The sequence below is a fragment of the Haliotis rubra genome, unplaced genomic scaffold (genome assembly GCF_003918875.1).
Source record: "Haliotis rubra isolate DU_JTF1 unplaced genomic scaffold, ASM391887v1 Scf368, whole genome shotgun sequence".
Taxonomy (NCBI): Eukaryota; Metazoa; Mollusca; class Gastropoda; order Lepetellida; family Haliotidae; genus Haliotis; species Haliotis rubra.
Window position 1 is genome coordinate 274,011 of NW_025767044.1, and position 144,179 is coordinate 418,189.

General features: G+C 40.0%; 1 protein-coding gene across 1 annotated transcript; it reads right to left on the reverse strand.

Moving 5' to 3' along the window:
- Nucleotides 1-21,883: 21,883 nt before the first annotated feature.
- On the reverse strand, nucleotides 21,884-96,113 carry LOC124285749 (neuropeptides capa receptor-like). The gene is made up of 4 exons (XM_046722022.1): nucleotides 94,314-96,113; nucleotides 47,081-47,617; nucleotides 39,025-39,156; nucleotides 21,884-25,987 (listed from the first exon to the last, which is right to left on the reverse strand). The coding sequence occupies exons 1-4, from the start codon at nucleotides 94,651-94,653 to the stop codon at nucleotides 25,734-25,736; spliced, it is 1,263 nt and encodes a 420-aa protein (XP_046577978.1). The 5' UTR covers nucleotides 94,654-96,113; the 3' UTR covers nucleotides 21,884-25,733.
- Between the last annotated feature and the right edge of the window lie 48,066 nt (nucleotides 96,114-144,179).

The following is a 144,179-nucleotide window of genomic DNA, read 5'->3' on the forward strand; positions in this document are numbered from 1 at the left end:
AACAAAAGCGTGACTCCCATGTGACCTGAATAGACTACTGCGCATATTTACTGTCGGCATTATTTATCAAACTTCTTTGATTTGAATTTTAGAAGTTGGGAAATACAATATAGAAAACAATCTTATGGATAACAACTTCTTTTATTTCGTGAGTGCGACGTTTCGATACAGATTCTAGTTACCTGCTTGACAACGGTACAAGAATCGAAATAAAAGAAGTTGGTTTCCATAAAGTTTGTTCTATAGTGTTATCAAAGGGAGGCAATCGCATGGTAGTGAAAAGATGAAAGATGTAAAACAGGTCGAACAGATGAATGAACAACCAGGGTTATTCGTGTGGCTTGGAGGATTCATGTGTTGATTAAACATTTTGAGAAATTTATACCTTTGTGAAGATCGGTTCTGCTGCCGTGTTGATGCATTCCTCTAAATGTACTTATTAGGATGCGAGGATTTGGGCGCCTTTTTTAAAGTGAGTTAAAATGAGGTGAACTTCCCGTCTATTTTTGCAGTAAGATATGGACATGAGTTCATGTGTGTGTGGCTGCTTCCATTACACCGGGGCGGTTGGGTAGCCTCGTGGTTAAAGCGTTCGTTCGATTCCCAACATGGATACAATGTGTGAAGCCCATTTCTGGTGTTCCCCGCAGTGATATTTCTGGAATACAATCATGTATTGCTAAAAGCGGCTTAAAACCCACTCACTCACTCCACTACACCGAACGATTGCAAGTTTTACGGTTCTTGTTTACTGGTGTAAAATATCAACTAAACCACGGATGCGTTCTTATTTAATGATATGAGTGAATGAGTGAGTGAGTTTAGTTTTACGCTGCTTTTGGCAATATTCCAGTCACCCTCATACTGTTGCGTCGGATGTATCTGGAACAAATTTTGGGAAAGCAGGTTTGAACTCAACTTACTCATCTGAGAAACTGCACTGTTACTGAACAAAACGAGGAAACTCTGGTATTACAAAATTATTACTGGACATGTATGTCGTGTGTTAAGTTCTTGAGCTAATTATAAGTGCTTTTACGTATGCGAGGTTCGTTTCGCTAAAAGGGGTGATGGGATAGCTTAGTGGTTCAGACGTTCGCTCGTCATGCCGAAGACACGGGTTCGATTCCCCACATGGGCACAACGTGTGAAGCCCATTTCTGGTGTCCCCCGCCGTGATGTTGCTGGAATATTGCTAAAAGCTGCGTAAAACTAAACTCACTCACTCAGTCGTTTCGCGAAACTGATCACCAGAACTTTATGACTTATGAAGCGCCTGTAAAATGACTGATCGGTCGGGATTTCTACTTGTCAATTGTTGGCCGTCCAATGCATTGCGCTTTGAATATACTCAGAAATACAAAATCACAAAATCTAGGCATTTACATTTGCAAAAGACTTTAACTCAAGTTTAAAGATTGGCTATTCATTTTTGTTATCTCAGATTTCGAAATTTCAAATTCATGAACAATAACGATAGTGCATACATTCAATGTATATGAATCACATTATCTACAACATCACAAAAACACAAAGCGTCCGTTCTGCTCGAAACATTCTTAAAAGTCTTGAAAACAACTATTAATCAGACATGTCTGCGTAATTACGATAAGCGAGTAATTTTAATCTTTATGATCTTGTACAATGTACAGAGCGACACTGACGGGGAAGAACGCTTGTCTCGTGATCACACCAGGGAGGTATATGTTGCAAATGTTATTTACTTGGTGGAATGGAAGATTGCCACCACTGATATCCTTTAACGGGACCTCCATATTCTAATACATCCATACGATGGGCATATTCATCCTGTTTACACAGGCCACTTGGGAATGTTCGAGAAAATGTATTTCCCCTGCTTGTGTGTATGAATTTTATTGCGACAGACGCATACAGATGATTGCAAACGAAGCACAATTTATCAGGATTCATGAGACAATATACATGTATTTCTGGCAACACTGCAACGTGAAAAACGTCTAAGTGTACAGGGAGAGCGGAAGGTCGCGGGTTCGATCCCCGACCACGTCATACCTAAAGACGTTAAAATATGGTACTTGTTGGTCCCTGCCTGGTTCTCGGCATTAATGGGTACAACAAGGACTGGTCGGTTCGGAGTCAGTATAATGTGTCTGAGTGGGGTATTCATGCTTAACTGCGGCATGGTATCTCAGTGGGCTAGCACTATAAAACCAGCTTAAGTCTGGGCTAGTACAAGCAGCCGCACATAAAATTACACACGCATGCACGTCGTCATATGAGCGAAATATTCTCAAGCACGACGTTAAACCCAATTTCACTTCACCTCACCTTTCACCGCTCAACAACTGGAACAATGTCTCCTACAGGAATGGCGAAGGATCACGCCTAACGTCATTCGTCGTCTTACGTCATCAATGCGTCGACGTGTTTGGGCGTAAATTGAAGCCAATGGGGGAACACTCACTATTGATTCAACGCTTCATGACATTTTGCAGAAAAACCGCATTGATAACTTGTGTACCGCGTGTCGTTCAGTGTCAGTCAAACGGTACTTTCGACTTTGTATGAAATGAAATAGTGTACATTTGCCGTGGAATTGAATGCTCCATTGAAATTAAACATATGTTGAGATTGATATCCAGTGAACGAGGGAAAAACAAAGCGCCTTTGAGCAGCTTAGCTGAGCTGGATATCGGCGCTATACAAATGTATGTATGTATGTATGTATGTATGTATGTATGTATGTATGTATGTATGTATGTATGTATGTATGTATGTATGTATGTATGTATGTATGTATGTATGTATGTATGTATGTATGTATGTATGTATGCATGCATGCATGCATGCATGCATGTATGTATGTATTAGTTTAGTTGATTTTACGTATGTACACAGTTACAGTCAGTTCTGAAATGAACATTTCTACTAGCTTTATAACCAGCAATCTCTTTAAGTGATTTGGATTGATGCGGAAATTGTTGATGATGTTCAGATAACGACGTGTCAGGCTTGACAAAGGATGTGTGATTACTTCGCCACCTTGTTGATCCTCTGGCGAGACGGTTTGACAACAGTGACAGAAGATGCAGATGAAATTCGTGGTGGGGGTTAACGGGACGTGGTGGGAATTGGGCAGGGGTTGGGTAGCGTGTTACACCATGCTAACCATGCTTCCGAGGTATATTTGTTATAACTTCCTGTAAACCCTTTCAGATTCGAGGCTACTGAATACAGGAGAGAATGTTGGCCAGAGAGGCGGAAACAAAGAGAGGGGACATGTGAACAAATGAATAGAAACTGCCACAAGCTTTGTCTACGGAGTCGTTGAAATTAATATGAATGTCATATTAAATTTGCAGGTCTTCAGTTTCACTACGTGAGGCTATTCGTTCAGTTTAAATTTTATTAAAACCCTGAAATGCCTGAAAACCTTGAAAAATAGAGTGAAGGACGTTTACCGCAATAATGGAAGGGAGACAATCCCAGGCTGAAGTTTTATCGCAACAAAAGCGTGACTCCCATGTGACCTGAATAGACTACTGCGCATATTTACTGTCGACATTGTTTATCAAACTTGTTTGATTGGAATTTTAGAAGTTGGGAAATACAATATAGACAAAAATCTTATGGATAACAACTTATTGTATTTCGTGAGTGCGACGTTTCGATACCGATTCTAGTTCCCTGCTTGGCAACGGTACAAGAATCGAAATAAAAGAAGTTGGTTTCCATAAAGTTTGTTCTATAGTGTTATCAAAGGGAGGCAATCGCATAGTAGTGAAAAGATGAAAAGATGTAAAACAGGTCGAACAGATAAATGAACAACCAGGGTTATTCGTGTGGCTTGGAAGATTCATGTGTTGACTACACATTTTGAGACATTTATACCATTGTGAAGATCGGTTCTGCTGCCGTGTTGATGCCTAATTGACAAATTTTTTCTCTGAATGTACTTATTAGGATGCGAGGATTTGGGCGCCTTTTTCAAAGTGAGTTAAAATGAGGTGAACTTCCCGTCTATTTTTGCACTAAGATATGGACATGAATTCATGTGTGTGTGGCTGCTCCATTACACCGGGGCGGTGGTGGGGTAGCCTAGTGGTTAAAGCGTTCGTTCGATTCCCAACATGGATACAATGTGTGAAGCCCATTTCTGGTGTTCCCCGCCGTGATATTTCTGGAATACAATCATGTATTGCTAAAAGCGGCTTAAAACCCACTCACTCACTCCACTACACCGAACGATTGCAAGTTTTACGGTTCTTGTTTACTGGTGTAAAATATCAACTAAACCACGGATGCGTTCTTATTTAATGATATGAGTGAATGAGTGAGTGAGTTAAGTTTTACGCTGCTTTTGGCAATATTCCAGTCACCCTCATACTGTTGCCACGTCGAATGTATCTGGAACAAATTTGGGAAAGCAGGTTTGAGCTCAACTTACTCATCTGAGAAACTGCACTGTTACTAAACAAAACGAGGAATCTCTGGTATTACAAAATTATTACTGGACATGTATGTCGTGTGTTAAAGTTCTTGAGCTAAGTGCTTTTACGTATGCGAGGTTCGTTTCGCTAAAAGGGGCGGTGGGATAGCTTAGTGGTTCAGACGTTCGCTCGTCATGCCGAAGACACGGGTTCGATTCCCCACATGGGCACAACGTGTGAAGCCCATTTCTGGTGTTCCCCCGTGTGATGTTGCTGGAATATTGCTAAAAGCTGCGTAAAACTAAACTCACTCACTCAGTCGTTTCGCGAAACTGATCACCAGAACTTTATGACTTATGAAGCGCCTGTAAAATGACTGATCGGTCGGGATTTCTACTTGTCAATTGTTGGCCGTCCAATGCATTGCGCTTTGAATATACTCAGAAATACAAAATCACAAAATCTAGGCATTTACATTTGCAAAAGACTTTAACTCAAGTTTAAAGATTGGCCATTCATTTTTGTTATCTCAGATTCGAAATTCCAAATTCATGAACAACACCGATAGTGCATACATATATGAATCAAATTATCTACAATATCACAAAACACAAAGCGTCTGTTCTGCTCGAAACATTCTTAAAAGTCTTGAAAACAATTGTTTATCAGACATGTCTGCGTAATTACGATAAGCGAGTAATTTTAATCTTTATGATCTTGTACAATGTACAGAGCGACACTGACGGGGAAGAACGCTTGTCTCGTGATCACACCAGGGAGGTATATGTTGCAAATGTTATTTACTTGGTGGAATGGAAGATTGCCACCACTGATATCCTTTAACGGGACCTCCATATTCTAATACATCCATACGATGGGCATATTCATCCTGTTTACACAGGCCACTTGGGAATGTTCGAGAAAATGTATTTCCCCTGCTTGTGTGTATGAATTTTATTGCGACAGACGCATACAGGTGATTGCAAACGAAGCACAATTTATCAGGATTCATGAGACACTATACATGTATTTCTGGCAACACTGCAATGTGAAAAATGTCTAAGTGTACAGGGAGAGCGGAAGGTCGCGGGTTCGATCCCCGACGGCGTCATACCTAAAGACGTTAAAATATGGTACTTGTTGGTCCCTGCCTGGCGCTCGGCATTAATGGGTACAACAAGGACTGGTCGGCTCGGAGTCAGTATAATGTGTCTGAGTGGGGTATTCATACTTCACTGCGGCATGGTATCTCAGTGGACTAGCACTATAAAACTAGCGTAAGTCTGGGCTAGTACAAGCAGCCGCACATACACATACACACGCATGCACATCGTCATATGAGCGAAATATTCTCAAGCACGACGTTAAACCCACTTTCACCTGCCCTAAGTGTACAGGATTTATAAAAAATAATCACCTGCTTCTTGGCTCCAAATCCGTGAAATGATGACAATGTGAGGTGATGTGAAATTTGGTTAGGGAGTTGGTGAGTGAGTGAGTATATTATCTAACACCTCTTTTAACAATATTCTTGCAATACCACGATGGGAGAAGCAAGAAATGACTTCACACATTGAACCCATGTAGGAGATCGAACCCCGGCATTCGACCTGACAGGCCACTTGTAATACAAGGCTGCTACTATACGTAGCTGTTGCTGAGTTTACTACCTACAGTCCCCGTTACAACCAGACCAGGAGCGGTGGGGTAGCCTGGTGGTTAATGCGTCCGCTCGTCACGCTGAACACCCGGGTTTGTATCCCCACGTGGGTACAATGTTTGAAGCCCAGTTTTGGTGTCCCTCGCCGTGATATTATTTTATTATTTTTAAAAGGCGCTGGTATATTTTCCCTCGATCACTGGATGTCAATCTCAACGGCACATCGTATTGTCAATCTCAACTCCCTGGGGAGCATACAACTCTTGACTGCCACAAGGCGCATCGAGTTACTGTGGCCCTCTCATCCTAACGAGGTACTCATTCACAGCTGGGTGGACTGGGACACATAGTCACAGTACTTTGTCCAACTTCACTGCACGTTGCTGTACCCGCAACTAGGTGTTTGCACGTATTCATGTGGCCACCATCTGGTCATATACCAACGGATTCGTGGGTTCTTGTAAGTGCACAGGGTTGTGTACTGTACAGTAGGGGCTGTGACAACACTGAAGAAGTCTGCCCACAAAGTTGACTCCAAGGTTATTACACCCAGTAACAGGTGGGCTCGATCCCGGCACCTCAACCTCGCTGGATCAGTAGCCTCGTACCTTAGCCAACTCGCTCACCGCACCCTCATATTGCTGGAATATTGCTAAAAGCGGCGTAAAACCATACCCACTCATTCACTATAACCAGCCCGATCCATTCTTCATCCCACTGTCCACACTGAGCCTCATCAGATTCGACAATTTACACAACATCCACAACGCCCATCGACATATGAAGCCCATTCACGCGCACCCTTTTCCTCAACCAAACGCCCATCCTATTATTATCCACATCCACACTCACATCTGCATATCTGTCCATATGCTCACCCAAACGAACCACCTCCATGCCATTGCCATACACCCCTCAAAATCCACATTCACACCTGACATCCGACTTCCCACAACATACACGCCCCCGACCCGACAATACCCATCTATACACTCCATCCCTATCTACAGCCCAACTCACATCCATACTCCATGGCCATCTACTATCGTTACATCCCCAATCCACAAACACTGTAAAAGTATCGTCCTTCTGAGAGGGTACGTAAGTCCCAAAACACTAAAGTAAATTTAAACCTACTACATACTACTATCTTTAATCGTAGTATATATGTTATTTTAATTTATGGCTAGATTGTCTAAAATTGCTAATAGCTGAAGGGATGATGTAAATCCAGCTATCCCTATTCACACTTTCATACTCATCCGCATCCTAAAATCACAGGCCCACTTTGGCAGAGCAGAAACACGATTACACTGAGCTTTATATCGTTTTCCTATTCATTCATGTGATATCCATGCGTTATGTAATCGAGAATCATCAATACACAATCAAAACCACCAAATAATGCTTTTACACTTCATAACACCATTTCCGTACGGCAAATATGATAATGGTAAGGTTAACGAACCTTTCTACATTTTACCCTGATAACCCAATTGCAACGATGTAGTGAAATATTGTAATCTGAGGCAAATCTGAAACTAATGTCTTTTCACCAGCCAATATGACTAAGTTAGAACCATCAATCAAAACCGTCCGGACAAACCACATCTCCAGTGACACAATTACCCATGTTCCGACCACTGATCATCTGAACGCCTCATCGTTCCTCCACCACAGTTCTCATTACCCGATTTCCACGGAATCCCTGACAAAGTACAATATTATTCGTAGCATCGAATTCTTAATGTTTCATACAGAAAATAAAGAAATATGTGTGGAAAATGATCTGCAATTAACGAGTCATCATTTTTCATACATCTGTAAGTGACAGCGGGAGGATCATCAACCCTGGGCACTCTCCATCATCATCAACTTCTCCGATCAGGTGTAGATTAGGCCTCGAACGAGTCAGAAGTGCGCTCTAACGACGCCAAAAACATATTTCTACTAAAATCCAGTGTTGTTTATTACCTGATGATAGGCTGCAAATACCAAAATCAATATATATTTCTTGACAGAAGTAATCTTTAAATTGACTGATAGGGTTGATGCTTCTTCAGAAAACATTATCTGCGACTTATTTTACGCTCTGCATTTGATTAATATTGACACGTTATATTTTGTTCAGATTGTGTTGAATGTCCGATAACAGGTGTCGAAGTGTTAAACAGGAAGTGTTTGATCAGATAATACGACCCAGATGTGATATCGCAATGTGATGGGAGGTTCTCGCTGGATTTGCCTTAACACTGGATGCCTTGTGGTGATTCAGGGTTGTACGCCGGAGACCCGGAGACTCCCCATAAGGATACAACTTGTAGTGCCCTTCAGCATTTCAACTCTGGCAGTGATGACCTTGTAAATGCCAAAATTGAAAAAGCGTTTAAGTCAAGCTCAATGGTTCAAATGCACATTTGAGCGCAGGCAAATGAGTCATTTAGTGAAAGGTGCTCAAATATTTTCCCGTTGACTTATATAGTAACGTTATATTTCTTTAAGAATTAACAAGGATATCAAAGACAGGACTAATTATTTAAAAATATATTCACTTTTAATTACTGGGTGGATGTAAACAGCTAAAACATTATGCGTAAAACATTATGTCGTCAGCACTAAAGGCTCCCTACGAAACGTCACTGATTCTGACTTGGTGTTGTGTATCTCTAAGAAGCAGCTGTCACGTCGGCAAGATGATTCCAGTCAGACATAGTCCAAACGTAATAATACTAATAATAATGGATAGCATTTATATGGCCGCAAATCTCCGCAAGCGCTTGCTTTGTTTTTCCCTCGTTCACTGGATGTCAATCTTGTTTGTCAATCTCAACTGATTCTGACTTGGTGTTATTGTAATTCCCATCTACGAGAGGCATCATCGCTATTCGTGGCTGACGCAACTTGTTTGCAAGTTCATATACCAACGGATTCGTGGGTTCCTTATCACAGGGTTGTGTACTATACAGTAGGGGCTGTGACAACACTGAAAGAGCCTGCACACAAAGTTGATTCCAAGGTTTTTACAAACCTCCAAGGTCATCACAAACGTAGTAGCGGGTTGAAGCATTATCATAATACGATCCAACTATCTACTTTTCTTGTGCCGTATTGTAAAACCACGTTCAAGACTTCTAGTTGGTCTGTAGAGTTCTCATGACGTCATAGTCGTTTAGATGACGTAATCTATCTGTCACACAATAATCGACTCTGTACACATTATAAGTTACAATACCGACTTAAGAAACTTTCATTCGTGCAGATTCCTTGACCTTCAGTCTGATAATTTACAAATCCGTTCAGCTCTCACACTCCTCCACTGACTTGCAACTCATATTGTGTAATGTTAAGTTCTGTATAAATTGGGGGGCTGTGAGATAGCCTAGTGGTTAAAGCGTTCGCTCGTCAGGCCGAATACTCGAGTTTGATTCCCCACATGGGTACAGTGTATGAAACCCATTTCTGGTGTCCCCCTCCGTGATATTGCTGGAATATTGCTAAAAGCGGCGTAAAACCAAATTCACTCACTCACTGTATAAATTGGTTGTTTGGTGGGTGAACCCAGGTGAGAATATTTTACATGGAATACTTCGTAACATTTCTTGATAATTCCTGTTGTGGTATTTGGGTGATCAACTACTAATGTTTTGAGTTCAAAGCTATTAACCCTATTTCGGGGTCAAGATTAGATTTGTCTTATATGTTGGTCTAGTTATATACCTTATAGCTGTCGGTCGCCTCTGTGGTCCAGTGCCAGAGTGTCCGCTATGAAGGTCAATAGTTCGAGCACCAGGACATGTTGCGTGGCCCAAACCATCAAGGGCTGGTCAGCATTGGGGTCAGTAAAATAGTTCAATGCTACAAAAACACACGCACGCACAGACGGACAGACAGACACTCGCACACTCATGTACAGTCACGTCGGTATATAAATGTAATAGTCTTAAACACTACCTTAAACCCATTTCATTTCATCAAGGGTTGGCCAGCTTGGGGAGTCAGTTAAATATGCTACACACACACACAAGCAGGCACACACGCACACGCACGTACATACACGTACACGCACATGCACGAACAAGCACGTCGGTATGTAAATGTAATTGTACTAAACACTACTTTAAACCCACTGTCACCTCACATTTTCACCGTCACTTACATCTGTCGCCGAGGTGAAACTGAATTGTGTCACTCATCCAACTCGGGCAATGGAGTCACTGTCGGATACATACAATCTTCTCAATGAAAGAATTCAAAATATTCCCCCAACAACTATAAACGTAGTTCAGATCGACGAAGACCCAACGACTGACAAGTCTAGCAGAGCATTGCAAGATTTGAATTTATCGACAATGGCAATTTGGCCAGCTATCAAATCACGCCATGGTTTAGTAAGCGTTTCATTGTAATTTGTTACCTTCTCGTTAAGGCTGGTTGGTTTACGGCTAAGCCTAACGCTTTTTTGGCGCTACCAGAGATCAGTGGTTAGGAGAATATCCTCCATCATAGGTTCCCTGCACCTAGGTTTTCAATTATCCCATAGAGAAGGCGCCCTAAATTGATTGAACACAGTCATTTGCACCCATTGCATTGAAGGTGCTGTAACCGTAGGCACATTTTACGACACAACGTATACAGATGGAATTCGATTTCCAATACAGATGGTAACACGTCGAAATAGGCATTTTATGGTATCATTTTGCCGGCCTGAAGATTACAAGGAATCCTAATGTTGTAGGAGGCAGTTTTACGGCTGGTGAGGGCACGGGGTAGCACAAAAGCATTACGGGAGACGTTTGTGTGAGATACAGACAAGCTTATAAAGATTAGAGGCTCCGACAACGCTTCCTTTGGAGGAAAAAAGAGTAGAATCCTCAACAAATACGGAAGCAATTAATTAACTGTTTTTTGGAAGTATTTTTTTGTTCGGAGAGAGATTCCCTAACCGAATACTTGAATTTACCGCATAGATCATGTCACTGAATGGAAGAAAGAGCATGGTTGTAGTTTTCATGAAAAAAGTAAAATGTCGAAACGAGTGTCCAAGGACGTTTGTGTGATAAATTTCAGAGAGGGAAAGCATTGTCAAACGTTTTTTCAAACATGTTTTTGATTATGTTTATATGTTTTTAAATGACGGCTCGTGGCATTTATGCATGCGAATCGTGGGGATACAAATGTTTCGTTTAAATTTGAGCTAGTTATTGCAATTTGATTGCATTGCACTGTTTAATTTCATACCTTTTCTGGGGATATTTCTCTGATGAGAAATCTATTTGACAGATCTGTCAGTTTTTTATGTCAATTCTAATTAATTTCCAAGACCAATTCGATAGTCCGTCTTTTTCTTTACACGTGTAGACTAACACATCTTAAATGATCAGATGATGCAGAGTGTGAGACTTAATTCAACGTATGTTTAAACAATATATATATCAGAGCAGGTTGTTGAGAAGGAAAGCAGATAGAAGGCATGGCGAATTAGTTACACAGCATACTCTGTCCGCAACTCTGGAACTCCGTGCAACTGGCCGCATCTGATATTGTGTACACATTGTTTTGTGTATATCATATTTCTGCATATCGCATTTGTGTAGGTTCCAGCTCATGTCGACTTGCAGGGTGGGGAAATAATCGATAATCTTGCTAGGTCAAGATCACTAAATGATGAGGTTAGTTTCTGAACTAGATCTTACTAAAGAGATTTCAAATACGTCATTTTGAAGTCGGTGTCAAAACGATGGCAGAGGGATTGGTATTGTGCATCTTCAGGATGACGTAAGCACATTCTCTACAATAAATTAATTGTATTAACTTCCAATTGTGTGCTTAAGTGTTAACTAGACTTCCTAATGCTCAAAGTGCACTGAACGCCTACACAGGTGTAGGTGAAAATACGTATCCCCTCCAGGTAGCGATAGTAACGTATTCAAGCCGCAGTCATAATATTAAAATGACGTTAGTGAAATGAGTTTGCACGTTTTAGTCGATCGCACTCAGCAAAGTTTCAAGCTATATGGCGTGTTTCATTGGCCTAATCGAATCTGAAAAAAGACAAACCAGTGCTAACGGTACTTGAAATGCCATCTGCGCAATTGCAACGTGAACGTGCCGTGGCATGTTGCAAGTGGGAAGATCAGTTATTGACGTCGCAAGAGCAATGGGATGCAGCCGTCGTACTGTATGACTTGCGAGGTCGTACAACGAACTGGCACACTTCTGATCGCCCAAAGGTCGGGTCGTCCACGTGACGTCACGAGCAGAAGACCGTCAAATCGTCCTACGTCACCTACGTGACAGATTTCTGCCGGCTACACGAACCAGGACTGAGATGTTTAGAGGTCGACTGTCCTCACAGACCATTTGAAATCGGTTGCGGGCTGCCAATCTCCATTCTCGACGTCCATATCGTGGGCCAATATTGACGCCGTTTCATCAACGTCAACGTCAACGTCTGCTGTGGGCCCAACGTCACCTCCGATGGACCCAGAGAGACTGGAATCGAGTGGTCTTTAGCGATGAATCCAGGTTAACCCTCAGATTCGAGGACGGCAGGCATAGAGTCTGGAGACGACGTCGTGAACGGTATGCCCAATGTTGTGTACAGGAAGTCGACAGATTCGGGGGTGGAAGTTGCATGGTGTGGGGTGCTTTCTGTGGGAACAACCGTTCCCGACTTCTGGTCATCCGTGGAAACCTCACAGCATGGCCCAGGTCTACAGTTCCAGCATGATAATGCTCGGCCGCATACCGCGATGTTGACACGAAAATTCATTCAAAACGCTGGAATCAACGTCATGGACTGGCCATCGAGGTCCCCTGACCTTAATCCAACAGAGCACGTTTGGGATGCACTTGGGAGAAGGCTTCGTGGTCTTAGGAACCAACCTCAGAATTTGCAGGAACTTGGCGCTGCCTTGCAAGAGCAATGGCGCAGAATCCCCAACCACGTGTTCACAAGCATCAGGCAGTCGATGAGGAGACGGTGTTTGGCAGTGGTGAATGCGCGGGGCGGCCATACACGATATTGAACTGAGAAATTTCGCATTTTTATTCGTGTGACTTGACATTCTGTATACCCATGTTTTGGAACGGCGGTGTAGCCTAATGGAACTGATTATGGCACTGTCAGTGTATCGAGTACATCACACAGATGCAATGAAATAATACCAATTATAACCATCTTACCATCTCTTGTTCTAAATTGCCCTGAAGAAAGCATACTGAATGAAAAAACCAGACACAGTATATTTTAATAACCTTTAATGTTCAATGTATTTCAAAGAACAACTGAACCGTAAACAAGAACACTTAGTATGTGACTATAAAAAAACGACTTATTCAGACTAAATAACGTACAATTGTTCAAGCCTGCTTCCTTGGCTGGTCGAACATGGAAATGTAAGGCCCATCTGTCTACCACACCACAGAACATCGCTATGTCCACGTATTAAAGAGGTAAAACTCCGACAAGAAGATTTTACCTTATTCATAACTCAACAGAGGTGCAGGACTGAGATGGAACAGCAGCAGCAAATACACATCTTTGACATATAATTGAGAAGTGTGTGTGAAATAGTACACAATGTGTAAAAATAGTTTATAATGCATGAATAAGAGAGTGAGTGAGTTTGGTTCAACACTGCTTTGATCAGGATTTTTATTTATTTATCAAGAGTTATGTAACAACGTATCAGTTTAATGTTGGAAAACGCCCGAAGTGATGCAGGTTTTACACAATCATCTGTATAGTGCTGACAAATCTAGAGCGAACCGGCAAACCGGATTCGAAACCATGATCACAGCTTTCTGGAGCGCCCAAGGGAGGCAACTCTGCACTGCGAATCGCGACGCCTGATCCGACTTAGCCACCCAGACACCGATGGTATTGAAATAAACTATAATTTGAAAAGCGGATGACCTCGCTCTCTTGGGTCAACATACAGACAGGTAATTGAAGATCAAATGAAAATGGACGACGAAACCTCCGCTGGAGAGTTGCAGAGAGTAATTGGAAATACACGTTAAACGTCAACCATATGTCATGATCACCGTCGCTTTGGCTGAGTTCACGGTGGAACTGACTATGCCAGACCATGGGGTGAAGTCAACCCATACAAACGACTTGAGTTTTATCAACGATCGATTCAAGTAGGGACACCCTTGATTACCTTATATTAACAGTTTTTATACCGATTCTTGCAACCGGCGTAGGTTGATCGAGGCCAGCTTAACCCGGGGTCTTCTACGAGCGGATGTATGTGGTCTGTAGCATGGTGTTTTAGCAACATGGATAATCCATCCATCCATCAAACCATCCATCCATCAAACCATCCATTCACCCATTCATCTCTTTTATAAAATAGGACTCAACACATTTTGTATATTTTTATTCATTCATCCATCCATCCATCCATCCATCCATCCCATCTTTAAACTGTACAGCATTGAATAAGTACAACAAGGGAATATCTGTATCATAGTTGTGTCAGACCATGTAAAACAAATCTAACAATCTTACATCAAAATAGTTTACAGTATAATGTAGTAACGTTACAGGGACATAATATATAGGTTCAGTATATCACAATTGCATATGATCGGGTTCGTGGAAGCAAAGCAATTCTTGCGCACGTGTTGTATATTTGATTGCGTGTTTGCAATGAAAGTGAATGTCAGTGAATGTATTTCTAAATGATTATTATATATCTTTAACTCAAATGTGCCATGCTACCTTTCATCAACCAATGTTTAAACAATGTACATATTAGGTGAAGATTACAATATGGTACACGCAAAACTACTGAGCGCACATAAACATTGTTGTTTCATTCTGTTGCTCACATATTGCTACGTTCTCAGTTACTGTAAAGCTTCAAGTATGTATATGTGAACTTGTTCAATAACATGCCGTTCGGCATATGATCTTCAACCATCAATCAAACCATCCACCCATCCATCCATCTAACCATCCACCCATCTTCCTACCCATCCATCCATATATCCATCATTCTAAACATCCATCCACCCATCCATCTAACCATCCATACACCCATCCATCTGTGTGTTTCGTACAGAGCATTGTGCTATCGTTTTGAGCTCTGACTGAAACCTGTCCTTTTGCAAACATCACAAAACACCAAATATGTTCCTTAACTCCGACTAGCCTAAGACAGCAACATGGACACTTGAACATCACCGAACACCAAATATGTTCCTTAATTCCGCCTAGCCTAAGACAGCAACATGATATGGACACTTGAACATCACAGAACACCGAATACGTTCCTTAATTCCGACTAGCCTAAGACAGCAACATGGACACTTGAACATCACCGAACACCAAATATGTTCCTTAATTCCGACTAGCCTAAGACAGCAACATGATATGGACACTTGAACATCACAGAACACCAAATATGTTCCTTAATTCCGACTAGCCTAAGACAGCAACATGGACACTTGAGCGTGCGTATTCGTGAAGATCATATTTAGAACTGAACTGTAGTAGCTGATCCTTGATACCAGGTTCTGCTTGAATGAATGAGTGAATTTAGTTTTACGCCGCTATTAGCAACATTCCAGCGGCGGGGGGCACCAGACATGGGCTTGTAGAAGGAGACACACGGGAATGGATGCCATTCTCGGCGATTTGGTTGATGTATGTCATCGTATTCCAAATCCCCAGATCAGGATCAATGCTGATGATGTCAGTCACTGGAATGTCAGGTCCAGACGCGAATGTTTACAGACTGCCATCGTAAAGTGGAAGTGCGTCGTTTAAAAAACAAACAAAACATTAAACAGACAAAACAAACAACAAACTAATGAAAACAAATGTGATTTTACAGTAGCGCCTAATTTTGCAAGCTTATTGTGATCGAGTGGATGTTTCTTTTGAATAGTAGTGTACGATGCTATCCCTCTCGATAAAATGTCCTCATTCGTCACAAACATGGGAATTTCTAATTAATTTTTGCTTTGTATTCACATGTCATCTCGAACACTGATTGTGGGTTTCTTATTGCCATATTTTACTTCTGTCTAATATCATGCCGACAACGGAGACGATCACCATTAAACCCACTATTTCGCTGATGCGATCAACAGGCAACACTACTCGATAATAAAGAAAATCATCAAACAGGAAGCTGTGGATCGTGGGAACTTTTATAGGCTTCAAATGATGTCGTGGCATTGTAATAAACTTTGCATAAGTATCATATTGTCATTAGATCACACATGCACGACAATGTGATTGAATATTACTTATCGATTGTCATAGATACGACTCCCACTGTTTTCATCAAAGGAATTCTGAGGCTATCAGTCGTTGATTCTCAGACATACTCGAGGCACAGGTCAGCTCCAAGATGACTGGTGTGGAGAAACAAACTGTAATAAAACTACAATAACAGCCTGAATTGCGTTTGCAAGAATACATTTCAGAGACAATGGGTAAGAAAATGTATTGATTGAAGACATTCAATACTCCGACATGTATGTTTAAAACTGCATATAACTTTCGTAGATGTAAGAAACACTTAACGATGTTTCGTGCAATCAAAAGGCTCGGGAAAGGCTGAATCTAAGCTATCACCCGTAACCTACACTTGGTGTATCACTCTAAAAAGAATTAAAAAAACACATCAAAACAACGGATGATAAAGATTACTGACATAGGATAGGAGTGTCCGAATCAGAAACGGCCAGTCGGCCCAAGGCCGACACATTTGTTCTCGAGATGATTGTGTTAAATTTCAGCAGGACCTTTCGGCCTGCAGTTTACAAACGTGATACACATGGTAAATGAATCATAACCCTGAGATTGCTTAGTGAAACAAGGTCCAGCTACAAAGTACTCTGCTCGTTAATCAGTTCACCGCATGTTAATCAGTCATCCTAATCGGGAACTCGCCGACGCAAAGCAGAGAAGAGTAATTTGACCTTTGTAAATTAACTTCGCGCAGTGCAGTAGATATCGCATTACCTGCTGTTGATATTATTATTGCACTGCCATAGAGCATAAATATTATTTCCGGTAACCTACACGCCTTATCAGTTCGTCACCGGATTTCGTGAGTCTATTTCGTGATGTAAAAGGTGTATACTTTTTTAAATGCGCTAGGTCCCAATCCACGAAGCGTTCGTAAAGTTACGACCTGTCGTAACCCTATGATTTATCATAGCTTAGTACGATTATAATAGCGCTAAGGCTCTCAGTTTACTCTGCTGAGTTTTAGACACTTTAGGCAATGTATACTTTATTGCCCATGTCGTTGGTACGAGTATTTTACCGCATCGTGGTTTTGCAATGAGGTCTTGGCTTCCTTGACACAGCTCATAGATATTCATTTAGATATATTAACCGTAACTTTAGATGGATAGCTCCAAAACTGTTGTGTTGATTTTATGATGTAACATTCCTTGCTTTTGTTAACTTATACCCATTCGATAAATCGCCGAGCTGATGCTGTCATAATATCGCAAGGAAGTCGTGCAAACGACAACCCGTGAAGATCCGGGTTAGAACTGATCTTCAGTAACCCATGCTTGTCGTAAGAGGCGACTAACCGGATCGGGTGGTCAGACTCGCTGACCTGGTTGACACGTGTCATCGCATCTCAATTGCTTAGATCGATGCTCATGCTGTTGATCACTGGATTGTCTGGTCCAGACTCCATTATTTACAAACCTCCGCCATATAGCTGGAATATTGCTGAGTGCGGCTTAAAACTAAAATCACTCACTCATGCAATAGACAATAAACATGGGCCTACACGGTAATGTCTCAAAGTGCATTCACCTTTGCCGTTAGCGTTAGCGAGTTCGGAAAATGTAATTTGGAATCATATCTATTTTGGTTAATTGAATAATATAAAATGAGTAACATTATCAAGGTCGTTTTGTCTGTCGTGCGCTTAAAGAACCCAAAATCACTCTCGCAGAAACATCCGCTACATTCATTGGAACTGTTCTAGCCCGACACTGGTTGTAATGGCAAGATTAAGTCTGAGGGTAGTGGATAGTCCAAGATTGACGGTAACGGCTTACTGGAAACTGACGGCTTGTCCGGAACTCACGAGGAAGACTAACCCGGAGCTGATGGTTATGGTTAATCCGAGAGTTGAGTGAGGCAGGATGTCCTTGATTCACAGTGATGAGTATAGCTAGTGAGTCATGTTCATGGCTAAAGTTGATGTGAGTTCTAATCCGTGAAATATACAAGAGTTTGGGGTTGGAGGGATGGCGTCATGCCGGCCTCACAAACCATTGTTCAAATTACAACAATGGCGCTTTAATTCGCAATAAATTTCTTTCAATAAGTGCGAAATTATTTTGTTTATTTACATATCCCACCCATGCTGTTTAAACCACACATACAATGTTGCTCACAATAAAGTATACAGTCATGTTTGAAGATGGCTAAAACTGATACAAACCGAAAATGGTTATTCGATGGCGATTTATATCATATGTTTTGAAAATTCAGTTTGAAATGTTTCACCGGGTCTTTTCAGGCCTGTAACATTTGTAACAGTTTGGTCAAATCCACATTACAAATTTAAAATTTGTGCTTTCTTTTATCCGTCATTCTATGAAATGTTAACTGAACATGGACACCGTGACCTGTTCAGCCCAGAACAACAAATTATACTTCTCAAGATTTTTACCAAGGGCACTTTAAAGTTTACTAAAATGTTATAACCCTTTTATGGATAGATGCTTAATAGACAGATGGGTGTTCCTTAATGTAGCCCTATATCAGGTCGATCACAGAACCTCTGGAGAGTCTTCTGAGATAGGAAGGAATGGACAATCTCGTGATATATTCCTTTGTCGGAGATACGTGGCGGAAATCAGAAAAAACTTCGTCACAAAGCGTGTTACATTAAGCTTAATTAGAGAATCGGAGTGTTCTTCAACATGTGTGGGTGTGCATCGTGTTGGATCGAGTGCTACCACCGGTGAACCTGACTTCATCGTCATCCCTAAATCAATACTCAACGCCTGCTTGAGTAGTCGCAAGCCCTTTAAGTCTTACCACCTGCTGCCTGAAAACAGCGTTAGTTTTAACGTGGGATGAACTGCTTGGTTCGAGTAGTGGGGATAAGGACAGAGGCCTCTGAAACATCGCAAAAAGAAAATTATAGTAATTTTATACATTTTAAAAATAAAAACAGCCAACGAATAAGAAATCACGGGTACTGCATATATGTGTGTGGCTTTAACATGATTATTATGCAGTTAAAACAAAAGAAGTACAACTAACAGCGTTTGGGGGATCCTGGCATAGTCAAGCTTGTTACCTGTGGGCAAATCATCACATCAGGGCCCTTTCCAATTGAAAACAGAGCAGAAAGTGAACGGGACTTCTCCCAGGAAGCACTGCCTAGTCGAACCCACCAAGTATTTTGCGGAGATTGTGAAAACGCGCCAACACTGCAGCTTTCTGCTTGGTAATCTCCCAATTTCAGTCAAGGGATTGGGAGGTACCAAACCTTAGGCACCAAGAATAATGGACAGTCGGTGCAACTTGGTACTTGGGATGCAAGCGTGACATTTGCCATGTTTATCCTGAATCTTGTAATCACATTAATGTCAAAAGGGTCAGAGAATTCAATAATAATTCTGATTTTATTGATTTTATTAAGAAGGACAAAGTCAGGTGTGTTAACTTGGATACACATGAGGCTGTAGAGGGACCTGTTCCAAAGAATTATTACTATCATATCAACATAAACAGGATCGTATCATGGATGGAAATCTGAGTCAAAACCACAAGCATGGCGAAGACTAATAGATGAGATGGGATAAGAAACAGGTCGAGCCACACCATCATGTCTCTTAACACACCGTGTTTGTGCATACGCTGGGCATCCACTGACAAGGTTTTGGACAACGTTATTAAATTCATTGCATTATCTCATAAACAGATATTTTGATGCAACGTCACAGGTTAACGGTTTCGAGTGGGAAATGACTGGTCTTACGCCAGAAACAAAAAATCTTTCGGTTTCACTTTTCAGACCAGCCAACTTCATCCAAGCGAAATACTCGGCAGGGTTGTTACTTAAAATATACTAATGCTCAGGCCGTCCAAAGAGCTTCCCTGGGTGCCGTTGTACAAAACAACCTTTACTAAGGTCAAACTTAGTGACTAAGTTTAGCCTTCAGGTAATCTTAACAACACCCGTTGCACAAAGCTACCTTTACTCAACCTTAACACCGGAAGGATACTTAGCGGCAACCTTAACTAAGGTTGAAATCTTTAGTGCCGGAGGCTCAAATTTGTTGGTAGTTACGGTTGTAAGTTATCTCCCCTACTGTTCCAAGTCTGTCCGAGCTACGTGGTTCTATCTCTAAAAAACACGCTGTTTTCTCAAACTGCTACCAGTTTCCTCACACATCAACAAGAATGTAACCATGTTGAAATTACTTGAAATGTCAACCTTAGCCACACTAAGGTCGGGTCGGACCAACCTTAAATTTTCACCCTAAGGCTACCTTAGGGTAAGGTAGAATCGTGCAGCGGGACGTCAGCCTTAGCAAAGCCCAAGGTTAAAACGTAAGGAGATGGGTAATCTCACACATCAACAAGAACGTAGCTATGTTGAAATTACTTGAAATGTCAACCTTAGTCATACTAAGGTCGGGTCAGACCAACCTTAAATTTTCACCCAAGCTAAGGCTACCTTTTAGCTTAAGGTAGAATCGTGCAACGGGACGTCAACCTTAGCAAAAGCCTGAGGTAAAAACTTAAGAAGATAAGCGCTAAGGTTACTTTTGTACAACGGCCCCTTGGTCTTTGCCGATTTTTTATAACACTTCATCGGGCTGACATTTATTTATACCGAACCATCAGCAAAATCAACACCTATATTAGATTATACCCAACATCCTTGGGTTGTCTAGGAAAACTGTGGAATGTCTTATTTTCGTCAGGAGCCTTGACATGCTTTACAAGAGATCAGATAAATACATGCATGCAAAGTGCCCGGCGAAGAGCCTCCCCATTATTTCTCAACACTGAGTGAGGGGAACAATACGGGTAAATCATGGTAATGATGTCAAATCAGTTACCCAAGGGTAATTGGGGTAATACAGGGTTTAATTAGTAGCTTCATTACGATGTGGCAGATGTTTTATATTGAAACAATCGAACTCATAAAAAAGTAAAGACCAAATTTGAAAACATGACTCATGGTAAATGAAAAACTGAAGCTTTTATCACATTTGACGAGAAATGAAAACATCATTACTTGCAACTTACTCGAACGAGCGCGATAACCACTAAACTTCAAATATATCATTGCTTCTTATCCAAAAGGGTGGTGGTATACACCAGCTGTGATAAAGGTTTGCTCGTCACGCTGAGACCCAGATTCGATTCCCACGCTGGCAAACAGATATGAACACATTTTAGCTATTCTCTCCTGCGATATGGCGCTAATACTACAAAAAGCGACCTAAATCAAATCAAATTCGTCCATTCACCCATTACACAGATTATACGACTGCAGAAATGTAAACCTTGGTTTGGTAATTTCCATCTCACCGTTGTATGGATCACTGCTATTTCCACAATCCATCATCACTGCACTGTAAAATAATAATCTTATTTGTTTCCCAAAGACCTGCTGTGACGAGGCGCTTTTATTTGTTTCTACAATAATGCAGATTTCCCAGTAGACTTTCTCAATGAAATACTCAAAGGCAATATGTGATAAAAGGCATCAAGCCAATTGCCCCGTGCAAACGTAGGAACATTTTAGACGTCTTTCCCCCCAAAAATACAACGCGAACAGTCACAAACACTGCTATCCACAAGCGTATTTAATCATATGAACTTAAAACAAGCACAAAAAGGCATGGCAAACATATTAATCAATATATACATCAATGTGCATCATAATAAAACCATTTACAAATTCGTTTTGAAGATACCAACTTCAAAGGTCAATCACATAACATGGACAATGGTTTCTTGTACTTCTTTACATTAAAGGCAACAAAAGAACTCTTAAACAGATAACTTGCTTCCCAAGAGAAGGCAATAAATGTATGTAACATAAGCATTTAATGAAATGTTAGTCAACTAATTCATATATAATCAAAGAGTTGAACAAGCTCCTTTGTGTACTGAAATAACTTCTTGAAGCATTCAAAGAAACTGTACGCTATGGTATACACCAAACCTGTTAGTTCCATCTCGACAGCATGGATCAAACAATGCACACATTATGTGCCATTCAATTCAAATACCATTATTTCCAAAATGCTCACAACGTAAAAAAAACAAACGCATGTCTGCATGTCTAATTAATCTATTTCGTTTGTGCTTAAGAAAGGCATGACGGAAATTGCTGCAAAATGTTCAAACATTACCAGACAAATATTTCCAATACAACATTAGTAAACCTGAGAAAGTTAAAAGTGAATGAAAAATGCTTCCATAATTACACGACTTCTGTGCTGATTCCGAGTAAAAAAATCCCTGTTTCTTATGCTTGCAAGATCAGACCAAATTCGGACCCAGCAGTCAAGCATTGGTGGTCAATGCAATGTCACAGATGGAGTAGAACACTGAACAACGGGGAGAGTTCTATGGATATACGACTTCTTTATTATTATGGTTGTACTAAACTGAAGGGTAAAAGAAAATTATACACCGACGTGTGATGATAAAAAATGAAACGAAAAGTAAAAAAATATATGGTTGTTTAATGGTGTTGCATTCTCACACTGGACACTGATTACAGCCTAGAAACGTTTAGAAAATGTTTGAAATTCTTAATAATATTCAACTTTCAAGAGTATACCTTCTTTTTTTAACCGTTTTTAAAGACTTGTTTGCTTGGTTCAGATTAACAAACATGTTGTCAAACAGATTTGAGAACGCCAGATGCAATAAAAAAATATTGCATTTAAAGAAAACCAACGGCAACGTTGTGAAACCGTCAGAAAATCTGTGCTTCATAAGTGTCAGTATTATATGAAGACTGTTTCAATATGCTGACACATGATTTATCATTTCTCAGAGTTAATTATTTGTGTCTTAAAGTTGGAGCCATGCTGCTACATAAAATACAACATAAATAAACATAATCCGAAATTGATCCTTCTATAGGCATGCGTAAACCGTTATTGTAATATATTTTGAAAATCGATATATAGATCTACGTTGTACTATGATGACACATGTCTATGAACAGCGGAAGTCCGTTAATCCCAACTGAACCGGTGAAATATGGATTGAGAACAAATGAATATATCTTGACAAAAAAAATTGATATGGACTTAGAGCTGTTATGTATATTGACATTATGCAAAAGCACCGTCGGGAATTTCGCAGATGCCCAGACCAATAATCTACATTGTCTAAATGTAAAGCTAGTGGATCGGTTGCGGATATTATCCTTCAACAGTTTGTTTTTGTTTTTGTGAAGGATAAAAAGAGTCTTCCATTATCTTTCTTTGTTTTTGTGAGATTATACTTTATGAATGTTGTTCTTCTGTGGTGTTTACACGAAAAACAAAGGCACGCACTGTTTGTAAAACCGGTGAAACGATGAACGTTACCTTTGAATCACATGACATGGCATGGCATTTACAAATTATAATAATCAGACGGTGGAACACTTTGTGATTATGTGTTTATTCATAAACGTAGGGGTGATCAGGCGAGACGTCAATTGAAAACATTTAAACTTGAATTAAGATTGCTTTCCACGTTCGTGATTATTAGCGTCTGCGGATGCTCAAACCAAGTGAGTGAATATTGCCAAACGCCGCTTTGAACAGCAATTCTGTTGTATCACGGCTTGTCAGCTTACTGTGAGAAGAAAGGTCTAAATTTTGCAGATCTGACACTTTACAACTTTGGTGATGGCCATGATCACGGGTATGGCGGAGGCAAACCAAGAATCATAATTACTCAGAACCGTGTTTTGAATCCGCGGTGGTATTTATTTTTCGAGACCACCGAAAACCAAGTGATACCCCCATGCAAATTCATAACAGCATGTGTCATCACCGTACAGTGTACAAACGCATGTACTGCAGGTCTGAGGTCAACGCCGTTACAAACACTGCAATGAAAAAACAATATCAATCGTACAAAAAGGATTATTTTCTAAATGAGAAGTAAAACCGGGTTTAAAACCGCTTTGAACATAATTTCTTTTATCAGCTTAATTGTGGTGGAGACAGTCCCGAAGTGATGTAGGTATAACAAATGAGAAGGGGCTTAGTAATGTCCTCATCGTGTTGTTAGAAACACAGTCAGGATGAACCGGGATTCGAACCCAGGATCATAGGATTCTGGTATGCCTAAGGGACGCAACTCTGGACAGCGAGGCCATGCCTCAGATTCATAGTACTTAAACACAAATAAGAACTTATAATTAGGGAACACTTCATGCCAGACTGACTTGTATAAGTAGGCTTAGTGACAACCCAGTATGTGTTAGTATTTAAAACATATCAAAATGTTAATATAGTTCAATACGCAACCATCTCTTCCAGACCACCATGTAATAAGTATTCTCTGTTGAAAACACAAACAACAACATACATTGACATCGATAGTCATTCTTTTTGTTTCATTATGGAGAAGATGAAATAATTACTTTAACAAACACACGAATCGACTGTTATCAACAGAAGAATTATTTCCGTGCTCGTATGTATAAGGTGTCAGGTGTCAAAACATTAATATTTCCGCATTTTTAAATACATGAACGACAAAATCTGATAAAAATAATAAGTTTTTAAAATATATATAGTTCCACATCAAGTATTCGAGGAGTTAACTAATTCCCCATACTTCAGAACTGTTAGGTTGTTCCATTTCATTTCCACATCCATCATGTTTAAAACATTGGTATTTCCAATTACTATCTTTTCAAAATGTTTTTATAGTTGCTGTCAGGGATGTCAGAAATCTCTGTGCACATGTTTCTCACCATAACGATCGTATGCAACTACCAGTGATGGCCTAGAAAATGTAGTAATCTTATTACATGATACCTGACAGTAATGAATTGTAAGCTGTCATAAAAATGTACTCTATAAATAACATTACATCAATCTAAATTATGACTGTTCGAAATTGTGAAGCAAAATGCCGCGCTTTGAGAAGAAAACGTCTCATGGGAGACACCATACCAACATATGTCGTTAATCTTCATATTTTAAAATAAAATTTACAAAACATATGGCACTTCAGTTAAACACATGTCATTTCAACACATGGAGAAATTAATTTAATGTCTTTAAGTTGACCACACTTCTCAAATCATTCAAATATGAAAATGACGGGCGAGAAACCGACAAGAACATTGAATGGAACACAAGGATACATTCGCAGTATCCAACTATGAAGAACAAATATAAGTGCATTAAAATACATAGCCTTCATACTACAAATTGGAAGGAACATTTACCAATATTTGATTTTCAACCATGTGGGACATACATGCTCTGCATTGTCAGAGAGCACGTTTGAACGTCGTTCATTGTCCACCACAATATTCCATAATGTATATACACAATGATTAATGTGATCTATGGTGGTGCATTTTAATGTACAATCACAAAGGTGTGTTACTGATTTGCAGTGTTCTGTGTACACGAAAAGAATGTGTGTGTATGTTGTGCTTCTACAGCGCAGAGTGAACAATTTCAGAATCTGAATTTAATATCCGTGACTTTTCTTTAGGTAACAGTTTATGGTTGGTGTAGATCGTAACAGACGTTCCACACGATCGAGATGACTTGTACACACTCATGTCGTTGGTGTACCCGGTTTTGGGCCAGCACTGACAGAGCGTCCTCTTGAATGCTGTTCTGTACTTCTTAGACAAGACATTGTACAGGATTGGATTCACCACGGAGCTGACGAAGTACAACAGCCCTGTCTGGAACAAGAAGCACAACAAACAGGCGTAACAATGTTGTTTCTATCTTTGTATAAAATTACATGTTGATGATTGAATACCTGTAAATGTACGCTCAGGAGCCTTGAAGGCATGAATCAAAAGTGTGGATTTGGATTTGACATCTTTGAAAATTTGATATATATATGGATGTGTGTTTCTATCTTTAAAAGATACACTTGGGGCGTTTGATGACTTGAATACCTGTAAATGTACTACAGTATGAATGAATCAAAAGTGTGTTACATCTTTTGAAAATTTGATATATATATTGGCTGTGAGTGTATGTATGTCAGCGAGATGCAATTGGATGTGGTCGTCTTTACATCGGCACGTTTGACCGTTTCTCCCAAAATGAACATATCATCTTGAACGTGTGCGTGTGCGTGTGTCCGTGCGTGCGTGCGCGCGCGCAAGATATGCTCCTCGGGACTTAATAATACGAATTTTGCCAAATTGAATGGCATTGATAATTCATGAACAGTTTATGTTCATGTTAAATTAGCCCTGTTTTTAACACATTCATTGACATTAAAGCATAGTCTGATTTCTTCACGCAGCGAGTTTTCACATTGTTATGATGCTTTCCACGATTTGCACTTTCCATACATTTCCTGCCATTATAATGCTGTGTATACAGGTCGGAGGGTTATGTCCATTAAACTATCTTGATCTTGAATAATATTTCATCGGAAATAACTTATTGTTGTCAAAAGAAGGGATAATGTAAGGACACATCTGTGTTACAGACGTGCTGCAAGACGTTTAGGCACATGGCATTGACTCTTACATTAGTATCAGCTGAGTAACAATGTCCTCGTGATAACAGTATTCTAAGTTATGAAACGGAAACTCACCTGAACTTTCAAAAATGCTTTGATTTATTTTTAAGTGCAACAGGTTTCTTATTAACACGGAACTTTCCAACCACGAACAGCCATATAACTTTTTATCATACTGGGACTTGGTTGCAGTTATAACAACCCGAAACCTATTTCACTCCTACATTCTACTCCTTGATTCGTCGTATTCATGGCTTTAAATGAGGTGATCCGCGTCTACGAACATGCATGGCTTCACTCTTACCTCCCACATTAACCTGGCACGTCCTGACAAACCTGAAATACTGTTCAAAGTTGCTTTAAATAAACTGCACTGAAATAAATTCAAAATGAAAAGAAAACCTACATTGAGATGTACGCTCCATGTGGTTATGTAACGCTTGTTAGTGAAATGTGATTAAACCATTGAACTCGCTTGGGCATTATGTCTTGTATTTTTCCGATTTCACAGATATTATCAAGAATTACTGAACCAACCTGACCTTTACACCGCGTTAGTTTTCTCTTGGACTAATTGAGGGCAAAATGCAACTCGTCTGAATTAGATTCACATTAGGGAAATTACATGTTGAAAAGAACCAGATTTTGATCAATGCTATTTCTTCTGAAGCATTGCATGATTCAATTAATTAAGATATAATCACTTGATGTCTCCGGTTGTTCTGTCCACGAAATGACGCGATGTGTCATTACGTGAGTGCCAAGTTTAATCGTTAAAAACGGTAGAAACAGCGTCGGGATACTGTAGCTAACCTGGATCAACAGTTTAATATGTCAACAAAGGGAGTCAATTTTACAAACGTTGTCGCCAGCATTGATATTGAGATATTTTCAGCGTAAATACACGTGGTGACTTAACAACAACACATGTATATGCTTGTGGGTTTTATATGGTATGATGTCATCAAAAGAGGCAAATTCATGTTTTAAAGTTTCTAGAGCAAAGTCCGGTACCAAATGAGCAATAGAACAAAAAGTAAAAACATAAAACTGTGAAACAACAACATGTGAAACAACAACTTATAGACATACCAAATATCTTTCCCATTACAGATAAATAGATTTTATAATGTGGCTGCTTCTAGATTGAGTGAGTGAGTGTGGTTGTTTTTACGCCGCTTTTAGCAATATTCCCGCAATATCACGACACCAGAAATGGGCTTCACACATTGTAACGATGTGGGGAATAGAATCCTGGCCTTCGGCGTGACGGGCGAACGCTTTAACCACTAGGCTACCCCACCGCCACGGCTGCTTCTAGAAGTGGATTGTCATCATAGATGGAAGACGCAGGACACGTGTCACCTTCATGTCGTGTCTAGGGCCCTCTTAGAAGACGTTTACGATTCACGATGGACGATGCAACTCGTCTATATCTGAATGTAAATGCTCTACAACCATGGGTAGTGCAATAATGTAATGATAATGTGGAATATTTATAACGCGCCTTTCCAGGCTTCATATCCTACTCAAAGCGCACAAATATAATCTGATTATTATTACCCCGGATAACCCAAGCTGCCTGTGAGGTTAACAGCAACTTATTCCACGGGGTACCCATTGCTGCTGGGTGAACATGGTCAAATTTGAACAAACTCACTTGCCTAAGGTGAGAACACATGTATCACATGTGTTTCGTTGTGGGGCAGGACTGAAGTCCTAGAAAACTCTCAGGAGTCAAGCTACCAAACACGGTCACCAATCCAAGAACTCTCCGCGACCATAGTTGTTTAAAATCGAACGATTTGTGACCTGAGCTGTATACAAAATATGATTTTGTCCTGAAGCATTGTAGTTGAAGCTCGTGGACGTCTTGCTCAGCTAAATCAGTCAAACCATATCGGACAAGAAGTCCAAATTTAAGAAAGGATAACAATTATGGATAACAACTTCTTTATTACAGTGAGACTTGCGTGATAACAGTGTTAGACCCTACACCGAAACGTCGCTCTCGCTGTAAGTAACGAATTGTTTATTCACGCATTGTTATCCTTCCTTACTGCTCCAACTTCTAAATGCCACTCCAAGAAGTCCAAAATGTAAACAGTTTCTGCACGACGCCAAGTAGGCTCACTACTTACGACAACGTCCACGTGGCTTTTCAAGTCAGGTGAGCTAAACAGATCTAAAATATATTTTGATAGAGCCCGCTAATCCCCAACATTACAGTGATAATCGTTCATTCTTACGGGGCAAAATTCAATATTGCGTTTCAATAAGTGGCTTTAACCGGGGAATATGGAATATTCATGCTGTTATGACGGTACTTGGGCACCATGTTAGAAATGGTCTCCAGCAACTCCTAGAAGATCTGGGCGCTGCTGATAACATCAACCCGGTTTCGTCTAGCCCAGACTAGGTTATCTATAGGTCGCTGTGACATAGAAGGAATAATATCCACAACAACGACATGTTGCTCCATGACGACCCTCCCTAGGTCCGTTAGAACGACGGGGTAGGGAACTTTTGGCTGACATCGATACATATACAGATTAAAATCACTTTAACATTATATGCATATGTTTAATAAATATAATTTAATAGTTATTGATATTTAGTTAGATACTTAACGTACACATTTTAGTTTTGTCTTTGACTTGAATCAGTGCTACTGATGACATGAGACAATGAGACATCCCTTCCTCCACCTGATACTGAGCAATGAAAATGTATGTCTATCATAACACATTTCCATCCGTCTTCACATAGCTGAATATTGTGAAAAGATACGATATGAATGATACAACTGGACATTGTTCCCCGAGGCAAATGAGAGAGGATTTGCATGATCCTATCTGGCTTAAATTATTTAAAACAAAACGTGAATTTAAACAAAGAGAAAGGGGCAGAGTAATTGAAACTATGGAAGTATCAGTATAGATCTAAATGATACTACCGGGCGATGACGATACAAATGGTTGTCAGTTGTTTTACGCCGCTTATAGCAATATTCCTGCGATTTCACGATGGGGAACACCAGAAATGGGCTTCACACATTGTACCCATGTGGGCAATCGAACCCGGGCCTTCGGCGTGGCGAGCGAACGCTGTAACCACTAGACCCACCCACCGCAAGTGCGTTGTAAGGAAAGGTCAATGGAAATTTGCCGTTAGCTCAAGGAACAACCAATGACCGTTTAAGTCGCAGTTTTTGTCTCAAGAAGATGAAGACAAGTTTAGCAAGTCTGCAGGTTTAATTCCCAGCTGAACCGTTAGAAGTGCTTCCGAGGGTCGCAAAGTGTCTGATATGACAAGAAAGCACAGTAGGTGCTCATGAAGGTAACAGAACCGACCAGAAGGGTTGAAATCACTATACAGTCTCAAGGAAGTGTCATTTGTTTATAAAAGAACTCTAAGAACTCCCTGGATAATGCAGTGTCTGAAATGTTCAGGCACTGCTCGACACAAGAACATTCATGCCAGACTCTTGACATCAAACGCCATGTTTGCATTCAGATGAACAGAGGGAAACCCTGGTTCTACTGACCAAATATTTGTTAACCACTTTTGAGACAGATAATGTTACAACTGTTTTGATCAGATGTATTTTTACACCAGGCCGACGTAACGTCTGAAGTCAGTCCAACGAAAATGAATGGTATCAAGTACTTAAATATATACTTTTGGAGTTAAAGCTAAATGCTGGTGATGGAGTATATTTATGTTAATATTCATGATGGTCGAATTGATGATAGGAAAACTGAAATGTCTTTAGAATGACTTAGAATTAAAATGAGTACGTTTATTTTCATTCTCAAATCTGATTGATAAAAAACAATTCGAATCTCTCGAGCATACAAACTGGCTCCATCCTCAGATAATGCACGATAATGGTTCCTCTGAACTCGCGACACAAGATCGTACAAAGGAAATTGATCTCGTTCCTTGTGGATTGGTCATAATTTCCAACTAACACATGCAGTATACCCTAATTCACACGATTTCAGTGATTGTCCACAAACATTTAACAATACAACGCTTGACCGATCTACTCAGCAAACATTGTATGAATAATTTTGTCAAATCCATTCTCAAATAGGTACAGAATATAAATATTCATCTGAATGAATTTGAACTTATAGGCCAAGTTTATTTACTCGAAGCCCTAGGGAAGCCCAGAGAAGTGCGTAGTTCTAAACAAACGGAGTGATAATTCAGTACTAGTACTGACATGAATACGTTTTAATTGTGCATTTCCAGCCGTATTCAACACTGTTCAGGATGAAGGCAAACCAGGTTCTGGATAGTCAACTTCTTTATTGCAATGAGTGCGACGTTTCCGTGTAGGAACTTACACCGTTATCAAGCAAGTTATCATAGGTACTAACACCGTTATCAAGCAAGTGATCATAGGTACTAACACCGTTATCAAGCAAGTGATCATAGGTACTAACACCGTTATCAAGCAAGTGATCATAGGTACTAACGCCGTTATCAAGCAAGTGATCATAGGTACTAACACCGTTATCAAGCAAGTGATCATAGGTACTAACACCGTTATCAAGCAAGTGATCATAGGTACTAACACCGTTATCAAGCAAGTGATCATAGGTACTAACACCGTTATCAAGCAAGTGATCATAGGTACTAACACCGTTATCAAGCAAGTGATCATAGGTACTAACACCGTTATCAAGCAAGTGATCATAGGTACTAACACCGTTATCAAGCAAGTGATCATAGGTACTAACACCGTTATCAAGCAAGTGATCATAGGTACTAACACCGTTATCAAGCAAGTGATCATAGGTACTAACACCGTTATCAAGCAAGTGATCATAGGTACTAACACCGTTATCAAGCAAGTGATCATAGGTACTAACACCGTTATCAAGCAAGTGATCATAGGTACTAACACCGTTATCAAGCAAGTGATCATAGGTACTAACACCGTTATCAAGCAAGTGATCATAGGTACTAACACCGTTATCAAGCAAGTGATCATAGGTACTAACACCGTTATCAAGCAAGTGATCATAGGTACTAACACCCGTTATCAAGCAAGTGATCATAGGTACTAACACCGTTATCAAGCAAGTGATCATAGGTACTAACACTGTTATCAAGCAAGTGATCATAGGTACTAACACCGTTATCAAGCAAGTGATCATAGGTACTAACACCGTTATCAAGCAAGTGATCATAGGTACTAACACCGTTATCAAGCAAGTGATCATAGGTACTAACACCGTTATCAAGCAAGTGATGACGGTGTTAGAACCTACACCGAAACGTCGCACTCACTGCAATAAAGAAGTTGACTATACATAGAACTTGGTTTTCCTACACCTATATAACTTCTAAAATGCCTCTCAAAGAAGTTGTTCAAGATGATATTTATGCCGTCTATACGGAATATTGTTGTTGTCTGTTGTTTAACGCCGCATTCGAAATATCCAGTTATATGATGGTAATCTGTTAAAAGTCGCGTCTGGATAAAGCAATCCAATGATTGACAGCATGAGCAGCGATCGCCGCAGTTGGGATACGATGACATGCTTCTACCAAGTCAGCGAGCCTGGCCACTCTATGCCATTAGTCGCCTCTTACGACAGGCATGGTTTGCTGAAGACCAATTCTAACCCGGATATTCACGGGTTAACGAAATGATGTTGGAGATTCAGATCTCAAAGTAATTGTTGGTTCTGATTTATGGATTTCGAGATTTTAACATAATCAAACATTCCATAAAATAAAACATGGTTAATGGTGTTCCAGCACTTTAGAATAACACAACCGCAAACATATTACTCTCATGAGTGTGTAAAAATACATAGAAACGCATGACAATAAAAGAGGATGGAATGTTTTTGTTTTGATTATTTTAAATTGGCTTAGTTAAACGAACATGGTATTGACATCACTAAATCAAGGCTTAATGGCCAAAGCTGCTCTTCAATCAAACACACAATTCCACCATCCTCGTGATTTTGTGCTGATCGATATTACTCTTAACTACCTTTAATGCAGCGTGAAAGCCGCAAGCCAATGATTACCCTAAAAGATTATTTCCATGCAAATATGCACCAATTCCTTTGTGATATTTGTCAAAGATTGCGCGATCCTTAAATCATCGATGCTCTTTTGATGTGGCACTAATCTAAATGAACTGCTATCTATGGCGCTTCCCCATTCCAAACCCCATTTACACATACACCAGCTGAAGGGATTGGGGAAAAGCAAATTTATATTTTATTGACTAATGGGTAAAAAATTAAAATGAAATGCAATAATGTGTAAAACATCTAAAGGACGTTTTGATATCACCTTTGGGGATATTTATGAGAAATGTTTCAAATGATCCAGTTCAATTTGTGTGTTTCTGCGGCTAAGGGGATGAGTTAAGGTCAATATTTCCATTACTTTGTCCTTTTTCATTTCATCAATTACATTTCACATTTTAGGTTTATATTTTCATCAATACATACTCCTGATCGGAAGCAATAAAACTGGAATCTATTTCGTACTTGATATATTCGTACAATGTTTTACACTGTATATATGAGTTTCGTTTTCTATTTCAACGAATAATACCTTTCTGATTGTAATTGATTTGAGTTTGTAAATGGTATTTATTATGTAATACATATTATGCAATGTATGCCAGCTTCAAGTTTCGCTTTATTGTGAGGTGGGTGAAATGGAGTTTAACGTCGTTCTGTGGAATATTTCGCTCTTATTACCCACGTGGTCAACGTATGGGTAGTTGCATATTAATCTCGTACGTCACACGAGTGTCGTATCGCGTTTACCTGTGTCGTAACGACTTGACCTGAAATTCTAACGATTTGATTGGATAACCGATGACCTCTCAATTAGGTCACATTCTGACGTAACTATTTTTTCATTCATAACAAACACGTGAATTCACTCATTCTACAACTTAAATGCATTGTGGGAATGTAAACATTGCGAACGTTGCCGTGTCGCTGTTTAATTGTGAGTCGAACTGAGACATTATATCCGTCGAAAAACATAAACGCAATGTTTCCACCAGTGATGTTAGCCGAATGAAGCAACTGGAAACCAAGAAACGAGGTGCAACGGAGTAGTTTACTGTAGGAGGCTGTACGAGGCGATGACAACTGACATGCATCGTGACGTCGGTTACCATGGCAGTGACGTCATTAGTGTGACGTCATGCAAATATTGTACTACAGTACAAAACTCTTCCGCAACCTCTTTATGAAACCGGTTTCGGTTTGAAACCAAAACATAACAAAAATACGCTATTTCGTCAATTTAAATGCATGTAAGACGTGGGTAATAATAAAATACCACACTCGGTCTCATTACATACGAATTATACGAAACTCGTGACCTTCCTATGTTATCTGACCTCGCTTTCGCTCGGTCAGATACCATAGGAAGGACACTCGTTTCGTATAATTCGTATGTAATGAGACCGAGTGTAGTATTCTCTATATATGACGACGTGCATGCGTGTGTATGTGTACTAGCGCAGACTTAAGCTGGTTTTATAGTGCTAGTTCACTGAGATACCTTACCGCATTTAAGCATGAATACCCCACTCAGACACAATAAACTGACACAATATACAACCAGTCCTCGTTGCTCCCATTAAAGTCGAGCGCCAGGCAGGGACCAACAAGTACCATATTTAAACATCTTTAGGTATGACGCGGCCGGGGATCGAACCCGCGACCTTCCCCTCTTCGGGGGGAACGCTCTAACCACTACACCAAGGAGGCGGTCCACTTTCTTGTACAAGATGATGATCACACTTTGTGACAATCTTTATCATGACTTGACGTGTGAGGGTTGTACTGCATTACTTCCATTTTGACAATGTTAAAACAAAGCTACGCCGGAGGAAACTAGAATAAATCAGGGCGAAGGTTTTGCTCTTACCTACTCGCTGGCTCTTGTACAAGAAGAACCGCCTCCGTGGTGTAGTCGTTAGAGCGTCCGCCCGGAGAGCGGAAGGTCGCGGGTTCGATCCCCGGCCGCGTCATACCAAAAGACGTTAAAATATGGTACTTGTTGCTCTCTGCCTGGCACTCGGTATTAATGGGTACAACAAGGACTAGTCGGCTCGGAGTCAGTATATTGTGTCTGAGTGGGGTATTCATGCTTCACTGCGGCATGGTATCTCAGTGAACTAGCACTATAAAAACAGCTTCTGTCTGGGCTAGTACAAACAGCCACACATACACGTACATGCACGTTATCATATGAACGAGTAAGTACGACGTTAAACCCCATTTCACCTCATCTCACTTTGTACATGAAGACAAATGATCAAATAACATTGCACATGGTGTTTCCTGTCTGAGTAAGAAAGTCATGCTATTGACACCTTCACACGAAGAATAATGTCAAACAATAGATCCCACCAAACTCGCTCTTAACTCAAACCGCAAATCTCGTATTATGGGAAGATGTGTCTTGATTAACATGGAGGCTCCCCGTGACGAACTGTACCCGCATATTGTCTGTCTGATGATTCCTTAGTGAAACATGTCAAGGCACATAATCATGAGAACTGATAGTTTTCTAAAACGAGCCCAAGATTTTAAGGCATACTCCCAGTCGCTGTTAACTTTGTTGATCGTTCTGTCCTTCTGGGCCGTAGAGAAATAAACCAACCAAAGTGTCATATCAAATCGGCTTTTCAAGAAAAGCTCTATTTACAACCACAGCATAGAAATTATACACAGTGTGATGTCGACTAGCTTTAAAGGTGAAACATAAGGCTTTCTGTTTGCTTAACAACGTATGGCATGGATCTACAACTTCTTTAATATTTACAACTTGACGTTTCTGGGCTACTTCTTGTCACTTCATCAGGTTTCTGTATCTCGAAGCATTGTTGTGTAATGTTGCATGATAATATGAAATGAAAAGTTTGATTTATTGTTGATGAGTCATTGTATCTTAAGCGCCATGGTGGCGAGGCTCGATCGTCTTCGCCATACTTGTGGTCCATCCACAGAATGACCCAGGATATGTAGAGAGGGTTAAAGACAAATGGCATGAAGTGTTTGGAATAGGCCCACATGCAGCCTCAGACGAATCCAAGCCAAATATACATCCATGCCATCATACATATTATTTAATTCACTGTCCCTTTCAACACTTATGTGTTTGGCAAGATAAGTAAAACATGGCTAATTTTCGGACCTCGACTTGCAAAATGTCACGCCGGCATAGAAAAGTAGAAGGTGCCCAACTCCCCACTGTTCTTGGTGCTTTAATTCTGGTACCTTCTGTTGACTAACATTGGAGGTTTACTCGCGTTAGCTGCCAGTAACACAGACCTGACTTTCTGCGTAATAAAAGGTGCTGACAGTCTTCACATTCTCCGGAAACTCCTTGTTAGTACCGTAACGGCTAGGCTGGTCTGCGTGTATAGAAGGCAAGGGTCCTTCGCTGATAATGAGCCAAACCAGCTCGACTGTGCCAGGATCAGCTAAGCAAATAATACATACAGCTTTGTGCACAGATGTCGGTCTCCAAGGACTTCAAATCAAGTTTGATAGAGGCCCATTATCACCTCTAGTTCATCAGAAACTACAACAAGACAGTGTTCTTCAACGTTTGAGCTTACCAAGTCAGCCTTACACTGGAAAGGTCTAATCTCACATCAGATGACAAAGATGATGCTTTCAGTAAGGTTTTGGTCAAACATACACGCGAATTCATGGAATCTTAAACGACAAAGTCAGTATCTCAGTATATAAGAAAAGATTGTGTAGTTTTTATATTACCTCATTTGGGGCCTCGGAAATCACCTTGTTACGATAAACCAAGGTCCCATGATTGAATCTCACTTTGTAACTAAGCTGTTAAACTTTCCTAACTGTCTGTTCCTTACTGCATTATATCTACCTATTGAAGTCCTTTAGTTCTATCTTAGTTAAAGAAAATAATTATTGACTATTTCATTAGTTTGGAAAATATAGCTTTATGACGGAATTTTCATGGTACTAGAGTATTCGTAACAAAGTCTTCAGTACTAATTTAATTTTGTCACTTCTGGTTCCGGAAAATACGGACTGACTAGATTGAAACTAAAACACAAAGCGTAATTGCCCTGCTTCACTTTTTAACTTTGTATTACTTCCTATTTTGATTATGTTACTTGCACAATCAAAATATATGTTGCCGTGCCGAACACATTGCATACTGAAAGGATTCTAACTGCAGCTCAAATTACATTTCTGGTATCTGTTGTCAAGGCAGTTAATAGGGGGATTGCTAATAGTTTATTGACGGTTCGTCTGTTCGATGAAATCTGAGTCAATAAAATCAATTGAAGAGACGGTTCACTGCCATCACATCAACAGAGGAACTGTTGTAAAGTGAAACAGAAGCCTTTGTAGGTTTTTATTAGAAGCTATTGCACGGCCACTACCATGGATCAGCATCTAATGATGAATATTGTTTTGTGCCGTGTTTATGCATGTATGCATTCAGTATGTCTCCAATTCAACATTACCGCCAAACGACGAGGCATTTGTTCAAACAACTATTTACACGAAACGTTCAATATCTAACGTCAATGTACCTTGCCAATTCGCATGGTTTTCAATGATGGAATTGAACATTAACTCATTTGCAATGGATAAAGGTTAGAAACTAGCTAGTCGGGTACGTTCACAAGAAGTCAGCAAATCACCCAATTTGGTTGGTTGGTTAGTTTGTTGTTTAACGCCGCACTCAGCAATATTTCAGCTGTATGTCGGCGGTCTGTAAATAATCGAGTCTGGACAAGTGATCAACAACATGAGCATCGATCAACGCAATTGGGATGCGGTGACCAAACCAAATCAGCAAACCTGACCACCCGATCCCGTTAGTCCCGTTTAATGACAGTTTGTTAAACAACTTTTTTAATTTTAGGACATAAATTCTGCAAAAGAGCTCATAGAGTTGGTCTGATGTTTTGATTATGATCAGTGTTTCATTGAGTATTTTATGTTTATTAGTTTTCGAGTTAGATTGCAATTCATCGGTCCGCTTTTGAGCCAAACGGACTATAAACTGTTAAAATGAGCAGCGACGACTGCTTAAAAAAGGTACCAGACAACATTAACACTTGAAGGCTTTCTGCAAACATACGGAAGAATGACACTAAATGATCAGAACATGAAATATTTCATCTCAAACGTTAGCTGAGTCATTTGAGGAAAATTAAAAGCCAAAACAGAATGTATTGAGTGTATCAAATGTCATTGCATCTTCTACAATAATGGTCATGAATAGTGTTTCCAATATGGCTGCCTTGGGTGCCATATTGAAAATCTTATCCGAACATCTTGAAGTAATTTGTGTATCAACATTGGCGGTATCAAGCCTGAGAAGTTTGATCTTGATTGGTGCCTTCTATTCTAATTAAGACAAGACGACTGATAACAGACTGCGGACAAGCATATCATGACAAAAGGACACGTAACATGGAGGTATTATATATTTCGCAATACACGCACTTGCTGGTAAGAAATGTCGCATTGTTTTAATTAGTGGAAACAATCACCGTTACTATATTTGTGTATCCTCATCCTTAACATTACATGGCTGAACATATCACATGATATCTTTCGTAATTGAATTCTTAAAATACACAAGCATGAATATGAAATAGGGAATATTATGAGAAGGGATTGAATATCATAAATAGATTTGCAAGTAGTTCTTCTGCTACTGCTACTACTTCCGAAGATCCGGGTTTGAATTGGTCTTCAGCTACCCATGCTTGTCGTAAGAGGCGACTAACGGGATTGGGTGGTCAGGCTCGCCGACTTCAAGATCAAGGTGGTTTGGTTGGTAAACACGTCATCGCATCCCAATTGTGTAGATCGACGATCATGCTTTGGATCACTGGATTGTCAGGTCCAGATTCAATTATTTACAGACCGCTGCCATATAGCTGTAATATTGCTGAGTGCGGCGTTAAACAACAAACAAGCCATCCAAACCATTCCGAAATATCCGGGTTATAGTTGAACTTCAGCGCATCATCACTGACGCTGACACATGCCATTGTGTCCCAAATGCGTACATCGACGTTCATGATATGGATGCATAGATTGTCCGATCCAAACTCGATTATATAATGACCGTTATCACATACCTGTATTTTTGCTTTATGATGCGTTAAACAACAGCTCAATAAATCTACAATTTATAATAATCTTTAGTATATTTACCTGAAATATAGAAAATATAGGTCTGCAACCTCAGCAGCTCGTCTGTCCATCGCTCCTGTGGTATGTAGATTGTCATCAGACGTTGTGTATGAAAGGGAGCCCAGCAGACGAAGAACGCTATCACAACAGCAACTGTAACGACAATACGGAGAGTGGAGACAACAGGCCTGAAGGTTGAACATAACATAACATAGATATAAGTCTATGTTAAAGCATGGGAGTTACGATCACCACAACGCTAAGATCCCAATGTCCAAGAATATTCTATAATCGATGTGCATACAATGTATCCACATAATATAAACAAACGGAGAAGTGTCTTTTCAACCACTACACAATCCCGTCGCTCTAGATAATATAATATAATGTACATATCTATTGCTCAACAGATGGTCAACCACGCCGTCTGATTTTGCTAGAATATTAAAAACAACCGGCATACATATTGACTGCTGTATCATCCGTACCGTACAGCACACTGATTACAGAATACATTGTATATGCTTAGTAAACGACATGTCAGCGCACATAAAGAAGAACTGAAGGCCCACTTTGAATAACCCGCCCCTATTCAATTATTAACGTGGTGGGGCGGTGGGGTAGCCAGAGGGTTCGATTCCCCTCATGGCTGCTATGTGTGAAGCCAATGTCTGGTGTCCCCCGCCGTGATGTTGCACATTGTGAGTAACCTTATGCCGGATCTGAACATTATTTCAGTTATATAACGTCAGCATGAAGCATTGATGCAGGTATCAGACTTCGGCTACGTTGGTGGAAGCGACGAGCGGGGGCTATGGTACTGACAAACCTACACACATAATCAGCGCGGATCGAAGACTCGAAGAAACCACCATTGGTTTCTGAGAATCCCGTCTCACTAGACTAGTTTGCTATAGATGATGCACATAACACCCACTCGCCCACCCTCGCCTGATGACGTTGTAGACGACAACGCGGCATCGTCGATAAAGCTATATTTCTACTTTACATCTGAAATAAGAGGCATTTAAATAATAAATAATTCTTCCTGGAAACGAAAACAATTTGACCTTTAAGGAACATCATTTCAAAGCTTGGAGGAGTATTCGTGAAGGATGAACAACAAACGACAGGGCGCCAACGTTTTGTAAATATCTCATTAGGCTTGGAATAATTCTAAAAGGTTATCCCGTGAAAAAAGGATTTTCAAAGGCAGTTCCGGTTACCTTTAAGATCATATATGATTATCTTTCTCTCAAAGCGTGGATCGCTAGACACAAAATCGACAACAAAGTTCAAAACAACATAAATATCGTGACTTGTTCTTGTTTTTACCCCCATATCACTTATATACTGTGACAGGCTTTGTAATTGGTATTGCCCAGGAACATACACTCACAGGAGTGGGATTTCAAACAAGTTATCAAATGCCAACTACGCCAATTTGAAAAAAACCCCTCAAATAACAGTTTTCGTCCCCCACGCTCTTGTTTACATAGCTAGCGCTTGCGTCCGATTTTTGGTAAGAGGCAGGAGTGAGCAGGGAAGGAGTGATGAGGGCCTTTATAGAAAAGTGAATGCAAATGTTGGTTGATTGGTTTGTTGTTTAACGGCGCACTCAGTACATTTCCAGCTATATGGCGGTGGTCTGTAAATAATCGAGTCTGGATAATCCAGTCGGGATAATCAACAGCATGAGCATCGATCTACGCAATTGGAATACGATGACATGTGTCAACCAAGTCAGCGAGCCTGACCACCCGATCCCGTCAGTCGCCTCTTACGACAAGCATGGGTTGCTGAAGACAAATTCTGACCCGGATCTTCTCGGGTCGATTTGAGGTTGAATTGAAACAGTACGGTCATTATTTAGTGGTGATAACTCAGAACATTTCTGAAGATAAAGAAACGAGTGAGTGAGCATGGTTTTACGCCGCTTTTAGCAATATTCCATCAATAGCACAGCGGGGGACACCAGAAATGAGCTTCACGCATTCTACCCATGTGGGGAATCGAACCCGGATCTTCGGCGTGACGAGCGAACGCCTTAACCACTAGACTACTCTGGCACTGCCTGTGCATACATATATCTAATATTCTGGTAGTAGTTAAACCAATTTAACTACTTTGAAAGGTTATACAAACAGGGCATCTACTACTTTCTACCTCTACATGACACAGTTAGCTTCAAGATGTTAATCAACAGCAAAAATGAGTGCTTTTGCTCTTGGGTCATAGCCTTTGATGCCGTAGATCTCACGGAGAAGGATTGGTTGTACCTGTGTATCAAATAACATAACACAGTTGGGGCTTGCTCAGTCTTAAAGAAGGTTGTCATAACAAACATGAAAGCTTTCAACGCCTTGACTGGTGAATGAAACGCAGATGTGTGGGGGTAAGGTCTCACTTTGGGTCAGGCCCAATTTCAAGTATAATCACTTATACAACTTAAGAAATACATATTATTACATATTGTAACATCAATCAAAAGTTTCCACAAATGTAATCAATTTCTGAAGACAATTCATGCAAAATATTTTCTTGCAATTTTGGTTTCAGGTGCTGATCGGAAGCATGTATTACGACAATCTAATTATAGTTATTACTATTCATCTGTTTTTCACCAATCTGGCGCTTTGTATCAAAAAGAATATCAAATTATTTAATTTTCTGATGAGCCAAACATTCAACTTTGACGCCATTGACAACGTTACTTGTTCAATTGGTGCCCAACAGTGTTCATTGCAACAGAAAGTACAGTCAAATCCCGAGGAGTCGAATCGCTGGGGACCAAGCAATACATTCGACTTATCGATGTATTCGAGACATAGGTATGTCTATGAGGGTAGAAAAAAAGATGATCCAGTCCTAATTCCTCCACCTAAGCATTTGTTTACCTAATGATTTCCCTATCACTAATAGGGGCACCTTATCAGTTCCAGTCTGATTAGCACAGACAGTGATTTCCGTAAAATCACTAATCTGCCTTTTGAACTCACCCGTCAATGTCGGAAAGGTGTGAGCCGCGCTGGTTTGTTAATTGGATCAGTTTGCTACACCAATCAACTTCTCATTGACTGACTTCGGCTTATGTATACAAGATTGCTGTTGTTTGAATCTCATGGGACCAAATTTCCTTCTCGAGTCATCGTGTGTATTTATGAGACGAATTCGTGTAACCGGTATTCAAATGATGACAACTATAACAGGGAATGGTTGGGGACCGACAGGTACTTCGAGTTATGCATAATATTCTGAGACACCGGCATTCGACTCATCGGGATTTGCACACACACACACACACACACACACACACACACACACACACACACACACAAACGGACACACACAAACACCTTAATAACCTCTCATTTCATCTTCCACATTAACAAACAGGAACTAAAGTCAGCAACTCTTGTTGGAATTATGGGAGTGGCATACATTCGTAATGATATATAACAATAAACGACTACCAATTCATAATATACAACTCAGAAATGTCGCTTTGGCATTGGATCTGACTGCGTCCATTTAAAAGTTTTGGCACATAATTGACAAGTAAAAGGACGGATGAAAAACGCGTTATTTTAACATTCAAGGTTCAAAGACTTCATACTACATTGAGCCACCACAATGTGGAATTTATTTGTTGAGAATGTAGCGGTCAGTTAAACGCGTTGCTCATCATCTACACAGTCAACACAGACTAAGCCTCTTTGAATAATGGAAAGCTTTCGCTAACGCCCAGACTGCCATTCTAAGAAGTGATCCAGCTATAGGGTGGCCATAACTCCCATACCTTAGCCTACATGACATGAGGCAGTAATATCGCAAAGATAGTATAACCGTACCCGGTTGGACGGAGATCTTTCTACTTGTGAGCCAGGTGAGCTAAATGGTAAGTTTTGTTGCAATGATGAAAGTTAACAACAAATATTAGGTTTTCGAGCATAAGAAAACAAAGAGTGGAATAAGACAGGGATATTTCTTCTTGTCTGGCTTTTGGGCCAGGTGAGCTAAATGGTAAGTTTTGTTGCAATGATGAAAGTTAAACAACAAATATTAGGTTTTCGAGCATAAGAAAACAAAGAGCTGATGAAAAATCAAGTCGTGGGAACTCCGGCGCGTTGAACTACACTTATGAACCAGCGAGCATTATTGCGCATTGGAAATCGACTGAATTACTCTTCAGCATATAGGATCTCCACAGCACTCCGGCTGAAGAAAATTATCTCCCAACATAAGCATTGACATGTATTAGACCTTCTCATCGAAAACATAGCAGTTTGTGACGAATTGGGGCTGTCTTTATCCGCCAAGAGTAGTTTTTTAGACGCTATGTCGGGGTCGAGTGATTTATACACGAATTTCCTTTTAGTATTGCTCAGTTAATCCAGATCTTGGACTCAGAAGAACGGGAACATGTACACTCTCCACAACCAAAGGGCACTTAGGAGACAATATGAGATCAAGTCTTAGGGTCAAACCCCATCCCATTTGCATTGAATCAACATTTGACTATGTTTTGTTTGAGATCTCTGTCATGATGAGAAAGATTTATTAGACGTTCAGAACTAAACTCATCTATGTTGGCCGTATGAAATATATTGTTAATATTCACATTCTGAGTGCAGTTTACAAAATTGCTTTTCAGTGTATGTTTTAATGTCCCTTGAAGCAACATGCTGTAAAATATATTTTTAAAATGGTGAAAAATGCCGGTATTAATATTTTCTTACGTCCCATAGCATAAATCACACACTCGTTGAACCAGTATAAAAATATTTCAAAGAACGATATGCATCGAAGTGAAAAAGTAATAAATATAACATCAGTTTCAAACGAACGAACTCTCTTTTCTCAAATGTACCCGACATTATGGCAATGCCATCGCCTATCGGCAGATTGATTTGAGAAAAATTCATCCCTTTTCCTTAAAATGCAATTATATAGTACTGTAGAAACGAAGCAATCTCTTAAATCGTAAAACTAGCAAAGGCCCACAAGAACGAGACTAATATAATATGGACAATTTGCTATATCGCCAGTCTGGCGACAACAGAATTTCTTTTGTGATTGTCTGGTTCGGCTCATGTTAACATAGCACGCGAACGTTCTCCTTCTATTCCTCAGAGCTTATCAGTGCCATGTAATCTAAAGGATACCGTCTAACACTGTCATTTTCAGTTTTCCGTGTCGTTTGACATTACATCATATCAGTACTACGATCAGTTTTATTCCATAATAATTATTACAGAGTTGATAAAAGGATAGGAAACAATATGTAGGATGAGATATCCCAAGACAGGCAAGAAGGGAGATTCATAAAAATGGAACCAGTGATATTTAGAAATATACCACAATGGATATTAAAGGTTAGGACATGTTTTGAAACAGGCAGCAGGTAGCATTTAGATCATACTGAAGAATTAAATCACAATGCGTTATAATTTATTCGGAAATATGCAATGCCAAAATATAGGTATCGGATTACATATGAATACACAACGCTATTTAATGTAACATATATTACATACATTAAATTTAAAAGAGAGTCAAACAATAACTGACGATCGAAAGGACGTGCACACATGAAAACAAGATTTAGCAAAATTGCGAACGTTTTCAAAAGGTTACTTGGCTAAAAAATCACTAAACACTGTAAGCCCAAACGTAGTGGTACACCACCCGTGTATCACATGCATCACTACTGAAAAACAATATTAGGCCACTGGACATTTATAAAGTGTCTGTATCCACGAACGTGTGCATGTTCAAAGCGGTAAGACATTTTTACCCAGGATAAGGCACTAAAAGATTAACAATCATATGACTTATCCCATCGGGTACCCATTCACTGCTCGGTGAACAGAGGCGATTTCGAACAGACTCACATGCCTAGGGTGAGAAGACATGTGTCACGTGTGGTTCGTTGTGGGCCATGACTGAAGTCTCCGTTACAAACGTTTCTTAACTTCAATTGATTTGTCACCTGGGTTCTATGCACAGGACCACACATCACCATCAGACATACTCATCCCTGCCCAGCAGTAGGTAAATGTCATTATCATGCAGATTCAGTATCCTTTCACACACATCACAACACCCGACACCAAATACAACCTGACTCCAGTGTCCATTCTGATTGAGATAACCTCGTCAACTGACAGGTAAAATAAATACGTGCAAGTGAAGACCGAAATGTGCTTGGTATCATGTCAGTTCCTCTATCTCGTCTAATACATTTGGAGCAATAGGGACATTTTTTTCCTGATGAGGATGCTGACGACATCCTGATAGTTACGGTGCCTGGGAAACCCTCATCCCTCGGCCTTTATTGGTAATGTGACAATATCCGGTTTTGAAATCGTGTCTGTTTCAATGTCCTAACATGGTTAATCCTCTCTGGTAATGATAGATGGTGGTAATAAACCCCTTCAGTGATGGTGTTATAGTCAATAAAGGTGGCAATGTTGGCGTGCAGCTGTTTTCAAATGACCCCATATTGTGTATGTAGTTTCTTATAATTTAGTGGGAAAGTATTTATAATGGATTAAACTGCCGGGCAATAAAGGTATAAAATTGGATTTGACCGAAAAATTACAAACGTTTTTAAAGGATACCGTCTAACAGTTTCACTTTCAGTTTTCCGTGTCATTTGACATTACATCATATCAGTACTACGATCAGTGTAATCCCATAATAATTATTATTATGATCAAAGGATAGGAAACAATATGTAAGATGAGATATCCCAAGATAGACAAGAAGTGAGATTCATAAAAATGGAACCAGGGATATTTAGAAATATACCACAATGGTTAATAAAGGTAAGGAAATGAACATGTTTTGAAACAGGTAGCAAGTAGCATTTAGATCATACTTAAGAACTAACTCATAGCTGAAAACTGTCGCCGAAACGCAAAGGTAAGGTAGAAAACAAAACCACTATGCCCGGAAAAGGGTGAAGATTTATGGATATAATCTTTTGTTATATGAAGGATAGGACATTTAGAAGAATATAGTTACTCCTTCATGAAGTTGACGTCCATCAATGTTCACCCTTTATGTGTATCACTTCTAAATATAGCACGTTCGTGCAAACGAATACTGATCCTTGACTCGCCCCAGAAACAATATCCGTTTGGTGCAAAGGAAAAACTAGCTGTGAAAATTATATGGAGGGAGCACTGGAACTCAGTGATGACACCGGGTGTTGTTAAAAGTGGTAAGCATGTCCTGCCCTACCGGTAGCACCTGTTATTCACAAACTTTGCCTAAAATCTCTCCACTCGAAGACTTCATAATACCCGAATCAAATACATCGAATAACTAATTTCTTGCGGTATTTTTTCACCCCCATCCGGGTGTAGATTTTCTTTTGCCAGGAAGTTAAAAATGATTATGACATGCAGGTGTGGAGAGGAAAACACAATGACCTCAGTTAGGACCCAGTTGGATAATGACCTCATTTTGTACCGTATTGCGTTTCAAAGACTCTATTTCTCAACACGCACCCATATATGCTGTGGGTCTGTCGTTTACACAATAAATAATTATGTTGCATCGCTGTGCACCAGCACAGAGCAATTTGGAACGATCATTGCATTTAATTGAAGACATCTGAGTGTATTCTGGGTACCTATTGGTCATTTTGAGTACATCCATCAAATAGTTTACATTTTTTCAATGTTGCACGTATACATCCATGAAAACGAGGCATCAAAAGCTATTTTTATGATTTGCGGTATTTTTGTGGCATCAACGCTTATGAGGTATTATTATACTTTTTAATTGCTTACCAGGTAATACCTTAACCTCGTGGTAATGTCGGTGCCTACGCATTTGTACATTTAAAAGACACTGTATGCAACACTTTGAGTTTTCAGGGTCATTAAAGGTGTTGGAATCCCAGATGATCTTTGATTGTTTTGAGATCTTAACCTCTGAGCCGCACCCCTCACACCACCAAGCGGGAGAGCAATGATATAAAGGAAAGACTTTCAAAGACGCGTTAAACACAACTCACTCACTCTGGGTATTGCTCGGCATGACTTTGCATATTGTAAACACTCACCAAGCATTTTGAGCACGGCCTTTCGGGCCTTGGATGCTGCCTCTGCCGCTGTCTTGTTCTTTTTCTCATCAACAGCCATCTGCGACTTCCACAACCGAACTCCAATCAACACGTACATTATAGTTATCACCACCATTGGAATGACAAAGAAGGCAAACGTAGAGAACTGGAACATGTACTTCATCCGCTCTCTGAAGTCCACGGGTATATTACACAACAACGAGTCTTCCAGGTTTTCTCCTGTTTCGGGGTGTTGGACACCGTAGAAGGTCCTGGCGTGGATTGGATAGGGCAAAGCGCAGCCACAAGCAACTGTCCAGATGAGAAGGATGATCCTCACCGCCCGCGACAAGGACGACCAGGAGTGGGCTTTGAGAGGGTGACAGATGGCAACGTATCTCTCGATGGTGAAGGCGGTGATGGTTAAAACTGAAGCATAGGCCGTCATCTCGGAGACGAATGACTTGATGATGCAGAAGCCAAGCCCAAACCTCCAAGGGTATGCTTCCCATATGGTTGATACATCTGGTGGTAGAGCTGGAAAAATAAATTGGTATATTAACAATCGTTCTGTTGTTGGTTGCTTGAAGATACAGCAATGTTCTAGTCGCATAACAGCTACCTGTAAATCCGGTTCAGACAAAAAGCCACAGAGAATAGGAACGTTCCGCCGAGGGATGTTCTGGTTGCTTTTACTTACACTTTCAATTGCTCAAGGACACGTGAGACAGCAGTAAGAACAGTGAATGGGGATGAGTCAGTTCCCAATCCCCACTAAATACACAACAACTAAAATATGATGTCTAGCATTATTAGAATAAAAGGAAAAAATTAAACCAATGATAACATTTCACCAAAGTATACTTTCTACACATCCACCGAAAGTGTGAAAGCTAACACCAATTACACGTTCTCCCCGATACTGGAAATTAATCCTAATTACTAATTCCTTTACTGGAGTTCTAGGGACGTCTTAGTCCCTCATCGATAATATTTTAAGTAACGATCTTAAGCTGCTCAACGTAGTCGTCATCTACAGAGCATGAAAACCACGAGATTCACGCTGTGGTCCTTCGCATGGTCGGAGTCATATCATGATAAAAAGAAACAGAAGAGATAGTTGGAAGGAAAGTCAAGCAACTCTTGCCACAAGATAGAAGTTTAACGGGATTTCGTATCTTGAAATATAGACATTTAAAGAAGTGTTAACACATTTTCAAGATGTATATTTCGTGAAGCTGGTTTGTGAAGCTGTGCTCGACACGAAATTAATGAAATATTGCTGAGGTGAAGTTACATTTTAACTCAATCGCTGGTAAGCTGTGTGAACCTCAGCAATCAGGCCTCTAATGTTATTGACAGAAAGCACGCATGTGTTTTAATAATGCACGTGCAGTAAAAGTATTTGTTGGTACAAGGCAGCCCGTTAAGAAAGTACTGAGTTGAAAGTTTATCTTCGTTTATCACAATAAATTATCCCTCATGTGCTGACAGTAACGAGAGGAAGGCAACCGTCTGTAGATAATGTCAACATCAATCTGAATTCACGGAGTAAACATCTAGACATTTATCTTCGGTAAACAGCCCAAGCCTTTAAATGTTTCTTGTCAATGCCAACTGATAGATACCGCCATCCTTTATAATCACCAGAGGCAAGACCAACCCTGATGGTTTCAACTCTACTTTCCATTACCACAAGCAGTTACAGCATTGAGATATATTTCTTAATATGAAATAATGTTCAAATAACTGTTTCACATATGATGTATGTTCCTGTTTAGAACATATTTCATTTATCAGTGTCCAACACCTGTATCAGTTTCACAATGTAAATTATAACAAGAAGTAAACTACGTGTATTTAACCGTAAAATGACCGTGGTCGGATGCCAATGACTACACTAACGGTGCTTGAAATAATGTTCAGAGAGTATTAAGAGCATGCCTGAAACAATAAACAACTCAGATGGTTAACCTATAAAGTAATAACAACTTTTTGTAAATGTCGTTTTGCACATGAACGTGTTGCTTAAAGTCATCAAGCTGCAAGATGGCATTGTTCTATAAACATGATAAAGACACGTATTCCAATAATTACCGTTTTGGTTAAATAGGATGTGGTTGAGTGAGTGAGTGAGTATAGTTTTACGCCGCTTTTAGCAATATTCCAGCAATATCACGGCGGGGGACACCAAAAATGGGCTTCACTCAAAGAACCCATGTGGGGAATCGAACCCGGGTCTTCAGCGTGACGAGCGAACAATTTAACCACTAGGCTACCCCACCGCCCGGATGTGGTTGAGGTTAAACGGCACTGTGATATCATGGAAAGTAACACTTCAGTGTCACATACAGGAATGTACTTATACAAATTTTCTTGCAGAATGAACGATTGACAATTCCATCTTTGTTTCTGCGAAAGTAAGATATTTTATGAACAGAAGTTCATACAATATGTATAACAAGTGATTTCTCATGGACACCGTGCTGTCCACTAAAACGTAAACATCTCGAAAAAACGTCAAGACGATTTGTTTTCATGAAGTGATTGATGCGGTTCTATAATTTAAAAATGGTCTCAGTAATTTACGTGGTCATCAAATGAAAACATTCTTCTTGTTTGTAATTCAGAGACCGATTTTATGTAATAAATATTCTCTCACCGTTGTGGGTTTTTCATATTCGCATCGGTAGTACATATATTCAGCCGGACAAAAGAGAGTATAGGCTTGAAACTTATATTTGACAAATAAAATTACTAATGTTATCAACACGTTACTTGGATGAAAATAGTAGTGATGATATCGTTATAGCCCAAATACATCTCTCATACTAGCATCTTGCATGTTCCCATCAAAAGCCAATTTTGTTTTGTTTCCATATTAGTCAAACATGGGTGTAAACTTTCAAATTATTTTTCCCGGCAGTTTATCATGCAAACATGTAAACATGTCCATTGCACATATGCTGTTCAAGTTGAATAACTGCCAAGTTCAAGCACAAGACGTTATGGAACATGCAATGCAACAAAAAGTAGATAGGCTTTTTCCAAACCGTCGGGTGGTGATAGACACTAATTACTGGAAGCTACTCACTCTGTGTGAAGATAACGTTACGGTTTGTTGTAAACACATATTTCGGGGATACATTTAGAAACGTGTAAAGAAGATAAGACTTTGAATATGTAACGTGTGTTCCAGTGAAATGCGAATGAAATTGTGACACAGTGTGTTAGAAAGATAGCGAAATGATTAGCTCGTTTGAAACAGCAATGTTGAAGCTAACACGGCACATTAACTTGTACGATAATATGTTTCTGAGTGAATGAGTGGCTAAGTGAGTGAGTGGCTATAAGTGGCGCAGTGGGCGAGCTGGCTTAGGCGCCAGGATACTGATCCAGCGAGGTTGAGGTGCCGGGATCGAGCCCACCTGTGACCGGGTGTAAAAACCTTGGAGTCAACTTTGCGCGCAGGCTCTTTCAGTGTCGTCACAACCCCTAGTGTACAGTACACAACACTGTGCACTTAAAAGAACCCACGAATCCGTTGGTATATGACCAGATGGTGGACACATGAATACATGCAAACACCTAAGTTGCTGGTACAGCAACTGCAGTGAAGTTGGACAAAGTACTGTCTATGTGTCCCTGTCCACCCAGCTGTGAATGGGTACCTCGTTAGGATGAGAAAGCCACAATAGCTCTGTGCGCCTAGTGACAGCAAGAGTTGTATGCTCCCCAGGGAGTTGAGATTGATAATACGATGTGCCGTTGAGATTGACATCCAATGATCGAGGGAAAAAATGCCAGTGCCTTGAGCATGCACTAGTTGCGTGGATATGTGCACTATATAAATATCCTATAATAAATAATAATAATAAAATAAAGTGGCTGAGCGAGTGAGCGATGGAATGAGTGAGTGTGGTTTACGTTGCTTTGAACAATATTCCTGCATCTTTTGGCGGTTGACTACAGAAATGGGCGTCACACGTGTACTTTTGTAATGCTTGTCTTCAATACACACATGCACACGCATAATTGTTTTCATTTTTATCAAATAATATTATACCCGGAAAGAGGATTCGGACTCGATCCTCGGTCGCGTCTAACCACAATACTTAGCAAAATGGTAGTTTTTGCCGCTCGGCCGAATTAATAATACAACAATGTGTTGTTCTTACACAATAAGTTGACCAATTTCGGAATGGTAATGTATCTTCAAGTAGCTATGCCAAAATATAGCTTGTCTGCAGAGAAAGCATTGTGCTGTCTGCGTTGCAACTACCATCTTAAATCACGGTAAGCCAATTTGCATAGAGATACTGATGCTCACAGATCAATCCGCCAATTTACATAACAATCTCTTTGTTTCTGACATTTGAATTAATGAATTGTAGGATGTTTCCAAAAGATCTTAAAACAGGTTCAAAGGTTCCTTATGCTTTTTGTACTCTTGATCCTTTTGATAGCATTGATGTGATGTCAAATGATGCATTTGATGTTATTCAAAGTGATGGGGAAAACATCTGCACAAACAGGATTTTTATGATCTTTGAGATGCAGATACAAAAGGCGACTGGTTTCAACAGTCTGGTGCCCATACCCTGTTTAGAGCTTAACGTTGCATTTAGTGCCTTGTGAGACCTAGTGTGGATGTAGTTAAGATGTTGAAAGGGTTATCAGTATTTGGTTGATTAGTTTATAGCATATAACCTGAATTAACGGTCAAGTGAAGTGGTATTGGGATGACAAGACTTAAATGCTTGACTGCCCTCTGTCCCAAGATTTGAGCCTCTTTACGAGTCTCTCGATGGGTTATGGCGAATGTTCATATGTAAAAATGTATTTTGATAAAAAAAAATATAACGTCATCGCTAGAGAATGAAAAGTCCCGAATCCATGTCCAGTCTTCACGGGGCTTCAAAAGCAAAACAGATATGAAAATTAGATACGAATGGATCACTACAAAATGATGACATCAGGTGTTTCTTTGCTTAAACGTAAATATGAAATACACAATGCCATTTTAGAAAGTGGTCAAATGTAACATATGTTATATTTGGGATTACACTTTCTTAGTAAAGTACAGATTCTAGTACTTTTTTGGGTTGAGTCCCATCCGGGACTCGAATCCACACCCTCAGAGTCAGGCACCTGGTTAGAATCCCGAATGGGACTCAACCCAAAAAGTACTAGAATCTGTACTTTATTAACACAGTTTAATCCAAATATAACATTTGATAAACGTAAATACTTCCTATTCTACGGGTAGAATCCGACATTCACACATCAAGCATGAAACAGCAATCTATGTACATTTTGTCGGAAACAACATCCTTAATGGTTCGGATAACTTCGAAGGAATCGGCGGTTTTCTCTGGTCCATATGAATGAATCGTCACATTGTCAGACTATATTCATTCAACATACCACTTCACGGACATTCGTAACACCCTTGTTTACCCCGACGCAGTGAAAACAGACTACAGTGGACTGTGTATAATCCGACATCTGAATTATCCGACAATCTGTGAATTTCGACATATTTTTTGGGTCCCGGCAGCGTTCTTCTACATTATCATCATTTAACCATTGAATTATGGGCTGAGAAAAGGGATCGTTTAATTTGGTGAGATCAGTGAGTCAGTGATATACCTGGACAGTCCAATGATATACTGTCCAATGACATACATATACATATAAATACAGAATGTTTTTTTCCTTTATTTACCAAGAAAATAGCTACTAAGCATTAATTTTATGATATAAGCCAGTTACAATGTATGGTACTGTTTGAAAAGTATTCGAAGAAGGAGGCATTGAATTATCCGACACTCTGTAAAATCCGACATTTTTTACCGGTCCCAGTGAGTGTCGGATTATACAGTGTCCACTGTATTTCTTACTCACACTCTCAATAGGGCCTGTAAGTCTCGCAAAGGGCGCTACTTCCGGTACCCGGCTCCCTTTGGGGCCCAGCTAACTTCCGGTGTCAGATTTCTGGTGGCAAGCGTATATTCAAGAACAAGTTCCGGTTCCACTTGCGCCAAATATGACTTACTAGACCGAACCAAGTGTACAAACATGACTGGCTGTCACAGCTGTTGATAGTCGCAATAGTTGGCTATATTGGGTATGGATAGATCGCAGATTTGTTATTCCTGCAAGGATTATCGATTCCTTTCTGTCAACTGACAACCACGAGACCATTCGAAAAGATATGTAACGTTGTTTGTCACCGGAAGTACTAAGGTCCCAAAGTTTTATGACCTACTTACGGGCCCGATAAAACCTTCAAAACGGTTTGTCGTAGACAAGTGGAAAAGGTTTCCAAATTTGCTGACCAGATCTAGAGATAACAATGGTGCCAGAAACAATTCCCAATTTGGACAAGTTAATTGTGTTTCATAAACACAGAGTTTTAATTTTCCACACTAGTTGTAGTTGTAATTGTGATATTCTAGTTGTTTACTGACCTTCGTCGACAGGTTTTAGTAATATACATCTATTCTATTTCAATGTCACATATGTTCTCGTCACGACATGGCTGCAATATTGCCGATGTGACGTTAAATAATAATTCACTCAATCACTCACTCACTCATAAACACAGGCCCATGATTCAGTCGATTTTGTCCATTGGACGTTACTTTCAGTAAAATGATGATGATTATAAAAATGTCGGTTTTGTCGCTTTAATTGTGAGGCGGTGAAAATGGTGTGCCGCGTATAATCACTCACTTCAAACAAACCTACACTACAAACATTCTCAGTAATTTCAATTTTGAAAACGGACAACACATCTAAATGATGTAAAAACAAATGAAAAACAAAATTTCATGTTTTTCATTTATTTTTTCGGTAATGATGCTGTTGTCTGTCAATCTGCTTCTGGACTTCTTAATATCCGTGGACTTCACGACGCATCAATACTGGGTCCCAAAAGCATAACGGCAATTCTTTATCTCAGTTTCCAATTACCGTCATCGATGAAATGAGGTAGTCTGCCCCATGTTAACGGCCAGGCAGATGTTGTAAGAACATGAGATGGTAACATAAAATACGCCTAAGTTATTTAAACTTCAACATTTTTCGTCAAACCTTGATGCGAAGACGGCAAGCAGGCAGTGTCAGGGTAATCTAAACAGCAAGCCTCTAATTCATTGCAGGATTAAATAAGCGCCCACTCAATTTTCCTAAAAAATCCGAAGTCTTAAAAGAACGACGTGGTACAAAATACATGTCGCCCCAGAAAATCATGTCTTCTAATATCCCGTGATGTGTCGATTGTGCTATGTGATTAAAGTAGCCGTTATAAGACCTCTGTTGTTGTATCAGTTCATACAGTTCTCTCAGGACTTTCGGCCCGATGGCCCATTTAGAGAGTGATGATACCCTGTATTCACATGTTCTAAGAAATTAATTATATCGTCGTCGGAAACAATTTTCTATAGCGTTAAATATCATCAGCTGAAGACAATGTAACACGAAAATAGGTTTCAAGTTCGAAGCCTGTCATTTCAAGCCAAATCGATTTATAACTTTCATTCCAAAGTTCATTGCAGTTGGTTTGGCACACAGGTTCTCAGTTTGGAATAAACACACGAATATGTCGTTAGTTAATTCCTGTGGATGTTTACATTTACCTAGTTGCAGCCATGTACATAAACAATAGTGTAGCTTATATGTACAGGAGGTTCCTCTGACAAAAATATGTTGATGTATCGTTCAGTTTCACGCGATGGGTAGGAGTCTTCCCTTGAAGAGATGAATACTTACATCCTTTTGGAACTGGAACTGTTTGCATCGATAACTGATGTCAGCGTTACTATTGAGCTGCCAGAATGTTGAAGGTATTTACGAGCTTTACATAGCGGATGAATCAAAATTTATGTTGTGGTATTCGATAGCTTCGTTTAGGTCTGCACCTCGGTTTTGACTTTGAATTGTCTGTTCAGAACCATTGTATGAGTCTCTGTAATTCACAGTAATAGCATGCGTATGTCTTTGGGTGCAGATGTCATTGCTTCAGTTCATCAGTGATTCTACATGACTCTGGATCATGGGTGCGCGAACATTGTACTTGCAATTGAGGGCAGCATCAAAAGAGGCAAATGAAGACATGCACGTCAGTAGGGTGTGTTGATGCACACATATTGGGGAATCTGCCGTTGATTCGTTTTGCCATCCTCAAGATAAAAATATCCTTAGTGCTTCGGGTTATGTTATTGTTGAGAAATTAAATGGAAGTATACACATTCGAATAAGATATAAGATATAAATACCTTATTCAATGCACTACGCATCAAGTTCTTTATGATTTAGGGGTATTATGCACCGAACTCCAAAAGGCATTAGTCAGTTCAGTAATATTGCAGATATGGTTCAACACGCTTACCCTTTCGTCATCCCTGATTTTCACTGATCCATTCATATAGTCGCCGCTGGTGTGACGTTTAGATCAGTTGAATATATTTTGTCCAGTACTCGAGGCTTTCTATTCGCTGATGTTGACGTTTTGCGTCTCTAAATTCTGGATCGATGTGGGTTTTTTTCAGGATGACAAGAAACTGTATAAACGGAATGAATAAGAGGAACATTTGCAGCTTCGAAATATATTTCGGAAACCCGGACGCATTCTGACTCTTAATCAAGAATCCTGGAACATCTAAGGGACGTAAATCAGTTCAGTATATGGTTACACCGACGAGATGACACAGGAACTAATTACCAAGATATCGATTCAAGGATTTATACGAAGTGAATTTTGAGGTATACACTATTTGCTACCCCTTCAACAATACCTTGAAGGGATGAGGCTGAAGATGACCATGAGTACTCAGTGACTGAGTGTCATTCGTAACTCATTTGTTCTTTTGCTTGTTGTTTAACTCTCACCAATATTCCAGCTATATGACGGCGGTCAGTAAACAAACAAGTCTGGGCCAGACAATCAACAACATGAGCAATGATCTGCGCAATTAGGATACGATGACATGTGTCCACCAAGTCAGCTATCCTGACCACCCGATATTGTTAGTCGCCTCTTACGACAAACATGGGTTGCTTAAGACCAATTCCAACCCGGATCTTCTCGGGTCATTCGTGCATAAAACGGTTACTCCAACCTAACAAAATTACGCAAAGACGATAACGTGAACGATTTGCTTTCAACCTTTGTTGCAGAAGGGTAACAGAATTGTAAATATACCTCATAACTAACGTTTCAACTGTTTGATCATAGGGACTGATCATAATGTTTGTATTCTTTGGAAACATTCTATTTATTCAAAGAAGGGATTTCCAACTTGGATAACAGACAACCACAGCATTGTGTGCACATCGGTTTCTATCTAACGGAGCAACAGCCACCGACATTTCAGACAAAATCCTTGTCCGGAACACTGCCTATCTTGATGTACCGATTGCAACCCTTCTGATAACATATTCCGAATAATGATTAATGCAATAACACTTATCTTCACAAATAATCCAATTACTGTCGCCACAAGATCTGGGGACATTGATTCATTGCCTCTGGCATACACGTGACAACATACCAGGTCGGTTTGTCCCTCAGGAGGTGACACTGGCACAGAGTTCTTGACTGCAGACAATCGAATAATGTTGTCAAGGCAAATACACACACTCATGCCAAAGCTTAAATTACATTTGCTCTGAAATTGTCAGCAGAGGTCAGTAATAGCTTACATTTTTAGTTATTCTTGAAGGATTAACCCAAATAGATTCGCAGCGTGGTATATGAGGCTTGGAGATGAGGCGTCTTTTGATGAGTGCATATATTTTCAGCGACCACTTTTCCATAATATAGTTAATGGCATACATTGGTCGCTTACGACCCGCAACAAAATAACCACGAGTACGATCTTAGGGTCGAATGTACTGGGGTCTGATGAGTTCCTAAGGGATATTATATTCCAACAGAAACATCTTTTCCCACCAAGCTAGTAGTCTATACTGACCATTATCCAAAAACATCCTCATACAAGTTGACAAAATCAGTTCATTTAACATACACGTACTTTATTATTGACAACATATTTTTGACTACGGACATAGAGATACATAAATCCGTATTTCACATGCGATGTTAAACCGGTTGGGCAGGACCAGCTTACCCTTTTCACAACGACCCGTGAAGATCCGGGTAAAACCGGTTAGAATTGGCCTCATGATCGATGCTGATACTGTTGATCACTGGATTGTCTGGTCCAGACTCCATTATTTACAGACCGCCGTCACATAGCTGGAGTAAGCTTAAAATTATACTCACTCACTCACTATCTTGTGCTTGGTTGCCCTTTTGATATATATGGTTCGTGTATATCAGTTAATCACACGCGTTTTTGTAAAATATTATGACACAATATTTTAAACGCCTCTTCTCAAAAGTTTGCTTGTGCTTTTAATCCAATATTTGCTTTTGCTTTTTAAATTTGAGCTGAAATTTAATTCAATAAACATGCAACTATAAATCAGTCAATTACTTTGTGTTTCATCAAAGACACATCTTTAAATGCCAAGAGCCTGTCAGATATTTTTGAATTGATATAATGAGTTCGAAGTTTTTACATAAATCGATTGCTTGATGTAATTTCAATTGCCTTTGTTAACCTGCCACGTTCAAATAGAGGCTAACGAACGACGTGTATAATATAAAACATCAGAGCATGAGAATAACCAGTTTGGAGTATCCGCCAAAGCAAATGCAATTAGGTATAAAAGGCAAAAATTATTTGAATATGTGACTCAAATGCAGGGATGCCATCAAGTGTTTGTGAAAAGGGTTGGTCGGTGGTTTTGTTGTTTAACAACGCACTCAGCAATATTCCAGCTATATGGCGGCGGTCTGTAAATAATCGAGTCTGGACCAGACAATCCAGTGATCAACAGCATGAGCACCGATCTACGCAATTGGGATACGATGACATGTGTCCACAAAGTCAGCGAGGCTGACCACCCGACATGTTAGTCACCTCTTACCACAAGCATGGGTTACTGAAATTCAATTCTACCCCGGATCTTCACGGGTCGAGCACAAGACAAGAAAAGTAGGCATGCTATTAACGTAAACATCACCAACTTTTCTAAGATAAGTGAAGTCGACCCGATTTTAAGACATTATTTTACACTTTATGGGAAGGATGGCGTAAGATAACTATTGTTGGGTTATACGCGGATCTTATGCGAAGCAACATGGAAGTGAGTGAGTGAGTGAATACTTAACGTCACATCCGCAATATTTCAGCAACATGGAAGAGTCTTGACGAGTGAGTCTCTACAGCCGCCATACAGAGCTCTCTTAATGTGACAGGCTCCCCCCTTAAATCAAGACCAGTGCTTTTTAGCTGTCAAATTATCTCGACATGTTAACACATTGAGCATTCACACCAGCCTTAAGAGGGATGGTAGGATTCTAAGAGCATTGGCCTGGTCACAGTAAAACTGTTATGTTATGTTTCGTCGTAAATCGATCTGATCATTTCAAGCCATGAGGTATTGACATCAATCATTGTGGAACATTTACGGATGTTATCCATATTTTTCTCCTTGTTTGTGCGTATGTTCCCTGCATTGCAGTATATCAAGGGATTTGGGCTCTTTAAGAAAACGCATCAATAATATCATTGTTATGGTACACCTACAGAATACCGGATACCAACCAGCCATATTGTTTAGTGTCACGTCACCCTAACCATAACGCTAACCCTAACCCTAAACCTTACCCTTGCCCTTACACTAACCCTAACCCTAAACCTTACCCTAACCCTGACCCTAAGTAAACTCGCCTGCTTTCAAAGATGGCGGACAGTATCCGGTATTCTGTAGTCTTACCTTTACCTTCATGTTTGTTTGTTGGTTTGTTGTTTAACGCCACATTCAGCAATATTCCAGCTACATGGCAGCTGTCTGTAAATAAGCGCGTCTGGACAAGATAATCCAGTGATCAACATCATGTGCATCGATCTACGCAATTGTGATACGTTGACGTTATGTATAAGCAAGTCATCAGGATCATGAACATGAATTATACATGGCTATCTGATGAGTTCACTCAAAATTCCCAAATCACTTTATACGGAAAAGGTGACTTTATTCTTTGATTGTTTTTCAACGTGGCAACATAAATATATGAGACAAATGACGACGGCCTATAAATACTTGACTAGATAATTCAGTGATTGATATTGTGAACAACTATCTACAATGACATGCAACATACCTCGTCACAGAGTCAGAGCAGATCCATTTGGTGTCCTCCTGCGACCATCACAGTGAGTGAATGGATTTAGTTTTACGCCGCACTGAGCAATATTCCAGCTATATTGCGGCGGTCTGTAAATAATCGAGTCTGGACCAGACAATCCAGTGATCAAGAGCATAAGCATCGATCTGCGCAATTGGGAACCGATGACATGTGTCAACCAAGCCAGCGAGCCTGACCACCCGATCCCGTTTGTCGCCTCTTACGACAAGCATGGGTTACTGAAGATCAATATTCTAACCCGGACCTTCACGGGTCGCGTAATCAAGTTGCTGGAGGACGAAATTTAACGGTTAGTCCAAACAGGATATTCCCTCTTGTAATATCTTGTATTAATAACATGTGTGAAAAACGAATGTTTTTGACGAAGATCGGTTTGTGCTTTGAACATTTGTGATAAGGAACGATCAAATGAATAATGCATCTGAACTCGAGGGAAAGTTTGCGACATTTCTAAAGCTTTCGTATTGCACAACAAGGAATGAGACAGCATTAATGGCTGAGTGAGTATGTTTAATATTAACAGGATATGGCATAAAGGCAGTAAATATCACCTAATTCTGCTGTCCAATTAATTTTCCATAGTTTCGCCCTTTAGGCTCCCTGAATCTTATGATCGTGGGTATAATCATATTCCTATTGAGTACAACCATTGTGCAATGGTAGCGTCTTATGTCACCCATGAAGCAGAGAATGAAGCAGTATGAAGAAGCCCATAACACGAACCAAAGTCTCAAATGGAAATTGCGCAGAGGAATTAAAAGCAATATTTAATCTTGTCAGAATGAGCGGCTGCGGCAGGAAGCCAGAGCAGATGTGAGAGGTTTGCCCCGTGTGAGCTATTACCTCCTATTCAAGGCTTTCCTACTTTCCCAGAAGCTGGAGCTAAGCATTGAAGACCAAATCGCAGAGCACAGCGGCTGATTACAGTGACAGTATGCCAGTCTGAGATGATTGGAGAGTCACTCCTAACACCTCGATCCAACGTATCTGCTAATTACAGCAATAATGTCAGGTCAATAATGTCAGCTGGAGATGCTATCGCCACCCTCATAGGTCTGATCTATGCATACGGGTCGAAACACTCCATCTTCAACCTAACAGTTCAGTCTTCATCAACGGTCTCGAAGGACACTTCTATCTCAGTTCACCACCCCAGGGTAATAATTGTGCAGTAAAACGTATATTATCCATGCCCCGAGTTTTAGTTGTGTAAGTACAAAGCGCTGTCGCTTGAACGATAAGGAAATATTGAGCTTTGTATATACTCAAGAGACACTTTCTTTGAGGTTGAGTTTATGAGAAATGACAAAAATATTCCCCCCAGACAAAATACTCGTTATCTTCAAAGCCCTGGTGCATGACTGAGTTTGAAAAACAGTAAAACTAACCACGCTGAATATGTCCTGAAAAACCTTTTATACACCAAACTTTCTGTTTCAAGAAACCCTTGAGACTGAAAGTTTGCTGTGTAAAAAGGTTCTCTGGGGCAGAATCAGACAGGGATTTCATACACGAGACGATAAGTTAGATGTCAGAATTTCACAACTTTCTCAGCATTGTTTCCCAGTGTCTTGTTTACAAAGCATTTGCACAGCGTCGTAGTTCCAGCGAATGCAAGGACGGACTAGACCTTGACAGATGATTGTAAACCAGACTGGCCTATCATTAGAGTATATCAATCTATTGTTCACTCCAACAGGGCAGAAGTAAGTGGACAAGACGCTCCCCCTGGGCGGTAATCGACCTGCCCTTACCGTGACCCCGCAAATGCACCTTCACTCTGCTCTCCGCGAGGTACCTCAGTTGGAAAATCAGATGCGCGATGATAGACTTGCCTTCATCATTTCCTGAATAACGAGCTTGGAAAGGTAACTTAGCGGTATTACGGAGCATCAAGCATCTCCTTCATTTTAAAATGTTTCAGCTGCTGTCGTAGTGGTCAGCATTGGCCTGTAGGTACAAATCTATTCGAAATAGCTCACCGTGATGACAGATTAACCTTGAAAATTAATGGTGTAGTTTCATATTGCTCGTCTTTCGAATGATTTAGCAGCACATTTGGGTACTCGAGTTCTAAACACCAGTGTTGACAGTAACGCCGTTTTGTACATTGTTTTGCTTGTCAATTGTAGACTTCCAGCACTCTTTAGAAATGCCACGCTGCACAACGAGTTGTGGCGTAAATGGCGACTTGTCCATTCGCAGTACCTATGGTCTTAGGTGTAGCTGTTAATTCGCTTTTGTTCCCCTTTGATGTTGCAGGATCCTCTGTCTCGATTACTCGATATCCCCGTTTGTAATGGACCAAACACATTCTCGTCGGCTGATACTGAATCATCTAACAATATACCATATACCTGAAATGCCCAAGAAGGATACACAACTGGCGGTCTCATTTGAATGTGACTTTTCGTCTCTAGTACGGATTTTCGAATCTTCATTAAGATTAAATTAACAATGTTCATTGCTTTGTTAAAAACCGCACCCGTCTTCAGTCGACTTCCCTTGAAATCCCCACCTCTCAACCCCTGGCGATAGATCTCCTTCAAAAATGTCTAGACTTAATACATTGTAAACACCGTCCTGAGTGATATTAACACACGGTATCTATCAAATCATGTTGACTAGCCATTGCTTATTGGACTTAACATGAACTATAAAACAAAGTTAGAAGACGAATATAGTGCCATGTGAATAGCAATAGCTAAAAGCGGACCGGAATACCCTTTTTTGGTGTCTACCATTCCTCTTTGTAATCTTTTCCGAGTGATTCCAACAGCAGTCCTGTAAACCATGTTGCAGGAGATTAGCCTGCTAGTCTGGCCTGGTCTGAGTCAGACCATGTTCCTAATCTGGCAATCTGAGCTATTCTGTCGATGCAAACAGTGGATAACATCACTGTTGCCATATGGCTATACACGTAAACACTATTTATGTATTGGTTTTACCAACGTTGTCGAGTGACCAGATAATGTTATTGTTGGCTGGTTGATAAGGTCAGAGTTGAGGAAATGCGTCTATATGGCTGGGAATATGCATCTTTGGAGATTCAAGATATAATGATCGCAAATGTATATTTGAATGGACACAATAGTTATTGTGTAATTTGCTCTGAGGTTGTGATGTATGGTACAAGATTTTTGTGACTCAATAATCCCCGGAAACAAATGTTAGTAGTTTGAAATGGCAGATGCTGAACGAGATGGACATTTATGAAAAACAGAGTAAGTTGACATACATCTGATGAGCCGGAGTCCAGATGTGCTCAAACAAGAGATTTGCAGAAGCTTAAGTCAGAAAAACATTTGCGTTACCTCAAAAGAAACTCCACCATACATTAAACTATTGTTTTTAACTTTGTTTCAATATTTTAAGCAGCACGTGTTTTTCTTGTCAAACTAGAAAAGCAACAAAAAATGAAATATCATTCAGTACACTGTACCATTCCTACGTCTGTCATATTTTGAACTTATTTATTTAATATTTATATACTTTTTTTATTTCAGTGGGAGCGACTTTCGGTGTAAAGTTCCAACACCTACATGTACGCAGGAACGTCACTGAAAGTGTAATATCGAAATTGTTTATCCTTATTATGTTATCTTTCCCTATCATATTGTTTTGTTTATTGGAATCACATTCCAATGGTGATATCATGTGTTTAAGAAAGGTAAGTGTATCCTGTCCTATTGGTGCCACCTCACAAAAACACTTACAAAGACAAGTTAACTGTTCACCTGAAAACCTGTGAACCTGAGAACCTGTGGCACACGTCAAAATATACTGATGTGTAGTGTATGGTAAATACCTTTCTGTCATAAAACAGATTGAAAACGTAGCCAAAATAGATTTTAAATGTAGCAATTAATTTCAGGTTTCTTTTGCTTTTAGATATAGAAATATTTTTTTCAGGATATCGACAAATATTTCTTCTCAATAAATCAGTACTTTTGTAATATAGATTCATCCAACAACTTAAAAAGCAACAACGCTAACAGTCGTAATTAGAAGGCCGAAAGCCGAAACCCGTAGCTGTTTCATGAAGAGTCTGTTCTTCTGCTATGTCCATTGTTCTTTCTTGATCAAGAAGACCATTACAGGAAAGCGAACATAAACATTGTCTGTTTCAAAATGTCTGGATTCTCCTGTCTTCCGTTCTAGGAAAATATCACCAACAGGATCAGGGTCGTCGTGATCTCTAAGTAATGAGTCACCACTTAGAGATCACGATAACCGCTGATTCCATTGGTGTTATTTTCCTGGAATGTTTGACGGGAGACTCCCAGACAAAACAAGTTCAAAGCGATCGTAAAATGATGAGGGTTATGATGGAATATGAGGACCATCTCTTGAGTCTTGCTGGCTGTGCGTGAGCTATGTAACGCACATCGTTAGCATTTTTTAGAAGTCGACTTAGATGATGAAGTGTTTTCCAGAACCGTTTCAACATTTACACAGTGTAGGAACATTTTCACCTTTCAAACACAATTGTTACATAGGAAGTATAATGCATTGACCTCTGTTGTCCATTACCAGCCTAAATGTTGGTCTCCAACTGGAGCTGGTGGTATTATGGCGTTGTGTCCGATACTGAAACCAAATTTGGTACGTGTGTGTGTGAGAGAGAGACATACGTGTGTGTATGTTTGCGTGTGTGTGTGCGTGCGTGCGTGCGCACAATTTCCTCACACCAAATCTCTTTAATGTAATTTTACTGTCATGGTGTGCAATCGCTTGAAGTCGGTGACAAAACACTTGCATTATGAAGTCCAATGTTTTAGTCACTTTAAATCGAACAGTGACTACGAATGTTACCAGCAGACCTTTTTGAAGACTGATGCCTTACGTTTTAATAAACCTTTTGCTGAGGAAATGTGTAATGGAGGAAATAAAGGATTTGTCATTTGTCGCCCTTCCTGTGTTGTAGGTCTGTGATGTGAGTGGTGTCGACATTCCAAAATGATTGGATTTGTTTGTGGCAATTTCCCGCTTCATCTAAGCCTTTGAAGAATTTCTTGTTATAATACAGATCCACATCCATTAGCATCCGAAAGACTGTAGAACAAGAGGGATGACAAGGACGTTGTATTTGTCAGCTTTTCTTTTATGTGCAGTTGACCAGCAGTTCCCGCCTTTGGTGTCAATATTTCACAACTTCTGAAGGACACACTAGCATACTCTTGATAATCAGTGGCGGTGGGGTAGCCTAGTGGTTAAAGCGTTCGCTCGTCACGCCGGAGACCCGAGTTCGATTCCCCACATGGGTACAATGTGTGAAGCCCATTTCTGGTGTCTCCGCTGGAATATTGCTAAAAGCGGCGTAAAACTATACACACTCACCCACATTCTTGATAATCAGCCAAGATTTCAAAGGGCGTCATTCGACTCTTGCTGTAATCCTTTTTTAATCAGGGAATACTTCAGCCTTAAGTTTAGTAAGATTCATAAAGAAAGACATTATTAAACGGATCCCTGACCCAAAAATAGGACTTGTTTATGATATATCTTCATAAATCGCTCAGCCTTGTCTGCTTTTAGCTTAAGTTTCCTGTGGTTATGGTTTTGTCGTTTTTATGTATTCGAATAGTGACAGCGTCAGTAAGTACAATAACGTTAGAGCCATGCCCTTTCAACCCTTCCTACTGCTTTTCCAGGCAGATTACACCGAAAGGATAGCAGGAACTGTATGCATAGTGATCCATAGATTAGTGTAACATAGCTTACACGTAACCATGGAAACTTTACGAAACATTTAATTATTTACGTTTTTATGCCTATAATGTCAGACAACATGAATTGAGTAAACCCATTTTGGTAGCATGATTAGGGTTGATATGTTCACATATGAGTGGCATTATAGGATTGACCATCTGTGGTATTAAAGTCGTTAAATCAACGAGGCCGTTAAAACTGGTATGACGTAGTCTGGCTCGTTGTATACTGGGTACCAGGAAGGACGGTTTGGATAAGTGACTCATGAACCTTAGCCTCGTGTAGACGTTAGTGCATTGTGCCAGTTCATTGGACGAATTTCATCAAGGGATGTGTATAAATGCGATATTTATTTAGTCGAAACGTGTGTGGTACGAAAACTCGAAGTGTCATGTCAACCCTGACGTTGCTAAATAAGGGCCCTGTCACACTTCTGAGTATCCTAATTCTTTATGCGTTACGCATTGACATTTCTTTCATACGCAGCCGTACGCACAATACGCACCTCATATGCATCTCAATCATTTTATGTAAGATTTATGTACGCCGACATGCGCACAGTACGGTCCACTACGCGAGATTGCTGCGTACGCTGTTACGCAGGTCATAAGATATAAATACGCAATGCATCAGTCCCGGATCGGTCGAGCGCGGTATGAGTCTGCTATGTGTTCGTGAGGGATAAGCGGTTCAATACGCTGATCTCTCGGCACCAGCTATGAGCCGCGTAATTTGGACGTATACATAGAGTACTTGCAGCACAGCTACAACGCACGCTGAACAAACTAATTGACGTATTGCATGAATCAGTACCGTTTGTCCTGCGATCGGGCAGCGCATTGTACATACTTGTAACATGACAAACGCACGGATAGCGTACAGATAGGGTACTTGCCGAACATCCAGGATACACTCAAGATTTGGTATAAACATGATGGTTCGGGCGGCCCATGATGACAAAAGGTTGATGATCACGCTATGGAATCTGCACTGGTAACAATACAGGGGAACAGCCGCCTTTTTTATAATTCAGGAATACGCTCAGAATACGCTTGGCATTTGTCGGCATGCGCACTGCATATGCAGCTATTTGCGGCCAGAACAATAGTGTAAAGCAAATCATACACACCTCAAACGCATTGGATGCGCTGAATTCGTTATTTAAGGGGTTGAGTAAGGGCTGCGTATTGAATTTTCTTTTTATAAGGAACTCATAATCATGAGCAACTTGCCAATTGTATTGTTGTTCGGAAGACAATAACTCCCTGTAAAAATGGAATAAAAAATACCTATTTGCACCAAACGTTTTCTGTCAACATACGACCCATGTATTCTGAACCTTGCAATCAGTAGACAAGATTTTGTCTGGAGACAATTACTCTGACTTCTAAAGGTCCATATAAGCAAAATATCAAACAATATATAATAAAGAATAAAGATGGATAAACAGGAGACAAAAGGCCGTTAGAATATATATCATATTTACAAGACAAGCTCTTCTACCTTTAATGCCACATCATCAGCTGTGCAGCTAATCTTATTGAACGTTCTCTATAATATTAGGTTCGCAGACAGACAGCAGAACACACACACACGTCATCTCATACTTCAGATAAATGTCAGAGTCATATGAAGAACCTAAATGACCACCTTCTAGTATATTATACTGTCCGTATGAATACACACGGAGTGCCCTGTAATGCGTCGCAATAGGCACTGGAATCACTAACGACTATCATCGTATTATCCAGCATGTATGATTATCAACGCTTACTGTTTCCTTTGTTCTTTATCATCACCCAGATATTATTCTGATTTGAAACCTCAAATTACCAGGGGCGGTGGGTTAACCTTGTGGTTAAATCATTTGTTCATGCATTTCTTGTGTCCCCCAACGTGATGTTGCAGGAATCAATATTCCCTAAAAGCAGCGTAAATCTAAACTCACTCAAATTACCACCCCATTCCCTACATGAAGAATCATAAACCTTTCTCAAATATACTCATCACCCGTTTTCAGATGTTGACATACAGCCCAGAAGAAATGATATAAATGGTTCAATCACAGCAAACTTTGTAATAGAGATAATAAAGATTCTGAAGTATTATTTATGCAATAAACGTGAATATATTCATGTCATGTCATCTTAGATTAACACATTTGTGAGCAGGCTAAACCTTTTTTCGAACACCTGGTGTCTTATGATCTATTTTCTGATTTACAGGGGCGGTGGGGTAGCCTAATGGTTAAATCGTCCGCTCGTAACGCTGAAGACCCGGGTTCGATTCCCTACATGGGTACGTTTGAAGCCTATTTCTGGTGTCCCCGTCGTGATAGTTCTGGAATATTATTGCTAAAGCGGCGTGAAATCATACTCATTGTGATTTACATCATTGTCATTGCTAGGGTGCCTATTGTACGTAACGTATCTGTTTCATGAGATAAGTCGAAAGTGGTTAATCTCAGACATTGTATACTGACAAACTAACAGTAAACGACTGGGAAAATATTATGAAAGCGACCTTAAACCAACTCACTCACTCGCCAAGAAAATCTGTTACGTAAGTCCGGAGGATATGGCCCGGAATGTCAAAGGAAGTGACTGAGCCCGTAAATCATTGTCAAGGATACATATTTCTAGACAGTAACTACTAGACGGAGTCTAGAGCGGAAAGCACCATGGGGCGAGACACAAAGTCCTGCACGTCCGCTGAATGGGGCGTAATTTGAAATGCCAGATCAAAAAGAAAACGCGGTAACTGTATTGATATGATTTATAAGTTCCCGACGTTTACTTTGCAGCGATTAAATCACTTAATAACGTATTCTAACAAGCTCCGCGACTTTGGCTTGGCAGGGATTTGAAAAATGTTTGAACCTTTGAAACATGCCGTAGCCTACTTCATGAGGGGATTATGAATGTGTCAAAATCATACCAAATATAGAAGTTGCTTATACAGGGTAGACCAGAGCGGGGAATTTAGTCAATGCGTCTGAGATTCCTAATCTCTGTAAGCTAATGAAATAAAAACATGCAAAGACGTAGAAAATTGACGATTATTAAGTTAGATGATTTGTTGTGTTTACGTCTGTGAAAACATTCCAGCTTTCCTTAAGCAGGCGATAAAAAGATAATACACATGCCAGCTAACCACTAGCTGTGGCTGAGCGGTCTAGGCGTCTGACTTTGTGTGCTGGCGATTAGGTGCCTGACTCTGAGGGGTGGGTTCGAATCCTGGATGGGACTCAACCCCAAAAGTACTAGAATCTGTACTTTACTGAGAAAGTGTAATCCCAAATACAACATATGTTACAGCTAAACACTAGTCAGATGAACGCAGAGGACACGTTTATATATACTACACTTTAAAACTATCGTTATGTAGTTAAACAAGTTACTTGTATACACAGACATAAAGCGTACACATGTACCTCAAACCATTACGAGACTCGGCCGAAAAGGCATTCCTGGAGAATGTGTCACAGGCCCTCGTATCTTTGCGAAGATTAGAGATTTAAAAAAATATTCATGATTTATTGTACTGTGAAGCATTTCGAGTCTGGAGTCACCTAAAAAAATTGTTTTCATCTTTAATCCTCGCTATGACATGAGAGCCTGTGGAATGTGTCTGTTACTTCAATCTAAGCATGTACAATACAACCAGAAATTATTGAGAATTTAAAGATTGTAATTTTTTTATATTTTCTTCACTCATTACTCACGTATTAAATGTGAATATTAGCAGAACATAACTCCAGATTCAAAGACAGGTGAGCAGTTAGTATTTTGTCAAGGCACCATGGACAGCAATGCAGGCTTCAATGCGGCGGGGCATACTACTGATCAAAGAAGTTAGAAAGTCGTGGTCCATGCTGTCCCAATATCGGACCACCTCTTCTTTCATTTCAGCAATATTTGTCAGATTTTTCTTATTGACACTTTCCTTCATAAGTCCCCAAACATTTTCTATTGGATTTAGGTCAGGGCTATAGCTTGGCCAATCTAATAATGTCATATTTTGGGTCCGAAACCAGGCCATGTGAATGCTTTGAACGATGTTTTGGGTCATTGTCCTGCTGGAAAATCAAAATTTTCCATAGAACACGTGAGCAGATGGAAGTAAATGTCCCTCGAGAATATCTGTGTACCGCTCACTGTTCATATTCCCTTCAAATACACAGAGGGGCGTTGCCCCTAACACAGATATGCCACCCCACACGTTAAATTTCGGACTGTACTTTGGGCGCTGATACAAAGGTTTTTCAGTTTGTTTGGTCCAGAATTTCAGTGTATTAGGAAACAGCCACACAGAACTTTCATCTGAGAAAATCACATTGTCCCAGTTAAAATTTCCATGCTGTAAGCACCAGTTCAACCTTCGCTCCTTTTGTTCAGGTTTCATGATCGGTGATGGAATTCCTCGACTTTTCTGCCAACCCATTGCATGCAGCCCAGTTCTAATTGTCTCCTTACAGACAGCCACAGTTCCTCTATCAATCATATCCAGCCTTAAGTTTTCTAAACTCCTTCGTTTGTTTTAGAAACAAGAATACTAAAGCCGCCTCCTGTCACCGACAGTCAATTTTCTGGGCCTACCTGCGCCTCCCTGGTGCTCAATGCCATATCCATTTGCAATATTTTTCAAAACACGATAAACAGTGGACAAAAGGATGCCTGTTCTACTTGAAAATCACTTTAGCTGATCTGATGTCCTTGTTATAATACTCTAAAATCAACTTCCTCTTCTCTAAATCATCCATACTGAGGATCACTGAAAATGTCGTCTGCTAGCAAGTAAACAAAGGGGGATAACTCTTCACAAATTAATGAAAAAGGATTAACGGAGTTGTCTCTCTTGAATGAAACCAATCACTTGATAGCTGGTCAAGGTTGTTTATACTAGAAATCCAATTAAACATATTCCTAAAATTCTCAATAATTTCTGGTCATACTATATATCAGTCTTGCTGTCAATCATCACCCGCACATACAGACAGTGGTTAGGTTTACGGAAATATAAGCGGTCCTGTCGCTCAAGGCGGCGGAATTAGCCGGAATTTCCCGGAATGCGCTGGAGTTCCGTGCCTTCGGCATGTCAGAAAACTTTTGATCGCCCGGATTTAGTTTCTGGCTTTGACTATCGATATGCCCGTGCTCGAGGGTGGCACCCACGTGGTAAACGTCTAAGAGGTACGTCACTTCGGGCCTTTCTTCCAACCTAACACGCTATGATATGATTGAAATACCGCACACAGGGCAACAGCTTTAGGGTCCATGTTCGACAGCTTTAACATCTAAGCCAAAAGATAGATCCGTGTCTAGATTGGAGACAGTAAGGACCCCAGTCTGTTCGACACAGACAACACCCTGTGTACCCATGCCACAGACACAACCCTTGCTCCAAGGCTGTACTGAATGCTAAGCCAATGGATGAATAGTAATTCTATCCTTTAAAGAGGCAAATCTAGATTGGAGACAGTAAGGACCCCAGTCTGTTATATATATTATCATTTACACCATTAATTATTACCTTAGAGACTTGTGCACCAGCTTCAGCATCTAGCTCCTTGCCCATGTTCGACACAGACAACTCCCTGTGTAGCCATGTGTAGCCATGGATGAATTGTAAGTCTATCCTTAAAGGTAAGTCTTGTTAAGGGAACAGTCTAAGGACGCCAGTCTGTTATTTATATTGTTTAGAAATTATCATTTACACTAATAATTATTACCTTATTGACTTGTGCAAGTCTACATCCTGTGGAGCATGGCTTCTTACTAAACTCTCCAGCAGAAACGTTACTGTTATCCTTTGCATTTATCAAAAACTAAAAACATATTTCTGTTGTATGAGGTGGACTATGTGGCTGTATTTTATCAATCAATCATTTCACTGTGTACACACAAAAAACATTTGCCTCAAAGGACATAGGTCACAGAAAATGCCAGTTCACCAGTATATCCAATATACTGTCCCTATGCATCTTCAAAACGCCCCCTCATGAGAAAGACAAAAACCAACATTTCAGCATCACTTGTGTGTAGGACATATAGCAAGTCCGAATAATTCACAAAGTCACTGCGTCAATCTTCAGCCCATGAAACAGATTACTTTAAATCTTCAAAGAAAACTTTCACATTAGGATGCATTACAACATGAACACAGTTACTGTGTGGGATTTGAGTCATTTCCATATTGACACATGTTATTGATTTTCTTCACACAAAAACAGACTAATGAAAAGCAGACCTTTCTTTTTTCAAATTTATGGCGTTGTCACATCAACAGTACATTAAAACACGTTGTCTCCAGTTTAAATAGTGAGTTTCTTGTGTATGATTAGCTGCAGTGGTGTGAAATACAAGTTATTAGTGTATTCGGTTCAGAAGAGTATTTCAATCATACCCGTGGTATGGATTTGTTGAAGAAGGAAGATACGACGTGGTGTTAATCGCAGACATTTACCACTTGGATAAAGTCTACGAGCACGAGTGGATGTGGTGGCATATACTGAAGGAAGGCTGCAATCAAACGATCAGCAGATCCTGACAGGACGAAGGGGCGCAACACTGGACTGCGAAATGGGCTGCCCTTCATAAGCAAACACACTGCATAACTCCCCCCCTCTGTCGGATGTCTCTGCAATTATTTCGAACTATTCACTAAAAATCCATTTTTATATGATTACATTGAGATCACATCGGATGTTCTGAAATCATCTTACGGTTACTCCAATGATATTGGATGGTATACGGACGAATTTGAGCATTACAGAAAAATAGTAATTATATAAATGTTGCCTGTGTGAATACAGTAACATTCACGCACATATGATAGAATCCCCATCCCATTAGCTTCGTATGTAAGTATAGACGTCTGACTAATAACAGTTATGGGTCGTTATGTTCATCAACTATGGAGTTCGCCCCAGTCGGTTATCTGTGAAACATCGTATTAACCAGCCAGGTGGCGCTATAGACATAGAATTAGGGACGACTGAGGACGTGGCCTTGGCTGAACCCCATCCCGGCTATGTCGTGTGTCACGTTATATGAGAGGGACCTATTACATATTACAGTAATTATCTCAGTCTCGTTGCAAGACCAGACAAAACTCTCATTTCGTATATTTCTAATCAATTTCACATAAAGGGGCTGGTCAGGGTTTGGTTAAAGAGTCCGATAGCCCCTCTTAAATGAATGTGTTCTATTTCAAACCCGAATGCAATCTGTAAAGTTAATTTCTGCTATGACCGCAATGGTATTATTGAACCTTGCTTTGACAGGCCCATACTCACTTACTCACTTCATGTATAACCATTTGTTCTTTCATCTAATATGGCTGACATAATGCGGCGTTAAACAACAAACAAACAAACAAACAAACAAACAATTCCATCATCTGATAAATAGGAGAGCGACAGGATGGTGTTCAATGACCTGGTCACGTTATTCCAAACGACGTTAAAAGATGGTACTTGTTCTTATTCTTGTTCTCCTAACAAAGGCAATAAAACAAGAACTGGAGAGCTTAAATACTGTTCAATGTGTTTGAGTGGGACATCAACATCGAAATCACGTTAAACTGGGGCATGGTATCTCAGCGGGATAGTATTACAACACCGTTAATTACAGGAAGCCACATACATATGATGTTAAACCAGACAAGAGGCAATGGTTTCTTTCTCCTATTGTGCACTTTGTATTTCGGTAAGAGGCGTATCAATATGTTCAAATTCCGTGTGAAAGAAAAACGTGTCACGAAACATACCAAGGTCTCACGTTTACAATTTTCAAAACAGAAATCACAGGCGCACTTTCACTCCGTTTACGAAATGTCAGTAAATCATAACAGAGTAAGTCTTTGAGCAATATTCCAGCAATGAATGAGTTTCGTACAGTATTATTGTTTTTTGGTTATTAGTTTGTTGTTTTACCAAGATATCGATTCATGGATGTTGGGATGTGTATTTTGTGGTGCACACTATTTTCTAACCCTTCAACAATACCCTGAAGGGATGAGGCTGAAGATGACCGTGGGTGTCAGTGACTGAGTGTCATCTCGCAACTGATTTGTTTGTTTGTTGTTTAACTCAACACTCATTAATATTCCAGCTATATGGCGGCGGTCTGAAAACAATCGAGTCTGGACCAGACAATTTAGTGATCAGCAGCATGAACATCGATCTACGCAATTAGGATACGATGGCATGTGTCAACCAAGTCAGCGAGCCTGACCACCCGATCCCGTTAGTCGCCTATTACGACAAGCATGGGTTGTTGAAAACCAATTCTAACCCGGATCTTCACGGGACGTTTCGTACAGTGAATCCATGTTGAAGAAACGATCATCAAGATGTACTTTTGACGCCATGAATGAACGCATTGAACCAGCTAGCCCCAGGGTCCTCTGACATTTCGCCATAGCACCCGCATATTATACCTGAATAGGACCCGTGAAGATCCGGGGTAGAATAGTGATCTTCAGTAACCCATGCTTGTCGTAAGAGGCGACTAACGGGATCGGGTGGTCAGGCTCGCTGACTTGGTTGACACATGTCATCGGTTCCCAATTGCGTAGATCGACGCTCATGCTGTTGATCACTGGATTGTCTGGTCCAGACTCAATTATTTACAGACCGCTGCCATATAGCTGGAATATTGCTGAGTGCGGCGTAAAACTAAACTCACTCACTCACTATAGCTGAATAGTCACCGTAATTGCTTTAATGTCAAAGACAAGTACCTAATGCGCATAGAGTCGAAAAAATCCTGGAAATGAAAAAACGTAACATCAAATGACGATAGTTAATGTGAGGAGGTGTGCGCTCGTGGTGTGAGTGGCAAACATCACGTGCAGGGAACTTCATGACGTCATATAATCAGTATCTAGAGCTCTCAATATTCTACGTTCATCAAGCAGAAACAATTATGCCGATGGCTTTGATACACCCATCGTTGCGGACAAACTAAATGAAAAAATCAGCACGAAAGAACCCCGAAAATAAATGACGTTCTCTTGCTTTTGTTTCAGTTACAGCTGGAGGGAGCACTCACCATTCCAAATTGGTAAAATGCCTGCAGTGTCATGTATTATGAAAAAAAAACGTGCATTGTATTGCCAGGCAATTCTAGTAATGACAAAGGCAAATAATGAGTGTGAATATCACAAAAAGATAATCATCTGACGTAATTTGCTTTGCGATACGTGTACATCTAAGGAACGAATATTTTGAAGGATAGTTTAAACTTTTCAAGTAAAAAAGACTTCAAAAACATCTCAACACTAGCTGGATGAAAAACTGTCATATTCATGTTTTTTTAATTTATGGCGAATCATTATCCATATTTTTTACTGATTTAAAAGGAAGGATAAACTGTAAATATTGTTTGGAAACTCGTCTGTTTTATTTCTATTTAAGTGGAATCGCTCACTGATCTTATCCCAATGACATTGTCACATATATTTCAAGCGGTCATGAATTCGTGTGGGTTTCTGGCATGTTGTATAAGGTTTTTTTTAAAAACTGAAAGTGCGTGAGTGAGTTGATTTACACGCCGTTTCTAGCAATATTCCAGCAATATCACGGTGGGGGACACCAGAAATGGGCTGCACACATTGTACCAATGTGGGTAATGGAACCCGGGTCTTCAGCGTGAGGAGCGAACGCTTTAACCACTAGGCTACCCCACCGCCCCCCAAAACGTGAAAGCCATTACAGCTGTTTACTGAACGTGTTTATCAAGACACCACATTGCACAAAACCAACAGGTCCTTTTCCTACAAGGGGGATTTATAGATATCGATTACTCATTTTTTCTAATCATATTTTTTTCTAAATTTATTGAACACAGAAAACTTATAACCTCAAGAATGACATCACCCTTAACAGTGTGAATGTGATTAATGCAAATATCAAAATATAATGGATAAATGATTGCGTACCAAGGAACGTTGAAGGTTTAATCCTCAAATCAATATTTTGCCAAACTTCATAGGATCTTGGCGAACTTAAACTAAAAGCCGCTCTATACCTTTTGCAAAACAGAATCCTATCTGAAATGAATTTTGACGACATTTCCTTTCATTTTCCTTCGATGGAAAAATGTCTTTATTTTATTGTTTGATGGAACTTATCCCGTAGTTTTTAAGAGAGATCGGTTTCCTAGGAGTGAGTGAGTGCGTTAAGATTTATAGTCGCATAGCCAATATTTCAGCCATACCGTGACTAAAACAAGTTTTGAATTCACCATAAATACATGTAAATTATAAGAAAAATGTCAACGAAGGACAGTAAAACCAACTAGAATATCACAGCATCAAGAAATAACACTAGCATCTCTCTCTAAAATTGGTTTCAAATTAGGACAATACAGTATAGAAATCGGCTATATATTGCCAACAACTGAAGGTAGATCACCATAGGTTTCCTAGGAATAATCTTAACATTAAGTACGTGGGTGAGGGAAGATTTTAAGCCACATTGGCAGTATTTCATATCATGACCAAAACAAGTTATACATTCATAATACCTAAAGTTAAATCATAAAAATATGTCTACGAAGGACAGTAAAACCAACTAGAATATCACAGATTTAGATGTAAACTCGTAAGTAAATATAAAACCTTTTTACAAGTAAGACAATGCAAGGTAATACACGAGCTATAGACCGCCAACAACTGACGGCAGGTCACCATACTAGGAACCCCTAACATTGAGCCCGGGCTTAGTAAAACACTCATCCGACTAAACAAGTAGGCGCTCAAAGTTGTATATGTGTCTAAGACGGAAGCCAATGAACAACGCTTTCCCTCGTCGCTGGAACACCACATACCGATAAAACCAGGTCACCTCTACCACGATGGACAACCGTCCGCTACGATAAAAGCGACAAAACCCTTTTCCATATTCATAAGAAATCTCTGCAGAGCCGATTTATGATTCCATCGCCAAATATACTGACCAACGTGTCCCCAGTCTAACGCCTCTTATACGAATCATTGAGTCGAATAACCCAAGCTATTTCGGAATATCGACATGTGCTGTTCAAATTAAAATATATCGCTTCGACTCTTTCTGTAATTATTGTGCGTCTAGTGTTCCATTAGATCAAAAGGAATGGTAAGATAGCAGGTACTTCGATCATTCACTAAACACCGATTAGTTTTAGTCGTGATCAGGGAAAAGGTCAACTAGAACGTACGATGGTCATTCTTTCTCATCACAGCTAGGCAGGTCTGGATGTTAAGTTAACTTGTCCGCCTTTTTGCGTTTATGTCTCAAAATATATTTGCAATTACTGCAGTATCGCGCATATTGAGCTGAAACCCACTTACATGTGTATAATCTAAGAATGATAAAACCAGATGAAGAATATGCAATTTCGCCAACTATCTATATACATATATGTGTAATGCAAACGGAAAGTCTCTGGCATTTTGATGATGGGGGTGTTATGATAAAAAATATTTTCATTTAATTGTAATAACCTGAACCGAAATTTGCCTTCGCTTTTAGCATTGGTGATGTTTCTTGCAATTTCCCATTCCTGTGCAAATGTGGTTCACCCTGATAAAATAGTTTTGAATTCGAAATACATGTTTATATCTCGTTTAGTGATCGCCAATTGTTTTGTACGAGTGAGTGAGTGAGTGAGTATTAAATTTTGCGCCACTTTAACAATTTTTTTCAGAAATGGTTTCAAACATTGTACCCATGTGAGGAATCGAACGCATGGCGTCGAACAAACGCATTAACCACTAGACTTCCCCATCTTCCCTTTATCTGGTCATGATAAAACAGAAACTAATGTTAGACCTTGTTACATACATAGTAGCGTCGCTAACAAGATGTCTATTTGGGTTCCACTTGAGTATTGAAGAATGCCAGTATATCTAACATTATTTTCCCAAGAAAAGCTGGGTATAAAAGGCATTGTCATGCAATAGACCAACAATGAATGAAATATTTCTCCACACCCACGTGGTATCAGGAGCTAGAAATAGCAAGTAAGGTAGTCATTGATGTACATTCACGAACTAAAAATATATTATATATATATCTATATAAATTATTTAGTACTCTTCAGATACTTGACTATTCAAAAGATCATTTTACATCTATGTCCCTCCATAAATATGTATACTAAACCAGGTTGGGAGATGTGATAAAATGTACATATTGATATACCCAAACTTGTCCAAAACAAAAAATATGTATTTTCAAAATGTATCACTGTAATATCAACGTACACTTATGACATAAAGCACGGGATAACTCATTACTATCATAGACACTATAACCAGGAGATGAATAGGTCAAAGGATACGTGTAAGGTTATTCGTTGGTAATCGAGAACGTTGAATAAAGTGAACATTTTTCCCAAGCAATTTAGGACACGAGGTCAAAGGAACGGCTGGCTGGGTAAATCTCTCGCACATCGTTCTTGGCTAGTATGGTGCCAAGGATTTGGACCACAGCTGTTCTTCTAATCACTCATTCACGTTCCGGAGAATTGCTGAGCTATACCACGATGCCATTAAATACAAGATGTACAGACTTTGCAGAATCAGATATGCTAGAAGTTTCCATACACCCTTAATCAAGGTCGACCAGTAACGCCTGCCGTATGTCAGTCATGTCATGATGATGATGTTTAGGCTTGTTATCGATGATGACTTGGCAGCAGAGTATACGCCAACGTCGTGTCCAGCACAAACACTCCATTTCACAACCGGGCAGGAAATGAAGGCACACGCTGTGACGGAAATCTCAATTAATGTTCCTCTATTGACCAAGCCTTCTATTCTGCAAGAACCTATTCTGGTGATGTGTCTATTGGTAACAGCTGAGGAGCAGCCTAGTGCATATATCTGATGACGTTGATGACGTGCACGGATGTGTATATTGGCAACGTGGTGTTTCAATGCATCCCACACCGCACATCTGACCTTCCATTACGCACACAGACTGATGTATATCGCATCCGTAACAAAAACTATTTTATTAAGCGTTAATTTGAGAGTAGTAAATTCTATCCAAACGGTTACTTCTACGAAGGCGTTAGAATGACCTCACGCGTAATGAAACAACAAAATCAATAGCAACACAATTTGAAATTGGAAAACTATCTCATAAACTTACTTTAATTGTAAAAGTTCAAAATTAAATCCCAACCTGAAGACCTACAAAAAAGGCACCTTTGCAATAAACCCACTTTAGTGTCCTTGTTAACCCAACCTGTATCTGTTTTTATGATTGTTTATGACCGGTTTGGCCGTTAGAGCTTGGCAACTTGTATGCAAGGCTGCGTGCACTTTGCAACTGGCCATCATTTTTCACATTCCCTTTTGAAGGTTGTTTAACGAGTTTATAAGTTTTCTTAGCATTGCAGACTACCGCGGTTTTACCTAACATTTTTGTTTTCGAGATGTAATGTATTTTTTCACTTTAGAGGTGGAACATTTAAAACAGTCGTTTAAGATGACAATACAATTACATATCAACTGTTTTTCTTCTTATAGCTAGTGTAATGCTGAGTTCGGCGTTAAACAATAAACCAACAAAGTCTTCTTTTTCAAGGATAATTGAACTGCATCTGATCTTCAAATGGACAAAACATCAAAGTTGCCGTGGTGAATTTTTCATTTTTTGTCATCAAATTGTGTTTAACGTTAAGACGATCTGGATAAATTGGTCTCTTTGAAACAAGATTGTGTTGTGTTAACCCTTGTGTTTGTATGCAGTTATTAGAATGCTGGGTATTTTTCAACAAACACACCATGGATTCACGAATTATTAAATATTTTGTTGATCTGAGAGTAAACCCTTTTGATCAAAATCGTTTAACGCCCTATTCGGACACGAGCTGCTAAACTGGTTGTAGTACCCTACCTTACTCGACATACGATTATAGAGGAGAGTTGTTTTAATCTGGCCGATCGAATCTTTTCCACTTTATTTTAAAAGGGGTTGGCGTTGAAGTATGTGGGACATCAAAGTTATATGTTTAATATCAGAGATAGTTTTGTTTTGATCAAGGGTGTATTTTTATTATTTTGTCCTCGATTATGTTCCTATAAATCTGAAATTAATTAGTTCATGCCAGTGGACTTGGATCGGAATATTTTGGGGATCGGTTGCTCTGATTTTGCATTGTTGCCAGCAGTTCTTGTGTCAGGATTAAACCAGCAGCCGGTGAAGTTATTACTGTTGAGACCGCTTTAATGGTCCAGTGCACAGAGCAACTGCCCGGCCGGTAATTCGAGCTCCCCTGGTATCCTTGTCAAATCGCAAACCAGTATCAATCCCGATTAGCCACACACACACACACACACACACACACACACACACACACACACACACACACACACACACACACACACACACACACACACACACACACACACACACACACACACACACACACACACACACACACACACACACGTGCGTTTCTAAAAAGGTGGTTCAACATCATATCAAGGACTGGTCTTAAATATGTGAAACATTATCGGTGTGCTCTCATCAGCATTTAACGATAACTAATTCATTTTTTAAGCACTTCAGTCTTATCCCGTTAGTGTTTTCATATTTCTTGACAACGATACTTGATCCCCCCCTTAGTGCTGTACCTTTCGCTGCATACTTAATTTGATCTCGTTAATCTTTTATACTGAATACAAAATATTTAAGAATTATATGGATCATAAAATGAACTATTAAATACTTTAAGATTGAGAATTGACGGGGGTGGGGTTGGTCCTTAACTTATTTTTGTTGAGTATATATCAGCCTTTATCTGAGCTTTTAACATTAACATTTTGCTTTCTATGAAATTTCAATGCGTTCATTTACCTATATTGTCCCAGAAATCACAGATTTGACTTTAGACTTGTGTCACTTATTTTCAGACCATGATTTCTGTTACACTTAGTGCTTAACAAACCTTACACGCTTAATTTCGTTAATAACATGTCGTGTATTGATAGGTATTTTATGTATTATGCTACATTATCATATACGATGTAGTAACACTTTCCCTTAGGAAAATACAGTTCCTATCACGGAGAGTGTTCTTGTAACACTGGAGAAAGATACAAACTCAAGACTCAGTGCTTATACTTGTGCGAAGAAACAGGTCACCACATACAACTGTTCTTTTTAATATTACCAGGATTCAAAAATTTGATCACTTGATCCAGAATTCAGAGACGTGGGACTGCACAGGGCGATTTGGAACCGCAGACCATAGGCCAGCCATGCATATATCGAGAATAACCCACGGCAAACTCCAGTAAAGCGTCCCAACTTTCCCGGACCTGCATTTAGATTCACTTCTTACATCAACACTACACTATATCAAAGGGATTCTATTTCTTATTATATATAAATATTCATCCCATGGTGACCCGGGAGACGTACACTATTAAAACATCACGATCAGTGGTTAACTCTCTTGACATCAGCTGCGTTCCCTGTTGTGTTTTAAGAGAATTGTCTGCATAGTGATGGTCAGTGTTAGCCTCGTATAGATAGTTTAAGGATTCCTGAGGCATTATTTACTTACACAACATTTCAAACCAAGTACGTACATTACAGTAATAGAAGTCGCTGCTTCTTTAGACGTTTTTGAGGTTTATTTATTATGGACATGTTAATACTCGGTCTGACAGTTTCTTATAAATGAATCTTGGATTACCTCTGTACCATTTCCATATGAAGCAGTTTCAACTATACATTATACGTATATTGCGTTACCAGTGATAAAGGTTAACTGCTGAAGGGAAATATCGCTTTAAGACACCAGATACTCTATTTATAAAAGACAAAAACAATAAAAACATTTTATACATGAATCTAAAAACATACGTCGTTTTCAAACCAAATCGACTCGCAACGAACGAAATTTATAGCCTTCTTTAAAACCATCAAGCTATAAAATGCCCATTGAAGTTGAGTTTGGCGTGGCCTGAAATACCTCTAGATAACCTTGTAGATTGTGTCTTTAGCACCGTACCAGGTACCTAATTAGCTCTGGTATCTTTCCTTAATGCCTTTCCTGCGTCCGAGTTGGCTTCTATTACTGCTGCTGAAGCTGGTGCCAGGCTGTTTCTCTCCACTCGATGGCGCCGAGCCAGACAGATCACGCAAAACCGAACAGAGCTATTTGGAGTCATAAGGCATGAAATGTAATAGTGGAGAAAACTAACGGAGGACAAACGAAGGAATCGCATTGGTTCAAGAAGGTTGAATACGGTGAATAACGGTCGCTGTTAGTTCTTAACTGTGAAGAATTGATGAAGTATTGAGTACTTATTGCAATCTGTGGGGAAAATGTGTCAATGCTTGGGAACCTGGCAAATTGATGGGATGCTTCCTTACAAATTACTTGTCAGGACAGACATTCATTTTGGGTCAATTCTGGACATAACTTGAAATCATAATTTTCTGGAAATTAGTATGTTTGCTCAAACGTTTAATAGGTTAGAAAGTAGCTCTTCCGAAGATGATGAGTTTTCCGAAATAATGTATACTGTACAGTAGTAAGGGTAAAACTTGGGTAAATATGAGGCGAATTCAACAGGCGAAAACAATTCATTTTCTTGGGATTTCAAGTTTACGTAGCATTTAATATATATAAAGAGTGAGTGTGCTTTTACGCCGCTCTTAACAATATTCCAGCAATATCATTGTGGGGGACACCAGAAATGGACTTCACGCATTGTACCCATGTGGGGAATCGAGCCTGGGTCTCCGGGTGACGAGCGAACGCCTTAACCACTAGGCTAGGCTACCAAACCGTCACTATACAGAAGGTATTGGGGAAGTTGGGATGTAAGCAATCGCATAATTGATCAATACACAAGTGAATTAGGTCGTAGGAACCGATCCATGCCTCTAGGACTTTCTCTGTATGCATTCATCCAACCGTTACACTACGGGCCCTCAGATGTGGGCATTACATAGCGGTATCCGGGGAATTCGACGTATTCCGAGAAATGATTAAAGCAAATGGTTATTTTCAATGGTATATTTCGGTGGTCGCATGTGTCCTGTACATAAATCAAGCGAGGTTAACCCACGTTGGTCGCAGAGAATTCTTTGATGGATGATATCGTTCGGGAGCCTAATAGGCTCCTGTGAGTTTTTATGGAATCGGAGTATCCCATAGAAACACGTGTGCCGCATGTGCTGTCTCCTTGGGAAACTGACTGTGTTCAAATTATACCTCTGTTAGTCCAGCAGTAAATGGGTACCCGGTAGAACAGGATGAAATTGTTAACCTTCCAGCGTTTTACAGCCGGCTTAGATTTTATAGGGAACTGGGAATAATAAATCCAGTTCTTACTTAACCAGTGTCAATGGTAATATTAACGCTGCGCCCCAAGCATTCACTACCAACGTTATTATTTAAAGATTAACATATATAGTGCAGTTTCCGAAACATGAAATAAACCAGAGGCCCAAACATGACACTCCTGTACAAGGTATTATTCCCTCTAATAGAGAACATATGGCAGACTTTGCACAAAGACTACCACTAGCGCTTATCGAGGTTACCATCTACAATGTCATCAGTGTCAGACTGTATCAGTTGGGCGATAGACACAATATCTGGAATTTATTTCCGCCACGCAAGCGCTTGTGGTCAATTGGCGCCAGTTTACTCCAGTGGTCCAAGTAATTAGCAAAAGGTCGTGTTTCCATTTTGCGACGCCATTTCGAGGAGCGCGCTTGCTATTTCTGTAAGATGAATGCCAACGTAGATATTTGAAACCGTATATTAGGATCTCACAAATGAAACCTAAAAGCAAAGCTAATGTGCTTTTATCGTCACACGTCGACCAGAAACACAATCGGATAGGGACAGACGAACGCTACAGTATATTTGTCACTGCTTCGACTAGCATATGTCCTGTCCCAAGAGTGTTATGACAGGCGAATTCAAATGCACATATTCACAGAAACGCATGAATGTCATTGTGGTTTAGAAACGGTATTGAACATAGACGTTTTGACACATTGTACATATATTTATTGACACTGTTTGTTCCCAGTGTCGTGATAGTATATTTAACGTCGATCAAGTGACAGGCATTGTCCTCGGTTCTTCAGTGTGAGAACAATAAAAGACATGTTCACATTAAGGTGACAACGTTCAGACACATATACATGAACTTGAAACAACGTCATTATGGAACGCCACGGACGTTGATATGTTCACTGACACCTCTGACACTCGAAAAGGAAGCCGTAGGCAGCGTGATTGTCACCAACTATTTCCTAGAGAGGGCGGTAGGGTCGTCCAGCGGTGGAAGTGTCAGTCTGTTAATATGTCAACTGGGGTTCGATGGCCATGCTGTCCCTGGCATTTTAATAAGATGTCAAATCTAAAATACTCACTCTTTTTATTCGTCGTGAGCTACCTTAATAGTTACCTCGACTCAAAACGAACTTTCACTCCACTCACTCAAACGAACGAAGGATGCTGTAGGGAGTTCAAGAGATGTTTTGAGAAAATAAGACTTTTTTGTCTGCAGTAATTCGTGATTGCAGGTTGTGGAATTGTCGCTTTCATTTACTCTTTTCTTACTCAGATACAAACAAGGAACGATATCTGCTTTAGCGTTGATTTTACTCACGGCCTATAATATATTCGGACGCAGTTACGAGTAACGACAAGACGCCCTGTATGACCTAGGCTGATGCAATTACCTGCAACAACCGGATGTTCTGTATGACGTTAGACCGACGCAGCTACCTGTAACTACCCGACGTTCTGTATGACGTTAGACAGACGCAGTTACCTGTAACTACCCGACGTTCTGTATGACGTTAGACCGACGCAGTTACCTGTAACTACCCGACGTTCTGTATGACGTTAGACAGATGCAGTTACGTGTAACGACCGACGTTCTGTATGATGTTAAACTGATCGCTCCTTCTGGCATACTAGTCAGGCTAAATAACAAACTTCTCTATCTGTCATACTAGTAACGCTAAAACACCAGCCTCTCCATCCGCCATACCAGTAAAGCTAAAACACCAGCCTCTCCATCTGCTATGCTAGTAACGTTAAAACACCAGCCGCTCCATCTGCCATGCTAGTAAGGCTAAAACACCAGCCACTCCATCTGCCATGCTAGTAACGTTAAAACACCAGCCGCTCCATCTGCCTTGCTAGTAAGGCTAAAACACCAGCCACTCCATCTGCCATGCTAGTAAGGCTAAAACACCAGCCGCTCCATCTGCCATACCAGTAAAGCTAAAACACCAGCCTCTCCATCTGCCATGCAAGTAACGTTAAAACACCAGCCTCTCCATCTGCCATGCTAGTAACGTTAAAACACCAGCCTCTCCATCTGCCATGCTAGTAAGGCTAAAACACATGCCACTCCATCTGCCATGCCATTTAGGCTAAAACACCAGCCGCTCCATCTGCCATACTAGTAACGTTAAAACACCAGCCACTCCATCTGCCATGCCAGTAAGGCTAAAACACCAGCCGCTCCATCTGCCATGCCAGTAAGGCTAAAACACCAGCCACTCCATCTGCCATGCTAGTAAGGCTAAAACACCAGCCACTCCATCTGCCATGCCAGTAAGGCTAAAACACCAGCCGCTCCATCTGCCATGCTAGTAACGTTAAAACGCAAGCCGCTCCATCTGCTATGCTAGTAACGTTAAAACACCAGCCGCTCCATCTGCCATGCCAGTAAGGCTAAAACACCAGCCACGCCATCTGCCATGCCAGTAAGGCTAAAACACCAGCCGCTCCATCTGCCATGCTAGTAACGTTAAAACACCAGCCGCTCCATCTGCCATGCTAGTAACGTTAAAACACCAGCCGCTCCATCTGCCATGGTAGTAAGGTTAAAACACCAGCCGCTCAATCTGCTATGCTATTAACGAAAACACCAGCCGCTCCATCTGCTATACCAGTAACGTTAAAACACCAGCCTCTCCATCTGCCATGCTAGTAACGTTAAAACACCAGCCGCTCCATCTGCCATGCTAGTAACGTTAAAACACCAGCCGCTCCATCTGCCATGCTAGTAACGTTAAAACACCAGCCGCTCCATCTGCCATACCAGTAAGACTAAAACACCAGCCGCTCCATCTGCCATACCAGTAAGACTAAAACACCAGCCGCTCCATCTGCCATACCAGTAAGACTAAAACACCAGCCGCTCCATCTGCCATGCTAGTAACGTTAAAACACCAGCCGCTCCATCTGCCATGCTAGTAACGTTAAAACACCAGCCGCTCCATCTGCCATACCGGTAGGGTTAAACACCAGCCACTCCATCTGCCATGCTAGTAAGGCTAAAACACAAGCCTCTCCATCTGCCATGCTAGTAAGACTAAAACACCAGCCTCTCCATCTGCCATGCTACTAACGTTAAAACACCAGCCACTTCATCTGCCATGCTAGTAAGACTAAAACACCAGCCTCTCCATCTGCCATACCAGTAAGGCTAAAACACAAGCCTCTCCATCTGCCATGCTACTAACGTTAAAACACCAGCCACTTCATCTGCCATGCTAGTAAGACTAAAACACCAGCCTCTCCATCTGCCATACCAGTAAGGCTAAAACACCAGCCGCTCCATCTGCCATGCTAGTAAGGCTAAAACACCAGCCTCTCCATCTGCCATGCTAGTAACGTTAAAACACCAGCCGCTCCATCTGCCATGCTAGTAACGTTAAAACACCAGCCGCTCCATCTGCCATACCAGTAAGACTAAAACACCAGCCACTCCATCTGCCATGCTAGTAACGTTAAAACACCAGCCGCTCCATCTGCTATGCTAGTAACGTGAAAACACCAGCCACTCCATCTGCAATGGTAGTAAGGCCAAAACACCAGCCGCTCCATCTGCCATACCAGTAAGGCTAAAACACCAGCCGCTCCATCTGCCATGCCAGTAAGACTAAAACACCAGCCTCTCCATCTGCCATGCTGGTAACGTTAAAACACCAGCCACTCCATCTGGCAAGCTAGTAACGTTAAAACACCAGCCACTCCATCTGCCATACCAGTAAGACTAAAACACCAGCCACTCCATCTGCCATGCCAGTAACGTTAAAACACCAGCCGCTCCATCTGCCATACCAGTAAGACTAAAACACCAGCCACTCCATCTGCCATGCTGGTAACGTTAAAACACCAGCCACTCCATCTGTCAAGCTAGTCTGGCTGAAAAGGAAAGCGCCCCTTCTATCATATCAGTCAGGCTACAACACCAGTCGTCAACTCTATCATACAGGTAAGGCTAAACAAGAAACCGTTCCTTTTACCATACTAGTCAGACTAAAAAGGAAACCGCCCCTTCTATCATACTAGTTATTCTAAAACACCAGAGCGTGTGGCTGCGTGCGAATGTGTGTGTATGTGCGTGCGTGCATTTGTGTCGGAGTGCGGATAAGCATGCAAGACTGAAAGTTGTGAACCTACAAAATGCAAATCACGTTGACGTAGTGTGAGACAAGTGAAGTATTAAAAGTACACCTTAGTGTCCGCATGGACTATGTGGACTATCTACAACATGTATGTTTATCTACACTGGATAAGACGAAACCACATTTTCGACTCCATTGAACCTAATCTACATGTATTTCGCAATGTACATATAAGCTGATCCGATCGTGTCTCCCTTACCCTGAAATCACATCCCAACCCATGCAAGGTCCCCGGTCTCAATTGAACAGGCTGTAACTCGATCAACCTAAACATATTTTCATTTCTGAGTCATACGTTGCGTTATTTCTGGCCTTATCTCTGGGATATCCAAGCGGTTAAAGCGTTCGCTCGTCACGCCGAAGGCCCAGGTTCGCTTCCCCACATGGGTACAATGGTGTCCCCCGCCGAGATATGTCTGGAATATTGCTCTTGTCATATAGTATTATATCTCCTTTGTAATCTATGTGCTTGTTCACGTCTCGTACAGCCTATTACATTCCACAAGGAATATCCCAATCAAACATTCTATACAATAAGCTTAACGCTGCCAATCCATGTTAAAATGTGTGATAGAAAATATGTCTGGAGAGAGCAAAGTAGTTCGATTTCCCCGAGTCATACCAAAAGAGTGAGTGAGTGAGTTTGGTTTTACGCTTTCCCTGATGACATTGTCACATATATTTCAAGCGGTCTTGAATTCGAGAGGGTTTCTGGCATGTCGCACAATGGTTGTTAACAACTGAAAGTAAGTGAGTGAGATGGGTTTTACGCCCTTTTAGCAATATTCCAGCAATATCACGGCGGGGACACCCGAAATAGGCTTCACACATTGTACCAATACCCCATCCCTTATACCAAAAGACGTTTAAAGATGGCATCTGTATGCATGCAACAATCTTAAATAACCGTGATGTTAAAGCCCACTCCATCCCCTCGCATCAAGACAGACCAAACCTAATTCATTAACATGACCTTAACCTACAACCGAAATGTTATGAAACAGTGATACAAAGCAGTATCGCAAAGTGTTACTAATTGTAATATTAAAGAGTTTAAATTCATCTAATGGAAAACCGTATTATCGAGTTTACTAACATTACCAATCAGATTACGTTGACAGGACTAACATTGAAGGGTACGCCTCTCACAGCGGACATGACACTGGACCCAAATGGCGATGAACTAATCTCCATCTAAGTCGTAATTCAACCAATATCCAAGCAAATATATTTTCCTCAGTTTTACTTAAGACATACTTTAAATGTTTTTCTCCTCCGCATCTTCGGGTTACTTTATAAGTCAAAGACAAAGTTTTTAAATCAAAGTTCACGGAATATATTCAGAGACATTTTAATAAGGCTGCTGGATGTGATGTGCGAACGCCTCACTAAATTCATAGTATGATAATTCATGTTTTGAATATCCAACAACACCCTATCGTTTCATACTGGATTTACCCGACCTCTACCTACGCTCACAATGGCGAAATAACAATGGCGGAATTAAACAATTTGTATTTTTTCAAGCATCTAATTTAAGTTTTGTAATTTTTCAAAGGGAATGCAATTCCCTTAGCACAAAAAATCCAATTTCTTTCAAGAATCTACAAAAAGAGTTCAGAGATGAAAAAAGGGTACATACTTCGAGTCTCAACAACTGCTGTCAGTGATCAGTACTGACTAAGCCTTTAACGATGTGGAACTTACAAAGATCGATGACCATCTGAAACCAGGTTCCAAGCAAACCGCGAATCACCGATTACATACAGATAACAAATCGTCCCAAGGCATGTTTTGCATCACTGGTGAGCAATATCGGTTGTTGTGAGTAAACTGTTGTTCGTTTTCCTTGAAATGTTACATTCTTCAAGTATTCTACAATGTCCTTATCCCCGGGGGTAATGGATGAAGAACTTCATCGTCATGCGAATAAATAGGCGCTGTAACCTTCTACGTCTGTGACCCGGCAGGGCAGGAAAAGGGAAATGTCGTTGGTGTCACGTTGGTGATAATCCTTTTGTAATGGCAAACAAGATCCATGAAACCGGACGGAAAGCAGGGTCGATGTTGATTGACCTATAAGTAATCTATATTTAATGAGACATCTGACACAAGCCTGAGGTGAATGAGCGTCCTCTGCAATATCAAGGCTATTGTATATCTAATTCAAAGCGATTTTTCATGTTTGACATATACTTGAAGACAATATCATTAAATTTTAGTTTCCTATCTGAGCAGAATGCTCTCGTCTTCGAACGGCCGTCGCGCCGCGTCCAGTATCAGAATGGATTTGTATTGCACTCACAATCGCGAACGTGACGCGATATGTTCGCGTCCCGGTGGCGATCTATAAAGTAATGATCTATGAACAGTAATCCAAAGACTTTCGAGGTGTTCCTATTGGTGTATGGTGACAAAGATAACATGGTCGTATTATAAACGCACTTGTCTTAATGTCTTAAATGTTCGAACCTAAAAACCTACATTCACGTCACATTGTAAAAGTCTCATTTACTACGCCTGTCAAAGCGACATAGGCCGATATCACAGAGCAAGAAAACTATTCTTTTGGATCTCGTTAATCCGGTAACCCGTCTGTCCACAAAATTTCTCTTCGGAACTAAATTATATTTGTAGGTTGTAAACCATTCTCACTCACTCACTCACTCACTAACCCCGACAATCACATGTTCATTCATTCAATCACGAAATCACTGATACAGTATTGGTTAACGTTTTATGTGAAAGATGACTAATTTACGCATACCGATACACATTTCTTTCCAGATCCTCAGAAACAAAAGGGTTAATTGGTGTCCCATCTGGCAAGCAAAGACCACGGGATGTTGGTTTAAGATTCATTCAAAACAGATATTGCGCTTCGATAATCATGTATACATGGACCTTTGAAAATATGTTGATATGCCTTGCGGCAATGTCATTTAAGGCATTACAGGGATATAATGCTTGGCAAAATACGGTATACACTCATGTTTGATGGTGCTAAATGCAATCAAAGAGGACATGGATGTTTGCATGGGGCACTGCATTTGATATGGGTAGTTTGTCTTCAACCCAGTAATGTTGTGATAACGTCTGACATTTGGGGCTCATGTTCACGTCTCCGCGTATACTTTCTTTTGTCCGGCAGTGTATGTGTAACACTGACGCTTAGTGACCCTCCCTGGACACATGAGGACAAAATCAACCAGGGCTGAAAACAGATCGGGTTTCAAGGACAACCTATTTCTGTAAGTATACGTTACATCCTCAAAAAGCGTTCAGGATTATAGTTTGAGATGGTACAAACTACGTCAACCTTTGAAGTCGACTTAAGTATTAGTTCTGAATGTATTAACGGGAGTAATCCAACCCTGTTTAACTTGATGAAAGGAATGTCCTGTAATAACACCTTGTATTGGGCTTGTTATAATGCCCCGTCGGTGGCTCTTGGCGTAACGGAAGAAGTGCACTGACGTTCTGGCTGCACAGCTGCATCCTCCTTAACGATTACCATGTGATAATTTTCATAGAATGCCTTTTTATTACGCTGTTTGGAAATCGTTTATCCCGCTTTGTGGAATTCCAACAGGTAATACCAGCGAACTGGCTTCTCGTTTGTAGCATCTTATACGATAATGATATGTCGTTTACAGGCACTTTTATAATTTTGGGCAGACCAAACTTTTCTTTGTGGAATCCCAGCAGCAGGTTGCCCTAATATCAATTTTCTATTGCGGTAATGGCTAGGCTATTAATCAACAGTGTGACACTGACAGTGCCTTAAGGCTTCTAAAATTATTTCCACTCAATTTAATAGGCATGGCCCTAGAAGTAGGGTTGACAGGCTATTTGCAGCAATGTTGATTAGAGGCATTGCGGTTGTACTGAATTTCACTGCTTTTCCAGTTCCTTTTGCATACAAACGGACAAGCACATAACTGATATTTCACACGAAACATCAGCACCAATACTTTGATGGTAAACGAAATGTTTTACCCTGAAATGTAAGTAATGAATATTTTGTGTTTGAAGAAAGGCACGACTAATCCCTCCCAGCGCTCACGGTGATTCTACCAGGTGATTGAAAAAATGTGGCCGTTTCCTGAACCACCGTGGCCGCCACCACAAACACATGCAAAGGCAGTGCAATTATTCACCTGAGAAACACTGTGACGCTTCAAAACTGCAGCGACCATCATTTCGGTCAGTGATGCATCACCAACGTAGAAATGCTTTTAACATGTCTAGACTATTTTGTTGAAGAATTACTAAGCCCTTGAGTGCTGTAACCCTATCAAGCAACCTTTAAGCTCTTTGAAATATTTCTGGAATGAGACTAATATAATAAACCGGAAAAGTTGCGACTTGCAGACAGCTATGATTTTCAGGATTATTGCCGTGAACAGATCTAAATATGAACCAATAGAAGGAGCTGAGATAATCTTAGTTGGTTTTAACGTCGCTTTGAACTACATTCCAGTTATTTTACAACTGGAATATGCAGTTCCTTGATGTTTACCACTTTGGTGACATTGGTATAGCGTTGAGAGAACCTAGAAACATAACTGGATCTAACAGGGATTCGAACTTATGTTCTTAATTGTCTTGGGTGCCCAAGGGATGTAACTCTAAATAGCAAACCGAGACTCATAGACCATAGCGCCCAAGATCTGGTTGAGACTCTAACACTATTGACGCTTGGATATTGTTTGTCCATGAAAAGAAATTGTCTTATTCTGTAATCATTCGATACCATCATACACTTATTACTTTAAGTTGAAGAGCACAATTTGTTACCAGTTTGTCATTTGAAAATGAAACCGGACGCAACATTCACAGAACACAAGAACATAATCTTTGCATTGGGGATTTGTTTTTCATTATTTAATACAAATCTATTCAAAATAACAATGCTTTAAGAATTGTTTTCGCAACTGAGAAACTGACAAGCACTTTTCGTCAACCATCCTTTTAGTTAAAATATTTTAAAAGTGTTTTTGCCTTTTTTAAATGCTTTATATAAGCTCTTTTCAGCTTGCCGGATGACACTCATTCGACATTAGATATTCTGGAGATATAGACTTCAAAGTTTTAGCTTGTTAAAAATTATGTTATATTATTGCCTTTGTGTTTTGCGTTGGGTAGATGTCAAGTCGGAGATACAGTGAAATCCCATTAGTCCGGAGATGTCTTCTTTCTGTAGACTGTATAAGAACAGTAATTTATACAAACGCAATGGTTCAAAGAAATTGTATCAGCGATGCGGTATTCCGGAAGTCCTGACGATGTAACAGTGACCCGCAGCATTAAAGGGGTTCAGCTGTTAAGTACAGTGACAACCGAGACATAAGGTCGAACACTTCGGTCAGTTCAACCAACGAAACATCAACAACGGGATACGGGCCCGTTTCCAACTCATACACATCCAGCAGACCTTGCTTTCCGCTTCTGACGGTTCTCTATGACATATGGCGGAATATGAGAATGTCAGTGGGTCTTACACCGTATATATTAAGTCTATAATTTGCCCTGGTTGAGGGGTCTAGATGAAATGAAGCCCTTCAAAGCAGACTGAGAAGTATCAGGATGTCTGGAACATAATCGATCTGGCGGAAAGAAACAATTGCTTCGGGAATCGAACCAATTACTTTACTCCAGAGAAATTGTTTTTTGATGGTATAAAATATTATCTCTTCCCTTATTGTATGAAATGTCGGCGTTTGAACTCATGCGTTGCATTACTGACACATCCGAAAATTGATCAATGACAACCATTTCGCATAAATACCTTTACTTACATTGAAGAAAACATTATAAATAAAATATGGTGTAAATAGCTTCTTTTTTTTCTTCTTTTTTTCGTTAAAGCTGCACTCAAAAACTTTCCAGCTCTATGGCAGCGGTGTGGAAATAATCGAGTCTGGAAAAGGAAATCCAGTGATCAACAATATGATCATCTTTCGTATCCGAGTGTGTTTTCGTATAATAAATATCAGATATTAGGTACAGAGAATGTTTTATGAGACATATTTGTTCAAATTCATAATATATGCCATATGTGGTGCGGAAAACATGCCATAGTAATGAGATTTTTTCCCGAAAATGTATTTCTTTAAACAATCGAGTTTGAGACATATTGATATTCCCTATGGTAACATAACACCAAAATTAACCTACTCAATTTGGATATTGTTTTGCTGCCATGTTTGTTTACGTAAGTAAGCATGTACCAGAACCCACCCTTTAATAATTTAGGGAACGGTGACATTTCGATATTTCCTACAGTAACTTTACGAAATCACATAAGAACATAACACCAAAATGAACCTCCTCATATTAGATATTGTGCCATTTGTTTTGCCGCCATGTTTGTTCACGTAAGTACGCATGTACCAGAAACCACACTTTAATAATTTCGGGAACGTTGTGCAACAGTGGATGTACAGAGCTTACCAAAGTAGGCTTTGATAAGTGACCTTATCTACATACGTACGAATCGCTATACCAAGTTCATCGGCTTCTGTTGTCGCATCGAGAAAACTAATCGTCACCTGATAAAGTATCATACAAGGTGTATCACCCTTCAGACACTATTACAATAGATGCAAATTTGCTTTAATACTATCACAATAGTTGCATCAGAGTTGCTAAACCATTGCAATAGCAGTGTCACTGTTCATCAGCATGGCTTTCGACCAGTGAAGTTCCGTGTGAGGATTGGTATTCAGCAACCTAGACTTGACGTAAGAGGCGACTAATGAGATGAGGTGGTCAGGCTCGCTGACTTGGTTGATGCATGTCATCGTATTCCAACTGACTAGATCGATGCTGACTAGATCGATACTGACTAGATCGATGCTGACTAGATCGATACTGACTAGATCGATACTGACTAGATCGATGCTCATGAGTTCAATCATTAGATTGTCTGGTAGAGATCGAATATTTACAGACCGCCTTCATATAGCTTGAGTATTGCTGAGTCAAACAAAAATTGTACTATTTACTGTTACAATACCGTTGCAATAGTTTTGTGTTATTGCAGTCCGTGTTAGTACATTGTCTTACAAAGATACCGTCACACTAAACATACGTTTCGCCCTAAAAAGCTTCCAACAATAGCAACCTCCTGAGCTCAGTAGACTGCATGGTGTCGACGTTATTGGACAATGAAAGTTATGAACATGTATTGATTTGATACAGAGGTCTTTCTCTATGTAACATTGTATCACTACATACATTTAACATACTGTTACAGTGTTTTGTGTATACATGGATCAATACATATAGGCTGTTACATCTGAACAAATCCCGAACAGCATTTAAATGAATGATCAAACAACTAGAAGCAGCATCAGCGAAACAGTGTATAGTCATCACAAAATATATTTACTTTAAAAAACGCCCTGTTTGTATGGGAAGTCAGCCAAATAACGGTAAGACCAGATGTTCTCCAAATAGAAAGATAATTAGATATTTTTGCAATCCAATTAAAAATTCAGTGAGAAACGTCCTGAATATGAAATTAGCTCAAAGTAGATTGTTCACCTGTCTCGTGAACAGGTGTCCCTTTGAGCTCCACGGTCAGGTGAATAACCACTAACATATAATGATGTGGTATAGATGGATGATAATGAAGTTTGCTAGTCTCTGAAATACGGACTGACTAAAACATCAATACCACAGACAAAAGAAGTGAGAATATAAATGTTAGATTTGTTATTTCTAAAAACATTGAACTGTCATGGAGTAGTTTCACGACTCACCTAGAATCAACGTCAACACATCCGCCACGGCCAGGTTGAACAGATAATAGTTTGTGGTTGTTTGCATGTACTTGTTTCTGGCGACCACGATGCACGTACATATATTTCCGAAAACACCTGTCACAAATATCAACGCATACACAGTGGTAAGGAATATCACCGCTCCTAATGAAATGTACCGTTCACCAAGATACATTTCCAAATAATCCTCCTCATTAAACGGTTCCGAAACGTTTCCGGTAAGGTTTGAACCGTTGGTGGTCATTCCATTATAATCAGTCACATACTGGTCAGCGAACGTCCCGTTGACCACAGGACTGGCATAAGCCTGTCCAGACATGTCGACGGCAGCTTGGACCTAAGGCTGTAGAAAGTGAAGTGGACAAGGTGATTTAATAGATGACCAAGCTGTTAAGTGGACAAACGAGAGGACACGGCAATGACATCACGCAAATCCTTCTTCAAATAAGTTACGGAACCTAATTTCTTATCCACCATTAGGTCCACTATTAAGAAATAGTTTCCTGACAAACATCCATTGACGACGGATAATCTCCGCTGAAAGGCATTGTCTCTTTCTCCTGTGCCACTAGACAATGCCTCACGTGGTTATAATACGTGCGTGGGTCTGCAGAACTACTGTAACGAGTACAGGTAACACTTCCCGGGTTCGCGAACACTTCCAGGAATCACAAGGATGGAAACTTGATCCAGTCGAGGAAGCACCTTCGTCCATTTGTTTCCATCACACTTGCAATGTATTTGCAGAAGGACGTATTACTTTTGCTTAGTTATACGGAAAATTCATTTGAACTGTTTTGCCGAGATTGAAATTAGGAAAAAACCAAGCAGCGATAGATTCATGTCTCTGCCTCAAAGGAATACCATTTTTCACCGTATCACTCAGAATAACTCACCCAGCGTGTAATACCGTGCGTAATTATGCGTAATCTTTGCTTAAGCACGCGTTTCTCTGTACGGCTAGTTCTACAGAGTCAGAAAAGTGAACAGGAAGGCACAGAGGCTAATTAGGAAGACAACAGGGATGCGAGAGTCAATCGTTTCAGCACACCAATTACCAACATCCACAACCTGGCTGCAGCTGTCAGTCCTGAGAATGCGCACATCCACTGGGTACAAATAAGAGTGTTTCGACTCAGGTGTATGTTTTACTAATTACCCGTTTTTCATCCAAATCTGTGTCCGCTTTACCACTATGTCCACGCTCTGCATGAGCGCTTAGTCATATGGTGATGACCCGGGTCATGCATTAAATCCTACACGTGGTATCCACTTGATGAAGGGTTCCTGTCAGCGTCACGGGTGGTGGTTCTATGCTTCAGGTAAACCTCCTTCAACATAACACTCTCTTGGCGTCTTTCCCGGTCGTCCGCAAGGATGTCTTTCTGTCGTATCCTTATAGAAACTGCACAATGAAACGCTCTTGTTGGACAGTTAAGTGCCACCTAAATGACCACATTCGTAATCGTGACTGTATGCATAAACAACTGCGCATAAATATCGATCCACTTTGTAGGTAAAAACGACACCAGCAGCTTATGTCCATACATAATTGAAAAGTCGAAACATTGTCCTACTTAATGGAGATTCACTTCATGCTGGTGTTGTCAATAATCCATGCTTAGACGTCGTGGTTTCATAAACACCTGGTGTTTTACAACGTAAGAGATTGTACTTCATAGCAAGGCTCTGCGCGTTAAAAGGACGGGCAGCAAAAGCATTAGCAATACATCAATCAGATCTGCTCAGGCGAATGTTTTTCCCGAGCAGTCTCCGCATGTGCACGTGTCCTCTCTCTCGGCATGCAACAGCCTACCGGAGCCTGCTTGGTCCCGTCGCTCTCGCTCATCTCCATCCGTGCTTTCAATCAAGATGAGCTGATGAAAGACCAGTATTTAACTGTTTGCATATTGCTGTTCGAGCTTTGATTGAAACCGCTGAAGGAGTGTAGGGGCAGCGAAAGTCTGATTAAACCGGTCAAGGGGCCTTAGGAAACTTTAAGTAAAACTGTTGTGGTAATGTTGTGACAACAGATTCTGTTTTCAATCACATGCCCAGTGGGGTTGTGGTGAAAGATTACTTGAAAAATCGACAAAGTTGCCCAAAGCAGTTATGACACAGTAGAATACGATGCTGATGGGGATGTAAGGGGGACGGGACGCGAGACAATTTGTCGTCACCGTACAAGGAATATGAACATTTGAAATGCCATCTTTGTGTCGCCGGAACGTCCCAAGGATAAATCGGCTGGGAATACATATTTAATATAAACCTCTTATTGAGCCTTTTTCTAAAGGCCACGAGAAGTAGCTAGAATTTCTGTCGCCGTTTGCTTCCGTGTAATTTGGACTGATAAAGTTTAGTTCTGTTTTTATTTCGAGGGGGAATTAGAATCCTCAGGATTGGGCTTTGTTTGCCCAACAAGTGACAACATATTATATAAAAACCTCCCAAACCCAACATTATATATAATGTTGATTGTTCTCAAGATTTCTTTCAGCAATATTACAGCAAGAAACACAAATCATAGGTTTCAAACATGAATATGACCAATACAAAGATGACTGACTGATTGAGTTTAGTTTGACGCCGCTTTTAGCAATATACCAGCAATATCAAGGCGGGAGACACGAGAAATTGGCTTCACACATTGCACCATGTGGGGAATCGAACCCGGGTCTTCGGCGTGACGAGCGAACGCTTTAACCACTAGGCTACCCCACCGCCCCAGATATTGTGCGATGAACGGTGTTTTGTGTCGGCAACTTTGAATTATATATACATCGGTCATTAACCACCAGGCTACCCCACCGCCTCAATACCAAGAGAAAACTTACATAACACCAACGAGAGAAAAAAGGTTTTCAGAAGGACATGGTTTGACTTTGGTACAGGAATATGTGCCTGCAGTTAAACAATTTAATCTGGAACCAAAGATGTAAAAGTATAGTATTTACGTCTTTGCATGAACCAAGTGATGTGCAAAGGCATCCAATGTAAAGTAAAGGTAAAGTAGAACTCAACCATCCCAACTGGACGATATTTACGTGAAACAAAAGGTGTAATACATTAAACGCTTCATTTATCAGCAAATCCGGTTTGCGGATCCAGCCAGTGAAATTCAATTATCAACAGTGTCAAATACACAGGCTATTGTTTCCCACATAACGGATAACGACCACGCTAAACGATGTCTGGTTTGCTGTTCATCGCCTGGCAGACATCATATCATCTAAGGAAGGGTATAATGTGACCGCAGTGGTAATTTAATCCTGTTATTACATGTACAGTTAAAAAATGAGAATTCATTTTATATGCAGACAATGGGTCGTTTTAAAATGTTCTTCTTCGGATGTGATGATCTTGTAAACTGATATACGTAATGATGACAGTGAGATGTGATGAGGTAAAGTCAGACTCTACTCAGTAAAAGACATTTAAACGGGGAACATCTGATAGCAGTCCACGTATGATATGTCGGGATGGTTGGATTTACTGACGAATGGTAGATGATACAGATGACATTTGGGTAAGGTTTGACCATGGCTTCAAGAACACATGAAAATCGTAGCAATCGTATTTGTGAATTCTTGCTCTGTACAACAAAACGGTGGGGGAGCATTGATTAAAGCGTTAGCCGTAAAGCTGGGGTGGGTGGGGGGGGGGGTGGCTTCTTTGCAACTACGAGTTATAACAATTGGGTTGTATATCGCTAGAGGATGCGTGAAAAGAGCAAACTCACTCCATCACTCATGAGTGAGTGAGTATGGTTTTATGCCACGTTTAGCAATACTCCAGCAATATCACGGCGAAGAAAACCAGGAATGGGCTTCATTGTACCCATGTGGGGACGAGCGATCGCTTTATCCACTAGGCTACCCCACCGCCCCATCTCACTCATGAACTCTACAGTGATCATGATTAAAAGTTTTATCTTGTGACGAGGAAGTCCCGCATAAGATATTTTCAACAACGGATATAATCAGTGCTGCCAAATCCATGTGTCCACGATCGTTTTGGGAGAGGGGGATTTTGCAACAGCCGGTGTAAAACCCAACTCACTCATGAACCAGCAGTTTGGTAACCTGTGTCTCAATTTGTTTCATATGTCGAGAAGTTGGTCAATATGTGAACGTTCCCATTTGGTTAGAATATTATATCAGCATCCCGAACAGCATTTAATTTCCCGATAGCCTAGAGAAGTACCATCCACCAAATTAAATCATTCGCTTAACTGCCTAACATGATTTATCAGGTTCCTAAAAACCGAATTCAATTTACAAGTAAACAGTAGTTTCCTTTGAGATTTTCCTGCTGCTCGTCAACCGTTACGAATTATATGTCTACAAGCTTATCAATGTTATTAGCCGAATATCCATGTTTTAATGGCATCGTTGGAGTTTATTGAAAGTCATCAAGGTTGCAGAGAAATATAGACACACAGTTTCTTCTGGAAAATGAAATCTCATTATCCAGCCGTCCTGAACATCTAGCTGTTCAACTGCTCGCTTACCACATCGATTGCTTTGAAGCATCCCCGTTAGGAGGTTCAGTCACCGCCTTCCTCCACACTAACACTGGGATAGTCTGATCTCTTGCTGCCATTACCACGGCTGATTGGTCGATGAAGTTATCTACCACACGAGAAAGGCGTTTGGGAGGATGCGACTTTTATTTCAAATGATTCTTTTCCTGGGCAAAGGGTGTTCAGTGGAAAACCTCTTTTTGATGTTTGCACTGCTTGAGGTTTGGCACAAAAAATTATGTCTTTTTTATGACTGTAAGGCGAAATTGAAATTGGTTTGTCTAAACGAGATCGGAAAAGAAACTGGTTATGTCGGAAAAGATGCAGTAGACATTAATCGCATTTTCAGCAACATCATCAGTTATGAGTGACGTGTATTTGGCATCTGAATCTTAAATTTTATCTCTGGGTTTCTGGATCAAAGAAAATGCCCACACCTCACGCAAGAGCCATACACTGGGATCGGGCGGTCGGAGTTTAACTTATCATGTGTTGGGTTTCCTATATACGTCAAACTTACAGTATCGTTCACCTCAGGACGGAGATTTGATTGTCAGTAGTACCTCCAGGAGATTTCATATTTACGATCACAGTTTTATGAAATGAGCTAAGTGAGTGAGTGAATGAGTTTAGTTTTACGCCGCACTCAGCAATATTCCAGCTATATGGTGGCTGCCTGTAAATAATCGAGTCTGGACCAGACAATCCAGTGATCAACAGCATGACCATCGACCTGCGTCATTTGGAACCGATGACATGTGTCAACCAAGCCAGCGAGCCTGACCACCCGATCCCGTTAGTCGCCTCTTACGACAAGCATGGGTTACTGAAGGTTCATTCTAACCCGGACGCCGATAAGTAATTGTAATACAGAGAGGCAAGAAGAACAACAAAACATAAAAACGAATCAAATATTGCGAAAGGAAGGGATCATAATGCTTGGGCGAAACAACGCTCATGGCAAAGCAGCGTCATTCGGGCGTGTCCCTAGAACAATTAAAAATAATGAAGAAATGGAAGTTTAGGAAATGTGTTGTCTGAGAAACTTTGCACGTACACGTCCTTTGACGAAACATTTGGCTGTGTGAGTGAATATGGTTTATTACCGCTTTGTCTGTTTAAGTCAAATAAAATACCCGATATCGATGCCTCAGACTTACCTACCTTGGTCACTTCACCGCGCATTGGTATGGTGGTACCAAACCAAGAAACATCATCAGTGCTTGGGAATCGAACCCATGGCCATGGGTTTCTCTTTTACGCGAGGGAAGTCAAGACATGCGCACAGAATACTTGCAATTCAAAACGACGTGGTAAAAAAATGTGGTTCCAGGAATAGTGATGAAACATTTAAGTGAGTGAGTGAGTTTAGTTTTACCAATACCGCTTTATACAAAATTCCAGCAATATCACGACGGGGGAACACCAGAAATGGGCTTCACACATTGTACTCATGTGGGGAAGTGAATCCGAGTCTTTGGCGTGACGAGCGAACGCTTTAACCACTAGGCTACCCACCACCCCGATGTAACATTTGAACCAACAAGAGTGGCGAAACGGTAGAACAAACAAAGGTTACAGCATTTTCAAAATGTCATAAATCAACATTTTGTGTCGTCAACAATTGTTTGATGCCTGACGGAGAAATATTGTATATGGCGAGCGCGTGTAAATAATGAATCCTGTACCACGCACAGCAACCAGTGATTGACAAAATGAACACCGCCCCACAGGGTACCCTGCCACTGATTCACCAACCGGACAGCCCGATCCATTCGCCCTATGGAAGCACTATGCTGGGTCACGATCCACAAAGCTTTCGTAACATTACGACCTGTCGTAACTATATATTTTATCATAAGCTTACGAATGGCATAGTGCTATGAACGCTTTGCGAACGGGACCGGGTCAGCTATTCTAACCAAGATAAACCAACAAGGCACTGACCAGAATCATGTCTGTTTGTAGGCTACCTGAGTTGGACCATGGACTCAATTAATCATCCTATAGCCACAAGCAATCGTGATTTTAGGGGCGCTGCAGTATGCTTATAATTACTAACTCGTCTTGTTCAATAATATAGGAGCTATTGTGGTTTGTAAACAGCGACAGTCTTTTGTCATTTGTGACAACCTATCATTTACTACTGGGGCCCTCTTCCATGCTCAGCTGACAAGTGGTTACTCTCGGAAAAGGTATTCGTGGCAGATAGCATGGGCAGGGCTCCAGATAAGATGTGTATCTGCGTAAAATACGCATGGATAATTCTGATATACGCATATAAAATCAAATCAATGAGTGAAGGATACGCATAACTTTTTCCGAATACGAGTCAGATTTTGTTTACATGGGTGAACCAAACCTGTCAAAATATTGTTGCAGTCCTACACATCCGATCTTAAGATCTCGAATAGTGTTGGTTGTTTGTAATGAAGCGGAAATTGTCGAGTTTTCCGGAATGATCTCCGTTAATATTTCTAATCCACGTTCGGGGCACGATTTGTTTAAAATCTAGAGCTGCTAAATGTTATGTGTCTCTGTTACAGTGATACAACCATGCAATCTGTGAAATACTCCTCCTTTTATTCCATTTGTTATTTTACTCAACTTTATTTTTGAGGAATGAAATGCAGCCGAGTCAAAATAAGTATCTGGAGCCCTGATGGGAAGGGTTGTGATATGTTCTTTTGAGTCTTTTTGAAAATTAGAAAGAGAGGGAGAGAGAATGTGTATGGTGGAAACAAATAGCTCTGAAGACTTGCGTTCCTTGGGCCCACCAGAATCAAATGATCGTTGGTGTCGTGTGACGCACTCGCTCTCTTATATAAAGTAGACATTGTGTGATGAACGTTGTTTTGTGTCGGTAAATTGGATTATATTTACATCATTTGTACACATTCTCAATAAGGTAACATTATTTCCACATCCTTAATGCTGTCAGTTTGAGATCAGTGAAGTGCTGGGATGGACAAAATGAGTGATTGAGTTTAGTTTTACGTCGCACTCAGCAATATCCCAGCTATATGGCGGCGGTCTGTAAATAATCGAGTCTGGACCAGACAACCCAGTGATCAACAGCATGAGCATACGATGACATGTGTCCCGATCCTTGCCACCCGATCCTTGCCTTTTACGACACTCATGGGCTACTGAAGACCATATCTAACAAGGATCTTCACAGGGTTGGGATGGAGAAAAAATGAATGTGGAAAGAGAAATGTAAAAACAGGAAACATTATATCTAGGTCGTGTAGCACCACGTACATTGTTCATATTTTTACGTCAACCAGATGTTCTCTGACAAAAATATAATTTGAATATTCTCCGTCTGTATAGAACTGAACACAATATTTAATCGGTAACATCTGCCTGTTGCAACAATCAGGGATAGAAATCAGGCGTTGCTCAACTCGTGGTGAACGGTATCTTGTGGTATATATGAATTATAAACATGAACCAGAGATGTGAGGCTACAGTTTGTACAATAGTGTGTGAGTTTAGTTTTCCTCCGTTTTTAGCAATATCCCAGCAATATCACGTCGGGGGGCACCAGAAATTGGCTTCACACATTGTACCTATGTGGGGAATCGAACCCGGGGTGTCGGCGTGACGAGCGAACACTTAACCACAAGGCCCTGTTAGTACAATATGCTTGAGTAGTGTGTTCGTGTCATGCCACAGATAGCACTACAAAACAGGAATACGTCCAGCAAGTACAATCAGTCTGACACATACCCTATGGAAGCGCAAAAATATTGAGTGCAACGAAAGTCCTACTTCACCTCACCTCACTGTTGAAATATACTGTGTACAGCCAGTCGTCAGCTCACCATCCTTTGTTACTGTCGGCTAAGAACCTCATTATTGTCCGTAAAGTTCCATCAGAGAAATCGAGACACAAAGGATTGTGCTTGCAAATACGAAAGAAGATGTATTGCCATCGCATGACGAATGCCCTTTTCCTAACGACCACATCCGATACACTTCAAGTCGGCCCTGTTCGTATGATGCAAAATGTCTTTGTATTTGGTGATGAAAGGAACAAGGAATTAGCAACTGATTTTGACAAATTAGCGCAGTAAGATGGTAAAATATACTGGATATAGACATTCATGTGCACTTTCTTTGGAGGATACTTGATTGATATTGTTAGGAAAGTGGAACAAATATTTAACCTCCGTGCATAGGAATATCCTCAGAAATAGAACCCAGTTCGTGTAAATGGAAAACCTGATGAGAAAAGCGTCTGTAAAAACAACTGAATATCAGTAATGACACCGGGTGTTCTCGAAAAGGTAAGCATGTAACCTACCCGTTGCGGCCGCGAGAATTCCCTGTAATAAGGTCGCAATGACCTAAGTTTTCCATAATTTTTCATATCTATAGACTTTAAAATAGACAACATTGATCCCACCTTTAGTATTAAGCATCTATATCGAGATATCTATTATATCGAGATATCTGCTATAATGAAGGCAGTAAACCACTTAGCAACTGTTGGCGTGATCATCATCGTTGTGCAAAGCTTCAGATCTATTGCATGAAGAGATTTAACAAAACAGTTACATGGAAACTTTTATATTGAAATCATGGTTTAAGTATTATATCAGGAAATGCACTGCAGGCGGGTCGTTCGGTATCTGAATTGTTTTGAACAGTGCTTTCAGTGTCAATTGTCAGTTTGGATGAGGAAGAAATTGCCTTAATTCACTTGGAGTTCGCCAGGTGACGTAAGAGCTATAAAACATGTTGCTATTAGTTAGATTCAATGTTATCTGTCCTAGAGAAGATTATACATGTAACATACATTTTCCACCACGAACCTGTATTACCAAATGATTCGGCAAACTGACACATAGTGAAAGACAAACCAGACATCCACCAACGTTGAATACATTTATATGTCTTGCCCGAGGTGTGAACCATTTCCCCAAGGCCCTACAATTTAATGCACCAATCTATTCCTTTCTGTGCCCTCCGACACAACCGTCCATCCTAATCTCACACTCTGAAATACAGCCACTGACCCGTCCTGTGCCCCTAGCCCTCTTCCCCGACTCCCTGATCCTTCCCCTGGGTTGCAGTATCGGTTGGCCATGGTGCTGCCGGACAGTGACAAACGTGTCTGAGACACGACACATGTAGATCACCACGTTAGCGTGGTCCTTCCGACAGCCCCGTCACTTCTTCGCCGTTGAGAAATAGTTCCTCTTGATTACCCCTCCATAGTTCCTTTCTCTCCGGGTCTGTCAGTATTCAGAGTCAGTTGCTCGCTTTTAATTTCTACTATACTGCGTGCTGGATACGTGGTGCCTCTGTATCATTCCGCTGTGGGCATGTTGTCGATCAAACATGTCTCCCATGTCACGCAAAATGGTGAAATATTCATTGGTCGCTTGAACCACTGCCTTGAAATGCCATGTACACCTACTGCATCTTTATTTTACTTAACTGAAACGTCAGTGCTTTGGGAATATTTAAACGAGTAGCTACTGAAGAAAACATTGCACGCTATCAAATAAAACACCACATCAGTGGACAAAATGATTGCACAAGGTAGCAAAAGTGATAAACTGTCACACCTATCTCCCATATCCATCACCTTTCGTTTATATAGTAATCAATACCTAAGCATTAGACATCGTCAAACAGGGGCTGTGGGTAGCCTAGTGGTTAAAGCCTTCGCTCGTCACCCCGAGGACCTGGGTTCGATTCCCCACATGGGTACAATGTGTGAAGCCCATTTCTGGTGTACCCCGCTGATATTGCTGGAATATTGCTAAAAGTGGCGTAAAACTAAACTCACTAACTCACATCGTCAAACAAGACATCACACAGGGTCACATAATTCAGGACACACCAGGAAAAAGCATAGACGTGTACCACATTGTGGAACCTCCGTGTACCGACATGGTACTGGCATACCTAGAAACATATTCAGATCAAGCCGGGGTTCAAACCCACGGTCACTTTTCGGGCGAACCAAAGGACGCAGATTTACGACGACTGTCCCTCATAGGAGATTCGGAGACAAAACTGATGTAGTATCTGTATCTGGGTGACGGGCTCACGGATAGTTGACGCTGTTATTTGATCCTGCAGTCGATCATCGGGTCGTTTGAGCTTGATTGCAAATTTCTGACAAGCCGGTGTGATATAGCGTTACGACCTAAACTTCATTTGATCTAGACCCGATGTTTTTTTTTTAAAAACAACACACACACACAAAAAAAAGAAACCTATACCATTTGTCTACCATCATGCTTTGAAACCAGCAACACATGGATGTAAAGTATAATTATTTTCTAAACACGGTGATACATTTCCAGGATGAAACGGATCCAGTTTGCAACAAAGGTCATGTTATCGACATGAATTTCTAGAAACGAATGTCTTTGTTTTTTCATGTGTTATACAAGTAAAACCCTAAAGCACTTTTTCCTTTGAACGTCGTCTAAAAACTGATGGCGATGGCTTAAAAAAACTATATTGGCAAAGTAATTCCAATCCATCCGAACATTTTTGTTTTGCGAACAATGGTATTGGCATTCTATAGGATTTTACCCTGGACAATTGATATTGGATGTATTTTGTTCAGTGTTTTTTGTCCGTTTGTTATCCTGTAATGCATTAAGCCTCCAAACACAAGGAAGTTTTACAGATATAAGTAGTAGTGAGAGAAAAAATAGTATCCATTTAATCAGCGATGTCTTGTATTGAATTTGGGATATCAGAGGCAATGCAGTGTTCTTTAAAATTGAAAAAGCAGATACTGTTTTAAAGGTCTGAGTAAAGAGATGAATCGTATGGTTATAACACAAAAATCGTCATGGTATTATTGTGCAGTGTAGTAATGACGAGGAACTATATTGGACACCTGCAACAGTGAGTGAGTGAGTTAATATTTATCGTCACATCGGCAATATTTCAGCTTTATGGTGACGAGAAATTTATTATTATATTAAAGATGAATAAAGTTAGAAATCAAAAACCTGTTGACGAAGAACAGTAAAACTACTAGTGTATCACAGATATCCATTTAAAACTAGTAACTAAATCTAAAGTATTTCAACTATAAATGACAATACAATATAAAAAACAGGCTATATATTGCCAACAACTGAAGGTAGATCATCATACTAGGGACCATGGGGACTTACAGTACATTTGCTTCCTGCATGGGCTATAGCTGGATTTACATCATCCCTTCGGCCGTTAGCAATCAGACACATCTAGCCATACATTTAAAAATACACATATTCTACGATTAAAAATAGTGGAAGTTTGAATTTACTTTGAATGTTTGTGGACTTACGTACCACACCTGCAACAGATCGTACAGATGTGGTAAACATGATACTTCGCGCTGCAATATGGTACATCGGATGTAGGTTTGGAGAATAGTAAGCTAGGCGCCAGCTGATGTTTTATCATGTAAAAGGATACCTGAAACAGCATTAGTCAAACACAGGATGACGCGAGATGGTACTCGCGAGGCAGGATGTTGCACTGGAATACATATCTCACACAACAAAATGTATGGGTAATCAGCCTTACCAGCGCTGGTATGTGTGATAGCAATCACAACATGTTGGCAGTAGCGTAACAGATTGGACTACAATGGGTAAAGGGAGAGGACTGCAGGGATCCATGTCCAATCTATCATATTTGGGTAGACTGGTCGAGGTTCCTAGATCGTTGTGCTACTGCTCGCCTTTTCACAATTTTCACTCGCTAAATGTTTTGTCGGATCAATTTTTACTTATAGGAGGTTTTACACCGTCGGTATGTAACAATAGATCTCGACTAGACCGCAAAAGATGGACTTTTCAAATCATAATGACAAGCGACCTATTCAGGACAGTCATCGTCCGATACATATTCAATTCCGAAGGTCATCTACAATGTAACCAAGGCTTATAGAACTTGATTACTAGTATCCATGTGATGCTGATCTCAATCCTCATCACCACTGCTTTCTATTTTGACTTGGCAGCCAAACCTGTCCCTCTGTCATTTCATTAATTACTGTTTTATATATCTATGATCTTTACTGATTGTCCCCTTAGTTGTGTCTGTCATCACACGTCCAAGGCAACGCCACTGTTTCGTTATCTGCCCATTGTTCTCTCTAATTAAATATATGCTTACATTTGAACTGTCAAGTAATCCGGCATTCTGACTGCCTGTGTAGGGGCGACAACAAGGATGATGTGCCGATCGTAGTAAACGCACTGAGGACGAGCAGGAACTCCGCTGATCTCATTTCTGTTTGAACATCCGGTCATTGCTGTCTTTATGTATTTGTTTATGATGTATTGTATAACTAACTAAGGAAGTTTGAACACGACGAATTAATTCTGAGCTAGTTCTGTCTACATATCCTTTGTCACTACTAAGGCTGATAGATGAAAGATATAGATGCTCCAACGCTTTGATCAAAAGCAACATATTATTATGTTTCATATCTCATTCCCCAAGATAAAAGTAAATGATGCACTTCCATTACATCATTCACGTGATTCAGAGCTATAATCAAAGGCAATATCTTATCATATACTTCTAGGATCATATCTCATTCCTCAAGATGAACGTAAACGACGCTGTTCACTTACATCGTTCACACGATTCAGAGCTATAATCAAAGGCAACATCTTATCATATACTTCTAGGATCATATCAGAGCGCTGTTCACTTAATCACGATTCAGGCATAATCAAAGGCAACATCTTATCATATACTTCTAGGATCACATCTCATTCCTCAAGATGAACGTAAACGACGCTGTTCACTTACATCCTTCACGCGATTCAGAGCTATAATCAAAGGCAACATCTTATCATAATTATACTTCTAGGATCACATCTCATTCCTCAAGATGAACGTAAGCGACGCTGTTCACTTACATCCTTCACGCGATTCAGAGCTATAATCAAAGGCAACATCTTATCATATACTTCTAGGATCATATCTCATTCCTCAAGATGAACGTAAACGACGCGGTGCACTTACATCGTTCACGCGATTCAGAGCTATAATCAAAGGCAACATCTTATCATATACTTCTAGGATCACATCTCATTCCTCAAGATGAACGTAAGCGACGCTGTTCACTTACATCCTTCACACGATTCAGAGCTTTAATCAAAGGCAACATCTTATCATATACTTCTAGGATCACATCTCATTCCTCAAGATGAACGTAAACGATGCTGTTCACTTACATCCTTCACACGAACCGCCTCCGTGGTGTAGTGGTTAGAGCGTCCGCCCGGAGAGCGGAAGGTCGCGGGTTCGATCCCCGGCCGCGTCATACCAAAAGACGTTAAAATATGGTACTTGTTGGTCCCTGCCTGGCGCTCGCATTAATGGGTACAACAAGGACTGGTCGGCTCGAAGTCAGTATAATGTGTCTGAGTGGGGTATTCATGCTTCACTGCGGCATGGTATCTCAGTGGGCTAGCACTATAAAACCAGCTTCTGTCTGGGCTAGTACAAGCAGCCGCACATACACATACACACGCATGCACGTCGTCATGTGAGCGAAATATTCTCAAGCACGACGTTAAACCCAATTTCACCTCACCTTCACATGATTGTTCTGATATATTTGGCAACGAATTTGAAAATAGCTAATACGCATATATGCGAGGAACACTTGTTATCCGGATAGTTGTGATTTGTTAATAAATATCATTTTGTCAAATACTTCAATGTGAAAGTCTGAGATTTCCGACATTTTCACTGCAGTGACAGACATTTGATATGTTCACTGAAGTGAAAATAGCACTTTGCCGGAACTACTTCAAGGCTCAACAAAGCTTTCTGTCCAGTAGCTTGTTACACAACACACTATAAACATTTCACCGCATGCTCTTGGTCAGGGGCATCGTGCTGTCGCTCGCGCTGTAGCTTTGGGTCCACGTCTTGCTTCGTGCGAGTTGACCTCAAATCTGAACACTTGAGTTAGGAGTTTACAGCACTCAAAACTGACATTTCATGTACAAGTGACTTTATTTCACTCGACGGGCAAAAATGGGACAAAGTAAACAAAAACGACCAAAGCCTTTCCATAATTACCAGGAACTTCAGCTAAAACATCTTTAAGTATTCCTCTTTCAAGTACGTCAGATAAAGTGCAAATTCTTTCCTTTTGGGATACCGGGGGACTGTTAAGTAATTGTTGACAGGTGAGCGAAAGAGGAAAATACAACGCTGAAGGGCTTATCGTGTGAAGCTATGGATCTCTCATTACGGCTTTATATGAGGCACACAAACCATTAACACCACAGTCATGTTTTTCCCATTCACCAGAAACCATTTTATCCTTATGATGTTAACAGCTCCACAATATTGCCATCTTCGTCATGTCCGGAAACATAGACTCTTCGCAGTCGCAAGTAATCAATCCATTTCTTCTTCAAGATTTTCCCCACGTCGAAATAGTGGTAATGAAACCATTTACTACATCTCAAAGACGAATTAGGTCCGCGCATCCCAGTCTAAGCTTGTGGATATGTAGTGCCACAAGAGTCGTTCATCATTTTGCGCAATTGGTAGGGAACAGGTCTCTATGGCGACTGGAATTCAGCAATACTTATTCAGCTACCGGCTATGTTGCATCAAAGACCCTTAGAGGAACAGACGCCTCGTTTGGATTCAGCAACGGACATTCGCTGGTGGAAGGGTCATCTGCAATTGCTTCTGAGGCCATTACACCAAAGACGTCCAGTGACAACTGCGGGGGCTTTTAGGGATGTTTCACTCACTTATATCATAATTACTTGAGATTAAGTCGGGTCCAGTAATACGAGTTGCAGATCTCATGGGGTTTGAGTATATCAATCATTGCTATCACGTTCGGGTTTGCAATTGTTTCAAAAGCTATGCAGGTCCTGTGGGTATATATACAATATATGTACACCCTCAAACAAATGGATGCTTTTCAATAACTGTATCCTGAAACACAATAAATGACCCTAAGAAATTGTACCCATGTAGGACTCAAAGACGGGTCTTCGGCCTGATGAACGAACGCTTTATCAACTAGGCTACCCCACCACCCCCGTCACGATGAAAATGCATTACTTACTTATCCCTCGTTTTTAGATACAATTGTATATTCATATAGTGACAAATAGATACACTGATTGAAATCTAAAAAGAAGATGGAGCTGTTTGAAACATTTAAGACGTGACGGATATATATAGGGTTTAGATCCAGGTTTCTGAATCATAAAAATTACACGTTTAGAATGGTAGAATAGGTTGAGTGAGTGAGTGAGTTAAAATTTACCGTCACATCGGCAATATTGCAGCCATATCGTGACGAAGATTTGAATATTAAACAAAGTCGCAATAATTTACGTCAAATTATAAAACCGACAGTAAAATAACAAGAGGATCACAGATAGATAAGTAAAACTAGTATGAAAAACTAAAAACTTTTAACTATAGAAGACAATACAATATACAAACAGGCTATATATTGCCAACAACCGAAGGTAGATCACCAAACTAGGACCATGGGGACTTACACCATACATTTGCTCCCTGCAAGAATAGGTTGAGATATTCCTTTGGTCGGGCGGTGGGGTAGCCCAGTGGTTAAAGCGGTCGCTCGTAACGCTAAAGACTCGGGTTCGACTCCACACATGGGTACAATGTAAGCCCATTTCTGGTGTTGCCCGACGTGATATTGCTGGAATATTGCTAAAAACGGCACAAAATTAACTCACTCACTATTCCTTTGGTAATCAGGATGGTACCTTTAAACACAACAGGTCGGATTAAAAAGTTAATCACAGCGTTTAGTGCATCGTTAGGTTTCTACTAATGATCTTTCACTAATGCAACGATAAATCACTCCATCATCGGCGCTTTATGGAACATTAAACAGAACGTTAATATGAAAATCAGGGGAGAAAGACATAAAGCTGGGGTTGAGTGAGTAGTTTTGAACAACTCATTTAAAGTTTTGTCGCTAGGAGAGCTCCCAATTCAGTCTTATGCAATAATTACTCACTCACTCTTAAAATGACTTCAAAGTCACAAACATTAGGTTGAGAACATAATCTAAGAGCCATTACAACAACTTGTACTAATGAGACTTCTTGTCTCCATGTAAATAAGAACATAAAAGGGTGTGACGAACATCAATAGATTCTCATTTGATTTTGTAAGAGGTTCTCAGATATGTGGCGCTCTTTGTACCTACAACCGCATGATCGATGGTCTTCTTAATAGTTTTCAAACGGAGACCGGCCATGGATCTTTGTTAAGTGATTTAAGCTATGACTCTAGGACGTCAACATGGGTTAAGGGGCTTTTTGTAAATATACATGAATTGAACTGAATGATCACGCATCTGTGTGTTCCTCCATTGGGATTGAACTAAGAAGGAAACGAGAATGCAAGAAGTGTGGTTACGAGACAGAACAGCAAAAGAGCGATGTGTTGGTACTTTCAGCTGGTATGTTTTGACAAGTATTGATTTTATGTTTGTTCTTGTTCAAGGGCTTTTGAGATGAATCTATCTAGCGAGTATTCCAATAGAACCATTGTTGCGTCATGCTGCAGAGTAAGGTTCTGTTTTACGAGTGTGAAGTCAATTCTGTAAATCGTGCATATGACAGCTGAGCACGAGTGTGCATAAAGACACGATGAAGCAGTCTTAGAAGTTTGGCAGGCCTGTGACAAGAATACAGTAAGGCGTATAGCCCCACTTCGACCTCAACAGCGAATGGTCCTCTCGTGCCGATTGTGTCTCTCTACAAAGCCGTTTTGCTTTAAGAAACGGGAATTCCATTAGATAGTTTCCTTCATGGGATTAAGAGAGCACGAGGAGCTGAATGTAATTTTAGGAACTTTGCATGATCATCAACTGTTTCTGACATTAGATGTTGGTTTCAAGGGTAGAGTGAGCCGGTGTCTCTGAACTACTTCCAATCTAAGATGGTCCACTCCATCTGTTCGTTAATTGAAACATGTTACTAAGCTCAGAATGTTGTTGGTATATATTTCTTTTTCTTTTTTTTTTTTGTCTAACGCCGATGTCAGCAATATTTGAGTTATATGGCAGCAGTATGTACTTAATCAAGTCAGACAATCCAGTGATCAACAGTATGAACATCGATCTTTGCAATTGGGATACGATGACATGTGTCAACCAAGTCAGCGAGCCTGACCACCCAATCCCGTTAGTCGCCTCTTACGACAAGCATGGGTTGATGAAGACCAATTCTAACCTTCGCGGGTTATTGTTATTAAGACACAACTATTCATATATTGAGGGATACAAATAAGGAAACATCACATTCTCAGATTTCCTCCCACAGCGCTATTCAAAAATGGTGATGAAAACTGGAAAATATAAAAGGAACACTTGAATGTTCCTGTGTTCCTTTACTTGTTTCTCTCAGTATATTTTACCGTATATTACCGTAGATAAGCCGAATTCTGAGAACAAAAAAAGCAGTCTGTAGAAGGGGGTCGGCTTATCTGTGGGTTAAGCTTTCGTCAAACTTTTTTCCAGGGTAAGAAAACAACATCTTATCACATCGCGTGAACAAAAAACAGAAGACGACTTTGTCAGTAAAGATGTCAAATTTGCAATTAAACATCACTGGACAAGATTATTTACTTAAGTTATATTTGCTGGGCATTGTACTATTTGCAGGGATTAAGATTACCGTGTAAGTAAAAGCGACAAAATTAGTCTTAGTCTGGGGCATTGCATTTTTCGGCATTTTTTGGATGCGTTTCGAAATGTCCACACGATTACTACCATGAAACCTTTTGAAAGCTTTACTGATATGAGGTCTGGAATGCTGTAAGCCTGATCCTTCAACGTTTAAACAAAGAGCATGCTCGATTGCACCTTATGTTCTCCATTTATGCCACTGATGCGTCAAATTTGTAAATGGCCTCCACATGTCTACAATAGAACGTTTTGAAAGCTTTACTGATTTGTTTAATGTTGTAACCTTGATCGAAAAACAAACGAGCCACAGTTACATGATGCTCTTGGGGATATTGGTAAAGAGAGCACACTCGACCAAACCGCAAAAGTTGTGTGTAAACACCAAAGGATTTAGATGTTGGAATATTACGTCACATAAAGGGAAAGTTGATGTTTGGAAAGTTGAATGTAAATATGCATGGACTAACACTTAATGTTTGGAATTACATGGTAGTTGTGTTTGTTTTCACGACAAATTGGACATATGAGGTGCGTATGCCGTTTTGCAGCATATTTTTATGTTATTAGTCATTGGTGTTTTCCTTTCACAAATTCTGAGTTATAGTCGAGCATGCTCTTTCAACGAAGATTTCAAACATCGTCATACTCTTGCTTAAACGTTAATCGATCAAGCTTACAACACTCAAGGCCTCGGTAAAGCTTTAAAAATGTGTTATCGTCGTCATTTTGAGGACATTTCCAAATTTGATGACATCTGATGGAATTTTCTATTTTTACCTTTTGTCATAAGACAACACCCTATTTCTACTTGTGACATATGTTTGTGTGGGTTTTAGGCAAGAAACTAACTTGACTTTGTATGTGTTCATTAGGGATGCCACCGTCAGGGCAGGACAACATCGCCTTTTCGTTAACACTTGTTCTTATCCAAACTGAGTAGATGAATGCTCACAATGTGAATCACTGGGTATGGTCCACAATCGAATATTTACAGGTCGCCCTCATACAGTTCGATTTGTGCTGAGTGCGGAGTTAAACAACAAAGAAACAAACATTATCTGACAGTGTTTTATAAACAAATACCCATGGTGGAATCGTGCAGTCGGAACTTCCGTTAACATTATGGTGCTTTACTTTCCATTCTGGTAAGGCCAGTTTGTGACAAATAGTGGTATCTGACCAGTAGACCGTACATACATTGAAAACGGTCTCCACTCTTTCACTGTCAATAAAAAGAACATTTAAATTGCCTTCAATGACAAAATGTTTCGCTATGTGCTTGTGCGTCTTTTCCTTGGCAGACCCGGCAACAGAGCTCGAATATGAAACATAACGCAGTAATTACATTTATATATCAAGATCACAGAAGTCGTTTATCAATTGTTTTAAAAGCCAGACGTGCACATATATTCGGTCTGGGATGAAAACCCTCACTTCTCAAGTGATTGGTCTTTGATTTCAAAAGTCGTCGGGTTACCATGGCGACGAGAGTACGTTCGTGTCGTTCTTGATATTGGATGTCTCATTTTTTCTCGGATGTGTCCGATAAAATTCGATTCTTTTAATCCATCCTCTCCTAGGATTGTAAAGTGCGATGGCTTCATCTTGAGTAACAAGTCATTTATAAGAAAAAAGAAATATTCAATGCAAAAAACAACATGCATCTCGATCACTAAAGGTTTTGAATAAAAAGCAAAGAATTGGAATACCCTCTGTGCTATACGACCCCAAACCCACTCCGGTGATCAATACATCATACAGCGCCGGTATATACAATGTAGTAAAGACATTGTGTAACGTGAAATATGTAGTCTGTTTCATTAATAACCAACAATTGGCCTGGGCTTTTAGTGTGTGAGTTGGGTCTTCGTTTATAAAAGCATTTGACTTGCAGCAGGTTAAATGGGGAAAACAGACATTGATGTAAACATTGGTTAACTTCACGTGATTTGTGTGTCAGCTTCTTCAAAAGAAGGTAAACGATGTTATTTACGAAATTCTTCAAAGGTATTCAGACATTGGTGTAGTAATACAAGACAAATATTATGGATAACAACGTGTTTTATTTGTTTCTCACGCCGTTTCTGGGCTAGTTGTAACTAGCTTGAAGAAGGGACAAGAACTAGCCCAGAAACGTCGTGAGAAACAAATAAAAAAGTTCTTATCCATAAGATTTGTCTTGTTTGATGTTATTTACTTCTGGAATCCTGAAACGATCCTTTTGTGTTTTTTCATAAAAGTTTGTTTTATCTCTGCGCTGAACACCATTGAACAGCCAGCGGGTCAGGCTGATGACGTAGAGCTCACAGTAAGCAGGTTTTACACATTTACCCCGGAGAAACCCATGCGAACGGATATAGTCCTAATTTATCCATTTCAAGAAGCATTTGAAAGATTTAATATTTACACAACGTGGGCAATACCGTCTAAGTCGGTGTGACACGCGTAACAGGACGACATAGCAAAGATTATTTCGCACAATTCCTGTAAATTGAGTCCCATTTTGACAACTTTTATGAAAAGATTAATTTCGGAGAAATTTTATGACATAACAAACCTGTCAAAGCCACAACATCACAATCTACGGCATGACACGATTTCATTGTTATTGTCATAAATGTGTCTTAGGTTTACACAATGCTTATAGAATTTATATGTTGCGATTTTAATGTCCACGGCACTGTTAGACATTTTACCATAAACTGAGAGCAAAGAGGCTGTACTTAAAATATCATGCAATACGAAGTAGTGTCAATGGCTGCCTTCAGTTTGCAATGTACGATGCTGGATAGGTATCCCCGTATAAAATAGAAGTTTGGGATATTTTATGAAAGAAGTATGTGCTCTAAACTTTCAAACGATGTCCCAGTTCGATATTTAAGCGCCAAATTTACTTCAAGACTACCATAACTATAGCAGGAAGCGTACATGGCGCTGCCACTTCAAGCTGAGTCGAACCGGATATTATTGCCCTGAACGACTATAAGCAAAAGCCCCAGATAGCAACTTATCCTAGACAAGTCGCTGACACTTATGTCCAGCTTGCAATCAGCTAGCAGTATATGTCAGTCAAGTGACCATGGATCTGTCAATATAGGTCTATAAATGGAGATACGATTGACCGGTGTGTGTACGTAATCAACTCCACAAGAAATGTAGCTGGTTTTTGTGGCAAGTGCATTCTCTTCAGCTGTCAGTTTTCTGTGAAAGAGATAAGAAAAAATCATCATAACTTCAGGCGGATGACTCCGAAATTGCCACATTTGATTCGTTAACGACGACAAGGTTAAAGAGGTTCTTTACAACTTGGTCACATTCGGAGACGAAATACACTCTGGAAGATGAAACGTACTTGTGCATCCTCCATGGTTTCATCATAAAGGGCACTAGGTCATCTGGTTTATACTAATATTTTAGTCCTATCGACCCCTTTAAAGTGAATCAGAACTGGAGGTTTCCAGTATTCATGGCCTAAGTAAGGTTTCCAAAGCGTTATTTAGAAGACATTTTCGATTTGAACACATCAATGTCCAAAATTATGTCCGATGCAATTCATTATTTTGAATTGTTCAGCTGAACACTTGACATGCCCTTGCATGTGTTTATGACAGGTGCCATTATTGTTGCAGGGAGGGAGGTTTGTCAATAAATATTGTTTCTAACCCATTGGCCCTGCAAACATCGTTCAAGAAAACAACTTATTATTATGGAGATTTTGAAGTTGTATTGGCGGATGTCATTGGTCAATCAACATTTAGTTATGTCTATCAGCACCGGTTCGCCCTAATTACAACAGAACCCGAAGATATGTATGATATTCATCTTCTAGATGTACCATAGTATTTTTGACAATCTCGTATGAATGCTGAATACAAATATATTATATTTTCCAACTCATAAATATAATCATACGACATTTGTAGAGAGACAAGAAAGTTTTAAAAGAAAGTTTTCTGCGCATAGAGGAATTACATATATTGACTATCAAGTACTCTGTGGGTGGTTACATGTATTTGACTTTCTGCTAATACCAATAACCTCCCAGAGTAAACTAAAACTACGATAACGAGTATTGACAGTTTATCTTTTCCATTATGCATCATGGATCCTTCTTAAGGAACCACCACGAATGGTTCAGAAATCAATTGACGTCATTATGAGTTCGTGTATTTCTCATGAATACAGAAACAGTTGGTTTTCTTATTGTTAGAACGGCGTCCCACCATTAGGGGTCATTTTGTGTAGAGCGGGCGCCATCGTCAATGATGAAGGAATGACACGGCCGTGATTGTCCTCACAATATGGTCGTTACTGAATCTACATGTTAACCTGATACTATGGTCTCCTATGTCGTGCGTGCCTGATGCATATCCGGTTCCAAATATTCTGACACGAATGTTAAGTATCGTCCGTTCAATTCAGATTTGGCTGGAGTAGTTTGAAGATGGTGAACGGCTCCCCATACAAATTTGCTCCAACCGCTTTATCAGCTTATCGTCTCGAGAATAAGTTCATCACAGACAGACACCAACACTTCCAACAATGCATGTCAATGATGACATGGATGCTGGTTGTATCTGCAGCCTAAAGGCAGCATTGACGGTGTTCTGTAGTTTGGCAACTGTGATTGAATTTGGGTGCTCGGATACCTGCATTAAGAATGGAAATAGTTGGACGAAACGTACTGGAGGAGGTCAACCAAGTTTACAAATCACCTCGAAGCATTGTCGTGAGCTCACAGGCATCCTACCGCCCCTGTTTATCTAGTCCTTCGTTCCCCTTCACCGTCACGCGCAATGTCGGATTGATGGGTAGTCTCAGGTCTCATTTCCAGCATTTGCTATAGGTCGCTGCCTTCATTTATTCCCACTAGTCCCCGATCGGTATGCGGATCATTAGTGTTTGCAGCAAAATCACAGAGCTAAATGATTTTTCATCTATTCTCTCCAACACGTTGTGTGTAGGCGTTATCAATCCAATACGTTTGTACTGAAATGTCACATTGGTATTCTGTAATTGTCTGATAAAGATTTACCGAATATCACAGTGACATTTCCATTAGATGATCTGTCATATTTTGCAGCCTAATTCACATTTCAGTGCCAGACATTCCACCACACGTAAAACTTTGTTAGGATCCTTTTACAGAAAATGACATTTCTGAAGGTGGGTTTTACTGTATACGGTGTTAAGCAGCGAAAACAGGCATTCTAGGGGCTCTGTTTTGCTTCTGCAAAAGCTGATGTCTTCCTACTCGCATTGCATTGAAGCTATTTATTTTCTTTGCAGTTTCTTATTTATTAATTGCGAATTCGCAGTGAAAGGTCACCAAATATCGGACACTGCTGTATGGCGATCCAGTATAAGGTTACCATGTGTTCAATTTAATGCATTCGATAATTGACCCGTGAAGGTCCGGGTTAGAATATTGTTATTCAGTAACCCATGCTTGTCGTAAGAGGTGACTAACGGGATCGGGTGGTCAGGCTCCCTGACTTGGTTGACCCATGTCATCGGTTCCCAATTGCGCAGATCGATGCTCATGCTGCTGATCACTTGGGTGTCTGGTCCAGACTCGATTATTTACAGACTGCCACCATATAGCTGGTATACTGCTGAGTGCGGCGTAAAGCTAAACTCACTCACTCTCTCACTCATTCGATAATTTATTGTATTATTCATGATACAAGAAAAGAGATAATATCCCCTGACGATGAGAAAAAAAATAACTTGCTTTCTTTTTAGGTTAATATCAATCATGTTGAGACAATTTATAATGAATGAATTTGGTTTAGTTTCGAACAATTTTACAGGGGCATCTTATGTGGGAGGAAAGTGTTGAAGGTCATAAGCACAAGCATGATGCTGAGAAAATATGTATCATAATAAGGACGAATGCAGAACTCGAAACCCACGAACGATTCATCCCGACACAATACCAGTCTAAGACAATTTACATGAATAAATAAAAAGGGAACGTTTTCCGTCTCCAGCTCAAGTTTATAGTTGGAATTATTCACCCCTGCGATATTTGCAAATTCAACACTTTGTAATTCAAAGATGGTCAGTGCACTCCGTACGATATAAATATATGTCGAATATCGACAAAAGGATTTCCAGTATGCTGTATAAATGCATTAACGTTCGTCCATTTTGAGCTGTCATCTCAAATTAGCTTGATTTTACATTCCATTTGGAAATGAGACAACTGCTAACAGTCAACACCGTCTACCATTTTGCTGCAAAGAAGTTGGTGTGTGTAATCCTACTGAAATGTCATGCATATAATGTTGTCGGGCTTTACGTCTGAGGACGTTTGTGTCGTGACAGACATCAAGCTTTCTAAGAGCTTCCAATTCCAACTCAGGTATAACAGACGCCACAGCAACGCACACTTAATTGTTCACATACTGAAATGTGTATAATTTAATTTGAGTTCTTACGAATTGGACAGCCAAACAAATGTTCCATCAGACAGAAACGTCTACAAGGGCTACACTATGTGCAGCAATTACGCCAGGATCTCCAGGAACAAATGGACTGCATTCCACATGGTGCCAGACACAGGTTTTTTGAGGATGGTAAGATGGGTTGGGGGTGTGGAGAAACCGTTCATGGAAATGACGGCCACATACAACGAGTACTGCCGTGCATGTGATAGTGACGCAACTGGATTTCTCTGTCAACGTTTAATGGACCTCCCCTCTTACCCCGCCCCCAGCACACGCACTCACACACGCACGCACGCACGCACGCACACACAGAGTGTAAATTATCGCTTTTAAAAAAATGTAATAGTTTGTACATGGGCATTTTGAACGCCACTCGTGCTTTTATTATCAGCATATGATAAAAACGACATGTTGTTCTTTCTTTAACAGACAAAAGCCATATAAGTGTAAAATTGCTGAGTGCGGCGTTAAACGACAGACAAACAAACATCTGTCTTTACTATCTTTTAAATCCACTTGGAATAGAAGTTTTTAAAGCAGTCTCACACGATCGTTAAAATAAATCTTTTAATCAATTTACAAGACTTTCCCTGTGATTGATGTACGTTCGCTTGGATCTTGGTTTGCCAGCACCATGATTCTTGGCAGGTAGGTAGGTAGTCTTTCCTTCCTCCGGTTTTAAAGATACGTTATAAACGAAAGATAAAAAACATATTTAAAAGTAAGGTTGCATTAAAACCCAAGGAGAACAGCACCACATTCATGTGCACGGGAGTATTGATCATACAGAGCAATGGCAAAGTGTACAGCTTCTGGATATACTATCCAGAGCATTTGAACAGTTCAGTTCAGTTCTTTGTCAGTTTATATTTTCAGTTGTAATATACCTGCCATTTGTATTGCCTCGACCTACACTTATTTGGCCATGTAATCGGTACATATAACATTATTTACATTATTCTCCAGCAACCCAAGGATGTCGTAAGAGCAGACTAACAGAATCAAGTGGCCAAGCTCGTTGACTTGGTTATAATATGTTATCGTTTGCCTATTGCGCAGATCGATATTTGTGATACCAGTCACTGGATCATCTTGTCCGCATGCTGTGATCATAGCTGGAATATTGCTGAGTGAATATTGCTGATCTTGTCGTGAAAAGTAAACAAAGGAAAAGAACATTCTGGAAAATGCAGATGCGTGGAGGAAGAACGGTTGTCATTCAAGTGCAGTTTTGTAGACATCAAGACGCTTGCTTTCATTTGTTACTTTGTATGTTCAGAAAGAATATAATTACGTCTATTTTGCATGCACCCGTGAAGATCCGGGTTTGAACTGATCTTCAGTAATCCATGCTTGTCGTAAGAGGCGACTAACGGGATCGGTTGGTCATGCTCGCTGACTTGGTTGACACCTGTCATCGTATCCCAATTACGTAGATCGATGTTGTTGAATACTGTATTGTCTGGTCCTGACTCGATTATTTAGAGACAGTCGCCAAATAGCTGGAATATTGCTGAGTGCGGCGTAAAACTAAACTCACTCGCTCACCCCATTCTGCAAGGAATGATACGTTAGATAGGGGTACTGAGTACACCTGGTAGGCGATGATTCACTCATGGTGATAAATCTCGGTAACACAGAAAGATGAAGAACGAAGGATGTCAGGTGCGACAGTTAAATGTCAGACATATTCTCGATCAAAGGTCCAGCTCTTATTCTGTTGACTGACATGAAATGTTCGTCGATATTATGAATATTAAGATGTCATTTCACTAGTCACAATGTCTCCACAGGGACTCCTGGTAAAAGACACACATCAGAGCACTCAAAACACGTCCACACTTTTCAAGAACCCAAACTAACTTTCAGGTTAAAACCAATTTAGGAAACAGAATAGAAGTATTTCCAGCATTCTGTAGGACTGAACATTGTGCTAAAAGGTCACCCCAAAGTATGTCACCTGAAAAGAACAGTACTTCATTTAATAACGTCTAATTTGTAACAGATGTTCCAATCTAAACATTGGCTCTGGAGAAAATTATAGATTGTTCGAAAGATGTGTATTGAGATGTTATTAACCAGCCTCACTGTAACACGGCTGTCAAAACAAGACTCCCGATGCAATCTCACTGATTAAGTGCCCAAGAACCTTATTGTGAAATATATACATTGATGCCAATAAAATAAAACCGAACATTGAACGTCATGTTCAGAAAATGATTCAGTTTTGTGCAGTTTCCCCATTTTTAAATGACAAGACGCATGTCTGTCTTGACGTGGATAATGCTGAAACTAATTATGGAAATTTGCATATTGAACGTGCAGATGAATAAACACTCCAGCATTTGAGCTTAGTTTTTATGGGAAAAATTATCCGCATGATTTTTGTTCCAGGGCACAATGCATTTGTGATTAAAAATGATATAATTTATTGCAGCTTCCTAAACGACCCCAAAAATGTACATAATTTTATACAGTGAATACAAGTACATATGCTGTGAATATGGGAAAAATTATCCGCATGATTTTTGTTCCTGGGCACAATGCATTTGTGATTAAAAATGATATAATTTATTGCAGCTTCCCAAACGACCCCAAAAATGTACATAATTTTATACAGTGAATACAAGTACATATGCTGAGTGAGTGAGTTAGGTTTTACGCCTCTTTAGCAATATTCCAGCAATATCACGGCGGGGGACACCAGAAATGGGCTTCACACATTGTACCCATGTGGGGAATCGAGCCCGGGTCCTTGGCGTGACGGGCGAACAATGTAACCACTAGGCTACGCCGCTGCCCCTGGACTTGCAGCGTGTATAGACTAAAAGAGTTTACATTTACGCCATTGTTAGCAAACTTCCAGCAATATCGCGATGTGGTACACCAGAAACGATGACATGTGTCAACCAAGCCAGCGAGCCTGACCACCCGATCCCGTTAGTCGCCTCTTACGACAAGCATGGGTTACTGAAGGTACATTCTAACCCGGACCTTCACGGGTCTCAAACTGATAAATGTGTGATGTTTGTATATGGATATTAACATGTCATTTAATCTTTACACTATGTTTACCTCAGCACGGATTCCAGGTAGGGTACACACACCAGAACTCTCAAAACACTGTGAGTGGCATTTGTAGAAGCTGGGACGTACAATATTGAACACACTTTATGGATAGCAACTTCTTCATTTCATGGGTGCGACGTTTCGATACAGGTTCTTGTACCGTTGTCAAGCAGGCATGACAATGGTACAAGAACCTGTATCGAAACGTCACTCATGAAATAAAGAAGTTATCCATAAAAGTTTGTTTAATATTGTAACATACAGGTTTGAGCCGACAACTTCATGTTTTGCAAAACAGAACAAAACTTATTTCCTGTAATTCTGTAGTCCATGAGAAAGAGTGAACACCATGCTAAAAGGTCAATCTTACCTAATATGAAGAGTTCTTCATGTAACAATGTCTAATTCGGAACAGATGTTCCAATCTAAACATTGGCTCTGGAGAAAATTATGGATTGTTGGCAAATGAGTATTGGGATGTGATTAACGAACTTGACAGTAACACGCCTGTCAAAACAAGACTCAAAATGCAATCTCACTGATTAACCGCCATAGAACCAGACCGTGAAAACTAAACATGGAGGCTAATACAGTACAACCAGAAATTATTGAGAATTTATAGATTGTAACTGTTTTATTTTTTTCACTCATTACTCGCGTATTAAATGTGAATATTAGCAGAACATAACTCCAGATTCAAAGACAGGTGAACAGTTAGTATTTTGTCAAGTCACCATTGGCAGCAATGCAGGCTTCAATGCGGCGGGGCATACTACTGATCAAAGAAGTTAGAAAGTCGTGGTCCATGCTGTCCCAATATCGAACCACTTCTTCTTTCATTTCGGCAATATTTGTCAGATTTTTCTTATTGACACTTCCCTTTATAAGTCCCCAAACATGATCTATTGGATTTAGGTCAGGGTTATAGCTTGGCCAATCTAATAATGTCATATTTTGGGTCCGAAACCAGGCCTGTGAATGCTTTGAACGATGTTTTGGGTCGTTGTCCTGCTGGAAAATCCAAAAATTTCCATAGAACACGTGAGCAGATGGAAGTAAATGTCCCTCGAGAATATCTGTGTACCGCTCACTGTTCATATTCCCTTCAAATACACAGAGGGGCGTTGCCCCTAACACAGATATGCCACCCCACACGTTAAATTTCGGACTGTACTTTGGGCGCTGATACAAAGGTTTTTCTGTTTGTTTGGTCCAGAATTTCAGTGTTTTAGGAAACAGCCACACAGAACTTTCATCTTAGAAAATCACATTGTCCCAGTTAAAATTTCTATGCTGTAAGCACCAGTTCAACCTTCGCTCTTTTTGTTCAGGTTTCATGATCGGTGATGGAATTCCTCGACTTTTCTGCCAACCCATTACATGCAGCTCAGTTCTAATTGTCTCCTTACAGACAGCCACAGTTCCTCTATCAATCATATCCAGCCTTAAGTTTTCTAAACTCTTCGTTTGTTTTTAGAAACAAGAATACCAAGCCGCCTCCTGTCACCGACAGTCAATTTTCTGGGCCTACCTGCGCCTCCCTGGTGCTCAATGCCATATCCATTTGCAAGATTTTTCAAAACACGATAAACAGTGAACAAAGGGGTGCCTGTTCTACTTGAAATCACTTTAGCTGATCTGATGTCCTTGTTATAATACTCTAAAATCAACTTCCTCTTCTCTAAATCATCCATTGTGAGGATCACTGAAAATGTCGTCTGCTAGCAAGTAAACAAAGGGGGATAACTCTTCACAAACTAATGAAAAAGGATTAACGGAGTTGTCTCTCTTGAGTGAACCGAAGCACTTGATAGCTGTTCAAGGTTGTTTATACTAGAAATCCAATTAAACATATCACTAAAATTCTCAATAATTTCTGGTCATACTATACAAGACTTTCAACGTAACTGTAACAATAAACGTCATTGTTAGAAAACGCCGCAGTTTTGTGCAGTCTTCCCATCCTTAAATGGCAAGAGGTGTGCGTGGCTTGACGTGGATAATGCTAAAACCGATTATGGAAATTTGCATATAGAACGTGCAGATGAATAAACACTCGAGCTTTTGAGAGTAGTTCTTACAGGAAAACGTATCTGCAACATTATTGTTCCAGAGCACAATGCATTGGTGAATATTGGTGATAAAAATTACTGTGACTCTTTTAACAAAAGTAACAACGGAATGTACAATTATATAGTGAATAATTAAATTGCATTGTGTTTTCATTAAGTGAGTACGACATTTTTAGCAATATTCCACCAATATCAAGACTGTTATCACCAAAAATGCGAATCGCAAATTGTACCCATGTGGGGAATGGACCCAGGTCTTCTGCATGACAACCCGGCACATATATCACGGGACTAGGCAATTCATGCTAAATTCCTTATAGGAAAGCCATTGGCGAGGCGAGCCGTAGGCCATATTGGTGAACCCACGGGCTTGGATACATGGATGGTTCTAACGGACAATTATATGCGGTGCAAGTATGTGATATGAATCAGGATTGTTTCGATGACAGAAACTATACACATGAAAATCGACGCTTCAGATAAAAATAAACTTGTGCCGCATGCTGGTAAAACAATACCCAAACACCCACTCTTGTCATGGAAATAATCTTTGGATTGTTCGTGTTTGAATGACCTAAATGTGATAATCGGCTATAGGATGTTAGTTCTGTTGTCTGGAAGATTTAGTTACACTCTAACCCGATTTGATGTTCACATTGTTGATCACTGGTTTGTTTTCCTCATTATTGATCACTGCTTTGAACAAACCTTTCCTCCCTCTCCAAACAGGTAAGAGTACCTAATGTCAAACGTTCACCCACAATGGCAAAAGGTCTGGTCAATGAAAATGAAGACAGAACACTTTTCTCACAAAATTAACAAAGGAACGAAAACTAGACATTAACGTCATATTGCAACGGTCCTTGCTATTACAACGGTGAACTGTCCCCAAATCCTGGGTGAAGAATGAAATTGGTCTTGGAATTCCTGTCTGAATTGAATTTCCTCTGATTTACATTTTATCCTGATTTTTTTTAGCTTTGCTGCTTTCATTACGCTCACTCTTTGCTAAAGGTCAAACGTCCGAATGATCAATTTGCAATTTAACTAGGTAGATATCCTATATTTATTCCATACATAAAGCTGCATTCTTCCAAGACGTGGTGCTGCCTGTTGATAGCCTACAGATTACACTGTCTCCTTAGCCGCTCGAGGAACCCAAATTATTACTGTCTTGACTTAATAGCAGTACTAAAGGGACTATATACTCTATTGAGTAAAGGTAAATATACGTGAAGAGATCTCGCCTGTACTATTTAATTATGATTGTGTCACATCAGCGAGAAAAACGTTTCTGTAGGCGTTCAGACAATTTCTATCCTCAGACCTGACATGCACATACGTATAGATTTTTAAACATCTCAATGTAAATTGAGTTCTTTGTTCAGCTATTTCTGAAGACTGAGTTGTGGTTTGAATGTATTGAAGCGATTTCAAAAGTCTCTTCAGACTTTACGTTAAAGTTTCGAACTTTAATGACGGAATCAATGGGAGAGATTCCCTTCAATCAGGAAATAGGATATTGCAACCACCACATAACTGACGGTGAAATGTGGACGTGGACATAGAGCTTCCCCTTAAGCTCCAAAGTGGATTGGTTTCATGTGTTACCGAAGCATTTGTATTTGATAAAGATAGAAATTTCCACCGTTCCTTTCACAACATTACTATTTCTCATTTGCTGACCGCTAACATTATTTGTTGACGCATTTTCGTTATAGAAACCATACCTTTTATTCTCGTGTTAACACAACAATGATTGGCTAACATGGTTATATCATAATTGCAATACTAACAAGGGAACTTTTCGTGTCATTGTTTCTTCTGAAATCTTTACACTTCTAAGAAATAATTACCCACTTGAACCAAGTAATATTATTTGTTGACGCATTTTCGTTAATAGAAAATATAGCTTTTATTGAACAGTATACCCGTATTAACACAACGGTGATTGACTAATTTAGCTATTTGTTAATTACAATTCTTACCCTTGACGAGTTTCTTCTGAGATCTTACAGTTCTCACAAATAATTGCCCACCTAAACCTAGAGATTGTAAGTGGTACAAGTCTTGAAACATATCGCCTTGTGCAAAGACAGGTGGGCTTGTGTCATGTAACGATCCTGAACAGTGAACCGTAAAACTTAAGGTTCTTTGTTAATGAAACCTAACAAACGTGAACATCTCTGTACCCAAATAACCGTGTTTTCCAAACTACCCTTTTAACGACACTATCTAACTACCTACATGTACATATGCGCCTGTCCAAATTGCTGATAACTGGCTAACGCAGAAACGAGTTATTCACTCGGCCATTCCTAAACATGAAAGCTGAAAGATTATAACTCAGTTCCTACTCCTTGGATTGCTCCAGTCTGTTTTCTCAAAGTAGATTGCCACGTTATTCTTGAAGCCTGTCACAACACGCAAGTTTCTACGACTACCTGCAGGTACTTTAGAAACTTTCATTACTGGAATATAACCAAAGCTGACAGGGGAGGCCAATACTTTAGGGACTGTGTAAGGGCACACAAGCAAATGTCCTTCAGCCTTATCTTGCTTCCGGAGAAAAAGAAAGATTTACCTCTCGAGAGAGGAACTAAGATTCAGAACGGTTCTCGGGGGAACGAGTTTAATTCCCAAGGATTAATGCATGACACGCTTCTCATCCTATGTGTTATTTAGATATGCAAACGCCGCTTGTCATTTCAAAGAATGCATGGCATTGGAAATGAACTGAAACAGTCAAACAAATCTTGTCGAATGGTTTAGTACAGTTTTCCCATGATTTATTGTTGTATTTTATGAACTGTCAGAAGAAATTTGGTTTACGACTGTTTATAAGTGTTCAAGATAAAAGAAAATCAGAAACGGTCTTCTCATTTGTGTAGAGAGAATTTGTCATCATTATTCAATCAGAACACGTAATATAATATTTCAATTCAAACATGTTAAATCCATAATCCCAAGAGAAACTTGTTAAGAGAAGAAACCATTGTGACGGTTTTTCGTTCGTTGTCTCCACCGAGTAACGATTTAGATATTTAAAACTCATAAATCTTGATCGCCAGTTCAATAGTAGCATTTGGAGAAATCTCTCTTTTACATCTCCCTGTACAATTATTTTCATGTTGAATTACCGGGGGATATTTGTCTGACAGCTTTATAACATTTATATTTAATGCAAGGGACATTTTCAACAATTGTACATTTAAACAAATTATAAGGGAATTGTGTCATCAAATTTTAGCATCCCGTAAATCATGCAGAATGGAATAAACATGTAAAAAAAACTGACACGTAATACAATACCATGTTAGTTGTGATTGTAAAAATGTTTGATGAAAACTGATATTCAAAATTGGCTTGATGGGCTTCTATTTGAAGCTCATTTCTCATTCGTAATTGTATTCAACTAATATGATAATAACGAATTATGATAATAACTTACCTAGCAACAGCGTGAGAACATCAGATGCAGCTAGACTGAGAAGGTAAAAGTTTGTCGTCGTGTGCATGTACTTGTTCCTGAGCACTACGAAGCAGGTAAGGACGTTGCCGACGATGCCAGAGATAAAGATAACAACGTAGAAGACGGTAAGGAATATGACAACATCGTTTCTGATATGTCTCATCCCAAGATATATCTCAAGGTATTCCTTCTCGTTGAAATCAGATTCGTTTTGGGAAACATTCACAGAAATATTCAAATGCTCCATTTCCACAACTGGCATATTTTCGGGATTCTCTGTGCTGTTTGGCGCACCAGTAATTAAGAGACTTGTATTGAGCAGAGAACTGTATCCGGACATCATTGAGACTTCGCCGTCGCCACACAACGGCTCATTTGGATTCAAACATCAACCCCTGCTGCCACGACCAATTATTGGAACCATCCACAATGCTGTGCACTCTGATGTCTATATCTCCCTATACATATAAATGGTATATAAATCAAGGCGAGGATTACAAAATAAATAGTCACCAATGAAAAGCTGTCGAATTCCTCACTTTCTATACAAGAATACAAATAATGCCTTGCTACCACCAGGCCATGACTACCAATCGCTAGCAAAAGGCAATCACGACCGTCAATAAAGGTCCTCTGTTAAGCCTAAGAGCCATTTGGAGGTTTCCGTTAGCCCACAATGAGTGTGAACAGTTTAACGATCTGCATCCAGCGCACTCCCTCTTCTACTTCTCACACCGAGATAAAGTGACAGTCAATTTAATATAGGAACCTGTTTCTTAAGTCACGCTTCTGTCAAATAGTATATGACAGAGCTACTCTCAGCGAGACGAAGAGCTCCCCAGTCCGTGTCCAACGGAGTTACACCAGCGTCAACATTGTGGTGTACGCTCGGTGAATGCCTGGTGTCACTGATGGGGAACCCAGAGCTACTCTCTTTGTAAGGGATAAGTGATTCTGCGAAATCACTGCCCTATGTGTCATTGGATGCCGTGCAGTTTCTCATAAGTCTCGTGAAAACAAGCTGAATGCTTCCATTTTTTGCTTTTTCCAAAGTGTTAACTTGCAATACCCACACCCGAACGGGCTTGAACTTATAGACGTAAATATCACAAACATGCCTTTATAAAATTTCATAGTAGCCTATCGCACTTGGTCCGATTTCTTTTACAGTTATTGTTACCATTTGAATCGCATTATCTGGCCATGTTGTGATGTGTACATATTTGTTGAAAAAGAATTATGATTTAAGTATCATTCGCTCTCTACTTTGAAACAAATTCTATCGGATTTTTAGGATATCCGTTCTGATTGTTCTGCAATGTTCTGCATTGTTCTGTAATGCCCGAGGAGATACACGCAAGCAATGCAGGTATGCACGATGAAATAGTCGAAAACTGCGCTCCTTAAATTTTGTTAAATGAAGATTAATGTACACTTTGAAATGTTTGACTCCACACAACTGAAATTGCCTTTGAAGGCTTAAGGATTGTCTGTGGCGTCTTTAGTGGATTCTCTTTCAAGCGTCACTACAAAGAATAAGGATGAGTACTCGCAACTCCCGCACAATTTGATATAGCTACATGATATCCCAAAGTAATCACTTTCTGGGAAACAGCAATGAAATGAAAACATTCAATATGTGAATATCATCGCATCATTTGTTATCGAGAAGCTGTTTTATTATCTTCACTTTCAAGTATATTTAAGGGGTAATAATTCATCTGGGCCCTGGCGTTTAATCAATGCCGATAAAGTAAACTGTGATCACATCCTTGAGCTTAGATCAGGTCGAACGAAAATATATATCATAAAATGTGATCGATGCAAGATTGAGACCTTTTTGAAAGCGAGTGTTATGTCATGATCTCCCAACTCTTTGCCTACATGCTTTGTGGGACAAACCTTTAACTAATTAAGTGATTCATTATCTTTGTGAAAACCAGGAGAATTCTAGGAAAATGAGCATGCATTCAAATTCATAGAAAACGTTTGGTGAATATCTTTCTTGTATCATATCCTGCACATGTGAATATGAACGTCCTTGGCCATCGCCAGGAAATTGACAAGGGGTGCTGTTATGGTATTTGTTCTCCAGGTATCATTACAATATGGTATGTTTTGCTGCAGGGGCCTTTTCATCCTCTTACAAACGTACGCATCGAGTTATATGGCCTGCTCCAGGATCTCCTTGTCAAGGTTAATTTCCCCCAACCCGAGAAGATCCGGGTTAGTTTTGGCCTTTAGCAATTCATGAGTGTCTTAAAATGCGACTTTCACGATCGGATTAATTCATGTCGGATCCGAGTTTCGTGAATCGATGTTCATGATATCGATCACTTGTCTGGTCCACATTCTATTATTTGCAGACTGTCATTATAGACCAGAAACATTTGTGAGTGTGGCGTTAAACAACAAACAAAGAAACAAACGGGACAGAGGTTACTACGTCCCAGATGTGCCACAAGGTGAAATGAATATGGGTACATTACGACCCGGAATAACATTTTAAGAAAGTATAGTTGAAGACACTATTGCGCTCCGGAATCCCTTATTGGTGACTAGGGGAGTCACCCCGGAGACACCAACCCGAGTAAACGGAGTAGGGTTCAACAGGCTACTACACCCCTGAATCATCACAGGGAGATGATCATTAGTGTTACATCAGTTACTACCCCACAGAAACGCCACAAGGTTAAATATATTAGGGTTCAGGAGCTATTACGCCCGGAATTAGCACCCCGAAAGACTTGAGCAGGGTTCAACAGGCTGTTATACCCCTGAATCCTCACTGGTAGGTAACAATCAGGGTTTAGCGTGTTTTATATTGTATTGTCTTCTTTAATTGGAATGCTTTAGCTTTGCTCGCTAGTTTTATATTATATCTGTGATTAACTAGTATTTTTACTGTCCATCGTCGACAGGTTTTAATCTTCAAAATGTTTTCACTTTTTATTGCATAAATTGTTTTCGATCGGTTTTAATCTTCAAAATGTTTTCACTTTTTATTGTATAAATTGTTTTCGTCACGATATGGCTGAGATATTGCCGATGTGACGTTAAATATTAACTCACTCACTCACAATCAGGGTTTAGACAACACTGCCCTCCAGAATCACAACATGTTTTCAAGACGCTTGGGAGAAACAGGGTTCAAGAGGCCACTACGCCCCGTATTTCCACTAGCTGACATACACTAGAGATCACAAGCTATTACACCATGAGACTGGGACCCCATGATTTACGGAATAACACGTCGCCCAACTATTGTCCATACGGGCAGAATATGAATCCGACTATATGTTCCAGACTGCTCCATGCACAATAAAGTGTCATTATTACATTATAACTATCGTATAATGGTTACATGTATGTATGACCATGTCTCCTCATCTTGGTATTATCTGACCTGTCTTCGTGTGGGGCTGGGTGGTAACATTTCACTAGGGCATGTATTCATTTGCAATTCATTGCTCTTGGGGATGAAATTAACCTGTGGTGTATATTCCAACGAAATACATACTGAATATATACAAATACAATCATAGGTATCAGACAAGTGGGACTCAGGCGTCTGTAAAGCAAATACAAGTTGTACATATCGGTAACCTTTATGGCGATTCGAAATAAGCAACCACAATTACAACATTGCTTTATTGTTCACCAAGAAATCCAAATCTTGAACTTAGTGGCTAAACATGAATTGCATGCATAGAAAATACAGACAAACGTGAAGCTCCCTCAATACAAGCTCTCTGAATGCACTTGGGTATGGCCGAATAGCGTGACTCTGAAGTCTAATTTCAGTTGACATCTCTATCAAGTGTGTTGTATATTACCGACAGAAAGCTGTGGATTTGCCAATACTCACGTCCAGCTAACCATGTTAGTGAACAATGTCGTTTGTTCTTGCGTTGATTGAATCAAGATTTGAAAAAGTAGAGTGTGGCTACGTCTAAATGGCCCTACACACGTTTCAGTGAGACCCGTTCACCTTCCGTTATCCCGGAGTAATTAATCAATGTTCTTCTGATAGGGAGAGAGAGCGTGGCTAATATACGGATTGAGACCACGAGTCATTTATCTTCCATCTACAAAATTCACATCAAACACCCTATGGTCGATAACTCTCGTTTCTTCAGAAAACTTATTACATAGGGCCCTGAGAGGGCAGTAATTATTTCAATTGAAAATTCATACCTGATTGGAACCGTCAGAGCTGTAAATTGGTGTTTCTGTCCGACATTAATATACAGCATGTCGTGGAGGTCAATCAATGTTTTGGCGGATTGTACACCGGAAGAATCCTTCAATTTGTCAGCTTACATTCATGATAACATCAATAATATTTTATTGACACACTTGATGGCGATATATGCATTCAATCATTTGCTTTAATCTGAATTTACCAAAATTCATAAAAAAATGTTTAATAAATAAGTCAAGCAATTCAAGATAACCCGCATATATCTCCTGTTCCACAAAAAGGGTGATCTTTGTATGTTTCATTTGCAACAAAGAGATAATCATTACATGTTTCATGATCAACAAATGCGTAATCCTTATATGCGTCATGTGCTGTAAATATGTAATGCCTGTATGATCTTCAAAGTTGTATTGTATGTTTGATGTGCTACGAAGAGGTAATCCTAACGTTTCATGGTACAGAAATGAGGAATCCTTGTATGTTACATGAGGGGCGGTGGGGTAGCCTAGTGGTTAAAGCGTTCGTTCGTCACGCCGAGAACCCGGGTTCGATTCCCCACATGGGTACAATGTGTGAAGCCCATTTATGGTGATTCCCGCCGTGATATTGCTGGAATATTGCTAAAAGCGGCGTAAAACCACACTCACTCACTCAGAATGTTACATGCGTTACAAAGGGGTAGTGATTGTATGTAACATGTTCTTCAAAGAGGTAATCAGTGTATGTAACATGTGCAACATAAGGATAATGATTGTATTTTACATGCTCTTCTAAAAGGAATCATTTTGTGTTACATGTGCTACAAAGGTTGTTTTTTTATGTTTCATGTGCTTCAAAGATGTTATTCATTTTATGTTTCATGTTCTATAGAGATATATTGTATGGTCCCTGTTTTTCAAAGAGGTAAACCTTGTATGTTTCATTGTCCACAAAGGGGTAATCATTGTATGCTTCATGTTTTTCGAGGAACCTTGTATGATTCATGTTCTACAAATGGGTAAGCATTGTATATTTCATATTCTAGAAGGATTAACAGATCCCGCACAGAACTCAAATAAGCCAACAGACTTTATCATTTCATATCTCGCCTGTTATAATAATATATACCCTAATATATGGGGCAATGCGGCTTATGTGATTTTCGTTGTGCAGGGTCGCTTTCCGTTTGGCGTATATGATAGTTGGTTTATCAACTCGCGTTCTCGCAATGGGGTCGGATTTGCTCACATTTTCGCGAATCTCAGGTATCATTAGTATTTGATAGTTATTCATAAACACATGCTTATGATAAAGTAGAAAATCAACAATTGATCCTGCTTTTAGATTAGGTTTGGTCGCCTTATTCTCAAGACAGTTAAAGTGCACAGCCTGCATCCCTTGAAATAGATGCGTATCATACTGCTATCACTTGACTAACAATACGGTGGATGAAAAGTGGAAACATCATGTATGACGTTCGATGACACCCGCGTCAGAAGTGCAGTATGGTGCGTAACGTTGTCATTTTGTAATGTCAGTCGGGGAGCAGGCCCAGGTAGCTGCATGGATGGTAGAAGGACTGGGATTAAAGCTTGGTCTCGATTCTGTGTGGCAGTAAGATTCGCTTGTAATCAGGTAAGCTTGACCATTGGCACAAAATGCTCCCCAATTCATTAACCCTACAAAAGATATTGTTTGCATACTTCAAGTATGTAGATATGTCAGATTGTTGATATGTGTTCAAACGTGCATGGTGAAATCAGCTGAATTGCTGAACTCATGTAATGATCCTCTGCGAATATGTCCCAAGCATCGCATAAACGCATCGGCTAACTATACCGAGTGAACAGACTTGATGAATCGGTTGACTGTGTGTCACCGTACCTGCAATGGACTTTGCACATAATATTAATCACTTTTGACTGGCCCTGACTCGACTATTCTGGACCATTGTCATATGGCTAGGTTTTCGTTGAATCTGTCGTGAAATAACAAACGAACATCAGACTTCAGTCATACAGGAATGGTGAGGAATATGACGTTGTTTCTTTCTCCCCATATAAAATGAGTCCAGATAAATTCCACGGATACGGCTAATGTCTGCCTATTGCAATTTGGATTCATGTAGTCTTTCAACTGACTGACTGACTGAGTATGGTTTTACGTCGCATTGAGCAATATTCCAGCAATATTACGGCAGGGGGCGCCAGAAATGGGCTTCACACATGGTACGCATGTGGGGAATCGAACCCGGGTCTTCGGCGTGACGAGCGAACGCTTTAACCACTAGGCTACCCCACCGCCCCCATGTAGTCTTTCAAACAAGCTATAGCCAGATCCGTACCAGTATGAAAAGGAACCCATCTGTTACAAGGCAACGCTTCTCAAGGCAGCCTCATATAAACTAAGAATTGCATTAAATATTTGGATGTGCTTGAAAGTATTACCATGTCAATGATTTGCTGTTGTAAAATGCCAAAAGCTATCAGAACTATTTGAATATAAATAACAAAAATATTGATTGTATTTGGTGGAGCGATTTAATTCTCACGAGTCATATTCTTATGCCTATTGATATGTGTCAGAACATCGACATTGATTGATTGGCTCGACTAACATCATAAGGACAGTTCCTCGGGAATGTGCAATGGGGGCGATGGTACCCGAGACACCAATCTGACATACTGAATTCTCTCAAGTCAAGACTTCATGATATTAACTAATACCACAGATCACGCATTTCTACTTAATAGCCAACTGCATGAGTAAAAGTAATTGTCTAAAATCAAATTAATTTTGACCAAGATTTTACATTCAGGTTGAAATGAATATTTGGCAGACTTTTCCATTCACTAAGCCATGGGGTACAAGACATCCAGCCATGCTTGAAATTGACAGTATTCAAGCTATTCAAACTTCTAACACAGATATTTGGTAACGTTGAGATTGAACTCTCACGATTCATAAATCCATCATAGAAATCAAACTATTTTTTCAGATTACGTGTCAAGTGCAATCTGAATACAAACATGTCTAGGAAATGATACCTCTCCAAACAGTAGCTGTGATCTGTGATTGACTGTGTGTAGAAGGACTGATTACTACCCACTCATGTGAGAGGCTCCACAAACTAAAGGAACCCTTAACAGCAAATTTGTCTCCTTTCTTACTGCCAAGAGAAACCTCTTTCTCAGATCTGGTGAGGTTTCGTGACTGCCGAGCCAGATAGAGACTATGCTGGGCCTGCAATCACGGAAACACAGCTTGTTGTTCCACGTGGATTTTACAGATCACGTTGAGGGAGTCAATCTGCCCACCTCATCACTGGGGCAATCAGTTGTGATGCCAAGGAAATCCTCCAGAACCCTTTCACAGTCCTCTAATTGAAATATCGGACCTCCATATGCTGATTGTGCATTGAACAAATAACGTTATTTCATGAGAAAATGCATCGAGTACGCCTGTTTTAGCACTATTTAATAGTGATTCATTAACACGTGTTCATTATGAGTCGTACAATGGAATCTGCTTTTGGCACAGATTTCTTATGATTGTGGAAATTGATTTGCAGTTCTGTGAAACATGGGAATCAGCTGGGAATCAATAGAGAGGTTTTTTTACAATTGAAAGCGTAATAATAAAATGTTATATTTTGTTGAAACAACTACACTTTGATTATGAGTTCTGAACGACTAATACCACCCCTCAACCTAAAGTTGTTTTATAGTTTTGACACTACTCCGTGACAAACATGTCTGTTAAGTACTGCATATAGTAATTGCTGGGGACCGTGCACATTTTATCAAGTTCTAAAACTGATTATGTCGGATGGGAGAAAATCCCCAAAGCAGTTATCGATTATTTTCAAACTTACGTGCAAGAGGCCATGAGAAAAGTGATCGAATGGCCTATCTCTGAAACTGTGTACCCCAAAGACGTCTATCGATGCTTATGGTGTGACACGTTAATATTTCCAGCTGGCTGAGGGGCGGTGGGGTAGCCTAGTGGTTAAAGCGTTTGCTCGTCTCGTCGAAGGCGCGGGTTCGGTTTCCCCACATGGGTACAATGTTTGAAGCCCATTTTCGGTGTCCCCTGCTGTGATATTGCTGGAATATTGTTAAAAGCGGAAACTAAACTCACTCACTCTGGCTGGCTGGTGTCAATCATAAGCATCTCGAAATACCGGTCACTCACTATCTCGTGAAAACTATAACAAGTTATTTTGGCAGGTACATGAAATCAAATCGATTACAATTTACACCCACAGTTGCGTTAATCTATTGTTCACAATACTCATAATTAGAATGATGGTATTCAAACAAGTTGCAAAGGGAACATTTTCTAGTCAAAGATTGGATGTCTGGTGTCTGGTGTCTTTGAGGTTTATAATATATGTTTATTATGCTTTTAACTCATTCTCGATACAGAAACACTTTAAACGGGAACCGCGCATTACGGTTATTATGCTATACACAATACATATAGTTCACATCAGTTGAAGTAAATGATCTTCTTATGATTTTGTCACTTACAACTGCCCTTATTATACCTGCTATAGCTGGTCACCCAACAAACATAAACACATATCTACTCACCAGTAATAAAAGTAGTTCAGTCGTTTTACGTTTTCATTACACATGAAGTTCAAAAGAAAGTGTGCTGAAGAAATACTTGCTCTTTTTACGAAGTTTCAAGGAGCTGCAAAAATCTATTGTTTGATCACGAAGACAACATTCAATCTTCCAGAGTGTTTTATAGCACATATATAGAGGACATTACCAATTCCTAAAGCGTAACGCTCCTGTGACCAAAACGTCTGAAGCAATTTCCTGTTTTGACTTGTACTATGTACCCCGTTTGTTTAGGTGCTTGCTTTGTTTTTGCACGTGTTTGTGATGGACATTTATTGTCAACACTAACCACAAACTGCGCCATTGATACAGAGCTGCAACTAAATTAATCAACGCATGGAGATGAATAGTATATTACCATTTAATCCATACCACAGACAAACCCGCACATACCATAGGTCTACCGTTCTGTTATGTTCAGACAATATGATGTGCCAGTCTATGAAAGCAAACATAGTGAAAATTCCCCAAAGGTCGATGTTGAACGGCAGTAATGCGATGCACAATATTTATGGAACCCAAGGGAACATGCTAAAATAGGATGGTTATAGCTAATGAAAGCAAGACGGTCATGACCTATAGGGAACAAGACATGCAGGAAGGACCGCCATGGAACACCGAAGACGTTTGCCTTAGCCGACAAGGTTTTCCAATTCTCGTCATTCACTGTATTGATTATCTAATGCCTTAGATGTATCTATATCTAATGACGAAATGTCGCGGGTAGCAGTACCATTATGTAAATATAATTACTTGCTCTAAAATAATCCACTAAAATATTAGTGAGCAGGAAATATTTGCTACAGTTGCGGCTACAGTTAAGCCGTTAAGATTTTGGCTCTATTTCTGTATTTCTGTTGCACAATACTTTTAGTATATGAAATTTGGGCTATGTCGAGCAGGATACATATTGCGTTAGTAAATTAGTACGAGTCCCTAAAGACTCAGGGTATTTCCACACGGCAGGGGCGGTAACTCTATGGGCATTTGATTGGCGTATCCACACGCACAGTGTTGACAGGAGAACCGTAAATGACATTCCATAGGCAAATAGAATAAAATGTATCGAGTTTGTTTTAGCAAAATGCCAAAGACCTTTTCTGGTAAATGTATTCTCATTGTCATTTCTGTCACATGAAAGGGAGATCAAAAATAAGTGCAAAGTTCTTGAAATCTACTCCACCGAATGATTATAAAACATTCATACACCTCAACAAATGATTCAGTTATATGTCAACATACACGATGCCAGTCAAAAACGTTTATACATTTAAATTTGGAAATGATTTTTACGGTGTGGAGAAGATACATTCCACGACAGAAAAATAGAAATGAATAAGTTTTTCTCTTGTTTTTGTTATTTGTGTAAAGTCAGTTTTGTCTTGTGAAACATTTCCTACACACATGCAGTTTAAGTGAAGACTAGTCAAATTACAGATGCAACGGGTCGTTCTTTCATTTCTAAACTATTTTGTAGTGATGCTGCAAATTCAGCTCTGTTGCGTGGGTTATAAGGCGTTGCAACACGATTTCAAACGAAATCAAGCAATGACAAGTGGATTTTTTTTCAAAAGGCTGCAAATCTGTTATCCGAAATTAATGCCATTCGCTGACGGTGAAATGTCCATGGAATCAATTTTTCAAAGACATTTTGCATTCTCGGCAATTGAAACCGACAACTGGTTACTTTTAACCATTAGCACGCCATTCCTGAATCTGGTTCTCATCGGTCAAAAAGTGTCTAGAAAAACACAAAGTTGCAATGATATGTTACCATATCTCCAAGAACCCTGTTTCCCATTAATATATTACTTAGGTTTATCCTTACACGTAAACGTTAAAGCCACGGCAAAGTAAGTACACCTAGTATATAGCAAACTACACGGGCACCTAGCCAGTAAAAGAATCACAAGAATCTACTCTATGGGTGTATTTCGGTCGGTTTTCAGGGATAGTTTCGGACGTATTGCGACTTTCATCAGTCTCATTGCCTCAGCAATTTCCATATGCCTTAAACATGAGTAATTTGAAAAAGCGGCCAACCCTCACTTAAGGAGAAGCCACACCGCATGTATTGTCCTCACAGACGGGATTTATAGTTCAAGTAATCAGATTAGAAACCGCAGGGTCAAACTTATTTCTATGGAATGCCTTCCACTGAGGTTTATAATTTATCATTTCCGCCCGAAAGATTGCTCGATATGCCGTCGTCTACTGACAAGAAATCGATCTGTCTCACCGATAATAAGCCTCAATTACTCAGTCACTTATTTCCCTTACTAAATATTTACACTGACACATTTCTGATAGTATCTCGCCACTAGGAAAGCAGGAAATAGTGTTACCTACACACGCTGTGCTTCCGGCAAATATTCTGTGTTTACCCGAACCATTTGAGGAAAATATTTTGGTACTTCTTTATGGATGTAGCGTGATGCGACAGCACTATAAGAGGGCCCAGTAGGACGGATAATTGGATGAATTTTACACCGGCTGGCAGTACTAGCTGCCGACTCTGGATAGACGTCACAACCTAAGAAGAAGAAGAAGAAGAAGAAGAAGAAGAAGACCCCTACAGAGTCATTTTGATTGGATGTAAACGGCCTGGAAAGTGAAACACAACGCTTTCTCTTTCCCGCTTAGGACCAATTATTTTCCAATCGTAACCGTCAATGTGTGATTATGCAAAATCATTCAAATGTAAATATGAAATGTAGATTTTACAGGGAATTCAACGAAATTGTTCAGCTTTCGTTAGTGGATTCTCAGCGTTGGCACAAATGCAGTATCTTAAGCGACAAGATGACGTAGTAAATAGTATTTGCCCTATTTGTCCAAACTCGATTAAAAGACCAGATGGTGAGTGAGTGATTGAGCTTAGGTTTACGCCGCTTTTAGCAATATTCCAGCAATATCATTGTGGAGGGCACCAAAAGTGGGCTTCACACAGTGTACCCATGTGGGGAATCGAACCCGGGTCTTCGGCATGACGAACAAACGCTTTAACCACTAACGCTTTAACCACCGCCCTTTTAGCGAAACGAACCTCGCATACGTAATTTTAAGCACTTAGCTCAAGAACTTTAACACACGACATACATGTCCAGTAATAATTTTTTTAATGCCAGAGTTTCTTCGTTTTGTTCATGAACAATATTCCAGCTATATGGCGGCGGTCTGTAAATAATCGAGTCTGGACCAGACAATCCAGTGATCAACAGCATGAGCATCGAGACCAGATGGTGAGCCTATATGATCGTTTTCTGTGTCGTATCAAAACATTCACCAAGTCTTTCACATTTATTCATCAATGCTGCCTTTTGTTATACTGCCTTGTGGAGATCCTGAAAATATCAAACATGTATTGATCCCGTTTAGATTTATATTTTCTGCTATATTTGGATGAGTTGTCTAATGAAAGGATGTTAATGTTGTCATATCTCTCACAAGTATTGCTTTACCTGATTTCCCGTGTGGACCCGACTAGTGTCTAGGCTAATGCTGCCCATAGGACTGCTTCTGTCTGTGGTCAAGCCTGTCTGACCTAAGTCATTAAATCCCCAGACTGGGTCGGCGACCTCATCGACTCTTTGACCGTCTGTCATGTCTTGTATACTTCTTCAGTACACAATACGGGTGATCTGTTTCTTCAATGAACATTACACTTCTTTGCTAAATTGGTTTCTCACTCAATAATAGGTAAATACTTGCTGCAGTAAATAATAGACCGCTTTGCATAGGTTGGGTTCCTCTACCGATACATCTCGCGTTTGTAGGGCGTTTTTTATTCCGTCATCGTCACGAACCTATACATTACGCCTTTGATACTTACTTGAACGAACACCAAACGAGTGCAAAGCACATCTTTAACGCGTTGCAAACGCACCAATAACGCATTATGCACTTACCTAAAAAACGCATATCAAATGCACCATGGACGCAAACGCAGATTATTGCAAACGTATATTGTTGTAAAACTCATTCACTCTTTTGCAAGATTCTGTAACATTGCAAAGAGTCATACATGCGTTTTCATCAGACATAATGAACACTGGAAGTATATTAAATAAACTCTTACGTAGAAATAATGAAAATACCTTATGATCACACTTGGTTAATTCAACAGCGACAATAGTGCAGTGGTAAGGCGTCTGCCTATCAGACTAAAGGCCCGGGTTGGATCCCCGGTGGAGGCACCTAGGTTCGGGTCCCGATGTGGGCACATTTGCGTAGTATCATTGGACAATATACTTAGATCCACATTGTCTCAGTTCACCCAGCTGTAAAATGGGTACCCGTGAGGATGTGCTGGCAATGTGAGTGTTTAGTTCATTGCGCCTAACAGGCAGCATGGCTGTATGATCCCCATGGAGTTGAAAAGTATCGGAAAGTACGATAGTGTCCTATGACCGTGGATAGTAATTTACGTAGCGCCGTGAGCAGGCAATGTGCCTGGATATGAGCGCCATATATGCGGACTATTACCACTACTATTACAACATAAGCAATGGTATATGACGTTGAAATTCTATGCGATGCAATGGAACAAATACCAAACTGTACATTATAGTCCTAATTCGCATTCATTTGTAAATAACAACAAAGGTATACCTACATATCTTTCAGGAAACCATGTCAGAAATGAAAGCAAACGCCATTAAGGTTTACTGAGAAAACAATATCGTACGTCCTCGTTGAGAACATCTTTGTAAGGGGTTTTTAGGCACCGATTGTAGAATTTGTCAAAGCAAGGTAATTTGGTCAAGGAGTTTAACAAAAAATGTCGATGATCTCATATCAAATTTTTATTCTACTTTCCTGAACTTGAAATTGTGACAAGTGAGATCAACTATACTGAACAGCTCTGGCTTTTGTCAAGTTTTTGAATAGAAGACAACCAAAATCATGTCTAATCATTTATTCTATAGAAAACACTGTCAATTTATCATCTGAAAGTTGCTGTTACCATTGAATTGCAATAAGTTCAAATTGATCACAGTCCGTCAAATGTAGATACCCCTGAACGCGAAAAGTGACAGTCTCTTTAGTAGCACGTATCGCCACCTTGAGCTTGCACACAGGCCGTGCAACATGGCCTCATTGAGTTCACTAGAGTCTGAAAGAATGCCTGAGGCAATTGGTTCCGCTCAAACACCAATCTCTATTCCAATTGTGCAAGTGTGAGTGGCTGTCTACCTGCCCCAATCCTCCGTCCAATTTCGTCCCAGAATGTTCAATGGGAGCCATATCCGGGAAAGAGACGGCCTTGGAAAAATGTTAATGTTGTTCTGAGCCAGATAATCCATTGGCACCCTTGCTGTGTGAGGGCTGCAAACGTCGCTGGCGTTGTTGACGTGCCAAAATTGGCCCCACATATGGCCTTCGGCAGTGGATTCCAGCAGCCCGAAGACGACGCCTAATCGTATTGCTGGACACTGCTCCCCTTGACCCAAGAACTAAGGCTGCTGTTACTGTTGCTGCTTGAGTTCGGTTCCTTAGATGAGTGACCCGGATTAGCCGATCTTGCGTATGAGATGTAACTCGTTGCCGTCCGGTACGGGGACGATCAGCAGCAACCCCGGTTTGCTGATGACGTTGAGCAAGTCGTGTAATGGTGGTAAGATGACAGCCCAATTATCTAGCTACATCGGTTGCAGAGCTACCTCCGTTCAACTTTCCAATGGCCATTCCCCTCTGCTCAGTCGTTAGTCTAGGCATCGTTTGTGTGGCGTGTACACCTCCTAGCGTCAATACTGAGCTGTTTTTTGACACAAACCTTTATAAAGGATACCTCAGAGTGAAATGCATGCTTTCCATCCAGAACCGTCGATGCATGTGCTAAAATTATGGTTTTGCTGCACTGTTGGTGTGTTTGTTGGAATGGTTCGTATGGACGTCAAATTGCATGACATCATCTCATCTGGGATCATTACGTCACTTTACCATGAACGTTCCATAAATATGAACGCTTACCTTCATGAAATTTCATTTTTTCGAAACTTGCGTTTCTTTTGCTGTTCAGTATATTTATGTTTCCATATTTGCTAGCACCATAAAAATGCTCAAGGGCTTACCAATGTGGTTAACGTCGGAGACATGAATCACTTCAGGCTCTTCAACCAATTTATGCTGAGACGCTGTGATAGAACTGGAATAATGTGTTCAAAGCCTCACCAATCCCAACTCATTCCCTGTATATATTTAGACGAACTTGATATGTGTCTATTGCAATTAATTATGCAGAGGGTTGACAGGTTTTGACACACCGGATGAACGGGCAGGTGCAATAAACATGACACGTTTGATAACACGGTTTTACTAGTTACAACCAGCAAGTGTCCATCTACCAAAACGATAAACGTGATGAGTGCGAGTGCACATGAAGAAGATGAAACACATTGATACTTTTTCCTTGTCGACAGTAAAAGATGGATCGAGTTACCAGAAACATCACATCCCTTGCACGTCAGAGATACATTTTCTTATGTTCAAATTCTGATGTTGCACTATTATTTGTATTACACCAGGAATTACAGTGGATGCGATGATTGTTTAAAGTAAAAATATAACCCAATTACAAATAGGAACCTGTGATGCGGTTATTTCATACATAACCTTTGTATGTGCCAGGTATTTAATATCACTTCACCAATAAACAAAAATTGTGCAATGCTTCTTTATTGTGCAGAAACAACTAGTTAGAGTCCTCCTAATCAAAATAATGTGGAGCCTTTATTAAAAAACAACCAAAAGATGCTATCCTTTGTCAATGCAATAAAAGAACGTAACTCTTAATTATCTTTTGAAATTCCTTATCAATAGTCTAGAAGAAAAAAACAACACTTTTATACTTTTTCTTTGTGGACAGTAAAAGATGGGTCGAGTTATCAGAAACACTACATCCTTATCTTTATGCATCTGAGTTTGTTACTCTTAAATCTATGGTATATGAGGAAGAAACGCGTCTACATATACACATTATACTGTCAGATTATATTGAAATATATCCATGGTGTTGTTATAAAACAAAGTAAAAATATTCTCAAATTGCATCTGAGAACCTGTGATGTGATCACGTTAAGACAAAACCTATTTTCACATACTACGGAAAAAAAGATAAAACGAAAAGCGAACTCATAGGATTAGAAACCCGTCACGTTGTGGATATGGAATTAGAAACCAAAAGCTACGTGTGCTCCTTCATGCAAACACAAAGCCTGCACCAAAATCGGTGTAATAATACTGTAAGACTACCTTGTGTCATCTAATTGATCAGTTAGATCCGTAGCTTGCAGGTGGTTGTTATAAATTCACTCTCAATCGTGTTATATTCAGTGATCTATCAATAAATAGGACAAGTAAATGACCGATAGTTAGAGGTTGCACAAAACCTGCATTAACGCCTGTCTTATCAATATTCTGAAGAATGGGGACATAGGTTATATTAGCAGTAAATTGTAGTTTCCAGAACTTATCTGTGTATCGAGGTTGACACAGCGGTAGGAGGATTGTCATGTGAGTGGTTCCGCAAAGTAGTTTCATCGCATTTAAGTGCTGCCATCGGCTTACCAAATCTTGCGAAAAGATAAGCGTTACTAAGCACCACAACAAAAAGATCTTTACTGTCTAAATGTTTGCTTCGTTGATCACGCTACTCATGAAAAGTTATCGGAGGATGTTTGTTTATCTCGTTATGAGAATGGGGCGCCGATGTTGCCGTTTCTTCAAGAGGATACTCC

Coding starts and splice junctions, on each gene's coding strand:
- LOC124285749 (XM_046722022.1), bottom strand. CDS start 94,653: ATGTCTGGACAGGCTTATGCCAGTCCTGTGGTCAACGGGACGTTCGCT. Junction 39,157..47,080: donor GGCCGTGCTCAAAATGCTTG/GTGAGTGTTTAC, acceptor TTGTCGTTACAG/TTGCTGTTGTGATAGCGTTC. Junction 25,988..39,024: donor CTATATTTTCTATATTTCAG/GTAAATATACTA, acceptor TGTTCCAGACAG/GGCTGTTGTACTTCGTCAGC.